At 44.5% G+C, this 144,179-nt stretch overlaps 2 protein-coding genes across 7 annotated transcripts; one reads left to right on the forward strand and one right to left on the reverse strand.

The window, feature by feature from the left end:
• The first annotated feature begins 1,816 nt into the window (after window positions 1-1,816).
• Window positions 1,817-86,260, forward strand: SCTR (secretin receptor). Of its 6 annotated transcripts, none has more exons than XM_037146388.2 (14): window positions 1,817-2,156; window positions 17,436-17,556; window positions 39,061-39,168; window positions 44,901-45,013; window positions 52,526-52,623; window positions 53,133-53,180; window positions 53,518-53,647; window positions 55,668-55,821; window positions 67,917-67,977; window positions 69,226-69,295; window positions 71,718-71,809; window positions 78,049-78,175; window positions 83,647-83,688; window positions 84,755-86,260. In XM_037146388.2, the coding sequence occupies exons 1-14, from the start codon at window positions 2,088-2,090 to the stop codon at window positions 84,923-84,925; spliced, it is 1,404 nt and encodes a 467-aa protein (XP_037002283.2). In that variant the 5' UTR covers window positions 1,817-2,087; the 3' UTR covers window positions 84,926-86,260. The 6 variants fall into 6 exon arrangements, with proteins under 6 accessions (XP_037002283.2, XP_037002287.2, XP_037002293.2 ...); XM_037146392.2 differs by having other exon boundaries at window positions 84,761-86,260; XM_037146398.2 differs by having other exon boundaries at window positions 53,148-53,180.
• A 63-nt stretch (window positions 86,261-86,323) lies between these two features.
• On the reverse strand, window positions 86,324-93,136 carry TMEM37 (transmembrane protein 37). Its single transcript, XM_037146432.2, has 2 exons — window positions 93,028-93,136; window positions 86,324-87,856 (listed from the first exon to the last, which is right to left on the reverse strand). Exons 1-2 carry the CDS (start codon window positions 93,046-93,048, stop codon window positions 87,284-87,286), a joined length of 594 nt encoding a protein of 197 aa, XP_037002327.1. The 5' UTR covers window positions 93,049-93,136; the 3' UTR covers window positions 86,324-87,283.
• Window positions 93,137-144,179: the final 51,043 nt, after the last annotated feature.

Genomic DNA, 144,179 nt, shown 5'->3' on the forward strand with positions numbered 1-144,179 from the left:
CCATCATTGACTTCCTACCAAGGTTTGGGGGCAGGGAGAGGAACTGAGGCAGCATTTGCTACCAGAGACAGGCTTTGTCTCCTGCGGCTGGCATTCCAAAGGTTGTCTTTCTCGCCCTTAGCCACAAGCGGTAGAGATACAATTCCTAAAACTAGGCAGAGCGGTCTACAACAAAACCAATTGAGAAATAAGATGAAGACAGACAAGGCAACAATCACTTTTATTAGTAATAATGTTGGTCTTGGAGAATGTGGTTTATACTTGTGGGGGAGTAGCTTTTCGAGTAGCAAACCCCACAATTAGATAGACTACCACCCTGCCACTGGTGTTACTGGACCGACACAGTCAAAGCCTTGGCCACCAAGGAGAGTCTGGCTCATGCAACTCAGTTATGCAGATGGGAGTGATGTCAAAGGAAGGGAAGAGTTGGGGGCACAATTTCATGCCAGTCCTTATCCCAAATGCATCATCAGTCATGTAAAGCTGGTCTTGTGTGTGTGTGTGTGTGTGTCGGGAGGAGGGGCATTAATGAGATTGGTAGAGAGGCGGGAAGGATTATTCTCATGGTTGTTCTCCATATGGAAGAAAACTTTAAGGGTAAGATTAAGTGTCCCCTTTCACATGACATTATGCCCTGTTTTCTGTTCCTGTGATGGTGCTTCCACAAACATCCTTGCACAATTTTTAGTGGGCTCTTGGGTAAGTATTTCTATAGTGAAAGTTCCTAAAAGTGAGTTTGTGGTTATGTAAACTTTAGCTTCACATATACTGAGTATTGACTGTGGACCAGGAAACTTAAATTATTTTTTCACCTTTTCTATCTGCTGTGGTTTACCAACCTTACCTTATAAATCGCCTCTTCATGTAGGAGGGCTGCTGAGGGCCACAGCATCTACATTAACAGTGGTTCAGCATTCTGACTAGAGGTCAGTCACAGAGAATCGGATCAGTCACTGAAGTGCAGTTCCAGGCTCTCCTTTCTGACCTTCTGAGTTTCATGTACCTGAACACCCATTGATCCTTCTCCAGTCTCCGCTGTCCTCTGTCAAACTGGTATAATATCACCTACGGGTTTTGGAGGGGCGGGGATTCAATACACTGATGTATTTAAAGTGCCCCAGGAAAGGTCAAGTAGAGAGACCAGAGGAAAGGGAGTGGTTACCAGTGCAGAGGAGGTAAAATTGGGTGTACAAGAGCCATTTGAGGGTATCTTGTACTGAGCGGCACAGGGCCAGCCTCCAGAACGTCTGTGCACTGGAGACTCAGGTTGAGCAGGCTACTGAGAATATCTGCCTGATGTTTAAATAGCCCCCAGTGAGACCAGGAAGTACGAAGTCTCCCATCTTCAGCACAACCCCAAATACCCAGGTGGACCAGATGACCCTCCTTGGTTCACCTGATCATCAAAGGCTTTCTTGGGTGATGGTATTCATCGTAGTGAAACTTTCTGCAGTGAGCCAGTATAACTTTAATAGTGAAGAAAAATAAAGTGAAAACCTGCCACACTGACTAGATGTAACAGGCATTGACCAAGCAACGGCTATTGCACAGGAACCAGCAAAGCTTTCATCCCCAGGGTGGGTATTATTGTGTCGTTAGGCGTGAGGTTCAAAAAGGCGGCATAGGTTGCCCATCTCCGCGCAGCGAGGTTATGGCAGAGCTGAGAGCCCTTTTATGTAACTGGGGTGCTGTAGCGTCAAGGGCTAAGCCCTCTCCGGGTCTCCTCCACCTGCCCCTCCCCGTCCCGCCCCGCCCCGCCGCCCCTCTTACTCTGCCAAGCCTGCAGGAGCCAGCTCCAGCTCCCCGCACCCTCCGCCGCCTCCTCCTCCCTCATCAGCCCGTGCGCTTGCTCCTGGCTGGTAAAGCTGGGTGGAGAAGGGCAGGCAGCATTGGCGTTCTCATCAGTGAGCGCGACCACCTAGTCCAAGAAGGTGTAGTCTGGGGACGTAGTGGGCTGCGGATCCCAGCCCTCAAGCTCGGTGGCCGCCTGGGGCCCAGGACCCGGGGGTCGCTGAGCTCCGGAGTGGGCTGGGCGGTGCGTTCAGGTGAGAGGCCGTCGGGAGTGTGCAGGGAGCGCCGCGGGCACCATGAACCCCCGTCTGCTGCCGCCTTCGCTGTGGCTGTTGCTGCTGCTCCTCATCGGCGCTGAGCACACTGTGAGTACCGTGCGCCTCCTCGGGCAGGGACCCTCCTTCGGGTCCAGGCGTGATGGGGGTAGCCGGGGACACCCCCATGTCTTCTACTAAAGTGTGAAAACCCTTAATCCCATCCTCCTCATCATTAATCTCTATCGGTTTCAATCCAGAGGGCCCCCTACCCTCAAAATAAACACATGTGCGCCAGGAGAAGGCAGCTCTCAGACGCACCCCTGTGCTCCACCCCGCCCTTTCTGTGGACCCCTGGACTGATCCTCTAAGACACACCTAGGCGGAAATTCTGGAGCTGTCCCTGGAGGTGCCTACTGTGTGCGGGGCACTTTGCTCCCATTATTTTATTGAAACCTCATAACTTCCTTACAAGGCTGATATTATCACCCTCATCTTACCGACAAGGAAGCCGAGAATTGGAAAGACCAAAAAATATTGCCCCCAAAAGACAGTTGGAACCCACATTTGTCTGCCCAAAGCCTTGACATTTTCACACAATCGGGCTGCACATTGGAAAACCTCAGAAGGTCCGCCCGCAGCTTTCGGGTTTGGGATGGGACTGTTTGTAGCTCCCTGCCCCCTCTCCCTTGAGGGATTCGTCTCCCTAATGTCCGCATGCCTGAGGACCCCTGGGAGCAGCTGGTTTCCACAAAACAGGTCCAGGGAGGAGCTGGAAAAGAAAAGAGAAGGCAGCAGAGTCTGTAGTTGAGTTTTCTTTCCCACAGAAACTCCTGGGAATCACAGGCCTCTCCCTGTGGGATTTGTGAGTGGCTGCACCCAGACTGGCTGAATGGAAGGAATGGGGAGGTGGTAAGGGTGGGGAGTGAGGGCTGCAGATTCCAGAACTACCATACTTCTTTCCACTAACATTCCAGACTGGCCCCCAAGGCCTCTGTCCTAAGAAATTCCCCAGGGAAAGCACTTGGGGACCCAATTTTGAGCCTTCCATCTCTGTCCTGGGCAAGTACTTTTTGGTGTCCAATAACCTTGCCCTCTTACAGTACTCCCTTGTTTGATCATAGGACGAACCTCAGCTCCTAGAGCTGATGGGAGTGTTAACAATCAGTAGATGCCCATCATTCCAGCAGGTCCATGATATTCCAGCAGCAGTAGTTTGCAAGAGTGGAATTTGGGGATCTTATCCCCGCCTACCTGATAACCTTCGAGCCTCTTCTCAGTGTTGGTGTTGGAAGGTGCTAGAACAACAGCCCCCACTCAGTTTGAACTCCCAGTGTGGAGAAAAGCCACCTGGGGAACTGGGGACAATTCAGAGCCAAATGTAGCCCAGAGGGATGCTGATATTCAGTGCCCAGGGATGGGAGAGGCAGTAGTTTCCTCTTTGTGACGTCTCGGGTATCTGCAGTAATCCTGGAGTTGTCTGAAGAAATCAAGAGGTTGGAGGTTCAACTTATGTTTTAATCTTAAAGGGACCCCCATGTTATCCAAGAATAAGCAGAGGGGGAAATGAAAGCCTTCGCTTGGTTCAGTGGGCCTTGGAAGGATGCTTCATTATGCTCTGGTTCCCCCATTTTACAGATGAGCAAACTGAGACCATGGAGAGGAGGGACCTGCCCCAAATCTGCAAGTTAGTGGTAAAGCTGGGACTACAACCCAGATCTCTTGATTTCCAACTACCCAGTGCTCTGCCAATTACATCCCTTGTCCTTATATGTCATTTTCATGCACTCACTGGTACTGTCTTCTATTATATTACCAGATAGTTTCCTGTAAGTCTTGGTCTTCTGATTATTTTATAGGCTTATCCTGACCTAAAGTCTCATACTTCTTGGCAGAAAACTCCTTTAACAAATAGGAGTGGAATTGGTCTACTTTGATTCACATTTTGCCATTTCCTATGACATCCCATTTTCCTTCTGCATGACTGAATGGTCAGACATTTGATTTTGAAATTTAAGGATATTCAGACAGTTTTTCGTACATTGGGGTCTCTCCCTTGAATAAGAGCATAGGCACTGTCCTAATGGGAGGTTATTAAGGCCAACTTGCTTGTCGCTACCTCTTTTTCCCTTCCCTTTCTAGACAGGGAGGAGGTACCAAGAGGGACCCTTGCAAGTGGAAACCCAAAAGTGGTGATGGGGACAGTGTTCTGAGATTGCTAAAGGAAACCCTGACCACACCTCCCTTTGCTACCCCCACCCTCGTATGTTTATCTCATGGGGACTTTCACCTGGGACAGTGTTATAATCATTCACCAGCACATCCATCCTCCTCTCTTCCCTGATACCATGTAAGAGGGAGCTCAATGATCATGTGTTGAATGAATGAATGACTAAATGAATGAATGAAAGAAATGATGATGACATCTATAGGGATTGTCTTAAGCTGTGGCAGTTTCATATAGCAACAAGTAATGAAGAATAACATCTTGAAAGCAATCACTACTTACAAAATGTGTCAAGCAGAGGAAAATTAATCATTCAAGGTAGCACTGTTTAATCCAGGACATCTGGCAAACTGCCAATTTGATAATCATAGTGAGTTAAGTGGTGTGTGTGGGACTACTTTTTCCTCAATCACTGTTTCTTAACTTTGAAACTATAGTCTTGGATCTTAAGTCTGAGCTTTCAACAAGGGTTGCCATGAAGAAAGCTATATCCTCCCTTGGCATGGGTTTAACTAATGGGGTGTAGATAATGAGAACAGTGAAGAAAGGGGATTGGATAATTCTTTGTTGTGTGTCCTGTGCATTGTATGGTGTCTGGCAGCATTCCTGGCCTCTACCCAGTAGAAACATATCTCCAAGTTGTGTCAACACAAATGTCTTCAGACATTTCCAAACGTCCTCTAGGAGACAGGGAGGGCAAAATTTTCCCTGGTTGAGAACCATTGCCTTAAAGGTTGTCATGTTTCTGGGGAGATGCATTCATACGGCTAATAATAGGTGTTAATTTCATGTTGGACTCAGGGAAGTGAGGTTGGTGACAGGGAATCTGAGTTGGAGAACAGAAGCAGGTGTACCTCATGAAATCCATTTCCGAACCAGATAAAAAGACTTTTGCGGGCAATGGTATCCTTGATCCTTTTACATCTTTCCTTCCCACTTTTCCCCCTCCTCTATCTATCCCTCCTCAGTTGACAGCTCAGAAACATTTAAACTCCAAGTATAGGATCTGGCACATAGAAGCCTCCAGCACATGGTGGTCCCTGCCTCTTCCTGTAGTGCCTCTGGATCTGGGGACTGACGGGCTCTTTGAGCAGAATTTTAGGAAAGCCTGCAAAAGCCACTTGAGGAGCTGGATATTGATAACTCTTCAAAGAGTCACTGGGATTTTTTGTATACCTGAAAAATCACTTTCTGATTTTCTGAGGAAGTATTGGATTGGAAGTATGTGGATTTCTTTTAAAATTTTTACTATCCCTAAAATTAATGGGATGATGATGATGATAAAGGCTTTCATTATTTCACACTAGACAGTCTGCTAAGTCATTCCCAGCAGCACCTGATTTAATTCTCTCATCAACACTCAGTACCTCCAGGCCAGTGTAGATGAAGACACTGAAGCCATTTGCTCGGGTCACACAGCTGGATGTGGTGGCATGAGGACTGAAATTCTGAACCAGCACATGCATCTGCTCCTATAGAGAGGCCTACTCTGGTTTCCTGTGCCCAAGGTGCTGTCCTAATATTCTCTCCCACACCTCAAAATGACATTACGTTCAGTTTTATCTAACCGTCTTATAAAATACAAAACAAACACTGAAATACACACAGCATTTTATCAAGAGAGACAGAGAGGAGCTTGGGGTTACAAAAGCAAACAAAATGAAGGTAGATACACTTCCCAGACTGCTTAGCAGAGTCCTCTCTGCTTTAGCATCACCTTTTTGCCATTCCCATTGAGCTCCTATCCCTCCTCTTTGTCCTCATTATCCCTACCCCATTGGTACTTCCCATGTCAAAGGAGGGCATAGCTCTCTTCTTAGCACTCCTGTTGAAAGGCCAGACTTAACATTCAGATCAGCCTCCTCCAGTGATCCTTGATTTGGTCCCTGCTTCCTCGCCCTTAGTAAGCTGAGGTTTCACTAAGCTTTCACCACTGACCTTCACTCAGGCTCTGGGACAGTCTGCAGCCCCAGGTAAAACCCACAACACTCAGATCCTATCTACTTACTTACATTACAAACAGAGGACTGCTCAATGTTCATGTGGACTTGAGAGAATAAGAATATTCTGGAACCCACCCAGCTTCATCATTCTGTGTTTGACAGATTCCAAGGGGCATTTGCAGAAGGGACATCCTTGGTTGATTGTCTCCTGTGGTCCCAGCTCATTGTGCTGCCGGGATCCCCAAATTTTCCACAGCCCTCTTCAGAATCCCCACGTGTCCAACATCAGTTCCCTCTCCCCTGGCTCTCAGAGGGTCTCCCTGATGTCTACGTGTCTCTTCAAATTCCTGACCTTACCACCTCCATTTTCATTTGCACCACACTGGTTTGTCTCCCATTTTCTGAGAGTCAAGACTATGGATGAGCTTCCTTTGACCAATATGTTATAGGTGTGTCTAATTTATACCCCACTGTCCTTTTCTTTCATATCTTTCTCAGTCAGCTTGAGCTGCCATAATAAAACACCACCAACTAGGGGGCTGAAACAATAGACATATATTTCTCACATTTTTGGATACTGCAAGTCTGAGATCAAAGAGCAGTGTGGTAGGGTTCTGGTGAGAGCCCCACTCCAGGCTTGCAGATAGCTGCTTTGTCCTCACATGGCCTTTCCTCTGGGTGGGTGCAGAGAGATAAACATTGAGCATTCTGGTGTCTCTTCTTAGAAGGAAACTAATCCTATCAAATCAAGGCCTCGCTTTTATGACCTCATTTGACCTTATTTGCCTCCTTACAGGCCCCATCTCCAAATACAGCCACACTAGGGGTTAGGGCTTCAATATACAAATTTTGGGGAGACACAAACATTCTGTCCATAACACCATCTGAGTGAAATAGAGGCTCTACTCCTGCCCACAGCCAATCCCTGTACCTGTGCTTCTGATTTCTGCCCCACCATTTTTAGTGACTTCTGTCCTGAGAATACACAGTGCAGCCATTGTGTCTAATCTTTACCATCTTCCTCGTGATTGGTTGTTTCCATCAACTGGTCAAGTTGTCCAAGTCTGTCTAACCCAGATGGTAGAGAGCACTCCCTCTGCACTCTGGGCCCTTCTAACCACAGTTCCACCTCTGCTCCCTGATGGCCAGCTTCTTGGAAGTAGTAGCTATGATCCTTGCTCCTATTTCCACTCATTCTTAAGTCTTCTGCAATCTGGCTTCCTCCCCACCAGCCACTGAGATCAGTCTCACTAGTGTTTCATTTTACCACATTCCCTATACACTTTGCAGTCCTGATCCTACCTAGGGTGATCACATAATTTATGAGAGACATGCAACATTATGAATAATGACATTGGGACAGCAGGCATACACATGGACTGTCCTGGGCAAAATGAAACATGGAACTCAGCCTCTTGAAGGCATTCAATGCCAGCACCCTCCTTCCTTTTTTGTTTCCCCTCCCTTGGCTTCTGCCTTTTGCAGTCTCCTTGTTCCCATCCTGCCTCTCCTGCTGTTCCTTAGTTTTCTCAGCCTCTGAAGAGAATTTTCCCAGGTTCTGTCTTTTACACTTGCTCTTACTGTATTATCTTCCTTGGCAACCCCACCATGTCATAAATCCAATCTTCCTTAACCAAAATTATCTTACCCCAACTCCTAGGCCTATGTCTGTTTCTCCTTTCTTGAAACTATCAAGGCACCCAAAGCTGACTCATGGGAACCACCCTCTCCTCATCCCTACACTCAGTGCAACTCCTGTAGAATCTGCCTACTCACTGTCACCTCTAGGTCCTCTTCTTTATGAGCTGTTGCTACTCTGAGCATAATAATTATTCCTCACTTATTGCCTAAATAGCAGAGCCACCTCCTCGGAGTCCTCTGTTGCCACTTTTAGTCCATCATGATCTGGCCACTGCCTTCATCCTACATTCCTATCATTAGCCTCCCTGGACCACCTTGGAGTTGATGAGCTTCAAGGGCAGGAGCTATGTTCCTGTTGCCTTTGCATCCCTAGTGATGAGCAGATTGCTGGGCATATAGTAGATGCCCAATAAAAGTTTGCTAAAATGTTTTGGTTTTAACTGGGTGTAGGATAGTGAGTTCCTCTTCTTATTTCTCACTGTATAAACTAGACTAGCATTTCATTTTTGTTCCTTCTTGAAACTATATCTTGTCTGTCTCAAGTTAGCAAGCAAGTAATTATATTATAAAATGTGATAAGCGAAGTGATGTTGAACTTCTTTACCTTCTTCACAATTTAATAGGATTTTATTATACTTCCTTCCAGACTTTACCTTTTCAGATTTGAGTCTAAAATTGAACTCTAAAATAACCTACAGAACTGTCTTTTGACATCTTTCCTCTTACTTTGGGGTTTCCTTTATTATTCTCTCTCTTTCTCTGCAGACTGGACTTTTCTGTTGCTTTGTTTGGGTTAAAAAATGGCTACCCTATAGCTTTGAAGCTTACATGCTTCAGTAATTAGAGAGATGGATGTTACTCCCAATTCCAATAGCAAATATCCAGGAGAGGGAAGCAGATTGTCTTAAGCTGGGTGAGGTTTTCTCTGTTGGCCTGATCAGTGAGATGGGACCTCACCGCATAAACCAATCTACCTTGCAATGAAGGGGTCTTTTCTGGGATGGGAGAGGAGGGGGTTGTTGGCTAAAAGGCAGAGAAGACATCTCGGAGTATGTCTACCATCCAAGAAAATTCCCCAAAGAAGTGGATGGTGGAAGCAAGTCACAAATCATCAACCAACAGGTGTGAACTTATACTCTATAGCAGGCCAGCCATTACTGGGTGCTGAATCACTGCCTACCAGAGACACTATTAGATGTACAAGATCTCAGAAAGCTTACAACTTAAGTGTCTTCTCTAAAACAAACAAACAAACAATGACAAGAACAACACCCTTGTAAGTTATCTCCTAGCAAAACCAAAACTAAATATGAAATATGGGATTAAAAAATGGACTTTACCCCAAATGACCATGGACACATACTGATTCCATAGTTCTGCAACAAACCAAAGAGAATTTACAGTAGTTTAGAAAATCAAAGGGCTCCTGGGGGCAAGTCCCACAGAAGCCAGTTGGCAGTGTTACCCAGCGTGGTTCTATTCAGAACCTGGGAGTACAACTATGATACATATATACATACACACACATATATATATACATATGTATATATGTATATGTGTATGTGTGTGTGTGGTGAAGGCCTATGAATTTTGTGATCAACGAGAAAAAAAGTCAACTTAAAATTTCAGGAAAAGACAAGATTATATGAAAAATTTTGTGGTCCAAGTGTTTTAAAGACTCTGACATGATTTTAGCAATATTAAAAAAACTTTAGATATAGAGATGGCTTGGACTTGAACTCTGAAACTGAAGAGGAAAATATATGTATGGTTTTTACCAATTTAAATAATAAAGAAAAGCACCATTTAGTAATTTTTTCTGACAATCTCTTTTTTAATTTATGGGAAGTACATATATTTTTATAAAAAGATTTTACTTATTCATTTTTAGAGAGGGGAAGGGAGGGAGAAAGAGAGGGAGAGAAACATCTGTGTGTGGTTGCCTCTCAAGCACCCTCCAGTGGGGACCTGGCCTGCAACCCAGGCATGCGCCCAACTGGGAATCAAACTGGTTACCCTTTGGTTCTCAGTCTGGCACTGAATCCACCAAGTCACACCAGCCAGGGCAGGAGTACATATTTTTAAAGGTACCTAGGGCTTAGGTGCTGTTTTTACTACCAAACAGAACTGCCTTCTTGGTACCAACTACTTTGGTATTTTCTGCTCAAAACAGTTCACTGTAACACCAAATATATGAAATTTAAAATATATATATTTTATTTGTTCATTTTTAGACAGAGGGGAAGGGAGAGAAAAAGAGGTAGAGACACATCAATGTGTAGTTACCTCTTATACACCTTCTACTGGGGACTTGGTCTGCAACCCAGGCATGTACCCTGACTGGGAATTGAACCAACAACCCTTTGGTTCTCAGACCAGTGCTCAATCCACTAAGCTGCAGCAGCCAGGAGTATATGAGATTACTAAGTATATGAGATTTTTTTAATTCACACTGACAACCAATTATTCAACCTTCCAGACATCAGTTCGGTGCCTTACAATTTAATTCAACTGTGACTCTAACTACCTGAAGTTAGCACAGACCCCACAGGTAAGGACCCAGTCCCACGAGACTGCTCCTACTTCAGACACCAATCACAAATCTGGGCCACCTATACTTCTGACCAACTAGCTATAAATTGGGGGTTCCCATGAACCTCCTCAGGGTCATTAATTCACTAGAACAACTCACAGAATTTAGGAAAGCCCTTTACTTATTATTACTGGCTTATTGTAAAACTTACAACTCAGGGACAGCCAAGTAGAAGAGATGCATAGGGCAAGGAAGGGGGCACATGAAGCTCCCATTCCCTTTTCTGGATGTGGCACCCTCCCAGCATGTTGATGTGGTCACCAACCTGGAAGCCCTCCAAACCCTATTGTTCAGGGTGTTTGTTTATGGAGTTTTTATTACATGGCATTACTGACGAAATCATTTCTCATCATTGATTAACTCAGTCTCTGGCCTCTGTCTCCTTTCAAGTAGTTGGAAGAGTGGGGCTGAAAGTTCCAACCTTCTAACCACATGGCTGGTCTTTCTGGTGACTAGCACCCAACCTGAAACTATCTTCAGGCCTCCAGCCACAAGTCATCTTATTAGCACATGAGAAGTCACTCATCACCTATCACTTTGGAGATTCCAAGGGCCTTAGAAGTTCTTGTATCAGGATCTGGGGATTAAGACCAAATATTAAAAGATACTACAGAAACTAAAAAAAAAAAACCAAAGATACTCCTCTCACCCCATTACTCAAGAAATTGCAAGGCTTTTAGGAGCACTATGTCAGGAACCAGGGACAATAACCAAATATATATTTCTCCTTATGTCACATTAGGACATCCAGTTAAAAATGGCAGATTAACCACATGTGTTTATCTGCTCCTCCCCTGGGAGTGTCCTTAAAGTGACAGTAAAGGAATCAAAGAGTTTAAAACCACAAAGTCAAAGAGAACAAGACAAGAGACAAGAAAGCAGAGCTTTCAAGAAATGTTTGAGAAATGGAAAGTGAATGAAGTGGTGGTGGCTGTGTAGGAAAAAGAACAACCTAAATGCCTGCAATGCGTGGAAGGGACTTACATAGATGAGAAGTTGTCTGGTTGGCCTGTAGCACCTCAGAAGGGCCCAGACCAGGGGAGAAACACCCTATAGATGCTGACCATGTGGTCCTTCTTGACCTGATTATTTTACAGTGAAGGTCGCCAGTCAATAGACAGTTCAGGCCCAAAGTGTTTCTGAGGTCCACTTTTGTGCCTCAAGCTTAAACATGACGCTGAGAAAGGCCTTCAACATGGAAGTGAACAAGCAGAAGAAGGGAAACAGACCATGCAGAGAGGAGGAAAAACTTAAAACACAAGACTACAACCAATATCGTGTTCTTCAAAATTTCTTTTAAAAGGGAACCAGGTAGAGGAAGTGTGGAAATGAGGATGCCATGGAAAAGGAATCATCAGAGAATAAGAGAGCCTGTTTGGGAAGTAAATGTATGATGAAAAAACATTTGTTGGAAACTTAGCTGGTGACGTCAAGGAAATATCCCAGAAAGATTACACAGACCAAACAAAGATTAGAGGATTGATCCATGTTGTTTATTATTCAACCTGCATGAATTTAGGAAGGCAGAATAGAGAAGAGGAAAGGAGGAAATAAAATAAATAACAATGTTTTTAAAGTTCCCAGAAATTAAAAGTGCAAATCTTCAGATAGAAATGCCTACTGAAATTCTAATTAATAGATACAAAACAAAACCATTTCATCAAGAAATTTTAACATAACAAAAGACAAACAAAAATTCTAAATATTTCTAGAAAGTAAGCAAATGTCATATACAAAAGATTTGGAGTCAGAAATAAATTTCTTGTCAATAACACAGAAGAGAGAAGGAGAAATGCCTTGAAAATTTGGAAGGAAAATTATTTTCAACTTACTGTTCTCTCAAATCAATAAAAACTTTTTCATTCTTGCAAAGATTAAAAAATTTAACCTCCTATGTACACTTTCTTAAGACATTACTAGAGAATGTGCTTCTGCCAAACAAGGAAGGAAAGGTAGGAAAAATACATGGAATCTAGGAAACAGGCTCCAGCTGGGAGAGTTGGGAAGCAGCTACTCCAAACCATCGCCAGGCAGCAGGCCCAGACTGGAGCAAGAGGGAGAAGGACTGTGGGAGACAGGTCTCCAGAGGAAAAACAAAGAACTGTTGATAGATGTCTAACAGAGGTGTACCCTAGGCTAGGAATCCAACCAGCAACCCTTTGGTTCGCAGGTTGGCACTCAATCCATTGAGTTACGCCAGCCAGAGTCAGGATGGTTGTTATTAACACAAAACAATAACAAGGAGTAGAAGAGAATGTAGAAAAAATTAAACCCTTGTTCACTGTTGGTGAAAATGTAAAATGATGTAGCTGCTGTGGGCAACAGTTCAATGGTTCCTTAAAAAAATAAACATAGGAAAAATAAGTAAACATAGTATCGCCATATGATCCAGCAATTTTATTTCTGGGTGTATACCTAAAAGAATTGGAAATGGGCACTCAAAGAGATATTTGTACACCCATATTTGTAACAGCATTATTCACAATAGCCAACAGGTAGAAAAAACCCAAGTGTCCATAACCAGATGAATGGGTGAAGAAAAAGTGATATATACATGCAATGGAATATTATTGAGCATTACATATGAATGAAATTCTTTTTTTTAAAATATTTTTATTTATTTATTTTTCGAGAGAGGGGAAGGGAAGGAGAAAGAGTGGGAGAGAAACATCAATGTGTGGTTGCCTCTTGTGAGTCCCCTGCTGGGAACTGGCCTGCAACCCAGGCATGTGCCCTGACTGGGAATCGAACCGCGATACTCTGGTTCGCAGGCCCGCGCTCAATCCACTGAGCTACGCCAGCCAGGGCTGAATGAAATTCTTATAGATGCTGCAGCATGAGTGTGAAATAAGCCAGACCCAAAGGAACAAATACTGTATGATTCTACTTAGAACAGGCAAATTCATAGAGTCAGAAAGTAGAAAAGAGGTTGCCAGGGGAGGGGCGAGGGGGAACGGGGATTAGTGGTTAATGGAGACAGTTTCTGCTGGGATGTTGAAAAATTCTGGAGATGGATAGTGATGGTGGTTGTACAACATTGTAAATGTACTCAATGCCACTGAATTGTATTTAAACATGGCAAAAATGGTAAATTTTATGTCATATATATTTTACTGCAAGTTAGAAAAAAGAAGTGCAGGATGAGAAGAAAAAGTTAAACTGTCCTCTGATTATTATTTTACTATAGTCCCAGGGGAAAAACAGCAAGGAAATTGAACTTTTCCTTGGAGATGTGGTTGCCATTCTAGGTGTTCCCTCATTTCTGATCTTGCTCCATTGCTCTAAAGACTTCTTTGTGGAATATCCTCATCCTCCAATCTCCAACAGTGCAAATTGCTACCCAATATGGGAAACTTCACTTCTTATCTATTTATGTTGATGCTGCCCTAAGATCTATTCCCCACCCTGTGTCAGTCAGCTATGCTGCATAACAATCAAAATAATCTCAGTGGTAACAACAACAAATGTTATTTTTCTTTTAGTGTTTGCGAGTGAGCAAGGTTTTGATTAATCATCCATGATATTGATGGTGATACAATCAAAGTAAAGAACATTTCTCTTTCCCAAGGATCTTTCATGGTGCTCTGTTATAGTCACACCCCTTCTGACAGCAACTAATATGTTCCCCACTTCTACAATTATGTCATTTCAAGAATGTTATATAAGTGTAATCATATAGTATGAAACCTTTTGATTGTCAAGAGGGTATAAACCCTGGTCTTTTACCTGATGGAAGGCTGGTTATTGAAACTGAGGTCCCTAAATGGACAACCTTGGTCACATCCCCTAACCATTGCGGGCCTTGCCCTTTCTGTTTCTCTTTATGGGTTATTTTTATTTTTAATTACAATTGACATCCAATATTATTTTATATTAGTTTCAAGTGTATAGCATAGTGGTTAAACATTTATGTAATTTACAGAGGTATTCCTCCCCCATAAGTTTAGTACCCATGTGACACTGTACACAGTTATTACAGTAGCATTAATTATATTCCATATGCTGTACTTTACATTCCCATGACTATTTTGTAACTACCAATTTGTACTTCTTAATCTGTTCACTTTTTTCACCCAGCCCGTAATTTCCCTACCATCTGGAAGCTATGAGTTTGTTCTCAGTATCTATGAGTCTGTTTCTGTTTTGCTTGTTCATTTATTTTGTTCTTTAGATTTTACATATAAATGAAGTCATATGATATTTGTCCTTATTTTTATGATTTATTTTATTCAGCAAAATACCCTCTAGATTCATGTTGTTGCAAGAGTAAGATCTCATTCTTTTTTTTTCTGAGTAATATATCATTGTATATATGTACCACTTTATCCGGTTGTCTGCTAATGTGAACTTGGGTTGCTTTCATATCTTGGTTATTGTAAATATGCTTCATATATATTTTTGAATTACTGTTTTGGATTTCTTCAGATAAATATCCAGAAATGGAATTACTGGGTCATAAGACAGTTCTATTTTTAGTTTTTTGAGGAACCTCTATATTGTTTTCCATAGTGGTTGCACCAATTTGCAACCCATGAACAATGCACGAGGATTCCCTTTATTCCACAGCCTGGCAACACTTGTTGTTTGTTGACTTACTGATGATAGCCATTCTGACAGGTGTGAGGTTTTAATTCTTGTTGTGGTTTTAATGTGCATTTATCTGATGATTAGTGCTTTCTTTTCATGTCTGTTGGTCATCTGTATATCTCTCTTTAGAGAAATGTCTATTCAGGTCCTCTACCCATTTTTAAAAATTGAACTATTTGGGCATTTTTATGTGTGTGTTAAGAAGTATATGTGTTAAGAAGGTCTTTATAAATTTTGGATAATAATCCCTTAACAGGTGTATCATTAGTGTATATCTTGCCCCAATTGGTAGGTTGTTTGCATTTTGTTGATGGTTTCCTTTGCTGTGCAAAAACTTTTTTAGTCTAATGTAATCCCATTTGTTTATGTTTTCTTTTGTTTATCTTGTCCAAGAAGATATATAAGAAAATATTGCTAAAAGCAATGTGTGAGATTTTACTGCTTATGTTTTCTTCTGGGAGTTTTATGGTTTTGAGTGTTACAGTTAAGTCTTTAATTCACTTTGATTTTATTCTTGTATATGGTGTAAGAAGGTGATCTAGTTTTGTTTTTTGCATGTATCTAATTTTCCCAATACCATTTAATGAATAACCTGTATTTACCCTCTTGTATGTTTTTGCCTCCTTTATCAAATATTAATTGACCATATAGGTGTGGTCTTATTTCTGGGCTCTCTGTTCTTTTCCATTGATCTATGTGTCTGTTTTCATGCCAATACCATGTTGTTTTGATGACTATAGTCTTGTAGTATTGTTTGATATCATGTTGTGTGGTACCTCCAACTTTGTTCTTCTTTCTCAAGATTGCTGTGGCTATTTGGGATCTTTTGTGGTTCCATATAAATTTTTGGATTACTTGTTCTAGTTCTGGAAACATACCACTGGTATTTTGATGGGGATTGCATCAAATCTATAAATTGCTTTGGATAGTATAGACATTTTTACCAATGTTACTCTTCCTATCCATGAGCATGGTATATGTTTTCTTTCTTTCTTTCTTTTTAATCATTTTTTATTAATGTTCAAATACAGTTGTCACCATTTACCCACCACCACTTTCCTCCACCCTGCCCACCCCCACCTCCCACCCTCATCCTACCCTTTCAACTTTGTCCATGGGTTCTTTATCCATGTTCCTCGATGACCCTTTCCCTTCTTTTCCCCATTATCTCCCTCCCCCCTCCCTTGTGCTTACTGTCAGTTTGTTCTTAATTTCAGTGTCTCTGGTTATATTTTGTTTGTTTATTTGTTTTCATTTATTTGTAACTTTTTCAATTTTTTCTCAATTGTTATAGTTTTTTGAGTACAGGTCTTTACCTTCTTGGTTAAATTTATTCCTAGGTATTTTATTTTTTGATACAATTGTAAATGGGATTATTTTCTTAATTTCTCTTTCTGATAGTTATTGGTGTATAAAAATGCAGCCAATTTCTTAATATTGATTTTATATGCTGCTACTTTACTTAATTCATTATCAGTTTTAATAGTTTTTTTGTGGAATCTTTAGGGTTCTCTTTATATAGTATCATGTCATCTACAAATAATGACAATTTTACTTCTTCTTTTCCAAATTAGATGCTTTTTATTTCTTTTTCTTGTCTCATTGTTGTGACTAGGACTTCCAGTACTATGTGGAAAAAAAGTGGTGAAAGAGGACATCCTTGTCTTGATCCTGTTCTTAAGGGAAACACTTTTAGCTCTTCACCATTGAGTATGTGAATTTGTCATATATGGCCTTTATTAAGTTGCAGTATGTTCCTTCTATTTCCACTTTGCTGAGTTTTATAGGGTTATTTTGAGAGTTAAATAAGTCAATGTGTGTGAAAGGAATTTGTAATATTATAATCCTATACTTGGTAGAAAGTAAAGTAGGAGTTCAATTTAGTACTCTGTTCAGTTGTTCATTCATTTATGCATTCACATTTTTTTAAAGTCTCAGGTACAAATGAAAGAATGGACTAATGTTTTGGAAATTGACTCTGGGAAGCCAGGACTATGTGCCAGTCTTTCCTCAGCTCTCCTTTTCAACTCCTCCCTGCAGCCACTATTGGTTTTATATACACCAATAAGCTTTTGAAACATGAGAAACAAATACAATTGGAGTGGAATACATTAAGTGCTACAGACTAATAGTGAGGTGCCCATAAAGCAAATGGCTTGTTGGATTTGGAAGCCTTGGTAAACTTAAGGGTAAGATTTGCAAGTGGACAAGCTGAAGATTGTTGTTCTGAACTCCCTCCTAAAAATGGCTGCTTGTACCTCGCTAAGAATTGTGAGCAGGTGCTTTGCCTTCCTGAATTTGAATCTCCATTGTGTAGCCCCATTCTGCTCACAGTAAGTCCTTATGTGGTAGAATCAACTTAGTTGCAGTGATGAGCATTCTTGGTTTTGGATTTGCAGGTTGGAGCCCTCCCTCGACTATGTGATGTGGTACGAGTGCTGAGGGAGGAACAAGACCAGTGCCTGCAGGAACTCTCCAAAGAGAGGACAGGAGACCTAGACGTGGTTCAGCCAGCCCCAGGTACGTAGCCCACCTTTGTCCAGTTGTGACATGGATCGTGTCCACTCCTACTGTGTCAGGGGAAGCTTGTCCTCTAGACCAGGGTGAGGATGTAGGGGGCTGGAATAGCTGTGTTCATTCAGACAATCAGCTGGAGGGAAAGATCTAGAGTGATTCCGGGGATCCGTCTACACATACCTAAAAAGCCAGAGCATCCCCATTCTTTCTTTCTCTGGGCTTGTGCACATAGCCAAGGTTTTCGTACCATTTGTTTCTGCATGATAACTTCACCAAGGTAAGAGTTTGGGAAGAATTACTTGTCAAGGCAATGCGCCTCTCATCTATTCACTCACCTCCAATGCTAGTTTGATGAGTGAGGTAGTTAGAACAGCAGCGTGGAGCCAGAAAAACCATGGTCACTGGCTGTGTGACCATCAACAAATTATTTAACCTTCTGAGCCTCAGTTTTCTGGTTTATAAAGTGGTTGTCTACTTTAGAATTATAATACATGAGATAACACACGTTAAATACAGGTGTTTTTTAATACTATTAATTTAAACATTAATTATTATTACTAATCAAGACTTGAAACATTATTAATTTGATACTTAAATGTTAATTTCATTTTCAGCCCCTTAACTTAGCCTCTTTGTTTTCCCACATCTAAGGGCCAGGAGGGGTTGCATTAAGAAAAAAATCCAGCCCTGGCTGGTGTAGCTCAGTGGTTTGAGTGTGGGCCTGCAAACCAAAAGGTCGCTGGTTCGATTCCCAGTCAGGGCACATGCCTGGGTTGCAGGCCAGGTCCTCAGTACGGGGCTATACAAGAGGCAACCAACCACACATTGATGTTGCACTCCCTCTCCTTCTCTCTCCCTCTCTGTCTATAAAAATAAATAAAAATATCTTAGAAGAAAAAATCCATACAGGTATTCAAATAAATGCTTGTATGTGTGTGTTCACAGTAACACTAGCTAAAGTAGCCAAGAGGTGGAAACAACCCAAGTGTCTGTCAGTTGATGAATGGGTAAACAAAATCCATTGGATATGTGTACATCCAATGGAATACTGTTCAGTTTTTTAAAAAAAATTATTATTATTATTATATTATAGTTGTCCCAATTTTTCCCCCTTGCCTTTCTCCACACAGCCCACCACCCACTCCCACAGTCAATCCCCATACTGTTGTCCCTGGCCATGGGTCATTCATATGTGTTCTTTGACTAGTCTCTTCCCCTGCTTTTTACCTTTATCCCCCTCCCCTCTCCCTTCTGGTTGTTGTCAGTTTGTTCCATGTTTCCATGCTTCTGGTTCTATTTTCTCATTAGTTTATTTTGTTCATTAGATTCCTCTTACAGATGAGATCATATAGTATTTGTCTTTCACCAATTGGCTTATTTCACTTGGCATAAAATTCTCCAGTTTTACCTATGCTGTTGCAAAAGGTAGGAGTTCTTTCTTTCTTCTGCATAGTATTCCATTGTGTAAACATACCAGTTTTTTATCCATTCATTTACTGATGGGCACTTAGGCTGTTTCCAGCACTTGGCTATTGTAAATAATGCTGCTATGAACATAGGGGTGCTTAAATCTTTTGAATCAGAGGTTTGGGATTCTTAGGGTATAAACCCAGCAGTGGAATTGCTGGGTCAAAAGGCAGTTCCATTTTTATTTTATTTTTTAATATATTTTATTGATTATGCCATTATAGTTCTATTTCCCCCTTCACTCCTCTCCACCCTGCACACTCCTCCCCCACCATTCCCCTCCTTTAGTTTATGACCACATGTCTCAAGTTCTTTAGATTCTATATTTCCCATACTATTATTGCCCTCCCCCTATTTTCTACCTACCATCTATGCTACTTATTTTCTGTACCTTCTCCCCCCTTCTCCTTCTCCCACTCCCCTGTTGCTAACCCTCTATGGAATCTTCATTTCTATGGTTCTGCTCCTGATCTAGCTGTCCTCTTAGTTTGTTGTTATTTTAGGTGTGGTTCTTAGTAACTGTGAGTTTGCTGTCCTTCCACTGTTCATATTTTTTATCTTCTTTTTCTTAGGTAAGTCCCTTTAACATTTCATACAGTAAGGGCTTGATGATGATGAACTTCTTGAATTTGATCTTATCTGAGAAGCACTTTATCTGTCCTTCCATTCTAAATGAAAGCTTTGCTGGATAGATCAATCTTGGTTGTAGGTCTTTGGTTTTCATGACTTGAAATACTTCTTTCCAGCCCCTTCTTGCCTGTAAGGTCTCTTTTGAGAAATCAGCTGACAGTCTGATGGGAACTCCTTTGTAGGTGACTATCTCCTTATCTCTTGCTGCTTCTAGGATTCTCTCTTTCATTTTAATCTTGGGTAATGTAATTATGATGTGCCTTGGTGTGTTCCTTCTTGGGTCCAACTTCTTTGGGACCCTCTGAGCTTCCTGGATTTCCTGAAAGTCTATTTCCTTTGCCAGATTGGGGAAATTCTCCTTTATTATTTGTTCAAATAAGTTTTCCACTGGTGGCTGTTCCTCTTCCCCTTCTGGTACCCCTATAATTCAGATGTTGGAATGTTTAAAGATGTCCTGGAGGTTCCTAAGCCTCTCCTCATTTTTTTTTGAATTCTTATTTCTTCATCCTTTTCTGTTTGTTCATTTTTTTCTTCCTTCTGGTCCACTCCCTTGATTTGAGTCCCAGTTTCCTTTCCATCACTATTGGTTTCCTGTGCATTTCCCTTCATTTCAATTAGTTTAGCCTTCATATATTCCTCTAATTTGTGACTAAAATCAACCAGTTCTGTGAGCATCCTGATCACCAGTGTTTTGAACTGTGCATCTGAAAGTTTGGCTATTTCTTTGTTGCTTAGATTTATCGGCTCTGGGGCTCTGAGTTGTTCTTGAGCCATGTTTTGATCTGTTCGTGCCTGTTACATATGAGGAGCGGAGCCTTAGTTGTTCACCATGGCAGGGCCAACCAGGTCGCTGGTCTGTGACACTGTATGTGGGGGTGGGTCAGAGAGAGGCCACCCAGGTCGCTGATTTGTGATGCTGTATGTGGGGGCAGAGTCAGAGAGGGACAATGGCGGTCCCCTCTGCCACTTTCTGTGACTGGAGCCTGCACGGTCTGTCTCATCACTGGCTTATATGCGCTCAAATGTGTGACTGTGGTCAGCCCTCAATGGGTCCACCTGCTACTTCTCATCTGGGATCTGCCCACGGCTGCCGGTGCGCCTGCGTTGTGCGCCTGGGTTGCATGCCCCGGTTGGTCAGGTGGATCTTTCCTGCCCAACCCTGCTCTGCTGCTGGCTCTCCCCCTCTTACTGATTTGGCTGAAGGGTTTGTTGTTGTCAGACTTCTGTGTAGTTCAATTTTGTGTGGTTTGGCTGCATTTTTGTTGCTAAAACTTTGTTGTTTTTGAACTTGGTTGTGTGAGAAGGTGCTGTGCTTCCACCTACACCTCCATCTTGGCAGAAGTCCTCGGCAGTTCCATTTTTAGTTTTCTGAGGAAATTCCATACTGTTTTCTCACAGTCATTTAGTGTAACAAAAGCACGTAACATAAAATTTACAATCTTATTTATTACTAAGTGTACAGCGCAATAGCGCTAAGTGCATTCATTCACTTTGATATCAACAAAGTGAAATCAACCTTCAAAACTCTCTTTATCTTGCATAGTTAGAACCCTACACCCATTCAACAACAACTCCCTTTCCCCTTCTGTTATCCCTTAGAAACCATCATTCTACTTTCTGTTTCTGTGAATTGGACTGTTCTATGTACTTCACATAACTGGAATCATATAGTATTTGTCTTTTTGTGATTGGCTTATTTATCAAAATGTTCTTAAACTTCATTAATATTATAGCATGTAAATGAATTTCCTTCCTTTTAAAAATATATTTTATTGATTATGCTTTTACAGTTGTCCCACTTTTCCCCTTTATTCCCATCCAGCCTGTACCCCCCACCCACCATCATTCCCTCACCATATCATGTCCATGGGTTATACACATAAGTTCTTGGGCTTCTACATTTCATATACTATTCTTAAACTCTCCCTATCTGTTTTATGCCTACCATTTAGGCTTCTTATTCCCTGTACCTTTTCCCCCATTCTCCCTGCTCACCTTCCCTACTGATAACCCTCCCTGTGATCTCTATTTCTGTGAATCTGTTCCTGTTCTAGTTATTTGCTCAGTTCGGTTTTTTTTGTTTTTGTTTTTTTAGGTTTGGTTGTTGATAGTTGTGAGTTTGTTCTCATTTTACTGTTCATATTTTTGATCTTCTTTTTCTTAGATAAATCTCTTTAACATTTCATAGAATAAGGTCTCGGTCATGATGAACTCCTTAAACTTTACTTTATCTGGAGTTCCACTCTAAATGATAACTTTGCTGAGTAGAGTAATCTTGGATGTAGGTCCTTGCCTTTCATGACTTTGAATAGTCCCTTCTTGCCTGTCAGGTCTCTTTTGAGAAACGAGCTGATAGTCTGTGGGCATTCCTTTGTAGGTAACTATCTCTTCTCTTGCTGCTTTTAAGATTTTCTCCTTCTCTTTAATCTTGGCTAATGTAATTATGATGTGCCTCGGTATGTGCTTCCTTGGGTCCAACTTCTTTGGGACTCTCGGAGCTTCCTGGACTTCCTGGAAGTCTATTTCCTCTGCCAGATTAGGATGGTTCTCTTTCATTATGTTTTCAAATAAATTTTCAATTTCTTGCTGTTGTTCTTCTCCTTCTGGCACCCCTATGATTTGGATGTTGGAACGTTTATAATTGTCCCAGAGGTTGCTAAGCCTCTCCTCATTTTTTTGAATTGTTTCTTCATTCTGTTCTGGTTGAATGTTTATTTCTTCCTTTTGTTCCAAACTGTTGATTTGAATCCCAGTTTCCTTTTCTTCACTGTTGGTTCCCTGTACATTTTCCTTTATTTCACTTTTCATAGCCTTCATTTTTTCCTCCATTTTGCATCATTTCTGTGAGCATCCTGATTACCAGTGTTTTGAACTGTGCATCTGATAAGTTGGCTATCTCTTCATCACTTAGTTGCATTTGTTCTGGAGCTTTGTCTGTTCTTTCATTTGGGCCATGTTTTTGTTTGTTTGTTTGTCTCAGTGCACCTGTTATGTAGTAAGGGGCAGAGCCTTAGGTATTCTCCAGGGGGAGGGGCATCCACGTTGCTACATTGCGGCGTTATATGTGGGGGAGGGGTCCAAGAGGAAACAATGCCCCTTGCTCAGCTCTTGGTTGGCTTTCAGTAACTTCCTCCTCTACCCACAAGCAAATTGGGCCCCTCTGGTGCTAATTCCTAGGTGGATGGGAGTGTGTATGTTCTAGGACCCTGTGGGTCTCTCCAGTAAATTCTCCTATGAGGCTGGGACTTTCTCCTGCTGTCTCAACCCCAACAGGTTTTTTCAGTTAGAGGTTTTGAGGCTTTGTTTTCCCCCATTGGGACCCTGGGTTGTGTGGTCTGTCTTGATCCCCAGTTGTTCCTCCTGGTTCATCTGCATGCAAATATGGGACTACCAGTTGCTGTCTCACCCTCACTGGTCCTCCAGCTACTGCCTTACCAGGAGTCCTCTCTGCCCCAGCTGCCCATCTCTGCCCTTCCTACTAGTCTGGATGAATATTTCTTCTTTAACTCCTTGGTTGTCAGGCTTCCATACAGTTTGATTTCCTGGCAGTTCTGGTTGTTTTTTGTTTTTAGATTTGTTGATGTCTTTCCTTTGGTTGTGTGCAGAGGCAAAGTCTATCTATGCCTCCATCTTGGCCAGAAGTCCAGAATTGCCTTCCTTTTTAAGACTGAATAATACTCCATATTTTGTTTGTCCATTCATTCCTTGAAGGACACTTGTATTGCTTCTTCCTTATAACAGTTGTGAATAATGTTGCTATGAACATGGGTGTGGAAATGCCTCTTGTAAGTCCCTGATTTGAGTTTTTGGGGGTATTTACCAAAAAGTAGAATTGCTGGAATCATTTCATAATTCTATTTTTAATTTTTTGAGGAATAGTCATACTGTTTTTCATAGTGGATGCACCATTTTACATTCTCACCAACAGTACACAGATGTTCGAATTTCTCCAGATCTTTACCAACACCTGTTTTTGTCTCTCTCTCTCTTTTTTTTTGATAGTGGTCATCCAAATGGGTGCAATGTGGTGATGTCTCATTGAGGCTTTGTTGTGAATTTCCTTAATTGATGTTGAGCATTTTTTATGTGCTGTTGGTAATTTGCATGACTTCTTTGAATAAATGTGTATTCAAGCTCTTTGCCCATTTTTAAATAAGGTTGTTTAGGTTTTTTGTTGAGTTGTGAGAGTTCTTTATATATTCCAGATATAGACCCTTTATTAGGTACCTGATTTACAAATAATTTCTCATATTCTGTAAATTGCCTTTTCACTATATTGAGTGTGTTTTTGATGCACAGAAGTTTTTAAGTTTGATATAGTCCAGTGTATTTGTTTCTACCTTCATTGTCTGTTGTTTTCATGGTGTCATGTCCAAGAAATCATTGTCATATCCAAGCTCATTAAGATTTCCCTCTGTGTTTTCTTCTAATAATTTTGTGGGTTTAGCTCTTACATTTAAGTTCTTTGCCCATTTTTTAAATGTTTTTTTCACTCCTCACCAGGGGATATGTTTGTTGATTTTAGAGAAAGAGGAAGGTGGGGAGGGAGTGGGGAGAGAGAAAGAGAGAGAAAGAAACATCAGTGTGAGAGAGAAACGTCAATTGGTTGCCTTCCATACACACCCTGACCAGGGACTGAATTCACAGCCTAGGTATGTGCCCTGACCTGGAATCCAACCTACAACATTTTGATGTATGGGACAATGTTCTAGCAAACTTACTGACCTGGCTAGGGCCTTGGTGTGTTTTGTGTTAATTTTTGTGTATGATGTAAGGTAAGGGTCCAAATTCATTCTTTCGTGTGTGGATATCTAGTTTTCCTAGCAATATTGGTTGAAAGCCTATACTTTCCCATTTAGTAGCCTAGGCAAACCTGTCAAAATTCATTTGGCCATATATATGAGTGTTTATTTCTGGGCTCTGTATTCTGTTCCATTGGTCTACATGTCTGCCTTTATGCCAGTACTACACTATTTTAATTACTGTAGCTTTGTAGTAAGTTTTGAAATCAGTAAGTCAGTAAGATCCCAATTTTGCTATTTTTTCCCAAGATTGTTTTGGCTATTCCAGGTCCCTTGAAATTCCATTAAAATTGTAGGATGGAGTTTCCTATTTCTGCAAATAATGTTAAATAAATACTAAATAAATAAATATTAAGTGAAATATTTTCATCACTGGGTTTTTGATAGATTACTATATCCATTTATTGCTTTGGGTAGTATTGACATCTCTACCAGTATTAAGTCATCAAATCCATAAGCACAGGGTGTCTTTCCATTTATTGTGTCTTTAATCTCCTTCAGTAACATTTTGTAGTTTTCACATTGGTTGGTTTATGACGAATTTCCTTGGGGGTGAGATGGGAAACGGTGGGTTTCAGTAGGATCCACAAGTGTTCAACCTCAACAACAACAGGAGGAAGGGGTGAAAGGAGACCAGGTTAGATGTGTGCAGTTGAGACTTCAGGGCAGGTCAGGGCAAGGGACTCTTCTGTCCAGGAGACAATGAGACTGTGGTTGCATCAGGTGAGGGTGTTTGGATGTTGCAGTGGGCTTTAGCCAATTCACCCATCTGTTGTCTGAGGGAAAGGGACAGGAGACTTCCTCCCATAGCTCAATCCTTTCCTTCCTCTCTACTCCTGGAATCTGTTTGTGAGCAGCCAGACCACGGTCTTATGGTGCTCACTGGGGGCACCACTGAGCCAAAGCCTCCTGATTTTCCAGACCTTCCTAGAACCCTCCAATTCCCTGGAACAGCCGACAGCGAGGCACCAAGGCCAGCCTTGGGTGCAGCAGAGCTGGCAGCTGCCCTCTATGTGCATGTCCTCAGGATAAATGCCTAAAATTCCAATGACAGTGCATGGGGCTTTCATTCAGTCCTGAGAGATAAGGCCTAGAATTCCAAGCATTTGGGAGAGATGATGGTGAACATAGTTCACACTAAGAGGTAAGGGACATTTACGTTAAAAATTATCATCTGAAGTGTATAAAATGTCCCTTTGCTCTCCAGTGTTTCCAGCATGAAGTCTAGCTTCTTGCCCACCAGACAAGGTCAGGCCTCCAAACCAAGCATTTCTACTTGGCACAACCAAATTGCTTATGATTTCCCAACTATGTCAGTTTCTCTCATGCCTCTGGGCCTTTGCACATGCTGATCCCTCTGCTATACTATACTCTCTTCTTCACTCTGCCAAGCACTCTCCCTTTCAATGTCTAGCAGGAATGATTTCCTGAATGCCCGTAGCTCCATTGGTGTAACTGGCCACCCTGACTTCGACAGGGTGTTTCTCCGACAGGGTGTTTCTCAGTTTCCTCTTGACACCTCTGCACTGCACTATTAGAGATGTGCTTGCTGGCCTGTCCCTGCCTCCACCTGAGCAGGAACTGTGTCACTCTCCTCTTCTTCCCCAGGGCATGGCACAGGGCCTGCAAGACTTAGTACTCTGTGTGTGTTTGTTGATTGACTTACTGAGTGAATGAGTCAGAGCAGATTCTTGACTGGGAGTAGGGAAAGAGGAGAAAACAAAAGAGAACCGGCCCCAGGGAAAGATTGGGAGATGAAGTAGAGCCTTTGGGGGTGCAAGGCTCCCATGGAGATATGGTTGGTCCCCAGCTTGCCTCACTTGTCAAAATGTAGCTGAAATGAACAGTGCAGCCCATGTCACCCATGGAGGAATGCTCACCAGAGCCTGACCTGGGGCAGAAAGGCAAGCCCCTTATTTTCCTAAGTCCTCCTGGAAAGGCTCTGCCTACCCCACTCAGGCCCCAAGTGACCCCATTGGCTGAGGTCTCCTGCCTGACCTTCTGGGTTCCCTGATGTTCCTGTTGGGCTCCATCAGTACAAGGGGAGCTTTGCTTCTGCAAGCCCAGGAGAAAGTGGTGTGGGCTGTTAGGCCATGGATAGTCCGAATCTGGTGAAATGAGCTTAGGGGACGAAATCTCAGCACTGCTACTTTCTCTCTGCTGTCTTGGGTGAGAGACTTCACCCCTCTGCTCCTCAACTCGTCAATTTTAACACTTGATCTTAGCCAAAAGGCCGAGAAACAATCAACTTGCCAATTTTAAAATGAGGACAATAATCTTATGAACTCATGAGGCTATTGAGAATATGTGAAGGCAAGGTATCTCTGATGGCCTCTCTGCCCTAGCTCCTTGGTGCAGACCAGTTGACCTCTTCCATGGATGGGTGGGGTCCATTTGGGCCCCTGGGAGGCTTCTCTCCTGTGAACCACTTGCCTAGTTACCCTATGGATGCCTCACATTGACAGTCCTTGAGAAAATTGTAAGCGTACTGGTGCCCCGGTGGACTGAGTTGGAACAGGTCTGGTGATTTGTTTTCCCTAAGGCTCCCACATGGTCCTAATTGTTCATCCAGGACTGGGAAAGTTCCTGGGACTCCTGTACTGGTTCTGGCTCTAACTTCGTAGGGAGATGTGGGTAAGGCCCTGACCACAACCCTCTCTTTGGGACTTCACTCTCCCCATGTGAGGAAAGGGCTATGCTGGATTTGTAATATTTGAGACTGTTTGGCAAGGCTGGGGCAGTGGGTGAGAGGGTGGCCAGGCTGGCCCCATCCTGCACATATGGCTCAGGCCACTTGGATCTGCTTTGCATGTTGGCCTTCTGCAGTTTTCGTATAGGAAAGGGGTCTGTTGCTTTGAAAATCTGTTTTCGAAGCCCCCTCGGGATCTTTGAAAAGCCCCTGAGGCAGAGGACATCTGAGGATGGCCTGCTGGGAAATCCTTCAGGCCTGCTCTGCTGAGAGATCAGTAAGCAGAGCCAAAGGTCCAGCGTGGCCTTTAGAACGGATGTGGTAGATAAGGGGAAAATCCCCTCGAACCCTGAAAAGACAGGGGAAATGACAAAGGGGCAGAACCATTGGAGGTGGGCAAGCCCATTATGTCCACAGCAGAATCAAGCTGCTAGCAGGGCTGAGGCCAAGGCCACCCAGATGTGGGTGGGCCCAGCCCTGTAACCCAGGCCCTGCTGGCCTCTGCAGCTCCTGAAGTCCCGGGCCACCAATGCCCACAGCCCACAGGACCTCCATCCCCAACAGGGATCCTGACACCCAAGGTGGGGAAGGGGTGGCGGGACTCTCTGTTGAGGGCACAGGGTTAATGGTTAAACTGCCCGGCCCTCCCTGGGGAGGAGGTTAATGTTTGAACACAGGACGAATCACAGGAAATGCCACTCACAGAACTGTCACCAAGCCCAGCACATTTATCACAAATAAAAAATTAACTCTTCAGCTATTCTGGGTTACATGGCCAAGGCCTTCCCAGCATTCTGTGGTAATGTTCCAGGGTCACCCTCATAGCTGCGCGGCCTGCTCTACCAGGCTATTTATTGCTGTTTACAGAAGCTGATACCCCCTCAGAGCTGCCTGGTGGAAGATCTTTGGCTCTCCTTAGGGTAGAATGTTCCACAGAGATGGTGTGGGGGCCAGGAAAATGTGGGCTTGGCAGGCAGACAGACTTGGGCATGTAGGCTATTGTCACGTAGAGGCTGTGTGACCTTGAGCAAGACACTGTTCCTCTCTGGGCCTTAGTGTCCCTCACCTTTTTTCCTTGTCTCTGCCACCAGCTGGCTGCCTACTCACAAAGAACATGGGTAGGAAGGAATGGCTGGCTGGTTTGTGTGGCGTCAATTTTCTCCAATGAAATGAAATTCATGTAAATTTAGAGTGAGCAATTTAATGGCATTTAGTTAATTGTCAATTATGTTAAACACAGTATGTTTCATATTTAATTTTTACATGTGATTACCTGGTATTTAATTTTTTCATTTTATTAAGATTCAAACAATCTTTATTTGTGGCCAAATGTCATTTTCTACATTGTTTCTAAAAAAACAATTATTATTTAAATGTTGATATCAATTGTATACTTGCAAGTATTATTATGTTTTTCTATTAACTGAGAGGATCTGTTAGAACATCACATTCTGGAGGATTAACATACTTGTATAATTGTGTCAATATTCTGTATATGTTCTGATGTGATAGTGCTGAATACATACACCTTTTGACCAAAAAAAGTTAGAGTGAACATTCACAGCCATATAACCACCATATAACTACCACATTATCTAGTTCCAAAACATTTCATAACCCCAAATAAAACCCCTTACCCATGAAGTAATCACCCTTACCCTCCCTTCCCCCCTGGCCCTGACAACCACTAAAGTACTTTCTGTCTCTGGATTTGCTGACTCCGAGCATTTCGTAAAAATGGAATTATACCATATGTGACCTTTTGTGTCTGCCTTCTTCCACTGAGCATAATGTTTTCAAGGTTGGTCCGTGTTGTTGCATGCATCAGTGTTTCATACGTGCTGGCTTTTAATGCATTTTTCTCTGACAGGTATTCCCAGGTCCTTTTTTCTGATTCTCCTGGCTGCTAATGGCTTTTGGCAGCCAAATATTTCTCCGCGCCACCCCCCCTCCCGGCCTCAGGACATCCTTCGCCCTTCATGTCTCCCCCACCTTTCCTGGGCACAACTAATCTTGGCTTGTTCTTTCAGAAACAAGTAACTTGTATCTGTACAACACGTTAGACATCTTTTTGTTTACTTCCTAAAACAACCTGTGCAGTAGGTACCATTATCCCCATTTCACAGGTGAGGAAATTGAGGCTCTGAGAGACCCCAGATCACCCAGAGCTCAGTGTTTTGACTCTAAACCCTGATGGCCTCATACTCTCAAGAACAGATTTGCTTTAGGAAAAAAACAAAGAGAGAGAGACTGCCAATGCCAACTTCTAATTAGTGTGAGAGGTAGCATGAAACTAAGCTTTGATCAGGTGAGGAAGAGTTCTTGGGGTGGATGAGGAGGATTCTGTGGGATAAGGAACAGTGTGTATAGTTCCTGGGAAGGTAGGGCTCAGCATACAATGTTCAGAAGCTCACCTCAAGCTGGCTTCCTAGAGGGAGATTTGGAGGCTGCTCCAAAAAGTGGCCTCACTCAGCCTCAGGTTTGAATGGTCCTTTATCTCATATAGTACAGCCTCCATTCAATATCTCAAACATTTCCCAGCTTCCTAATTCCGTGATACTTTCTGCTTGAATACTTTCAGTGAAGGGGAGCTCACTACTTCCAGGGCACTTTATACCATGGCATGTCTTGTGCTTCTTGGTTTAAAGAGAAACACCCCCACCCCAGGCTCTTTAGCCTTTCCTCCTTTGCTGTGCTTTTGAATGCCTTTGCCAGCCTGGAACTTCAGTTTCTCCAACCCCATCCCAACCACTTCTGTGTGAGGTCCAGCCATCACAAGGAGGGCAACACTTTTCCTGAGTTAAATACTATAGGTGAGGTCATTAGCAAAGTTGAGGAAACCTCACCAGGTTGCCTTGTGGATGGCCTAGGGATGGGGCTGTGGGGGTGCTGAGAAGGGCGAGGGGAGACATGATGAAGCTAGGAATCAGGGGCTGTGCAGGAGGTCCTCCTGAGCTACTGCGGGGTCTTGGGGAGGAGAAAGGGTGAGTGGAGGTGAGCAGGGTCACAAAGGTGCCAGAGAGATGGAAATGGCAGCTTTGAGCAGTAGGAAAGAGTCAACATTGACCAAAACAGAAGCTAGAGGAGGACACAAGGGGCCAGCACAGGAGGAGCTTGGATTCCCGAGTGATCTCCATTCTCAGAGACAGCGAGCACCAGGTGGGGTAGAGGGTGTGTGGAGGGGCTTTGGGGAAGACCTACTGCCCAATCTAACAGGGTCCCAGGGCGCCTGGCTTGATCCTGGCCCCATGTCACTGCAGACTGATATGCTGCTCCTGAAATAGTCCCAGGTTATCATCAGGCCATCTGAGCGTGTCTATAAATAAACCAAGGACTGCAAGATGGATGCCCCTCTGTGGGTGAATGCAGGGCAGACTTGCAGTGCACAGAGGGCTGGCAGGCTGCGCGCCAGACACCAGGTTGGTGGGAGATCTAGAGATGGCCCAGGCACTGTCCTGCCCCCTCAGTCACCTCTTCAGTATCCCAGCCCCCTCCTCACTGCCAGACTGGCCTTGGGGCCACCTCTTCATCTCGGGGCCATGGTAGGATAGAGGGAGCTGATGTTACAAAGTGACCACTCAGGACCTGGCCTACTGCCGGGGGTTCACAAGTGTGAATGAAACCAATCATTCTCCATTAACTCCAGTGGGCAAAAATAGAACTTTCTCCATTTTATATAACTTTAATTCTGACCCCATTCTCTCGGGATGGCAGAAGTCTAGACCTTGGTATTTTCTGGAGATTCACAGGGCAACATTGTGTCCGAGGAAGCCCATCCAGTCTTAACCTTTGCTCCAGAGAGTGGTGGCTCACACACCCTGTTTCAGGCCACGTGGCCCCTTCTGTTCTTCACTGGAGGCATGGGCTCTGCAACGCTGTTCGTGTCCTGCTCGCCTGCTGAACTCATGGCCCTCTCGCCTCTGAACTATGGCACCATCCAGGTGAGCACACAGCAGGGCAGTCTGTCTCTTTCTGGAACCTTCTATGTCCGGCTCATCACTTCCTCTCCCTGTCTCCCTAGTCTGAGAAAAGTCTGGCTCCTTTCTGTTTCCTCCCCAGCATTTTTTAATATAATATTTTATTGATTATGCCATTACAGTTGTCCCATTTCCCCCCTTCACTCCCCTCCACCCTGCACAACCCCACCTACCCACATTCCCCCACTTTAGTTCATGTCCATGTATCATACTTATAAGTTTTTTGGCTTCTACATTTCCATACTATTCTTACCCTCCCCCTGCCTATAATCTGCCTACCATCTATGTTACTTATTCTCTGTACCTTTTCCCCCTCTCTCCTCTTCCCATGCCCCTGTTGCTATCCCTACATGTGATCTCCATTTCTGTGGTTCTGTTCCTGTTCTGGTCGTTTGCTTAGTTTGTTTTTGTGTTAGGTGTGGTTGTTAATAATTGTGAGTTTGCTGTCACTTTACTGTACATGTTTTTGTTTTTTATCTCCTTTTTCTTAGATAAATCCCTTTAACATGTCATATAAGGGCTTAGTGATGATGAACTCCTTGAACTTGACCTTATCTGAGAAGCACTTCCTCTGCCCTTCCATTCTAAATGAAAACTTTGCTGGATAGAGCAATCTTGGATGTAGGTCCTTGCCTTCATGAGTTGGAATACTTCTTTCTAGCCTCTTCTTACTTGTAAGGTTTCTTTTAAGAAATTTGCTGGCAGTCTTATGGGTACTCCTTTGTAGGTAATTGTCTCCTTTTTTTCTCACTGCTTTTTAAGATTCTCTCCTTATTTTTAATCTTGGCTAATATAATTATGATGTGCCTTGGTGTGTTCCTCCCTGGGTACACCTTCTTTGGGACTCTCTGAGCTTCCTGGACTTCCTGGAAGTCTATTTCCTTTGCCAGATTGGGGAAGTTCTCCTTTATTATGTGTTCAAATAAGTTTTCCACTTGTTGCTCTTCCTCTTCTCCTTCTCGCACCCTTATAATTCAGATGTTGGAACATTTAAAGATGCTGTGGAGGTTCCTAAGCTTCTCCTCATTTTTTGAATTCTTTTTTTTTTTATTCTTTTCTGATTGGATGTTTCTTTTTTCCTTCTGGTCAAAGCTCCAGAAAAAACACAACCAAGCTACAAAGAGACAGCCAACCTATCAGATGCACAGTTTAAAACACTGGTGATCAGGATGATCACAGAATTGGTTGAATTTGGTCACAAATTAGATGAAAAAATGAAGGCTACACTAAGTGAAATAAAGAAAAATGTACAGGGAACCAATAGTGATGGGAAGGAAACTGGTCGTCCCAAGCATTTTGATCACACCAGAATTACTTTTCATTCTCCACCAGCAGCCTTTGGAATTGCAAAGCCAGCAAGATTGTACATATTCCTGCCACCCTCTGAGACTGTGAACTAGTAATCTGAAGAGAAAGGACAGAACTAGTAATCTGAAGAGAAAGAGAAAAAAACAACAGAGGTTAATAGATTGGAACATTTTGCATTGCACACACAAATGATTTAATTCTCACTAAAATCCTGGAGGTATTACTCTGCCCATTTTATAGATGAGGAAACTCGGGCTCATAGAGATAAGATGCAGGCCCAAGGTAGATTGAGGCCCAAAGCTCACCCTATCTCCACCACTCCACCTGCCTCAAGCCAGTGTCCCACGCTGTCCCATTGGGCCACCGGCACTTGGCAGCACCTCTGCTCCCCCAGATGGCTTCTGTGGGCTGATGTTGTCTCTTCTGGCTTTTCCACTTAAACTTCCCCAGCCTTACCCCGTGCCCTCCATCTAGGCAGTCAGTGATGACAGTGACCATCGGAAATGGCGAAGGGTTTGGAGGCATGTCTCTCACCTGCCCTGTGCTCTGCCCACCCACACAGCCGCTAATTTATCTTTATTTCAGCCCTGCCTTTCCAGTGTAAGTGAGCCCTTCCTAATGGCTCAGGAGCAGTGACCCTGTTTACAGAGCTCTCCCATCCCTTACCTCATGGAATTGTCCTCATCCCCAACTCAGGCGAGCCACTTTGTCACTGTGGACCTAAAACTGCCAGGGCTCCACAGTGACCTGATTCTTCCATTTGTGCTTCCCCTGCAAGAGCTCCCAGGGTAGGCTAGGACAGGACGCCCTCCCTGCCTGCCCCAGCTCAGAGCGGGAGTCTGGTGGGCAGTGGTGTCTGAGGTCCTCCACTCACACCCTGGAGCACAGGTGGTCACTGCAAGCAGCCCGAGGCCACACAGACTGTCCTGCTCCCTGGCCATAGTCCCCCCAGCCCAGCGGCAGCCACACACCACCTGTACTGGGATTTCCTTAATAAATTTTTCTTTTAAAACAATTGATTTTTTCATCATACTGTACAAGGAGGAGCCCCCCAAAACCCAGAATTTATTTATTAAAAATTGTATTTATTCTTACATGTTTAAACTTTAATTGCCTTGAAAATACTCCTCATTTGATGTAGTTCACCTATCGAGACTTTTTTCCACTGCTCAAAACAGTTTTCAAACATGTTGATTTTGATGCCTTTTAGTGCTTCTGCCGTTTTGTTTCACCTCTTCCACACTGGCAAATCCTTCCCCTTTGAGGACTTTTTTCATATGGGGAAACAGAAAAAAAAAAGTTGCTTGGGTGAATGAAAAAAAAAAAGACTGGGTGAATAGGGAGGGTAGGGAAAGAGGGGTCATGCCATTTTGGGTCAAAAACTGCTGAACCTCAGCATGGTATGGGCAGATGTGCTCATAGCTCAGTCATCATAAAATGGGCAAATGTGTTGAAAGAGTCTTCAAAAAAATTCGCTGAAGCCTAACTCAGCCTCTCACAGCAACACCAGCTGGTACACTGATACAGCTGTGGGTTCCTAGAACACTCACCTAGCAGGGGAAGCATGTACTACAAGGGGCCTGCCCTTCAGAACGTAATTCTGTTTGGGGGGGGTTGTCCTCCCTTATACATTAGATCTCAGACTAATCTGTCTGTATAACTGAAACTTTATGTCCTTTAACTAACCTCTCCCCATTTCTCCCACCATTCTACTCTCTGCTTCTGTGAGTTTGACTTCTTTTGGATTCTACAGATGAGTGAGATCACATAGTATTTGTCTTTCTGTATCTGGCCTGTTTCATTTAGCATACTTGCAATATCTTCCATATTCATCCATGTTATCACACATGGCCAGATTTCCTTCATTTTTACAGCTGACTAATATTTTATTGTAATTGTCTTTATCCATTCATCTTTCGATGGGCATTTAGGTTATTTTCATATCTTGGACATTATGCATGATGCTGCAATGAATGTAGGGGTACAGATATCTCTCTGAGATATGTGTACTTATTTCACTTCCCTTGGATAAATACTCAGAAGTAGAGTAGCTGGATCATATGACAGTTCTACTTTATTTTTTTGAGGAACCTCCATGTGGTTTTCCATAGTGGCCTCACTAGCTTACAGTCCCACCAACCATACACGAGGGTTCCCTTTTACCCAACTGACTTTTTTTCTAACTTAACTTCATCCTCAACAGTAGTAGCTATAAAATCACAATGTGATATGCTAGTTCTATAACTTTTTAATGCATATTAAAAATTCTGTTTAAAAAATGTGTAACTATTAAAACCTGGCCAGATGGCTCAGTTGGTTGAAGCATCTTGTACACCAAAAGGTTGTGGGTTTGATATCTAGTCAGGGCACATACCCAGGTCGCTGCTTTGATCCCCCATTGGAGTGAGTACGGGAGGCAAATGATCCATGTTTCTTTGTCTCTCTCTCCCTCTTCCTCTCTCTCTAAAATCAGTAAAATATCCTCAGTTGAGGTTTTAAAAGATGCTCATAAGAGTGTGTAACTGTTAAAATTAAAAGTGTTCTGCCGTGTACCTGCTAAAAGTGCACACCACCTGGGATGTGCTTCTTGCACGCTGGGCACCCTGGGTCTGTTCCAACGCCTGCTATGACCAGACAGTAAACCTGAAGCTTGGGGAAAGTGTGGCCTCGTCACATACTCAGGACACGAACAATGTGTGTGGAGTTAGGATCCAGGTTGGCTGCCACCAAGGGTCAGCCCAGCAGGTGGGGCCTCAGCTCCACCATTGTAAGTCTGTCAGCCCACGCATGTCACTTCACCTCTCGGAGCCTGGCTTTCCTCATCTCTGCTGTGGGGCAGTGGTGCTGCCTGACCCCTACGGGCTCCACAAGGTCTGATGCTTGTCCAGACCAGGCCTAGCCAGCCCCTTCCCCAGCCTTTTCTCTCTACCTGCCTGATATCAAGGGGCAGTGAGCCAGCTGGCAGGGGGACCCCACGGGGGAGCCTGCTCCCCTTTCTTCATACCTCACCACCAGCCATTTCTACCCTGCCTTTTGCCAGTACCGGGCCAGTGTCCCTGTGGGACCAGCCTGACGTGACCCAGGTCAGGTAGCCTGCCAGATACCCTGGCACCCTCCCCATCTGTCTGGCCAGCCAGACGTGAGTTGTCTAGCCTCGTGGACTGGAGCCGTGAGCCAGTGTCCTGACTGACCTGGTCAGCTCAGCCCTGAATCCATTTCTCTCAAAGTGAGAAAAGAGGATCCTGCATTTTTTTATAGTCAGGAGGGGCCCCCACTCCTTCCAATACAAGAGATGTGGCTGAGCTGGCAGGGAGGCTGCGGTCTGAACCAGGCACCTGCCACCACACAGACATCTCTGCAGAAAGGGAGCAGATGAGGGGCCAGCCTCATCCTCCAGGCCTCAGATGCTGGAATAGTGCTGAGTGGAAGGATACAGTGGGTCATCTGAAAAGGGACCTCCCAGGACCATGTCAGCATCTCAAGGGCATCTGGGGAGGCCAGAGTCACCCAGGGGCCTGTAAGCTCCAGGACGCCCTGTTCAGGCCTGGTCGAATATCTCCCACATTCCTCAAAAGACACAGACACATGGTCCTTTTGTTCCACAGATGCTTTGACAGTCCTGTGGGAGCTACATCCAAACCATGCCCTCTGTGTCCATTACTCTCCTCTCCATTTTCCGCCATCTCCCTCGCCAGGGCCACAGCCCATCCTGTCATCTCCAGGGCTGCCTGACCTCCAGACCCCCCAGCGTTATATCCTGACCTCAGGCCTGGCCTCCCCCCATTCTCCCTCACTTCCTCCCTCCTCCTTCCTCTGTGGGCTGGTCCTGCAGCCAGGTTACACCTGCCTTCACCTTCCCAACTCTCCAGTCCCCTCCCTGCATCCTCCCCAGCTCCACACCCTGTTTCCTGTCCACCTCCTGGCCTCTCCCCAGCATCCTTAGCCTGGTTCCAGGGGGTTGGTGCCACCTGGAGACAGGACGAGTGGGCAGAGCCTGTGAGGTAGCACCAAGCAATGTAGCTACACAGTCCTGGCCTCCGCCTCCTGGCTTTGTGAGTCCAGGCACCCACTGGCTGCCCTGCTGTGGATTAAATGAGCTCCAATGTGTAAAGCACAGATGGACCCCTGCTAGCACCCAACCAGAGGTAACAGGCAGGGGACTGGAAGGCCAGGACCTTAACATGGAATTTAGAAGTCAAGTGTGGCTCCCCTGTTTGCTGAGTGACTATGCTATGCTTGGCCTGTTGCAGGTGCAGGTTCCTGCTCTCATGGGCTCTCTGCCCGAGGTGGGGAGCTGTCTGCATCCTGAACCAGGGGGAGCTGCCTACCAGCAGTGACCTCCCTGGCCCCCTGCCTGTCTCACTGTGTCAGATTTGCTCCTGGGAGCCAAGGGTCAATCTGAGCCCAGAAATAGGGTCCCATACTGTGGGGAGGAGGGAGGAGCAGCAGGGAGATTCTCAGAGCAAGGCCTGATGACCACAAACAGCAGCATCTCTAGGGAGTTCTTACAAAACAGATTCCTGCATCTCAGAATGACTGAATTAGAATCTCCTGGGGTGGGGTCTAGGGATCTGCACCCTTAGCATGCTCCCGGTGATCTCTGATGCACACGGGAGGATCAGCCCTCTAAGTGTGACAGGTCACCAGGGAACTTCTTTTAGAGGGCACACAGCTGTCAGAAGGGTATTGATACTTTGAGCTTGGTTGTACTCACAGCTCAAAAGAGACTCTTACTCTTTACAAAGTTGGGAATTTGCCCTGTGGGTACAGACCACACCATCTCCTACCCCTGGAGCTAAAATCTGCCCTGCAGTCCAGAGGCCCCAGTGTGGCCCAGCCTCCTGATGCCAGGATGAACCAGGAAGGAGCCTTGGAGGACAGATGGGTGGGAGCTTCCTTTCAACTGCACCCACTGGGTGGGGGTTGACCTCGTCCTCCTGACAACTTCAGAAGGAAGGCATTTGTTTCCCCCAGAGGAGAAGAGGAACTGGGTGAGGGGAGCTGCCAGGGGGTAAGGCAGGACTGCAGCTCAGGTCTTTGGGACTCCAGAGTCCAGGCTCCTTCTGAAGGTCCTGGGCTCTGGGGTGGGGAGGTCTGTGCTCTGTTCCCTCAAACCAGAGGAGGGCTGACTCTTCTCACATCAGAAGCATCACCTCAGCTCTACTTGTGGTTTCCTCTAAATCTTCCGCAGTGATGTTTTCTCAGGTGGCATGAATCCCCTGAAGCCTGTCACAAACAGCAGTTTCCCTGAGTTTTTTCCCCTGAGTCAACTTGGGGAGAATCAGTGCCTGGTTATGTTAAATGATAATTTTTTAAAGAGAGCATAATCGTAACTTGCATTCATATATCAGGTGAATACCTGCCAAACATTATATTAATTAACGAGAGAACCAGTAAGATATTACCACTGGTTCATGGGAGAATTCAAAGTACCTGACACATAAGGCTGAATGGTAAAATGAATTTAAAAATAAATGCAAAACTTCATTTGAAAAAAAATGAAAAATTCATTTGCATGCCTGTGGACAAAAATCATTGCACTGCTATCAGTTATCTACAACTTACAGAGTTGCATAGTAGCTCAAGGACGATACAAGTCCCCAATACCATAAAAGTCTGGACACCCAGATAACCCAGAAGCCAGGCTTAGGCAGTGCCTTGTTTTGCACTGAAGACACAAGTGATTTTTTTTGATTCATTTCAAAGCCAGTCAGTTACCAGAAGAACAACAAATATGGCTCTGAGCTTTCTGGCAGCCAAGTCAAAGAGGGAACAGCCTCTAGACACTGGTCTGTAAGGACAGATAAGTGGTACTTGTTCACCAAAAATTCAGCTTCTCATTGCATGGAGACCAGGTTGTTCTTCCAGGACAGGTCTTGTGAAGGGAACTCGGTGAGCTGGAAAGTAGTGTCCTCAACAATATTTCTACCAGAATGTAGTGGTCACACTTATGTAGCTGCTTCTGAAGGCCAAGACTGGGGCTGTCAGTGGTCCTAGACCTGTAGCATCAGCCTCATCTGGGAACCTGTGAGAAATGTAAATGTCCAGGTTCCACCAAGACTCCTGGGGGTTGGACTCTGCTGTCTGTCTATCAGCAAGCCTTGTAGATGATTCTGATGCAAGCTGAAGTTTGAGAACCACGGGGCAAGGATTCTCAACCTTGCAACCAGTTTAGAACTACCTGGAAAGCTTTAACACAATATCATGCCTGAGACCCACCCAAGCCCAATTAAATCAGGATCACTGGGTGTAGGGTAATGTATGTTTTTAAAGCTCCCCATATGTTTCTACTGTGTAGACAGGATGAGGCCCACTGTCACTGTCACTGTCATTTAATGCAGGCTGAGGGCAAGAGATGTTTTCATTCTAGAGAAATCCAGGTCTGCGCTTGTAAGGCTTATATGAGATAATGTGTCCTCCTCCCTTTCTCCCTCCCTCCATCCCTCCCTCAACATTGAGCACTTACTATGTACAGGGCAGAGTCCAAGGCCCCAAAGTTTAAAAGATACTCTAAAAGGCAGTACCTAGTGGGAGCTCCTGGCAGGTTAGGGTGTTGGGAATGATGACAGGGCAGTGAGGGGTGGCCCTTGGTCCACGCTCCATCCCTGTCTGATGTTGTTGCTCTTCTTGGCAGGCTGCGAGGGGCTGTGGGACAACGTGAGCTGCTGGCCCTCCTCTGAGCTGGGGCAGACTGTGGAAGTGGAGTGTCCTCGATTCTTCCGGATGCTCACCAGCAGAAGCGGTAACCATATAGCCCAAAGGGCCCAGCTGAGAATCTATGGGATAACCTCTGAGTGGGGCCTCAGCATGGACCCATGAGGCCAAGAAATCTTCCCTGGGGACAAGTAATGAATGGAATGATGGGGGTGGGGTCCTTGTTAGGGATTGGAAACCTTGCTTAGGGTGTGTGGGGTGGGCTTAATCCTTAGGGTCCCAAGCAAGAGGACAGGAGGCATTCTGTTGGGGAAATCATACAGGAGGTTAGGCTTGCTTCTCTCTGCTCCATGCACCCAATTAGGGGCTCCCCTCCTTTCTTTTATGTTTCTGTCCCCTTAGCAACCAGGGCCCTTGCTCCAGCCACTATGTCTAGGTCCCACCCTGGCACAGCCTGGCCTTCCAGAACACTTACTTCCTGTGCCTATTCTGCTAGGCCCTGCTGATAAATTGTGCTGTCCCTGGAAGCCCCTGGCTTCCTGGGAGATCTCTTGCCTGAGAAAAGCTACAGTTTACAATGTCTTTCTTAATTCCATGCAGGGAAGTGAGGAGGCTGTCTCAGGGGATGCTTAAGGACGACCGCTGGCTAAAGGTCCACTATGTTCCAGGCATTTAGTAATCACAAAACCCCTGCAAATCACAGACCTTTTCTCCCCACATTTGACTTAGTAAAGAGTAATAATGACAGGGACTAAAAGGGGGTTAGCTGTTTGCCTAAGGTTCACGGCTAGGGGATGGAGAAACTAGGACTCAAACCCAGATTTCTCTGATTTCAAAATTGATGCTGTGCTTGAGGCCATGGTCAAGATGGGCCTATGGCCCCATGGTAGGGGTGTCCCTGGGTAGAGACTGATAGCTTCATGGCCTTTAGATCCTTCACTTAGTGGACTCATTTAAAGTCTAAAGCCTGGCCTGGCCCTGCTGCCTCTCTCCCCTCTTCCATGTGGGGCAGGAAAAGCTGCCCAATGAGGCCCTTACCAAGAATGAACCAAAAAATGACAATTTAACACTAAAACCTATCACTTTCTGAAGTCAGGAAACAATGACCTGCTTAGACCAAGACTACAGCACAGAGTGTAAATTCTTCACACCGTTATTCTGTAATACACATGTGTGCATGTGTGCACACACATTGATTTTTGGGAACATGCTGCTGTGGCTCACTTTTCCTCTCAGCCTCACCTGATGCCCCACAATACAAAAATTGGAGGGGGCCAGGGAGTCTGGTTTGAATCTCACCCCTTCACTTACTGCCTGGGTAGTGCTAGTGGCCAAAACAGACAAATCCACAAATCTTGAAGCCTATCTCCAGTGCCTGTCTGCTGAGAGTCCAAAACAGGTGCTTCTGATGAGCAAGAAACTCTTCTCTCTATGGTGATTTTGGCATCCGGTACCTTCCTGCTGTGGTGTTGGCACGCAGCTTTCAGACTAGTGAAGGTAAAGGACCCAGAGGATCAGCCACGGGAGATTCGAAGGACCAGGCCTGAAAGTGATACCACTTCTGCCAGAACTCAGTCCTATGGCAACTCCTAGCTGCAAGGGACGTGTGGAAATGGGGTCCTGCTGGAAGCCAGTCTCTACCTCTCGGCCCAAATTCCTCAAATTGTCTCTAGGCTTCAATTTTCTCACCTGTAAAATGGGATAATAAATAACACCAGTCTTATGAGGCTGGGCTTGGAAATAAATTTAAAATATTTTCCTCTGTCTCTTCTCTCCCTCTCATACCACTTCTTGTTCTTTCCTTTACCCCTAAGTACCACCCCTCCCCCCACATGTACACACACAACAGCAAACTTATCTACAGTCTTTATCTCCTGGCATGATTCTTTGATGTCTATCCCTGGGGTCCGTGGAGCTTGGGATACAGGAAATTAATTCAGACACGATTGACCTTAAGTAACTTGCTGGTCAAGTGCAAGGGCAGGACCAGACCCTGGTCTCAGACTCCCCAGCCAGTGTTCCTCCCTGGCTGGCTAACTGCTTCTGTACAAAGGACTGTTAGCTCTCCTCTTTCCCAAGCACTCCCTTCACAGCCTTCTATGGAGCCACTGTGCCTCTGTCTCCCCCCCCCCCCCGCACTACCATTTCCCCCCTGCCCTTCTGTAAAGAGGCCAGACAGACCCCTGCCTGCCTCATTAACTGGAATACAGCTGTCTCCTTCTTGAGGTGCCTCAATCCTTTAATTGCTCAAGACCTGCTGGGGGCCACCCGAGGGTGCAGTTCCGGGTCTGCGTTCTGCAGGGAAGGAAGCTGTGGGTCCTATGCCAACCTCTGCTGCAGTTTCTCCTCACTACCACCTGGTGTCGCTGTGGGGCTACAAGGCCCTCCTACAGGGCCCTCCTGCCTGGCCACATTGAAGCTCTCTGACTGCTGAGTGCTAGCCACAGGCCACTCCAGGGGGTAGGGGTGGGGGTCACCTCACCTTGGGGAGACTAGTCTGCTCAAATCCAGCCCCAGGCTTGAGGCACAGGCCAGTCTGGGAGCACAGGTCAGGACCAGCCAAGCCTCCCATCAAGAGCCATCCTCCCACCACTGCCTTCTTTCCCCACAGGTCCGCCTGGGATCTGGTTAGATCCCAGCCCCTCTGTGTCCTCTCAGGAGAGAAGCCTCCCCACCTCAACCTTGGGAGGAGCACCTAGTGTTCTGGAGCCTTCTTTTATTAAGAAGAAACTACTAATAATTTTTAAAATATATTTTATTGATTATGCCATTACAGTTGTCCCATTTCCCCCCTTCATTCCCCTCCACCCTGCACACCCCTCCCCCACCATTCCCCCTTTAGTTTATGACCACGTGTCTCAGATTCTTTGGATTCTATATTTCCTCTACTATTCTTGCCCCCCCCCCGTCTATTTTCTACCTACCATCTATGCTACTTATTTTCTGTACCTTCTCCCCCCTTCTCCTTCTCCCACTCCCCTGTTGCTAACACTCCATGTGATCTTCATTTCTATGTTTCCACTCCTGATCTAGCTGTCCTTTTAGTTTGCTTTTGTTTTAGGTGTGGTTCTTAATAACTGTGAGTTTGCTGTCCTTTCACTGTTTATCTTTTTTATCTTCTTTTTCTTAGGTAAGTCCCTTTAACATTTCATATAATAAGAGCTTGGTGATGATGAACTCCTTGAATTTGAAACTACTAATAATTTAATTCTACCTCATGGGCCCTGGTAGGACAGGTGTGTCCGTGTGACATGAGAAATTACAGACCGGATTCCACCTCAGATATTTCTCTGGGTGTGCCAGAGTCTAGAAAGTTCTCTCTAAGATGCATTCTTTTGATTGCTAAAAGGACACTAGTCTTCCTGAGTTTCTTATTAAAAAATCACACTTCTCAGGGAGGGTCAGGCCTTGGCCCTCTTTCTCTTCTATCTCAGGGGAAACTGGAGCCTTAAAACAGTAGAAGTTTCTGACCTGATTAAGGTCCTGGAGCCTTTTGAGAATTAGATGAGAGATTTAGACTACACATATACATGTGCACAAAAATACTGACTGTACTTTCAGGGGTCCTTGAGGTGTATATTGGCCTGAACCTGAGTAAGGATGGTTACCTATTAGGCATTAAATGCAGGGGAAGTGGGTGGGGTTGAAGGGATTCCTGAGAGAGCCCAAACTTTGTCTCCTCTGCAGCTCTCCTCTGCAGTGCACCTCCACTTTGTGCACTGCCTTGTGAGCTGCTCTGGGCACCTGGCCAGGATCATATGCAGCATCTGTCTTGGGGATCCTACTGGGTGGGTGAGAAGAGGGCCCCTAACAGGCAGCCCACCGGCTGTGGTCACGCATGTCTGACAACTGGTTCTGGGCTTCACAGAGTTTGTACTCTTGTAACTCATCTTCCCACCTAATCAGCCTAAATGTCACCACCATTTTTTCCTGTCTGACAACGTAGCTCCCTTGACCTAACTTCTAACCATTTTCTAAATTCCAGCACTTCAAGCCCCACCACTCCCAGTCTATTTTAAAAAGACCCCAAATAGGAGGGACTAACACTGTGGTGCCCATTCTGTGTGTGGCATCAGCCTGGGCAATTTCTGTGCACTATCATGTTTCCTGCTCGGTTCTGCAATGCGAGTGACCACCCACTGGGCACAGAAAAGTGATGCACCTAAGGGTCACGTGGCCACCAAGAGGCAATGCTGGGTTTCCAACTGAGATCTCTCTGGTGCTAAAATTGTACTCCATGCCTTGTGAGCCTTCATAGGCTGGGCAGACCTGGTGTCCAAAAGCCATGGTCCATAGGGATGTTGCTAGAAGCTGCCCATGGGTCCATAGGGAAAGAGCCAGGTGGCAAGGCAGTAAAGCGATGGGACCTGTCCTAGCTGGCATTGTTGCTCAATTCTGAGCCTTGGTCTTCTCATCTGTAAAGGAGGCCAACAGAACCTCCCTCACTGGGGCCCTATGAAGATTAGATCAGAATCTGCATGTTAGCATATGGCTGATTCTAGAAATGCCAGCCATATTTCTCCATCTCAGTGGAAACTTCTTGACTCTAAACCCTGTGAGCCAATGACCCAGACCCTGGGGCTTGTTAAGAGCAGCATGCCAGCCCAGCTTGTGTGGTTAAGAGGTCCCTAGAGAGGGTGCAGAGTAAAACAAAAGCAGTGGCAGGGCTGTGATCAGCTCCCTGAACCCCTGCAACACCAAGAGCAGCCAGACCCAGAACCAGAACTCAGCTCTGCTTGGCAGCCCAGAGTAGCAGAGCAGCTGAGTCAGTCATTCCTATGAGGAAAATGCTTCCTGGTGGCTCCCCAAACTTCCTTCTTGGATGGCAGGTCCCCTTCCCCAGCCTTTGGAATCCTGCTCCACAAGCTCCCTGTGAGCAAGTTCTCTCCTCTTCTCCATAGAGAGCTTAGAGCAGACTCTTTATCCCCACTCATTCACTTCTCTAGAAATGTTTGGTAGGCAAGGCCTCTGGGGAGGCGCTGGGGGGCTGTCAGAAACTCATCTCCTGGGAAGTCAGGGAAGCCAATGCCATCCCTTGTGAGTGCACAGGACGCAGCCTGTGCTGGAGGTGTAGGGCACTGAGCTCAAAGAGTGGCAGTGGCATGTCAGCCTGAGGGGGTGGAGGGTGAGGAGGGAAAGTCTCTCCTTGAGCGTTGAGGGACCTTGGAGCTGAGTTTGGGGCCTGTGAAGGGAAGGGCATAGTGGGGGTGGGATTGCACAGGGGTCTAAGAGAGCCCTGGAGTGGGCCTGGGCCCCAGGGAGCAGCAAGGTAGAGGGCACTGGAAGTTCTGCTGTGGCCTGGCTGTTGGGGGCCTGGGTTCTGGTTGGGATGATTGAGTGCTGTGCTATGAGTCAGTAAGCCTCTCTCATCTAAGGAGCCCTGGTGCCTGGCACAGTGAGATGGGGGTGTGGGTGAGGCAGTGGGAGGAAGACAAGCAGTGACTGGAGGCTGTGAGGGAGTGTTTGTTCAGGGACAACTTTGTTTGTAGATTGAGGTATAAGGATCAGCAGGTCTGTCTCTGTGTCTTTCCCTCACACACACATGCACACACACATACATATCCCGGGTCTTTGCCCCTCCTGGGCCCATCTACCTATTTGCCTTTCCTAGTGCTTTTCCTGACTGACTGACTTATTCTTCAAGGATCAATTATTGGGCCAATTGGGAGCTGGCAATGTGGTTCAGAGAAAGGCAGCTTGGGACAAAGTGACAGAAGGAAGCTCTAGGCTGCCACTGAGGCATTGCCAAGGGCACTCAGGAGACCCAGTCATCTGTCCATGGTCCCCGCCACTCACACATAGCACACTTGGCACCCACAGGTTCCATGTTTCGAAACTGCACACAGGGCGGCTGGTCAGAAATCTTCCCCAGGCCCGACCTGGCATGTGGGGTTAATATGAACGACTCATCCAAGGAGACCAACCAGAAGCGGGTAAGCCTGATGACCTCCCTTCTTCCCTAGACGGGGCGGGGTGGGGGAGCTGCAGGGTGAGAAGTGCCTGGCTGAGGCTAGAGTAGAGCCAGACCAGAGCCAAGGACAGGCGAGCTGGGGGCTACCCCTCCCACCCACTTTTCTTCTGCTCATCACCTGGGGTTCAGTGGGCCTGCCTCACTGCCCTGGTCTATCAGCCTGGAGATGGTGGTCATGAAGGCCATGGCACAGAGTGGACTGCCATATGCTGCCATGAGACTGACAGTGATTTAGTCATGAAAACAAAAGAGAAGTGATGTGGTGGCTAAGTGCTCAGAACCAGGCTGGTGGAGCTCAACCCTGACCTGTGACCTTGATTGGGGTGGGGAGAACTTTACTTCTCTGTGCCTCAGATTCTTCATCAGCAAAACGGGGTTAATAATAGTTCTGACCTCTCAGGCTTGCCTAGAAAACTAAATGAATGAATCCATAAAAGTGTTGAGAACTGTGCCTGGCCATAGTCAGTTCTCAATCAATGTTTGCTCTCAAAGGAGAGAGCCTAGCCACCGGGCAGTCCTGGTTTGAGAGAGGACACTGTGACCCATGGGATGAACTTCTCCAGATGCCTCTGAAATGGCTATCAGTTCCAAAGAACCCTTCCCGCCTCTCTTTTTCTGACTGATGCACACACATCCTTCAAAACTCCACTCCAGCCCATCAATTCCAGAAAGCTCTTTCTTCCTGTCCCCCTAGGAAGGGCTCCAGCTATTATCTCCCATGTTATATGAAATCATCAGCTTATGCTATGTGTATCCATCTCTCTCATTAAAATATGAATTCCACCAAGGCATCCATTCACTGAACAAACATTTACTGAGCATCTACTATGGGCAAGGCAGGGGTATAAGCATGGAGATACAGCAGTGACAAGTCAAAAAAGTGATTTCCAGGCTCCCATTGCCCAGCACAATGCCTGGCACCTATAAGGTGCCCAACAAATATTCATTGTTGGACCAAACATCCATGTGCTGGCTGTTTAATGCACAATTACATCCAATCCTCAAAAGCATTCAATGTAAGTCTATTATTTTCTTCATTTTGCAGATGAGGAAACTGAGGCTGAAAGGGGTTAAGAGAAATGCTTAGTAAGTAATAGAAGCAAATGTGGAAGAGGTATCTGCTTCCCTATGTTTGTTGTAGCACTGTTAGTAATATCCAAGACATGGAAACAACCTAAGTGTTCATCTATAAATGAATGGATAAAGAAATTGTGGCACATATATACAACAGAATGTTACTCAGCCACAAAAAGAAGAAAAACTTGCCATGTGCAACAACGTGGGTGGACCTTGAGGTCATTATGCTAAGTAAAAAATAAGACAGATAAAGACAAATACTGTGTGATCCAACGCATATGTAGAATTAAAAAACCCTAAAACCAAATTCATGGCAAAAGAGGTCATATTAGTGGTTACCAGAGATGGAGATGGGGGGAGGGAGAATTGGATGAAGGTGGTCAAAATGTACAAAATTTCAGTTACAGGATAAATAAGTACCAGGAATATAATGTACAATGTGATGACAATAGTTAGCACTGCTGTATGTTATATATGAAAGTTGCTAAGAGAGTAAATCTTAAGGGTTCTCATCACAAGGAAAATCCTCATTTCTCTCTCTTTTTTGTACCTATGTAAAATGATGGATGTTAACTAAACTTACTGTGGTATTATTTCACAATATATGTAAGTCAAGTCATTGTGCCGTATACCTTAAACTCAGACAGTGATGTGTGTCAATTATATCTCAATAAAACTGGGAAAGAAAGTCAAGGGGGGAAAAGGAAAGTTGTGGAGGCAGAATTCAAGGCAAGTGTAACTCCAAAAAGAGCCAGTGCTCCCCCTCTAACTCCTGTCACTCTCTCATGAAAGTGTGTGCCCCCTGGGAGATGCACTCTCAGCTGTCACATGAGCTAAACTTGCCAGTGGAATATGATGGACGAGCTTGCATCTCCCGTGGAGGATGGGATGGTGTCATGAAGTGGGGAGCAGCAGAATTAAGGAGAGACAATGTGGCTGGGAGGCAGACCACACCCCCTCCTGAATTTTTTCTAAGACTCCTCTATAGCCAATCAGTCTTGCTCTATATGAAGGGGTTTGATTGAGGGATCAATATGGAGGATGGGGTTTCTTTCTTTCCAGGGCTTACCATCCAATTGGACAAAACACAAGAATGAGGTCTTCAAGTCTGGCCTGAGTGGGTTAGTTTCATCCTGGGACTCAACAAGAATTGACCAGTGGGTACATATGATCTTGGAGGAATCATGGGTAGGCTCTGACCATTGCTACCATTGATTCAAATGAAGACAGGGACTTATGGATGTCACATTTGTAAAATCTATAACATTAAGAGCAAACATTCTTATGATGGGTGGTAGGATTGAGGTTCAAAAGGATGTTTTGAGCTGCAAATGACAGAAATTTCCAACTGGCTTAATAAGCAAATTTGGCTTGTGGACCCGAGGGTGCAGAGAACAGCATCAGGGCTCCTTCATGAGGCAACCCTGCAAAGCTACCAAGGACCAGGTCCTTTCCACCTCTCCACCTGCTATCCTGGCACTTCTTCCCAAGGCTGGTGGCTCTCCCACAATAAAATGACTGCCACTGTTGACTGCTGCCACAGACTTCCCCCGGCCTGCTTGTCCCGGAGGAGGAATAGTGTGACTTTCTACAGCTCCTTCCTAGGAGCAAGAAAGCTTTTTTTACCTAACCCCAGAACAAGCCTGTCCAAACACCACATTGGCCCAAAGTGACTTGGATCTGCCCACCACTGCCCATCCCTGGCAGAAGGGTGGGGGTACCTGATTGGCTTATGCCAGCAGTTCTCCTAAGTTTTTAGCTGTGGGACCTTTTTTCCCCCCAAGCAGATTTATTTTTGTTGTCTTTTGATTTCAAGTTGTAAACCAAAAGAAAGGAATTTTTAAGTTTTATGGCTATAACCCTAATGGAATTTCCCCCCTACAAAGATAAGGATAAGGAAATATTAAATAAAAACTCATCATAAAATTTCCAGTGCATAACATTAAAGCTCACTGGTGATTAAGGATTTCTATGGTTAGTCACTGGTAAGAAAATTTACTTTCTGCACAATACAGCTGGATTCAGCTATATTTACTGATAGATTTAGTTTTAACTTGCTTCCTCCTCTCTGATTTTGATTTCCTCCATTTTATTTTTTAAAGATTTTAAAAAATTTTATTCTGTTATAGTTGTCCCAATTTTTCCCCCTTTGCTTTTCTCTGCCCATCCCACCCCCGCCCTTTTACATTTTAAGAATTATTGAGGACCCCAAAGAGATTTTGTTTTTGTGAGTGATATCTACCAAAACCACACATGAGAACTTTTGACTTAGAGTAATCAGCTGGGAAAGAATGAGCCCAGGGCCCTGATCCTGGTATTCACAGCAAAATTGAGACTGTGAAATCCCTGGACAGGGAGCTGAAATTTAACTAAGATAAATAAAAAATTTGAACTTACCTAAGAAAATTATTGTCCAAAAATAGTGGAGAAGAAACCTACCTTAACTTCAGCTCACATAAAGAAATATTTAAAAGTCCCTAAAATTTGAAGTGTTTCAAACCATGTGATTCCCACTAGTCCAAATGCTGGTCCTCAAATTGGTACAAACTTTGTCTTTTATTCTGAGATTTGAATCATTCTATTTATTATTATTGTTGAATTATTTTTTCTTTTAATCAAATGATGATGAAAGTCTGAATTTGTTGGTTTTCCTTCAACTTCCTTACTTGGCACACACATCTCTATTATTGACAAATATCATCAACAAAGTGGACTCCGGTCGGCAGAAAGACCAGACAGAGCTGCAGCAGAAGTTGGCAAACTACAGCTCTTGAGACACATCTGGCCCACCACCTGCTTTTGCAAATAAAGTTGTATTGAAACATGGCCACTCCCACTTGCACTACCAGGGCAGAATTAAGTAGTTTTAGAAGAGATCTATGGCATCCAAAGCCTAAAATATTTGCTATTTGCCCCTTTATGGAAAAAGTCTGATAAGCCCGATTTAGAGGTGGCCTTGCCCGGATACAAAACAGAGAGCTAGGTAATTTGACGCATGGCAGACAGCAGTGAGGTTTGGGGACCCCAAGTCCACTGAGGGGTGATGCACTGAGGTTGCATCAGGCCTCCTGGGAACAGGGCTCTTTCTGGGTCAGACCTTAAAGACACAGGGCAGGACCAGGTCTGCATGGAAGCTGGCCCATGTATCCTGGGAATCAGGTGTCAGACAATGACCCCAGCCACAGGACAGCACAGAATACTCAGCCTAACCTCCATACTTTTACCTGTGCATCCTCACGCTGCCATAGGCTGGCCCAAACTGCTCCTGAACTGGTATCCCCGGGAGTGAGGCCAACACCCACAGCTATGGGGTTCATGTTGGTCCTCTGGTATTTTGACATTTCACTGCTCTTTGATGTCCCAAAGTCTAGGAACCATTAATCTAATGCAACCTACTGTCCTTTGGTCTTTCTGCCTTATTTCCTGTAAGGTGGCTCCTGAGTCTTGGGATTGTAGTCACATCAGTGGGGAAGCTCAATGTCACAAGGCAGCCTATCAAAGGTCACATGTTGCTGTTGGAAAGTTTTTGGTCACTTTGAGTCAAATGCACTTTCTGGTAACCTCCTCCCACTGGAGCTCACACACTAGGTCTTAACTCTACTTCTACATGTCAGTCGACCTAATAATACTCTTCTTCCCTAAGTTTGGTTTTTCCTCTGGGTGTGATATATACAGTTTATTCTTGTACTCTTAAGATAACATGATCAGCCTTCTCTGGAAATGCTCCAGTTTATTAATGTGCCTCTTAAAATAACATGTCCAGAACTGGGCCAAAGGCTCCAAAGGTTCCAATGTGGCCAGCTACCCCACAGCACTCCACTGTGTAACTGAGAGAAGGCTAAGTTTTTCTAGCAGCTACCTTATACCTCACATTTCATACCATAATCTCACACAATTTCACACCACTGACTCATGTTGAAGGGTGGATGATGGGGGTGAAGGGTGGAGGTGGAGAAAAATCACAGGCACCCTGTGTCCCCAAAGTGCCAGCCATTGTCTAGATATTCTCCCTGATACCTTACTTGTTCTTCCAAACAACCTTCAAGGTAGTTAGTATCCCAATTTTTCAGATGAGGAATCTAAGGCTCAGAGAAGTTAAATAATTTGCCCAAGGTCACACAGCTGGTGAATAACAGCCATGGGTTTGGAACCCTTGTCTCTGGGCTCTGATGCTTGTATTTTTTTGTGTGTAGTATACTTCCTTAATGCCATGAAGCTTTGGCCATTCTGACCTCAAGGTCATTTTCATATGAAGAGCTATCAGCAAGTCTGGTTTCCCCAATATTATTCTTGTGTCTGTTTTGTTTTTAAATTAATACCTTTTTCTTCTGGTTACAAAGTAGTACTTACCCACTGTAGAAAAATCAAAAGTGTAGAAAATACAAGTGAAGCTACGGCTGGTGGCTCAGTGGACTGAGTGCCCACCTGTGAACCAACCGGTCGCTTGTTTGAGTCCCAGTCAGGGCACATGCCTGGGTTGCAAGCTAGGTCCTCAGCTGGGGGTTCATGAGAAGCAACCACACATTGATGTTTCTCTTCCTCCCTTCTCCTTCTCTAAAAATAAATAAATAAAATCTTTTTTCAAAGAAGGAAAATACAAGTGAAAATAACAACACCATCCACAAATTTAACCAGTTAACCAGTATTAACTGGTATGAAGTTAACCAGTATTAACATCTAACACATCTCCTTATAATCGTGTTCTTATGCAAGTATGAGGCTGAACTACATGAAATGGCCCATATTTCATCATTTTTGATCCACAAAAAAAGCAATTGCATATAATTCAACCTAACCCTTTTTTTTACATGTACTATAGTGGGAATCTTAGTATACATGTAAAATTTATATTCTGCCTTTTACTTAACATTACATTCTTAGCATGTTCTGACATCCTTTCAAGTTTGAATGGTAAACATTATTATAATGTGCCCTAACATGAAAATAATTTGGATTTAAAATAATTTAGTTAACTATTCTTCTGTTGTTGGACATGTTTTTCATCACAAATAGTTTTGTGATAAACACATTTATATATAAATATGCTTTTATATTTCTGATTAATTCCTAGATTTAGAAGGGGGGGTCAAAAGGACTGCGTATTTCAAAGGTTCTTAATTCCTGTTGCTTTCTGGAGAGATTGAACCAATTTTCATCCTACTTTTCCCTCACCGGCACAGAATATTATTACAGTAGTTAAAAATATCTGTTATTTTGGTTGGTTAAAAAAACGGCATAGCATTATTGTTTAAATTGTCATTTCCTTGATTTTTTAAGACTGTTGTACAATTTATTTTTTGAACCTAAATGCAGTTCTTTACATTTCTCTCTATGTGTCAAGTTTTTGTATTCCATTGAAATCTTTTTTAATCAAAGATGAACCAAAAGTGTGAAGCGATTGCTGGGTTGCACTCACAGGAGTGCAGTGTGTAGATCAGGGGAGATGAGGGTCCCTCTCTACATCTTCCTAGTTAGAAGATACATTTGGAGCTGTTCAGCTGTCCAGTTCTGAGTATTTTGTTTAAGAAGGACATTGACAAATTGGAGCACATTAGTTGAGCAAAATGTTGAGGGATTATAGAAAGACAGTAAAGACACAGGGAACATTTAATGCTGAAAGATAAGTGAGACAGATTGGCAGAATAGCTATATTAAAAATGACAGGCCTTTCTGTAATATGTTCATAACTTTTCAGTAAGTCTAAAACTATTGCAAAATGAAATAGTTTATTTTATTTTATTTTTTAAAAGGTTTTATTTATCTATTTTAGACAGAGAGGAAGGGAGGGAGAAAAAGAGAACCATCAATGTGTGGTTGCCTCTCATGCCCCCTTCTGGGGACCTGGCCTGCAACCCAGGCATGTGCCCTGACTGAAAATTGAATTGGCACACCTTTGGTTCACAGGCCAGTGCTCAATCCACTGAGCCACAGCAGCCAGGGCGAAATAGTTTATTTTTTAAAAGTAAAGACAAACCTTAGTTACAAGACTAATTGAGTTTATTTTAAGTAACTCCAGAAACAGAACAGACCAATAAGTGCAATTTATAAGGTAATAGATTTTAATATCACATGAGGATAAAAATCTAATATTTGTGCTGCCATATACTGAATAACTTCCTTTAAAGGCAATGAGCACCTCATTCCTGGAGGTATTTAAGCAAAACATTTAAATTTAGGGTGGCATAAGAGGGACATAAGTTTGAGTTGGCATCAGATGATCCTCAAGATCTTCTCCAAAGCCAAGACGTTATGAGTCTATGAATGATGTCCTTGGTACATAAGCAACATAGCTGAGTTGAAGGGGTTCAGGCAGGCCAGAAAATAGGTACACTTGAGGCAGAAAAGTGGAGAGCCAGCCAGGTGGGCAAGTGGGAATAACACATGCCTCTCTCTGCAGTACGCATACCTGCTGAAGTTGAAGGTCATGTATACTGTGGGCTACAGCTCCTCCCTGGTGATGCTCCTGGTTGCTCTCAGCATCCTCTGTTCTTTCCGGTGAGAAACTGCTGCCAGCTTTCCATCTCCTCAGTCTTTCCTGGGCACAGACTTTGCATCTCTTTGAACTGATTATGCCAAAGGAGGAGGGTCTGAGTGGGCCCCTCTGTCACCTCTTGATCTAAAGTTTATCAGTGGCAGAAATTCCTGTGACTGAACTTTCTGTGAAGTTTCTGTGACCTTGTTCATTCCTGAATTCACTCATACTTACTGAGCATTATTACTAAGGACTTACTGCACCAGTTGATTTACATGTTATTTCTAATTTTCTCACAATGGCATAAGATAGGTATCATTATTCCAATCTTAAAGGTGTAATAACCAGACTCTTGGTTGCAAGAAACAGAAATCCACTGTAAAACAGCTTAGGAAAAACAAAGATGACCTGACCCACATAACTGGCTTTAGGCGTCTGGCTTTAGGCATGTCTGAATCTGTGTGCTTAGAAGTATCAGCAGAACTAGGTTTGTGTCCCTCCATTTTTCTGTTGACACTGGCCTCATCCTCAGATATGCTTTCTGCAGGGGAGTCAGAGATGGCCACCAGCGACTGCACTGGTACGTTCTAACAGTTTTACAACACCAGGGTGAAGAAGGCTTCTTCTCCATTAGTTGCAATGAAAGTCCTGGGAGAATTCTCATAGGCTCAGCTTAAGTCACATGCCCCACCCTGAGTCAATCTCTGTGGCCAGGGTTGGAGAGCTGAGGTCTGTCATGAGGTCTGTCTCAGGTCTGTCTGGAAGGTGGGAGTCAGACCCGCCCAGAACTGGAATGGGTTTCCCATAAGAAATAGCTGGTGTCTGGGGCCTGGGTTTCCCCTACGCATTGCAGGGAAGGGTGGGCTTGGCTGCTCTCTGTTTCCTCCCAGCTCTGGCCCTGCTTTCTCTCCCTCCAGGAGGCTCCACTGCACCCGCAACTACATCCACATGCACCTGTTTGTGTCCTTTATCCTGCGCACCCTGTCCATCTTCATCAAGGATGCTGTGCTCTTCTCAGACGATGGTGTCCACTGTGATACCCACATGGTAACATGCCTCTGCCCCAGGGTGTGGCTAGTCCTGCCTGCGTTTCCCAGACTAACTTTGAAGAGGGTGGTAGCCCAGTGTCCTTCCCTAAAGTCCCTGCTGGGGCTGCGTTTAATGACTAGGGTAAAGAGGCACTGGGGCTGTGCCGGGAGGTTCAGGGAGAGTTCCATGTCCCCACATGCACCGCCTGGATCACATATGAGATCCACATGTTGAGAAGTCAGTCAGAGGCTGCCACTCAACTCCCAGTGTCCAAGAGTGGATTAACCACTCTGAGATTTTGATTTATAGCAAAGATCCTCTTTTCCTTACTCTTGCCAAGTCCCAGCTATAGACAAATGGCCAAGTCTAGAGAAGGATGGGTTGGTTGTACAGAGAAAAGGGTGAGTATATACTTGTATGCCTGCACACACAGGCCTGAAGTAAAACAATCATGTTTTGTTAAATCTAACCCTCTTTCTCATTCTGAATGCTCAGATGAGTTTTAATTCCTTGCAATATCACCGTGTGTCAGTTGGGAATCCCTTTTGGTGCACATCACAGAAAACTGTACATCGGTGGCTTAAACGGATGGGAGTTGTTTTCTATAAAAGCAGTCTGTAGATGGGCAGTCCAGAGGTGGTGCAGAGGCTCCATGATGCCATGTAGGGCATAGTCCTTTTCCCTCTTTCTGCTCTGCCATTCTTGACCCCACGCTTTATACCACATGTTTGCGATATGGCTCCTATAGCCCCAGGCCCCGCATCCACGCTCTAGACAAGGAGTTAAATTCACTTTGACTTTGATTTTTTGTTTTTTACTTTCCATTTTTCTACCACTTAACTTTTTCTTTTTACTTTGATTTTTCATTTGGGAAAGAACACCTTCCCCAAAACCTTTACCTACCTCTTATGGCTTAGAACTGAGTCATGCGGCCATACTTAACTGCCAAGGAACCTGTGAGACTGAGTTTTTTACTTTTACAGTCTCTAAAGCAGAGGCAAGTGAGGGAGAAGGGGATTGGAAATTGAGATTGGTTCAGTCACCTTTCTGCCACTTTTCACCACTCACCTGTGTAATTCCTTATATAGCTGTCAAGGAGAGCTCTCTAGATGAAATAACAGTATCAGACTAGGGATCAGGAGACTTAAATTCAGGCCCTACCCCATCACTGACCAGTTGTGGAAAGTTCTAGCAGTGCCCAGCAGGGATTCTATTAACATCAGACCTTTGAACTAACCATGGACCACACTTGGAATCAGAGTCTCTTGGATGCCCAAGGGTGGGAACCACAGATGGCCAATAGGGCAGCAGTGGGGACTCCTTTGTGGATGTGACCTTGCAGCAGCCCTCAGACCACTGTAGGAGCTGTCCTCTCCCCTAGGGACATTTAATAAGAGGAAAGGGGATCCTCATGGGGTGAGTATAGGAGCCATGCTGGAATAGAAGCCCCACCATCCCACAGACAGTTTCCTGGGATCTGTACAAGTGACATGTTTGTTATAATAGTCACTGCATCCTCATCAGGTATTAGAAGTCTCCAGTCCAGATGCAGTCTACCAGTCAAGAGCCATTTTTACTATCATATAATCAACATTGCCTCCTAACATAGTTGGTATGTCCATTCTTCATCTGTTTCCAGGGAAACTGAACTTGGAAAGGATTTTAACCCTTTGCTCAGATATGCCTTTTCCTTTCTAGACCTCAGTTGCCTCATCTGAAAAAGGAGGGAGTTGGGAGTTGAGCAATATCTGACACAATTTTACAGTTGGCAGCCAATTCCAGAATTTGAATGCAGTTTCTGCTTCTGCAATGCCATCTTGACTGAGCCTGCTGGACTCAGAGTTCACTTTCTGGAGAACTCTGTGGGCCTAGTCTTCTGAAAGTGGAAGGCCTCAGGGGATGGCCATGAAGTCCAGAGGCTCACTCTCTGGCTTGGCCCCTGACCCCTACCAATGCCTTGTCACTTTCTTTGAGGCTGGCCTCCAGAGGGAAGTCCCCAGTGGACCGTCCTGGGACTCACATGTCTCTCTTTGTCCAGGTGGGCTGTAAGCTGGTCATGGTCTTCTTCCAGTACTGCATCATGGCCAACTATGCCTGGCTGCTGGTGGAAGGCCTCTACCTTCACACGCTGCTCATCATCTCCTTCTTCTCAGAAAGGAAGTGCCTCCAGAGATGTGTTGCCCTTGGATGGGGTATGTTTGTCTGGGGGTATACTGCTGAGTGGTATGGAAAGGGCACTGAGTCAGAGGAATCTGGTTTCTAGTTCCACCTCCACATTTAAAGTTAGTTAACTTGTGTTATCTTAGATAAGTTACTTGCTGTTTAACCATCAGGATTAAATTTACTTATCTGTCAAATGGGAAATAATAGCTAAAATTTAGCCCCAATTTCTGACATCCAAAGCCTTTTATAATTTGATACCACCCAACACTTGTTGCCTCATCTTCTTTAGACATTCCATTTACATGTCATCATTTTTGCATTCTTTCTGTATCAGTTAGGGTGATTTTGACTGTAGGTATCATAAAGTCTGGCTTATATAAACCTTAAACATAAAATAAATTGGCTCATATAACTAAAAAACCCAGGGATCATTAACTTCAGGCAAGACTAAATTCAGTAGCTCAACAACGTATCTTTCTATTTTTCTACTTGCATTCTGCTAGTGCTCCCACTGTACCTGCCAGCAGCTTCTGGGCCACTGGTTTCCTTGTTAACATCTAATGAGAGAAAGAGGCTGTTTTCAAGCATTCCCAGCAAATATTCTATGGTTCCTTCTGATTGGACCAGCATAAACCTCATACACATCCTTGAGCCAGTCACAGCGGTCTGAGGGAATGGAATACACTGATTGGCTTGAGCTACTTAAACCACATGAATTCCAAAAGGAAATCAGGATTCAGTTTCTAGGAAGGAAGGGAAATGGTAGCAAGATAATCAACTGTAGTCCTCATTGTATCTTTTTCCTTTTTCCTTTCTGGTCAATGAGAATAATAACAACTCCTGTTTCTTGAGCACTTACTATGTGCCAGACATTGAGCTTGTCCCTTTACATGCATTATTTTGTCATCACAATTTTCAGAGTCCTCTCAGAGAAACCATGCCTCAGAGATGTGTCATCATAAGCTCAATTCACACTATAGACAAGGGCAGACTCAGGATTTAAACCATGGCCTATTTTTAAAGCCCTTTAACTTCTATTAACTTCTGTTCTGCCATTAACAAACATCCATCTATCCATTCATTCATCCTTCTATTCACCCCTCTATCTGTGCATTCATCCATCCATTTATCAACTGTCCATTTGATAAACATGTAAGTTAGCTACTGGGTTCTGGACAGAGAGCCAGGTTTCTAGGGGTAACTCACAGGCTTACAAGGATAGTCATGTGTACCAGCCACTAACTTCAGTTTCTTTCTTCTTGATGCACTTAATTAAGGAGTGTCCCTGCTGGGAATGCCCTTCATTTCTTTTCTGCTCATCTAAATACTACATGTAAGGGCCCTGGCTCCTTATCCGACCATCAGGGAAGTCACCTGAGCTGGTAGAGCTTGCTGAGTCCTGATTAGCAATGACCCTTGGCCAGCAGGAGGTGTAGGGCTCTGCAGATCTCTGAATACCCGCATAGACCAGTGGTCCCAGAGTACCAGTGGACCCGGGACTTGCCATATGCACCTTACTCTGTCAAAAAAGCACCCAGCTCAGAGCTCAACTCACTGAGCCTTCATTCAAGATCTGCCAGTTTCGCAGTATGGATGTGGACAGCTTTATGATCTATATCAGGATCATAATTTATTCAACTTTCTTTAAGCACTTTTTTGCACTCAGAAAGGCTTATTGGGATTACAGAAACAAAAATAAAACCAGTTCCACCATTTGAAGGGTTTGTCACCTGGCAAGAAGACAAAATTGTATTGTGATATCTCTCACAGGTTTCTAGGACATTTAAATGAGATAATGAGGGCCTGCCTTTCTTTCTCAGATATTTAGTGAGTTTCTGCTATTTGCCAGCCTCTAGGGATACAACAGAAATAAAACAGAAGCGGTTGTTCCCTCCAGGCCTCTCTGCCTACACAGCACCAAGGGGACCATGAGAGGGCCAAGGAATATCTAAAGTTCTCCACCTTTCTCTTTTGCCTTTCTCTTACAAAGGCAGTAGCCCCTCCTCAATTTGTACTCAACTTGTTTCCACAGAGATAGGTTGTTTAACTATTGCGCTCAATGTAAAACTTTGCAAAAAAAATTTTATGTGGTAAAGAAATCATTCTAGTCCCATCTAGTGAACATTTTCTGGGGTTTTCTATTTTTTGAAATGTGAAATTATAAAATATTTATTTTTCTTTTTTATTGTATTTTTCCAACACCATTTATCCTCCTTATATCTCCTCCCACACGTTGTCCATGTCCATGAGTCCTTTTTCCTTTTTGCTTGGTATCTTTACCCCCTAACTCCCTCTGCCCACAGCTGTCAGCCAACTCTTCATCTATTAGTCTGTCTCTGTTTTACTTGTTAGTTCAGTTTGTTCATTAGATTCCACAAATGAATGAAATGATATGGTATTTGTTTTCTCTGAATGGCTTATTTCACTTAGCATAATGTTCTCCATGCTGTTGCAAAGGATAAAATTTTCTTTTTTATGGCTGAGTAGTATTTGATTGTGTAAATGTCCCCTAATTGCTTTATCCACTCATGTACTGATGGACACTTAGGCTGTTTCAGTATCTTGGTGATTATAAATAGTGCTGCAATGAACATAGGGATGCTTATGTTCTTCTGAACTAGTGTTCAGGTTCCTTCAGATATATTCCCAGAAGCAAGATCACTAGGTCAAAAAGCAGTTCTATTTTTAATTTTTTGAGGTATCTCTGTACTGCTTTCCACAGTGGCTGCACTAAGATGCATTCCCCCCAACAGTGCAAAAGGGTTCCCCTTTCTTCACATCCTTGCCAGCACTTGGTGTTTGGTGATTTATTGATGATGGCCATTCTGACAGGTGTGATGTGATATCTCATTGTAGTTTTAATTAGCATTTCTCTGATGATTAGTGACTTTGAGCATTTTTTGTATGTCTATTGGCCATCTGTATGTCCTCTTTGAAGAAGTGTCTATTCAAGTCCTTCCTTTGTCAATTTTTCAATTGGATTTTATTTTTTTGGTGTTGAGTTTATAAGTTCCTTATAAAATTTGGATATTAACTCTTTATCAGATTTATCAGCAAGTATGCTCTCCATCCAATGGGTTGTCATTATATTTTGTTGTTTCCCTTGCATGAGGGGATATATCTGAGAAAATATTGCTACAAGCAAGGTCTGAGATTTTACTGCCTAGGTTTTCTTTTAGGATTTTTATGGTTTCAGGTCTAACATTTAAGACTTTGATTCACTTTGAATATCTGTCTGTGTGTGGTGTAAGAAGGTAGTCTAATTTCATTCTTCTGCATGTATCTGCCCAATTTTCTCAGCACCATTTATTGAATAAACTATATTTAGCCCATTGTATGTGCTTGCTTCTTCTGTTGTATATTAATTGACCAAAAAAGTTTGAGTTTGTTTCTGGTCTCTTTATTCTGTTCCATTGATCTATATGTCTGTTTCCTTACCAGTACCATGCTGTTTTGATTATTATGGCCTTATAGTGTAGTTTCATATTAGGTAGTGTGATTCCTCCAACTTTGTTCTTCTTTCTCAGGATTGCTGTTGCTATGTGCTTCCATATATGAAGGTAAATTTTTGAAATATTTGTTGTAGTTCTCTGAAATATGTCATTAGTATCTTGATAGAAATTGCATTGAATCTATAGATTGCTTTGGGTAGCATGGACATTTTAAAGATGTTAATTCTTCCTATCCATGAACATGGTATGTGCTTTGGCTTATTTGTACCTTCATCAATTTCTTTCTTCAGTGTCTTACAATTTTCTGAGTACATGTCTTTTACATCCTTGGTTAGATTTATTCCTAGGTGTTTTATTCTTTTTGAAGCAATTGTGAATGGGATTGTTTTCTTAATTTCCCTTTCTAATAGTTCATTACTGGCATATAAAAATACAACTTATTTTAAATATCAATTTTGTATCCTGCTACTTTACTGCATTCATTTTCTAGTAGTGTCTTGGTGTAATCTTTAGGGTTTTCTATGTACAGTATCATGTCATATGCAAATAAGGACAGTTTTCATTCTTTCTTTCCAATTTGGATACCTTTTATTTCTTCTTGTTTGATTGTCATGGCTAGGACTTCCAATACTTTGCTGAATAAGAGAGGTGAAATTGAACATCCCTGTCTTGTTCCCAGTCTTAAGGGGGAATTATTGTAGTTTTTGCCTCTTGAGTATGATGCTGACAGTGGATTTATCATATATGGCATTTATTATATTTGGGTATGTTCCCTCCATTCACACTTTGCTGAGAGTTTTTACTGGAGTTGAGTGATGGATTTTATCAAATTCTTTTTATGCATCATTGGTATGATCATGTGGTTTTCATCCTTCATTTTGTTTCTGTTATATATAAACATATATAAACATTATGTTGTATTCACATTTATTGATTTGTGAATGTTGTAGCAACCTTGCATTCCCAGAATAAATCCCACTTGATTGTGGTGTGTGATCTTTTTGATGTATTGCTGTATTCAGTTTGGTAATATTTTGTTGAGGATTTTAACATTTGTGTTCATTATGGATGTTGGACTATAATTTTCTTTTTTTGGTAGTGTTTTCATCTGGTTTTGGAATTAGGATAATGTTGGCCTCATAAAATGAGCTTGGGTGTTTTCTGTCCTCTCGAATTTTTTGAAATATTGGGTTGGCCTAAAAGCTTGTTTAGTTTTTTTGTGTAATGCCACTATTAATGTTTAATTATTTTTAACTTCACTTGGAACAATTTTGTTAGAGTGTATTGTGTCAGCTGTCATACCAGCATGCATTTTAAAAACTTAATAAAAATTGGTGAATTTTTGTGCAGCCATTTTAGCATTAAAGATGGGAGAAGATACACAATATTTTCAGTTTATTATGTTTTATTAGTTCAAGAAAGGTAAAAATGCAACTGAAATGTCAGAACACACACAAAAAGATTTGTGCTGTATATAGAGAAGGTGCTGTGACTGATTAAACATGTCAAAAGTGGTTTGCAAAGTTTCATGGTACTATTGATGTTTTGGCCAAATAATTCTTTGCTGTGGGCCTGTCTTATGCATTGGAAGATGTCTAGCAGCACCCCTGGACTCTACCCACTAGCAGCCAAGAGTGGGAGATAGCTGACATACAGAAAATATCCAAATCAAAGTGAATTGGTGAAAATGAAAAACGTGTCTTTTATTTTATGGAAAAAACTAAATGGACTTTTTGACCAACCCAATAATTTGGGAAGAGGTATAGTTTGTCCCAGAATGTTTGGTAAAATTCACCTGTGACACCATCTGGTCCAGGGTTTTTGTTTGTTGGGTATCTTTTAATTACCACTTTAATTTCATTGGGTGTAATCTGTCTATTCAGATTCTCTGGTTCTTTCTGATTTAGTTTTGGAAGATTCTATATTTCTATGAATTTATACATTTCCTCTATGTTGTCCAATTTGTTGACATTTGTTCATAATACTAAAAAAATCTTTTGTATTTCTTTGGTGTCAATTGTTACTTCTCCTCTTTCATTTTTGCTTTTATCTATTTAGGTCCTCTCTCTTTTTTTCTTGATGAATCTAGTTAAAAGTTGTCAATCTTGTTTATCTTTTTAAAGAGTCAGCCCTTGGATTTATTGATCTTTTGTGTTATTTTTAGACTCTATATCATTTATTTCTGCTCTCACCTTTATTATTTCCTTTCTTCTACTCTCTTTGGGCTTTGTTGTTCTTTTAAGTATAAAGTTAGACTGTTTATTTGAGCTATTTCTTGAGATAGTCCTGTGAGGCTATGAATTTCTCTCTTAGGATTGCTTTTCCAGTGTCCCACAGATTTTGAGTTGTTGTGTTTTCATTTTCATTTGTTTCAAGGTATCTTTATTTTTAAAGATTTTATTTATTTATTTTTAGAGAGAGAGGAAGGGAGGGGAAGAAGGAGAGAAACATCAATGCGTGGTTGCCTCTCACACACCCCCTACCAGGGAGCTGGCCTTCAACTCAGGCATGTGCCCTGACTGGGAATCAAGCCAGTGACCTTTTGGTTCACAGGCTGGTGCTCAATTCACTGGGCCACACCAGTCAGGGATCAATGTGTCTTTTGATTTCTTGATCTTGTTGACCCATTCATTATTGAAAAACATTCATTGTTATTTAGCTTCCACATCTTTCTGTATTTTTCAGTTTTCTTTTGTGATTGATTTCTAGTTCCATAGCATTGTGGTCAGAGAAGATATTTGAGATGATTTCAATCTTCTTAAATTTATTGAGATTTGTTTGTCTCCTATCATGTAGTCTGTCCTAGAAAACACTTCATGTACTCTTGAAAAGTATGTATATTCTAATGCTTTGGGAAGTAATGCTCTATAGACATTAAATATATCCATCTGTTCTAGTGCGTTGTTTAAGGTTTCTGTCTTCTTGTTGCTTTTCTGTCTGAACAATCTATCCATTGAAGTCAGTCAGGTGTTAAAATCTCCAACTATGACTGTATTTCTGTCAATCTTTCCCTTTATGGCCATCAAGACTTGCTTTACGTATTCAGGTGCTCCTATGTTAGAGGCATAAATGTTTACCAGGATTATATCCTTTTGTTGGATGGTTACCTTTGTTGTTATGGAGTTAGCATCCTTCGTCTCTTACTATAGCCAGATTTTAAAGTCTATTTTGTCAGATATAAGTATTTCTACCCCAGCTTTTTTTTTCTTTCCATTTGCATGAAATCTCTTTTTCCATCCCTTTACTTTTAGTCTGTGTGTATCTTTTGATCTGAGGTGGGTCTCTTGAATGGGTCCACTTTTCTTATCCATTCAGGTACCCTATGTCTTTTAATTGGAGATTTAAGCCATATACATTTAAAGTGATTATTGATAGATACATATTTATTGCCACTTTATTTTTAAACTATTTTCTTCTTTTTTCCCCTTTTTTCTTCTTGAACCAAGCTCTTTAACATTTGTTGCAGTACTGGTTTGGTGTTAACAAGTGCCTTTAGCTTTTTCTTGTCTGGAAAACTATTTTTCCATCAATTTTAAATGATAGCCTTGCTGGGTAAAGTAGCCTTGGTTGTAAGTCCTTGTTTTTCATTATCTTGAATATTTCATGCAATTCTCTTCTGGTTTGAAATGTTTGTGTTGAGAAATCAGATTACAGTCTAATTGGTAGTGCCTTGTAGATGACTACCTGCTTTTCTCTTGTGGCTTTTAAGATTCTCTCCTTGTCTTTAAGCCTTGTCATTTTAATTATGGTGTGTCTCTGTGTAAGCCTCTTTGAGTTCATTTTGTTTGGGACTCTCAGTGCTTCCTGGACTTATGTGTCTATTTCCTTCATCAGATCAGGGACGTTTTCAGTCACTATTTCTTTAAATAGGTTCTTGATCCCTTGCTCACTCTGTTCCTCTGGACTTCCCACAACATGGATGTTGTAATGCTTCATGTTGTGCCAAAGGTAAATGCTCATCATTTTTAAAAATTTTTATTTATTTATCTTTAGAGGTAAAGAAAGGGAAGTGAAATGGCACAGATAAGAAATACACTTTCCTACTGTGTGGCCCAGTAATTGAGCAACCTGTGCCAGGGAGAGAAATATCAATGTATGGTTGCCTCTCATTCGTCCCCTGCTGGCAACTGGCCTGCAACCCAGGCATGTGCCCCGACTGGGAATTGAACCGCAATCTTTTGGTTCGCAGGCCCTTGCTCAATCCACTGAGCTACACCAGCCAGGTGTAGCCCTCATCATTTAAAAAAATGTTTTTCTTTTTGCTGTTCTGCTTGGGGTTTTTTTTTTCTTACCTTGTCTTCTAAATCACTGATTCAATCCTCTGCTTTATCTAACCTACTATTTATTCCTTCCAGTGTATTTATTTCAGATATTACATTATTATATCTGACTCGTCCTTTTTATGGTTTCTCTTTTCATGATATTGAGTATCCTTATAATCATTTATGTAAACTTTGTATCTGATAAATTGCTTGTCTCCATTTTATTTGGTTCTTATTCAGGAGCGTTCTCTCATTCTTTCATTTTGGCCTGTCTTCCCATTTTGGCTGCCTCTTTGTGTTTGTTTCTAAGTATTGGGGTGATGGCTAAAAGTCTGGTTCAAACCTATGTCAGACACTGCCTGTGACTGGCCCTGGGCAAGCTGTTTGGAGCTAACAGCTTGTGGCTCTCTCTGCTGGGCCTGGGTGTATGCAGAAAGAACCAGGCTGTACACCAAGGCCAGCTTTTACCAGCACCAGTTCTGAGGGATGGTCAGCTAAAGCCTCAGAGCTCCCAGAGATCTGTCTTTGCCTGGAGGCTTTGTGTTGAGCTTAAACACTGAAATTGCCTCCAGCTGTACTCCTCTGAAGCCCAGCTTAAGCCTCACAGGGTGGGGCAAGAAAGATTCCTACTGGTGGAGCTATTGCTTCCCCTTGGGCTGACGCCGCTTGGAGGGGAGTGCTCTGCCCGAGAAGGATGGCTTTTGCAGTATGGGGATAACTCAGCATAAGGATCCTAGCAGCTATCCCTTCAGCTTTCTTCCCAGAGCCATCAACCCAGACTCTCCTCACACATATTTACTTCACTCTGCCCTCCTTCTGCCAGAGCCCAGGGAAAGTGCTGCAAATGAAATTTTGTGTGTTGGTTAGCCATCTCTCCCTGGTGGACAAAAGCCTTGCTGCTTTTCACAGCCAGATGTTATTTAAGTTCTTTTCCCAGTTCTAGTGCTACAGGCTGGGGACCATCTTGGGGTTTAGAGCCCACCGTTGTCAGCGGGAACTTTTTGGCTGCTGACATATTCCTGTGGAACTTCAGCTGCTGCTGTGGGAGCTCAGCCAGCCCTCTCATGCCTCCTCCTCACTCTCTACCAGACTTGTGGTTTCTTCTATATGTGCTTGGTGATAAGGCATCTCTCCAGTTAGTGTTCAGCTGGCTATTCGGGTGATTTTTCTATAATTTAGTTGTAATTCCATTTGGCCCTGGGAGGAGGTTAGTGTAGTTTTAACTTATTCTGCCACCACCTTGGATCCCCATGGGTTTTCTTCCAGATCGCTCTTCCTACTCCCAATCTTCTCCACATAGTTATGGTCATTCCATATGCAGAATTTTTTAAAAGATTTTATTTATTTATCTTTAGAGGGGAAGGGGGGAAGGAGAGAGAGAGAGAAACATCAATGTATGGTTGCCTTTTGTGCATCCCCTGCTGGGAACTGGCCTGCAGGGAACTGGCCTGCAACCCAGGCATGTGCCCTGACTGGGAATCGAACCACGATCGTGTGGTTCGCAGGCCTGCGCTCAATCCACTGAGCTACACCAGCCAGGGCTCATATGCAGAATTTTGAATCTTGCTTCTTTCTGTTAACTCACAAGCATGCTCTATGTTCCTTCAAGCCTTCCATAAATGTTTCAGCCACATGTATTAAATACCTATTATTTGGACATTTACGTTTTCTCTAATATTTCACCATTATAAATAACACAATGATGAATACTTTCATGGGCAAAGTTTATTCCAAGTGCAATATTGAATTCTAGAAGTGAGATCACCGAGTCAGAAGGAATGAACACTTCTACGTTTTTAGTGCTTATGCAAAGCGTTTACAAGATGGCTGGGGTGTCAGTTTGTACCCAGAGAAGGGTTTTTATGTACATGAACAAGCTCTGGCTTTTATGGGCATGAACAAGCTCCCACTCAGCAGTGAACTAAAGTTCCTTCTCCAGCTGGGATCTGCATCAAAACTGTGTGGGAGCATGTTGAAAGGGTTCAGAACAGGCCTCCCCAACATGTGCCACTTTGGCATGTAGATTATTTTGAGCCGAAAGCATTCAAGGTCCTGTGGGCTCACCAGAAAGTGTAGCTCTCTTTAAACACCAATCTGGGGCTTTGCCCATAGTTGGCATTATTATCAGAAAAAAATTTTAATGACTTACCTATAGGGTAGGGCAAACTTTTAATTACTGAACATCTGCTCTTGTCATCCCTCACTGAACTTCCCTCTGATGCCCCAAGGCACCTTACCCATCTTTGTCTCTGACTGCCACATGTACCTCATTTTTCCTTTCTGTCACTGAACCTCTTATGTGTGTGGTATCTCTGAATCTTTCATGTATGTGGGGTTTCTGTATGTATGTAATTAAATTTGGTATTTTCTCTTGTTAATCTGGCTCATGTAGATTTGATTATTAGACCAGCTGGAAGAACCAAGAAGAGTAGAGGAAAATTTCTTCCTCCCCCACAGTGTCACACCTAGTTGGCTGGGTCCCACCTCCAGTCTCTGAGCCAGTGGGCCGGGGGTGGAGCCTGCGGCTCTGCATTTCTAACAAGGCCTGAAGGAATCCCTGCATTGCTGGGGATTCACTGAGAACCCTGATTCAAGAAGCCATTATCAGTTTTTCACTTTCCCACCATGTCTCTGTTAAAGGGGGAAGACAATGAACAGATAGCCCTCAAAATCCATATCCTTTGCCCAAAGCCCCTCAAACTGAGGCAGGACATATTTTGAAATTGCTATTTTATCAAAGTTATGCATGTTCTTGCTTTAAAGAATTAAATAGGACTACAAGACCCATAATAAAATAAAGCAATCTCCTGCCCCCACCTCTGCTTCCCAGAGCAGAGTGTTAACTCTTCAACTTCATAACTGTTCCTCTTGTAATGTACCCTCACGCTTGTAAACAATATTCTTCTATTTCTTGATTTAGCCATCTAAGGCATTATTTATTGACTCTGGATGATGAAAGGTAAGGATATAAAAAATTCTCCAACTACCACCTCTATCCTACCATTAGAATTTTTAACAGTTTTTGGTTAAGTCATATTCAATGTGTACATCATTTTATCTATGTAAATATTGTTTATTACTAAGTCAAGTAGTATACAATGATATTCCAATATTTAACTATTCATTTTTCATGGAGTTATTTTTAATTTGCTTATTTGTTTTATACTGTCATATTAATTCTCCCAAATTCTCTAGCAGAACTGCAAAACCCTCCAGTGCTATTTTCCAAATATTGTACCAAACCGCCACACACTTGGTGGCTTAAAACAACAGAAATTCATTCCCTCACAGTTCTGGAGGCCAGAGGTTCAAAACCCGAGGTTTTGGCAGGGTTGCTTCCTTCTGAGGCCTCTGAGGGACAATATGCTCCAGCCCTCTCTCCGAGCTTCTGGTGGTTGCTGGCAGTCCTTGGTGCTCTGTGGCTTGTAGCCGCACTACTTCAATTTCTGCCTCCATCTTTATGTGGCCTTCTTTCCTATATGTCCCTCTTTCTCTGTGTCTCTTGTGGCCTTCTTATAAGGATGCCAGTCATATTGAGTTAGGGTCCCAATATGCCTAGCATTCTTCTAAATATGACCTCATTTTAAATAAGTACATTGCTATCTATAGGCCCTTTATTTCAGGCCATTTGGTTCCTCCAGAAAAGAACCCTTTAATCTCCTGCCTGGGGTAAAGGGGGGATAGCTGGAGCAAGGGTAGAAACCTGGCTACCAAAGGTCTGAAAACTGAGCAGCCTAAGGGTGGGGTGCCTACCATTCGACATATAGATGAGCATGTCCATTAGAAACAGCATCTGAGCCACACACGGAGCATTAAATTTTGTAGTAGCCACAGTAAACACAGTAAAAAGAAATACATGAATTAATTTTAATGTTTTATTGAACCCAATATAACCAGAATATTACCATTTGAAAATATAAGTAATAAAAATTAGCATATTTACATATTTTTACATTGTCAATAGCATATTTTACTTTTTTTTCTTTGTACTAGATCATCAAAATCTGGTATCTGTCTTGCCCTTCCGGCACATCTCTCCTGCCACCAGCCACATAGCAAGTACTCAGTAGCCACATGTGGTGAGCGACCACGGCCCTGGACAGCACAGTGTAGATTGTCACTTCACCCCTTCTCTTCTCTGCAGAGGTCGTCCAGAGTCTGGCTCAGGCTCCTAGGAGACCTTGAGTCCCTAGTGGTCTTCAGGATCCATTTGATCCTGCCTCAGTTCCAAGACTTCCCTGGTTCCCTTGAAGCATAAGGCTACATATATATGCAAGATTTATTTACAAGGCAGTCTATATGGACTTTGCTCCCTACCTGGGCTGGGGTACCTGAATGTCCTGTTCCTCATAATGGTATGGAAAATTGAGTCCTCTCTCTTCTGCCCCTCCCTTTATTTTTAATCCTCAGGTTCCCCAGCCATTTTTGTTGCTTCATGGGCTATCGCCAGGCACTTTCTGGAAGATGTTGGGTAAGCTGTTTGAAGGAGAGATGATAAAAGTGTATTTTATATTGTATAATTCTTTAAACAGGATAAACACTTCTTTGGAATAATCTAGGAGAGGCCTGTTTCTCAAACTGAGGGCCACAGGAGGATTCTCTGGAGTGCTAGCCTTCTGAGTGCCCAGCTCTCCAAGGGTGTGAATTTGCAGATGGGCTGAGGTCCTCACCACACTTGCATCCTCGTGGGCCTCCCTCCCTGCCTGCCTGCCCGCCCTGGCAGCTATGTGGCTAGTTAGGTGCCAGACAAGAGCTTTGTAACCCCAGGAAGGTGCTGCTCAGTGATGAAGCTCTAAAGTTGCTGACCAGCTTTTCCTGCTTCCTGGCTTTTCTTCTTCCCACCTTCCTACTGCACCTAGGTGTCTGAGAGCCTTGCAGAGCCAGGCCTGGAGGATGGCAGCCACATCCTCAACAATTCCTGCTGAGGACAAAGAGATCTGTCTTGTTCTCTAGAGATTTGAGGTGCTGGGGTGGGAGGTGAGCCCAGGGGGTCTTCTGTGTGTAGGTGCCTGGAAAGAAAGCTTGAGAGAAGCCAAGGAGGAAGTGAGGCAGCATGACAAAGCAGGGGTCTGGTTCTCTTTGCCAGAATGACACAACCAGGCCAGGAAGTGGACTAGGTTCATGAGCCTGATAAGTGTCTTGCTGTCCAAAATTAACCCCAAATAAGTGTTTTAAAATAATTCTTTTAATTGGGTAAATTAACTTTTTAAAAAATGTGGATTTTCAGCTTCTTTAGAAAAATTGAAAGTTTTATCAATATTTTCCATTTTATTTTGTGGCAAAACAAGCTGAAACAGTCACAGCTGCTTTGGACTAGACACATGCTCTCCAATTTGCCAAGTATCCCCCAGGCCTGATGTCACTGGGGTCCTGAGGTCACATGTCAATCACCCAGCCTCTTCACTCATGGATGTCACCTGCCTGGCTAGTGTTGAGTTTGCCACTTTGTTAGCTTTGAGATCTGAAGGCTCTGGCTTTCGGGTTCCACACACGTCTGCTCCCCCAGACACCAGGCATGGCTGGAGACGAGGCGCTGCTCCCTCAGCGCAGCTGTGCTCCTGGGCAGCAGGAGAGGGTTGGTTCTAAGTGCAATAAGCACACAGCCACAGGGGTCAGGACCACAGCATGGGTCCTTCATCTGAAGGGCACCTCAGGGAATGAGTCTTCTCTGGTCAGCTCAGCTCCCCACTCCTAACGGTGCCTGGCTGTCCCTCCATAGGTGCTGGGACATCAATGCCAATGCATCTATCTGGTGGGTCATTCGAGGGCCTGTGATCCTCTCCATCCTGGTAAGTGGCCATCCTCCCCTGAGCTGGGCTCCAGTGAAAGAGACCGGACAGTGACTGGCCTATAGGGACAGAGGAGACAGGACTAGCGCCATCCCCCGCTCCAGGCATGGGATGAATAAACCTCAGAGCTTCCAGAGGTTGACCAGCAGTATGAGGGGCTAGAAATTCCACCCCTAGAGAATGGTGGATGGGAGTGGGGTCAGGAACAGGCAGGAGGTGCAAGAGCCTATGTCACTTACATTTGTCCATGACTAGGTTCTGAAATGTGGTGAGCAGAGCTCTTTGCACTAAATTGGCTAGCTCTGTTGGCTTTAATTCCACCTCTACTGGTTTAGATTTTGGGGTCTTAGTTATTTTACAAGTATCCTCTTGTTAAACTGGGAAGAATCATGAGCCGGGATCCTGGAGGGACAGGTGGGTTATGGCTGGGGAAAGCTGAGTGAGGCTGTGATCTTTGGCCTGAGCACTCGTCTTAACTCGTCTTAAGTTCCCAGGTGCTTCTGCTGAGCCTATGGATGTGGATAAGACTATGGGGGACAGAGGAAGGAAGACACACGAGGGACACAGTGGGGTTGTCTCATGGACCGAATCAGCCCCTGCACTGCACACAGGGCTCAAAGGGACTCCAAGGCTGCAGGACCAGTTGACAGAAAGTGCCTTCCGTGGCCTTGTGGGAGCAAGGAGAGGGCACAGGATGGGGTAGCAGACTTCTCCTCTCCCACCGGCTGACTCAGTGACCTCCTGGGGCCAGCTGGGAGGAGGTGGCCATCTCATGACCTTCTTCTTTTTCAAAAATAATAAAATTTGTGTAAAAGAATTAGAAGACACACATATATTTTTAAAAGGGAATTAAGTCACCTTTTAGTACTTTGGATACACATGTGAGTACATGTGTTTTCCTTCCTACCTTTTTCATCTTGAGCACACATACTTTTTTTTAATGTATAGTATGGTTTGTATCCTACTTTGTTCATTTTCTCACTTAGCAATAGATGTGAGCTCTCCCATGTCCTTTGAAGTTATTTGACCGACCGATGTGTTATGGTTATATGCTATTCCCACAGGAGAGTGTCTCCTCATTTAGTTAAACCAGTTTCCTTTCTGTAGTTCTGGGACTCTGACAACTCCGCTGGGCAGAGCCCCAGCTGAGGGACAACCAGAGTCAGTGTCCAGGCTGATTTCATGTGACTGTGGTCTGTGGTGATAGAGGGATGCTGGGTGGCCACTCCTGCTGCAAAACCTCTCCCTGCCAGACTGTCACATGGCCTAGAATGCCAGTATTTCTGTCTTATTCTTAGGATCTTAAGATTGTTTTTTCCTTTTGCCTAGAAGTGCTTGCTAAGGCAAAAAATAAGATAAAATGAAATAGCCTTTATTACTTTACTCCATGCACAGCTAGCTCAGAGCAAGATGCCTAATAATCTGAGAAGCAGTGTTCCCAAAGCAGCAGTACCCTAATCCTGTGTCTTTTGGCAAGTGTCCCCAGGCCCCAGGCTACTTATGTGAACAAAGAGGGTGCCTGGCTGGGTGATTCCACTCATCCCTTCTCTGTAAATGGTTCTGGGGTTGGCAGGTGAGTGGGGAGGAGAGATACCACCCTGTGTACAACTTCATAACATTCTGGCACTGGGGATGGAGGAGGAGGGGACACCAAAAAAAAGTGAAGAGACTCCATTCCTGTCCTTTAGGAAGTTATGATTGAATTGGCAGATAAGTGGACAAACATACAGATTTGACAGATGCATGTATTTGGCCCCTCTCAAATATTTCCAGTGCTCTTATGCAGTAACACGGTCCCTAACTACAAGGAATTAGGAAAGGAAGGTAATCAAGGATGGCTTCCTGGTGCTGGTGGTTGGGCTGCCACTGGAACGGTTCTGTGTGATCCCTAGACCAGTAGCTTCAGCATCACCTGGGAGAATATAAAATTCAAATTCTTGGGCCCCGCCCTAGATGCTGGGAGAGCATGCAGCAATCTGTTCTGTAAACTTTGAGAGCCTCTCTGTAAAGGTTCTACTCAAAGTGTAGTCCAGGAACCAGCTTTAGCATTCCTGGGAGTTGGTTAGAAACGCAGAACCTCAGGCCCACCCAGACCTGCATTTTAAGAAGATCCCCAGAGGATTCCAGTGCTCTTCAAGTGTGAGTACTGGTGCTGAGGCTGAGTGGACCTTAGAGCCCCTGCAGACCAGGCCTAGGAGGAGTGCTGTGCCACCATGGCCTCCAGACAGTTTGTTTGATTGGGACAAGGAGGTGGGGGGCAGGCAGGTGAAGTGGGGAAGCAGTGATGTGCCATTTTGGGGCGTATCCTGGGTGTGGTCTGCAGTACCTTCTCTGCCCTCAGGCCCTGGGGCAGGGCCAGGGCCAGGGGAGGAGGTGGGAATGCAAGTCACCTGTAACACGCACCCTGCCTTGTGTTTTACAGATTAATTTCATCCTTTTTATAAACATTCTAAGAATCCTGATGAGAAAACTTAGAACCCAAGAAACAGGAGGAAATGAAGTAAACCATTACAAGTAAGTGGAGGGCAAAGACTCAGGCATGTTCAGTCAGCACACATTTACTGAGCAAGAGCTGTTTACCCAGCTGTTGTTAGGCACTACTGGAGACAGAGAAGAGAAAACCCCGACCTATTTCCAAGGAGTCTATATTCAATATAATAGTATAAATGGGGGCAGGGGCGTGGGTCTGTTGGGAAACCTGAGACACTGCTCTGAGGGTGAGGAGATAGGAAATCTCAGCGGGGATTCAGGAGGCAGAGATCATCAAATTTTTAAGGTGTGTGGTCCAAAAATACTTTAAAACCTTTAAGATGTTGTTACCGAACAGGGCCAAGGTGGGTGTACGATATACTATTACCGAAAGGAACCCCTACTAGGTTCGCTATGCCCACTGCCAGAGTAAAGACATCTCTCAATGCCAGACATTTGTGAAAAGGAAAGAAAATGTTTATTTAAAGCTATATAGACTTAAGAGTAGTGACCTAACATCTTCATCAAAATATCAAAGTCCTTTAGGATACCCACAGACAAACACAGCCCTAATCTGGGGTACCGTATCTCAGGAAAAGAAGCAGAAGTCCTTGATTCAGGCTCCTGGCACCATCAGCTGTGTTGCTGCCGAGATCTCCAGTTAATCCAAATCCATGTGGCACCTTCTCATGGCCCACCAGCAAGAGTCCTTTCACCCCTTTTCTTCCAGGCAAAGTCTCTCCTGCTTCCTAAGCCACGTGGCAAAGGGAGTACCCCAAAGCTGCATGGTCCTCTCTCACCAAAGCTGAGGGAGTCCCCACTCTGCCAAAGCCACATGGTTCTCTCTCCAATGGCTGCCACATCTGGGTTTAAATCCCTGTACCAATCTTCACCTGTAGCCCCATTTCTGACTCCTCCTACAATCAGTTTCACCTGCCAGCATTCCTGTATTCTTCCAGCTTTACTGGGCTGTCATAGTGAGTCTGGGCAGGTGTGTCCCCATGCATGGAGCCAATCTTCTCCAAGCTCTCATGCAGGTGCTCTTACCAGGGGGAGCTGTCCCCAGTTACATCTTGGGTGGAAGTCACTTCCATCACCCTGGCTCAAGGCATGGCCACAGCTATTTAACATATCTATGAAACCAGTTAAAGGCTATAGATATGTTAAATGACCATGCCAGAGGTTAGCTGAAAAGCTGTTGCTGTACGAAACAGCTCTGCATGTTCCTGCTCTATGTGTCCCTTCCCCCAATTCACACCTGTAGGGGTGGGGGAAGGAGTGAGGACATCCTATATATCTTTCTAATATTTCCTGGACACCTTGAGTTTTGGACCCCATTCCAAATCCCTATTTGGCCCCCCCCCCCGGGCTACACCCTGTTACAGTCCCTTCTTTCAGATATACAACCCCTTTATAATCATATAAAGGACAAAGGACAAAGGTCTCATCTTCTTGTAACCACTTCCGGCTAGACATGGACGTCATCCTACCTACTCTTGGGTCAGGGGTGCCCTGAAAGGGGGGTGTGGCACAGGAGGAGTCCTTCCTGTAAGGGGAAAGACGTTACAGAATCCCGGTCAGTTGGCTGTCACCAGGAAGTCGCAGGCTTGGTGTCCAAAGGCTGGCATTACCGGACCGTTGGCATCCTAGTTGTATTCTGGAGGTGACGTATTTGGAAAGAGAGTTGGAAGCACAATTAAATCATAACCACTAAATGACCAAGGCAGGAACTTAAGTAAAGAATGGCTTATCTGGAGGAAGGTTTACAAGACATCTAAAACTCTCGTGGCCTATTATACTTCACTCGGGCTGAAGGAAATATATTAGGACTTCCCTCCTTTCAGATTTCTGGGCCCTTTATGTCCAAGCCATCAAGACAGAAAAGGGAAAATCAGTTCTAAAGTGAAGCCCACAGACCACCCGAACCCTTCACCAACCCAACCACTTAGTCCAGCCAAACCGCTGAGTCTCAGGGGGGCGATGATGAAGATGGGCTCCTTCAGTGAGGCCTACATTGCAACCAGTCACTCAGGTAATGAGGTCATAGGCATATGCCCTGTGAAGACAGAAGAACACACAGGTTAATTTATACAACAATCCCCAAACCAGTCTCTGTGCCTGTGAGACTGCCTTTTGGGAAGACATCCAGTTGCAGGGTCCTTTCTACAATGACATCTAACAGTGGCAATTTGACAGATCCTTTGCACCTGTAAATTGTGTTTTTTCAGTGATATTATAAACCCAGTTTAAACTTTCAAATGAAAACAAACTTTTAAGACAGTTAGCTGTGCCATTCCCATGTCCAATACTGAGCATCATGATCTTCCTTGAACCACATTTTTTCTCCTTAAGATCACCTTTATTGTTATTACAGGGACTACTGTGAGTCCTGCTTTTAATTTTTTAAATATATTTTATTAATTATGCCATTACAGTTGTTCTATTTCCCCCCTTCAGTCCCCTCCACCCTGTATACCCCCCACCATTCCCCCCCTTTAGTTTATGACCACGTGCCTCAAGTTCTTTAGATTCTATATTTCCCATACTATTCTTGCCATCCCCCTGTCTATTTTCTACCTACCATCTATGCCACTTATTTTCTGTACCTTCTCCCCCCCTTCTCCTTCTCCCATTCCCCTGTTGCTAACACTCCATGTGATCTTCGTTTCTATGGTTCTGCTCCTGATCTAGCTGTCCTCTTAGTTTGCTTTTGTTTTAGGCGTGGTTCTTAGTAACTGTGAGTTTGCTGTCCTTCCACTGTTCATATTTTTTATCTTCTTTTTCTTAGGTAAGTCCCTTTAACATTTCATATAATAAGGGCTTGGTGATGATGAACTCCTTGAATTTGATCTTATCTGAGAAGCACTTTATCTGCCCTTCCATTCTAAATGAAAGTTTTGCTGGATACAGCAATCTTGGTTGTAGGTCTTTGGATTTCATGACTTGGAATACTTCTTTCCAGCTCCTTCTTGCCTGTAAGGTCTCTTTTGAGAAATCAGCTGACAGTCTGATGGGAACTCCTTTGTAGGTGACTGTCCCCTTATCTCTTGCTGCTTCTAGGATTCTCTCTTTCATTTTAATCTTGGGTAATGTAATTATGATGTACCTTGGTGTGTTCCTTCTTGGGTCCAACTTCTTTGGGACTCTGAGCTTCCTGGATTTCCTGGAAGTCTATTTCCTTTGCCAGAATGGGGAAGTTCTCTTTTATTATTTGTTCAAATAAGTTTTCCACTCGTGGCTGTTCCTGTTCCCCTTCTGGTACCCCTATAATTCGGATGTTGGAGCATTTAAAGATGTCCTGGAGGTTCCTAAGCCTCTCCTCATTTTTTTGAATTCTTGCTTCTTCACTCTTTTCTGTTTGGTCATTTTTTTCCCTCCTTCTGGTCCACTCCTTTGATTTGAGTCCCAGTTTCCTTTCCATTACTATTGGTTTCCTGTGTATTTCCCTTCATTTCAATCAGTTTAGCTTCCATATGTTCTTCTAATTTATTACTAAAATCAACCAGTTCTGTGAGCATCCTGATCACCAGTGTTTTGAACTGTGCATCTGAAAGTTTGGCTATTTCTTTGTTGAAGATTTATCGGCTCTGGGGCTGTGAGTTGTTCTTGAGCCATGTTTTGATCTGTTTGTGCCTGTTACATATGAGGAGTGGAGCCTTAGTTGTTCACCAGGGTGGGGTCACCCAGGTTGCTGGTTTGTGATGCTGTAAGTGGGGGCGGGGTCAGAGAGGGACAATGGTGGTTCCCTCTGCTGCTTCCTGCTGCTGGGGCCTGCACGGTCTGTCTCACTGCTAACTTCTTCACCGGTTTATGTGTGCGTGAATGTGTGACTGCGATCAGCCCTCAGTGGGTCCACTGTCTTGCACCCTCAGTGGGTCTGCCCGCTTCTCCACACTTGGGATCTGCCCACAGCTGCTGGTGTACCTGGGTCACATGCCCTGGTCGGTCCAGTGGATCTTTCCTGCCCGACCCTGCTCTGCTGCTGGCTCTGCCCCTCTTATCAGTTTGGCTGAAGGGTTCGTAGTTGTCAGACTTCCGTGTAGTTCAATTTTCTGTGGTTTGGCTGCATTTTTATTGCTAAAACTTTGTTGTTTTTAAACTTGGTTGTGTGAGAAGGCGCAGTGCTTCCACCTACCCCTCCATCTTGGCGGAAGTCTCCTTTATACATATTTTTACCCATCCAGATTTAACCATAATTCACTTTTAATCCTTTCCTACACTGGGAAGGACTATATTTAAACTCAGTACTTAAACTCAGTATCTGGCAGCCAAAAGTCTCTAGCACTGTAGATACTGTCCACTAAAAGTCTCTAGATTTGCAGGGACATCCTGCAGCTTTCTGAAGCTTAGAACTTGTAAACACCCTATAAATCAGATGGTCACCTGTGGAGCCCAGCTCGTGACCTTCAGAACCAGTTGCATAGAGAACCTGACTGGTGCAGTGCCCACACAGCAGCAAAACACAGCCCATAATCTGAAGAGAACCATTAGCCCACCACCTTGCCCAGTTCCAAGGTGGCAGAACTCTCAGGTGACCCATCATCCAAGATGGCAGTGCAGATGAACACTGGGTCATACAAGATGGCAACGCGCGTGCCTGACCTGTCCTCCATGGTGGGGCATTCACATGGCTCATCCTCCATTTTGCCCGAATGGCAGCACCTCCACGTGGCTTGCTGCCCAATCCCCAACATACATGCAGGCTTGGGTTATAGAGCCTAAGGGTTTGCTTCCTCCCCAAACCCGAGCACAGGTTCTCTTAGTGCCACCCGGGCACCAAAACTGTAAGTGAGCAGACCAGGGCAGCCTGGAAGCAGCATACTAACCAAACTCCATTATCCGTAGCTCCATTATTCCAGAAGTGTTCAGAAACAAGTTTTCAACCAAACCATTTAACTTCTCCACCCCATTCCCTATTTCATTTCCTTTTCATCTTCCCAGGTGCGATGAGGTGGCCGATGCCCTCAGGAGGGGTGCAGAGAAATTCCTGGAGACTGGGAAAATCCGAAAGTCTCATTTCCCACACCCGAGGGGGTCGGTCTGCCACAGGCAATTATCTCCCAACCAGAGTTGCCAAAAACTGTTACAGAACAGACCCGTGGTTGGGAGGATTGAGGACATCCTATATATCTTTCTAATACTTCCTAGATACCTTGAGTTCTGGACCTCATTCCAAATCCCGATTTGGCGCCCCCTCTGGGCTGTACCCTGTTACAGTGTTACAGAGAGATTCCGTGTTCCTTCGTCCAGGCCACTGTAACAAAATACCAGACTGAGTGGCTTGAATAAGGGGTATTAATTTCCACACAGTTCTAGTGGCTGGAAGTCCAAGATGAGAGTGTCGGCAGGTTCGGTTTAGCTGAGGACTCTCTCCTTGGCCTGCAGACTGCTGCCTTCCAGCTGTGTCCTCACAGGGCCTTCCTCTGGGCTTCCACCCCTGGTGCTCCTCCCGAGAAAGAAGGACACCAGTTGGACTAAACCCACATTACTCACCTTGACTTAATCACCTCTTTGTAGGTCCCATCCAAGAACACAGTCACATTCTCAGGTCCTGCTGGTTAGAGCTTCAACTCGTGAATTGGGGTGGGGACAATTCACCCCATAACAGAAATTAAAGGTGAACCGGTGTCTCACAGAGGCTTTCTCTGGGATTTTCAGGGTTTTAAGACTCTAGCAGCAGATTCCTTAGGATGCCTTTAGGGCAGTGGTCTCTGTAATAGGGTGGAGCTGGGCACACAGGATAAAATTGCCAGATAAAATACAGGCTGCCCAGTTCATCTTTAATTTTGGATAAATAATAAATTGGTTTTTTTAGTAGTTACATGCCCGCAAAGTCCATTGTTTATCTGAAATTCAAATTAAACCAGGCATCCTGTATTTTTAGTTGCTAAATTTGGTAAATCTAACCTGGGAAGAAAATGAAAAAACAACTCCTTCTTACCAAACAAATAAGAATGCTGGCTTTGCCAATAATACATTAGACCTAGAGTTACAGTCATATGTGCACATAATTTATGAATAAATATTTGAGTGGGGCCATGTTCATATTTTTTTACTTAGGGGTACCCAATCAGAAAGTTTTGGGACTGGCCATGAGTTAATAAATGTATCTCAGTGATGAGTATATGAGAATTAAAAATTTTCTAAAATAAAAAGTAAAAACAAAAAACTTTGGGGACACTGCTGCCAAGCCCCCGGCAAACAGGCAAGCTGGGTGTGGGAAACTGAGTGCGCACAGGTTGGGAAAGGGGCAGAAGGCTGCGGCATGTCTCTTGTGTCCCCAGGCGTCTGGCCAAGTCCACCCTCCTGCTGATCCCTCTCTTCGGCGCCCACTACATCATCTTTGCCTTTTCACCAGATGATGCCATGGAGATCCAGCTGTTTTTTGAACTGGCTCTTGGCTCATTCCAGGTAAGTTTCAGGGACTGTGTCTTTAAGGTCAAATAGAAGTTCCCTGTGTCCTTGGAGAAACCTATAGGCCATACCGACAGCAAGCTAGATCTTGCCGGAAGAGTTCAGCAGTGCGTTTTGGGAGCGTGGATGCCTCATTTGGCAGAGACCCGTGAGAAGCAGAGGGGCAGGACCTCATTGTGCCCTGACCCTGAGGGGAACCCAAGTTCCCCACCCGTCAGATGGGGTGGGAGGTCAGACTGAAGAGAGACAGACGGATTCCAGGGAAAACGAAAGGGAAAAGGAACCCTCCCTTGCTGTTGTACTGTGCAACTCTCAAAGGCATCTACACAGCTCTAGGAATGTAAGCCCTCAGGGCTGTGGCTGAGCCATCAAAAAGTGGGGCAGGAAGATGAGCAGTTGGGGAGGGTTTTTGAAAGAATAACAGCCTCATATTCCTACTGGGAAGTCCATAAAAATTAGTCAAACTGAAAACTTCAGAAGTTGCAACATTAGCATTATTTAGAATCCGTACGAGTTCCAAGCAGTTGCCTCTGAGGAACAGGAAGTGGGGGTGGGGTGTCCAGAGGCTGCTGGGGTGTTTTTTTTTGTGACAAGAATCATTTGACTCTTTGGAACCATGTGCATACACAGCTCATTAAAAATAAAAATCAACTTAAAAGGAAACAAAGTGAATGGAGAAGTCACCTGCCTACTAATTCAACAAGATGTTTTGAGGTTTAGAAAAAAGATAAACACGCTTGGACAGAAGGGGCTCCCAAACTTCTGAAGGTTATTTCTTTCCAAAAATAATGTGATGTAGCTTTCAGGAAAAACGTACAGAGGACAGAAAATAAGTAGATGAGGGACTAGTGACAAAAGAAAAGAAAGCCAAAAGAATTCATACATAGAAGCAACTTTGATGAAGGTTGGGAGAGAGGGGTCATACATTGGGTTTGGAGCTTTCCCGCAGCCACAGAGACACAGCTCGTCTCCAGAGTGACAGTGTCCGTGGATGAGACAAGCTATAGAGGCCAGGACAGGCCTAGTGGTGATAGGCACTGGGGCCCGAGAGAAATTTTCCCAGTGGGTTTTCCTAAAGAAGCCAGTGTGTCCTCAAGGAGGTCGATCACCCTGCAGAGCCCTGCTCACTGGGCTGGCCTGGGCCTCCCTCGTTCTCAGAGTTCTGTTCAGGGTGAGCCTGACCAGGGTCATGCTTTTGTCACGAACCTGACTCCTGCCTGCAGACCCCACCCCAAGGCAGTCCTCCCTCTGAGCCTCTCTTCTGCCCAGAGCCCCTGGCAGCACCTCAGACCACCTGGAAACCAGCCCTTGTGAAATCTGTGGTTCTTTTCCTCAGCCAGGAAGCTGTTGTGCCCACTGCTCTTGTAATATATGGGGGGACTGGGCTCACAAGCGGTCCATTTAGCAGATGGGGGATTCCAGGCCCACAAGGACTGAAGGCCTTGACGCAGCCCACAGCAGAGGCAGGGCCGTCTCTGAGAGTGTGGAGACCTGGGACCGCCTGCTGGCATGGATGGGGACTCATGACACCCTGGAGCCGGGCTGTGGCCCACCCTGCCGAAGGGCCGGGCTGTTGGACTTTCCTCTGGGGAAATGGCTCGTCGAGAGGAAACCAAGAGCACTTTCTTAATGCTCCCCTAGAAACGTTTACAAAGGAAAAGGCTATTTAAGAGTTTTTTAAAAAAAGAACCTTTGTTCATATACAAACATATCATTTTATATATATTATGCATTTATGTGTAACATTTATTTTAAAAATGTGTATTATGGACAATTTCTTCCATATACAAAAGGGAAGAGAATAGTGAACCCCCTGCAGAGCCATTACTGAGCCCTCCTGTCTCACCTCCATCACCACCCCCTTCCTCCAGCCACCCACCTGCATCATTTTCAGCAAACCCAAGACATCGTTTTATTTCAAATGCAAATATTTTACTGTGTGTTTTCAAAAGATGGGCTTAAAAAACACACACAGAACCACAGAATCATTACTTCTGTCATATATTTTTTAAAGCTGAGCTCTTTCTAATTGTAGAAATAAAACTTGCCTATTGAAGGAAATTTGGAAATAAGAAAAAGTCAAGAGAGAAAAATTCATTAATAATCTCAGAACCCAGAAATAACCTTTGTTAAGATGTTGGTGTGTTTACTTCCGTGTCTTTTCTACCTGGAATGGATCCAGATGGAATCAGGATCATGACATGTGGTTTTGTTTCCTGTTTGTTTAATTCTCTATCATGCCCCGCGCCCCCATGAACAATTTCCCATGCCACTGTAGGATTTTTAAGTTGTGGGTTGTGTGAGACCTGCCTTATATATACTGGAGCACATTGAACTGCCCCTCACCCAGGGCCCCCACCCTGGCCTAAATAGTGAAAACGTGTCCCTGGATCCTTGAGACCCAGATGAGTGAGGCCAGGCAACCCCAGGCCCAGTGAGATGGGCAGCAGCATTTGCTGGCAGCCTGACCTTCAGCTCCAAACCAAGTACACACAGCCCAAGTGCAGCCTACACCCCTGTGACACAGTTCACTCACCTGTGAAGGGGCTTCTCCCGCCTGCCTAGAGATTTGGCAAGGATTAGATGAAGCATCTGGGACCCAGAAGCCCGCAGATATGCAGGCCAGGCTATGCCCAAAGTTTTTATTTCAAAGCCTTCCTTTCACACCCTCTAATAGTGGTTCCTAATAAGGGATGCCCACTCCAACCTCCTGGGGATCTTTCAAAACTGCTGATGTTCCTACTTCCAGACATTCAGATTTGGGGCACAGAGTGAAATTGGGCAAAGCTCCCAGGTGGTTCTAATGTGCAGCAAAATTTGGAAACCACTGCTTTGAGTAAGTGTGCAGCTCCCCCGCTGACACATTCACCAGCCTGCAGTGTACGTGGCATTAGGGATGGGCTTTGAGGCAAATTCACACAGACTACCGAGTCCTGTGGAGAAAAAGGGGCAGGCCACTCTCTCAAGGGGAGAGCGCTGTACACCCTTGCCTAGACAGGCTTTTATTTATTTATTTATTTTTTGTGCAGGAGTTCAGGTACAACTTATTAATCATTGTCAGGCAGTAAGGATCAAACGATAGATAGCATACAAAGAACTATTATGGCTTCTTCTAAGTCCGGGTCTATCAGCTATAAAACTTTGGGAAACGCATTTCCTGATCGGGCCTTTATCATTTAACTAAGAGCATCCTTAGCAAAGCAGGCTTCACAGGATTTTACATATCTTTTCTCAGGCCTGATCACCTGGGGAGCCCACCCTTTCCAGCAAAGGGCTGCACCATTCTCTGTCATTATTTTCGGGCTTAATTCAGGCAGAGGAGGCAGATAGCCAAGGAATTAGGAGACTTTTGCAGACAGACTGAGGACTCAGGCTTTATCAAAGCTGAGGGGCGAGGGTCCATTACCCCCTTTCTCCATAGCCCCCCAAGTCGTTCCCTGGGGCCTCCACGTGATCATGCCTGTCTTAGGTCATCCCCCCTTGGGGAATCTTACCGATCATTGGCTAACTTGATCAAGCATTGGGGGCCAGTTATAGATGAAGGAGCAGAAGCGGTGCTCCTGCCAGGGAGATAAGCTTTGTCTCCTCAGTGGCTTATGGTCTGAAGGTCACTCACTCAGCCTTAGCCATGGGTGGGTTACAGCTCCTGCAACCAGGCAGGGTGGCTCCCAACACTGCATTCTAGGCAGCATTCATTGATGCCTGAAATTCTAAAGCAAGTCCTCCTAGTTTTGTCACTAAGCCTTGTTAAATGCCAATGCCCTTAAGCAGTCATTTTAAGCCTCTATAGATAGGCTGCTTTATTTCCCTTTGGGTCCTTTCCAATGTATTAGCTAGCTAAGGGGAGGCCTGGACGGCACTAGGGAAGAGGGGTTGGGCCACTGAGGTCAGAGCTGTGACACCTAGGCCTCTGGACAGGACCTATATTTGTAAGGAAGAGCAGGCTGGACGGAGGTGGGTCCCTGAGGAAGTGAGTAGGGTATCTGCACTGCAGAGACCTTGCTCACAGCTCACAATTCTGTGCAGGCCTCTTAGTCTCAAATCCTGCATCCCACCCTGTAATCCCTACCCAGGCAGAGCTCCATGCTGCGATCCCAGGGGACACCAGGGGGAAAAAAGGAGCTCCAGGTACCAGGGAGGGAGGGTCCTGATAGGCACAGACCCCCACCATGCCAGGGAACATAAAGCAGATACAGCCACGAGGCCCTGGACCAGGGAGATGCACTCACTCACCTGCCTGTTAAGCAGGGAGGTCACACCCACTGCTGGCTGGCCAGGATGTGCACACAGGCTTTGTTCTGACCACACAGTCTCATGTTTATTTTTCACTTTGAATAGTTGTCCATGTTTAAATATCTTCAGATTTCAGTTTATCTTTTCTTTTCTTTAAATATTTCCCTGGGGAAGGGGATACCAGCCTTCTATTCAATTAAGAGAAACATTTTTATCAGTACAGAGGTCTTCTGTTTTTTTCATACTCACCTCACCATGAATTCACAGGGAACGGGCTCCAGCAGCCCAGGCTCCTTTGCACTGCTTCCTACCAAGTGTGCTGCTCTGGGTGGAGCAGGCTGGTGCTTCAGTTCAATCCAGGATTGTTTCCTTCTATTTTCTGATCATTTTCTTTCACGCATTTCAGGAAGCTATCTCAGCTCTTAGAATGCTTAACGTGCTCAATAGGTACATTAATTCTCTTGGCAGGAATCTTGCCCTTAGTTCGTTCGTTCACCTCAATGTTTACCTCTTGCTGGGTAACACTGTAGACTCCTGTATTGTTGCCGTGGGAACAGTCATGGGGCATTCCTTTTTGATCAGTGCCCTTGTCCCCATGCCTGCAATACCACCTTTCCTGTAGGTTTGCATGTCTGTGGCCAGAGGAAAAGCTCCATGTTCTCTAAAAGGCCCAGAGAACATATATATAATGGGTGCTCCTCCTCTTCCCCATTAATCATTTTGTTGAATTATTGGAAGATGTCGGTTCCGGGTAAAATGTCCAGCTTATCTTGAAATGAGCTCACTTAGGGCTCAGGGTCTCACAAGGACTGGCCCCAAATGTGGGGGGCGAGTGTTGCTTCAGGTGCCAGCACCCCCTGCTTCTGGATGGCCCACTTAACTAATTCAGGTGACTTGCCTTCCCCACAGCACTAGTTAGCAGCCCTTACTTGAATGTTACCGACACCACATGTGTGCTAGGCCTACGAGACACTGGGGACAAGAAACGAATGGGACCCTGTCCTTGCCCCCTAAGAGCTGGCTGTGCTGGATGATGCCCGCACAGCCAGGGACACTGTGGGGCTCAGAAGGGGCAGCCCCCATCCCTCCTGAGGTGAGGTGTGAGAAGGCTCTGGGACACTTCCTGGGGGCAGGGGGGAGTGAGCCTGGGGCCGGTGATTAAAGCCCTGGGAGGAAGTTGCAGGAGGGAGGCTGGTGCTGGAGCACCTGCACTAACCCCGCCCCTCCCTCCGCAGGGCCTGGTGGTGGCTGTCCTCTACTGCTTCCTCAATGGGGAGGTGAGTGTACTTGGGTTGCCCTAATCCCTGGAGGAGCTTCCCAGCCACTGGTTTCGGGTTCAGAGGGAGCTACCTGGGAAGTGTGGTAGGGTGTGGGCAGGGGAGGCCGGGGCATCCTGACTTGGACCTGTCTTCTAGGAGTCTGAGCTCACTTTACAGGAGCTCACTTGGAGGGCTTGGTAAAACAATTGCTGGGCCCTACCTGCAATTTCTAATTCAGCAAAAATGGTTTGGGTTGGAGCCCGTGAATGCTTCTAACAAGCACTCCAGGTGATTCCTGTCCTCGAGGTCAGGAAATGGAGGAAAGTATGTGTACCCCAACTTGAACCCAGCTCCCGACTGCTCTCTGCTTGCTGAACGGCTGCTCTGTCACTGCCCATCTCTGGGCCTCAGCATTCCCATCTGTAAAATGAGTAACTCAGATGACTTTTCTGCCAACTCAGAGAACCCCCCAAAAGCAGACTCCTTTGGGGGCTGCACTTACTCTGAGGCCTCTGCCCTTGCCCACCATTTGGGTCAGAACATGAGGTTCCTGGCACACCAAAGCTGTGTAACCACTAGTTGAACACAGCGGGCACATAAGTAAAGCCTTTCTGTGATGGCTGCCCATCTACCTGCTTTGCCACACTTGAACAGCAACTTCTGATGTTTTCCAAAAATGAGCCATCAAACCTAGCCTCCAAAGTTTTGCTGCTACAGCTAGCATTCATGGAGGAAATTTCCAAAGAGCGGCTCCCCGATCCTCTGATTACTTCTGAGCTAGGGTGGCTTCCCAGGACTGTATCTAGTTTTCCCCTGGATTTTGGAGCTCTGGAGTTTGTGTAATCACAAACCCCTTCTTCAGGACCTACGTTGAGAGAGTGCAGGTGAATGCACTCAGAGATGGGGCTCCACCTACTGGACCTCAGGGCTAGAATTGGTCAGTCCGAGTGGCCTGCAGAAAGGAAGGCATGACTACTGGGCCAGAGCGGCAGGGCTTGTGCAGGGGCACCAGGGTAGTGAGCAGGGCTCTGGGCCCCAGGTGCTTCGTGTTGTTCCCGGGCTGATGGCTGGTCTCTGGGGCCAGGTACAGCTGGAGATTCAGAAGAAGTGGCGGGAGTGGCGCCTGCCCGAGTTCCCACTGTGCCCCTTGGCCCTCGGCAACTCCTTTAGCAGCGGCACCATCAGCCACACCCACAGCACCAAGGCCAGCCCCTCGGAGCCAAGTCCAGGCACCTGCAGGGCCAGCGTCATCTGAGAGGCTGGAACAGGGTCAGCCATGGACATATGTCAAGCTGAGTCCCGAGAGGGCAGGACACTGCTTCGGGACAGTCCGTCTTCCTCACAGACATATGCTTTTCCCTGTGACTAATAACCTTTCCTCCAGGCCTTGGGTTGGACGGTGAGACTTCCTCAGAACTCAACAGAAGAAACTTGGGACACTGTAGGGGGATGGGGGAAAGAGCAGTTCAGGGGGCTTAGGAGGAAGATAAATGGTAACTGGGATGAGATTTGGTCTGTGTTTTTCAGTCTTTTGAGACACAGGTGAGGGGGGATGCTCACCTACCCCTTCCTGGAGGGGGAATGGCTTTTCTGGTCCTCTGCTCCAATTTTAGGGACAAACGTATAAGTCCAGGAAACTGGAGAAATCAAGGACCCTCCCCACCCCTCACTGCAATTCAGCTTTCCGGCAGCTCTCACTTTAGGGCCTTCAAGACAACTGCTGAATCCAATCAATCCCAGTGGAGGCCAGGAGAGCCCCAGGGTGCCCAGCTCCCTCTTAGCGACCCTGGAACGGTCTGAGGCATCCCTCTGTTGTAACTGCCTTTTTGGTCAGTTACCCACAGCCCTCAAGGCAGGTACAGCAGGAGATGGGGCCTGATGCCATTTGATAAGAGAGCATCAGGTTCACCAAGGCCCTGTGACTTGCTCAAACAACTGGGCAAGGAAGTTGCAGAAGTCCAGTCCAGCCTTTTAGTTATTTCAAATCCCCATGCTCCCAGTCTGTCTGTTTTACCAGGGCCTGTCTCCCCATCCCATTGGGGATTTTAGTCTCACCCTTTCTACTCTGAACCTCAATTCCCTTGAATACCAACACTTCCTCCCCACCAACCTTGTGAGGATTAAAGGACTTGGGATTCAAGCAAACACATCCTGGAGACTGGAGAAGGCCGCTGCTCCCCTCAGCCCCCACTGTGGAGGAAAGAGCATCTTGCTGGTGAGTGGGTCCACCTTGAGTCCTGGCCTTGGGAGGCCCTGGATGAGCGCCATCCCTCTCTGGGCTCTGGCTCCCCACCTTTGCAACTCCCCCTGCAGAGACAAGGAGGTCCCCCTTTGCCCCTTGTAGGCTGCTCCTGGTGAAAAGGCCAAGTGCTCAGGTCCAAGGGTAAGGACCTGGCCTATATGGTTTATGAGCTCTGCTCTCTGAACACCAATTGGTCCACACCTCTCTTGAACCATCTCCATAGACTGTGCATTTTGGAATAAAAGTTTAAGAAAAAAACCACAAGAGGTAGATATAGGCACCCAGCCCAGGAAGGGAACCGCAGTGACCAAAAACTCATACTATCAGTGGCAGCCAGGGAAGGCCAGAATTCATTAGGTCTGGGAGCAGGAAAGGGCTAGTGTGGAATAAAACGGGCTGAGGGCAAAAAGGGACTGGAAAGGGGGTGATTTAATGCACAAAAACACCGATCTGCTGGCAAGGATGAAATCTTCACTGGTTCCTGGCTGCCTTCACCTGCACTCATCTTTAGGATGTTTGTTAATCATCACCCAAGGTCTAGCAGGTCCAGACAGGTGCTCTTTGAATGTATGTAGGATCAACACTGGTACCCTGAGGCTGTCTGATCCTCACCAAAGATGGACACACATACTCGCCCTGGGGAGGGCTGTGCATTAGAATCAGATGGGCTTTTCTGGAATACTTACTCCAAAACTTCTCAAAGACTTCAGGCAGGATTCCCAGAGGCAGACCCCCCCGCCCAGAGCAGACAACCGGCTGTTGGAAGATGGGCCTAGGCAGGGATTATGGGGTTCCCCAAATGACAGGGGTCACATCAAGTAACATGTTTGAAAACCTACCATGTACAAGACATTCTGAGGGAATCCTGCACTCTTCCTCCTTGGTGTAACCAATGCTAAAGCAGGGAAGCATGAACACAGTTCCTTTGAGTTGGTAGAAGACAGTCCTAAGCACTGATGGGATATCCTTAGCTGGAAAATGATCCACCCTTTGCAAACATGGGAGCCATAAAACAAGTGTGAATGGCACTTGGCTGTGCAGCCAGTCCAGGTACCAGTTACCAGAGCTACTTCCAAATCTACTTCTGTCCTGGGAAGAAGGATTCAAGAAAAGGGTTTTAAAATGTGCTCTACAATCTATTGTACAACCTAATAACTTGGCTAAACCTGTGAGGGTGGTGAAACTAAGGCATCCTCCTGGCCTCTGGCCCTGGAAAAAGGCCCCTGGGCCATTTCTGGCCGACCATCCAAAGGTTATTGGGTAAGCAGTGTTTCAAGGTCACACTCCCACCCCCACCAGAGGTCACATGTTAGAAAAGTTCCATCTTGACCACACTTTCTTATGGAACCAGATGTCCTTGGAGAGAGGGTCTTAAAGTTTCCTTAGCTGGTCCCAGGGGTGGGTGATGCTGTTGACGTGAAGGCCGCTGATGGCATTCAAGAATAGGAGGAAGGAGGCAGTGAACTGGCACCAGAACATCAGGGTGAAGCCGATGAGCGTGGCATGGTTCCTGAGGAGGATCACAAAGCTCAGGAGCCCCCCAGAGGAGAGGACAAATGAGATGAGGAGGAGGATGGAGCCCAGGGCCCACTTGCGCAGTGAGTGGAGGTCCTCACACACCTGGGACACCATGAGGAGCTCCACGCCAAAAATGGCGGTCACCACAGCCAAGGCACCCATGCTGCGGACCAGGACCATGCCCACAGCCAGCCCTGGTATGCCAGCCTGACTCAGGTCTCTGAGGCAGTGTGTCCCAGTCTGGTTGGAGTTGGTACAGAAGTGCCATAGTCCAAAGAGGCGGTCCTCAGCCAGAAGCCAGTGACCATCACAGATGGAGACAGAGGACAGGACCACGGCCAGGGCAGCACACACGATGATGAGAGTCCGGATGAAGGATTCAAAGAAGGACCAGTGGGGCCTCCTTTGGCTCAGCAGTCTCTGGGCCTGGAAGACATCATGGAGGTGGCATGTCAGAAACGGTCCCACCACACCCTCTCCAACTTATGGAGGGAAGACCCTAAACATGCCTTCTACCTTCCCACAGCCATGGTTTCTGCTCTGGTCTCCCCCAAAGCCTGGAATACGGCCTTTACTCACAGCTTCCCCTCCAGCTCCTCCTTCCCTGTCAGCACAGACCCATCTTCTTTGGGGAACCCTCCCTCCATTCTACCCATTCCCTGTTCTCCATTCAAGACCTATAAACATCGCTTGTGAAGTTACTCACCAGGCCTGAAGGGTTCCCTGACTTTTCTCCAATTATCTTCATCAGTGAGAAATCCAAATCCTACTCACTGGCAAATACTAGGCCCTTCTGAATTCAGAAAACCTGTCTAGCCTGGCTAGTGTGACCCTGAGCTTGCAGCCAGCCTGGGTTTCTTTATAAGCAAAACCAGAAAAATGCCTGGAAGGCTGTGAGGGTTGTAAAAATCACTGGAACATAATACATGGTTGTTTCCCTCTCTCCCTAGAACTTCCCAGTACAAGTCCATTTGTCTCCTAATCCCCACCCAGCTGGTTCTGCGCTGTCCACATTCTGTCCAGGCCTCTGTTTTATTAACTTGTTTTCCTCAGTACCGACAGGGATGTTTGCACCTTGCCCTTTGGTCATGCTCAGCTCCTCCTAGAACATGGCAACCAGACTTTCTGTTCTAGCAGCTTCTTGATGGGAGGGGTGGGGAGCCACTGAGGCTCTTCTTTAGCCTCTGGTTTCAGTCCTGGCCCCCTTTCTTCTGGAAAGCTGAGCCAGGTGTTCAGGGAAGTATCCCTTATTTCACAGCACTCAGATACCACCCAGGCACGATTCCCAAACACCGGCGCAGAAAACAAAAACACCTCAGAATAAAACTTCTTATCCAATGCTCAAGTGCTGTAGACCCACTCTGTCTCCTTCTCCAACTTCACCCCCCCTGGGCGTTCTCCCTGGCCACCTCACACAGATGCAGCAGCCATCTTTCCATACTTAGGACAAGCCTACAACTTTCTTTCCTCAGACCCATTGGCCCCTCCACCTGAAAGGCTCTTCTCCAGGTTGCCCCTTTTCTCCATTCTTCATGTCTCAGCTGAAATGTCAGAGATGTCTCATCCTTTCTACCTATGCAACACAAACTGGGTCCCCTCATGTCATTTTCCATCAGGTACCCGTTTTCTTCACTGTTCTGATCATGTTATCTATTCCCTTCTGATTTGTATTATACATTATTATCTATCTCACTCAGAGACTGTGCACAGGGCCTCCTGTCAAGATACGGCTGTGTTCCCAGCGCCTGACACAGTGTTTGACCTGGGCATTCAATGGGTGTGCAAAAAGAGCCATGGGATAGAAAATGCACGGTCAAGTTTGCAACAACTGTCACTTTCATTTGAAGCTCCCTTTAAACTGAAGTCTTCTAGCTAGTGTATGTGGAAGCAACACAGCTTCCACACAATGTGGGGAGGTAAGCAAAACAAGACAGCTGCTCATGCATGAAAGCAATGCTGGGAAGCTTGATGGGACTAGGGAATATACCAGGTGCAAATGGAGGCAAGACCAGGGCACACCTCTCAGTGACGGACGCAAAGCAAAGCCACGTTCCTGAGACAGTCCTGCGGTGAGAGTCCCAGCAAGAACAAGGCTGGCTGCTAACTTGCAGAGGTAAGCAGGAGCTACTGCTAATTCAGTCCCAGGGATACATGAATAAGGACCTCATTTGGTCTTTGTGCTCCTGCATAGGTACTATTTTACTCTCAAACCTGAGGTTCGTACAGTAGGAAGCTCCATGGTGGGGGCGGTGGTTATGCTAAAAGGAAAACTTATACGGAGATCAGGAGACTTGCCCAAGATCACTCTCCTAAAATCACAATAAAGCCTGTTACAGCTACCCAGGCAACTGCATATTGTGGAGAGGATGAGATGCATTCAGCCATTAAACACCAACTGCAGCCCTCCAAGCACAGGGTCTCGGTGTTAGAGGTTCAATATTACTGGTGAAGAAAAGGATTAGAGGTACAGAGGAGTCGGGACCTCACTCAGATCTAGAGACGAAGGCAGTCCTGGGCACTGGGAAGAGCACCCAGGCAGGAGTCTGGGCTGCAGTTCTCGAACTGCTCCTTTGTTTCCTAGGGGGACTTCCAGGTGCTGAGGCAGGGCAGCAGGCAGGGGAAGCTGGCTCTGGGCCCCTTGCCCACTCCAATGCCAGCAGATCCCTGTTACCTGCTGGAGGCAGTGGGAATCCAGGAGTCTGTACAGGAAAGGAGAAAAAATGGCTCTACTGCTAACAAACAAACCTAGGAAACTTTGAAACCTCTGTGTCTACAAGCCATTAAAGGCGTTTGTCCTTGGGTAATTTCTTAACCTCTTTGGCCCTTGTTGTGACTCTTGCAGAAAAGCAGTAGCCATAAAGGCACCTGGCAAAGTGACAGCATCCTAGAGGTTGATAAGGTCCTAGCATGGGAGAGTCCTAGATGCAGAGAACAAGTGACAAGAAACACGGGACCCAGAAACCTTCTGACCTCAGAGATCACACTCTCTGAAGAACAGGCACGTCCTGTCCGTCTCTCAGCCCCACCTGTCCTGAGCACAGACAGGACTTTACTCTTTAGGTCCTCCAATATCACACCAGGATCAGAAAGAGAAGACAGCTGATGTCAGTTCGTTTCCTCCTTTCACTACAAAGCAGGGCTCTGTCAAATGCTCTGACGACCGATAAAACTCCCAGGTCTTAAATGAGATCGGGTTTATAAAAGTTTAGCGCCTGAGCAGCTCGCACATCACCAGAGCTGTTAACATCAGGAAGAATAATAGTGCATATTGGAGTCTTCATTCCTAACCATCTAGCTTTTGGGCACCTGCACGAGTGATCCAGAGCCTGGAGTACTGTCCTGAAGGACAGCCAGAAGCAGCCTGGTCAGTGGGGGTCCAGTGGATAAGAGGAGGGAAGGGCAGTTGAGATCTGTCCTTGACCTGCCAGCCCCCAGTTGTGTGACCTTGGGCAATTCACAGCTTTGCCTGTCTCCACTAAAAAGGGGCAATCAAGACAAACATTTCCCTTTTTTCATCTGTAAGCTCGAATGCATTTCTTCCGACCCAGAGAACAGTGTCACTTGACACTCTTGGGCCTTTGAGTCCCATGCCAAGATTTTATCTTCCTCTATAACAGAGTACCCCATCTACCCCCCTCAAAATCCAAGTTGGCACTTTGAGCTGCTCACTACTCATTCTCTCCACCCCCAACATGGCCCCCATACTCCCCCCACGCCCCACCCTCACTACCCACTGTGCCTAGGCCCTCATCATCATTAGCTGGAAATCTGGAAATTTCAATAGCTTTCTAGCAGGGGTCCCCCACCTCCTGGTTTGTTAGGAACCAAGCTGCACAGCAAATGAGCTTGAATAAAATTCGTTTGAATCATCCCCAAACCAATCCCCACCCATGCCCCTGGAAAACTTGTCTTCTATGAAACTGGTCCCTGGTGCCCAAAAGGTTGGATACCACTGTCCTAAAGAGTTGGACTGCCACCATCCCTTGAGTCACTCCAGTACGCTGGTCATGCAGTCCCAGGAGCTAGCTTATCCTCTGTCTCTTTCCTCACTTACAAATGGAGATAACAGTACCTACCTCCTGTGGTGGTTGTGGGGCTGAAATGAACCATCACTCCAAGTGCTTAGAACAGTTCCAGGCACCTTGGTTAAGCACGCTTAAGCAGCAGCACCCCCCTTGGCAGGGCAGCCTGTGTCCTCCTACCTAAGAGAAGAGCTACTGGGCTTTACCTCATTTCCCCACCCCTCCCCCTTCTTCCTCCACCACTGTCTGGGTCTTCTTGCTACCAGTCTTCCTGCCCCACTTAGACCAATACAAAGCACCTCCAATCCCTCCTGCAGTCTTTGCACTTCTTAATTTAGCGCTCACTTCCCAATATCTCTTCTTAATCATTGTTTACCAGTCTCTCTCCTAAAGGACAATCAGCTTCTCAAAGGAAAAGATCACAACCTGGTCTTCCCCTCCTCACTGCCTGTCTATCCCCTTCCTCCCCAGGCCTATCCCGGGAGGCTGTCTGGTTGACTCGACTCTGCCCCAGAACAAAAAGGAGGAACTTGAGACATCGTGTTCCCGTCCCCAGCTAGAAGGGGTTTGGGGGATGGCCTGTGGGTTGTGTTTTACTGCTCAGGGAAAGTACGGGTGAGAAAGAAAGCAAAGGTGAGAAAGTACGAGTGAGATTTGGAGCCAATAAGTCCTGGTTTTGAATCTCGATTCTGTTGCTTAGCTACCGTATGAACATGTTTCCACGGTGCAAATTTCAGTTACCTCTTCTTCAAAATGAGCACAGTGATATCCACCTGAGTCAGTGTTGTGGGAGCCTGAGTACCTGCATTCAAAGTCACGGAACCTCTAATTGATAGCACAGCCCGGTTGGCGGACCCTGGGACGACCAGCCGCTGGGATGCTTGCGCGCCGAGCAAACGCGCGCGCTCAGGGTAGCAATCCAGTCACCTGCCGACCTCCCTCCTGACAGCCGCTCTTCCGAGGTTGGGGGTAGGAATGGGCGGATTCTCAGGCAAATACAAACATCTTGCACCACCCAAACAAGAAAACAAAACTTAGGTGATGCGGTCGCTCCCCTCTCTAGACTTTATTTCGTCCGCACGCCCCAGCGAGTTCATCCCTGCCTCAGAATCCCAAAGGCATTTCGGGGAAGGGGAGACGGTCATTCCACCAAGGAATGTCCTGGTTCCCCCAGAGACGCATCCTCAGGTCGCGTGAGTCAGTCCTCACTTTGCAAATGAATTCTACCCATGCTCCACCCCAGACGCACCTCCTTTTTAAAAAGGAGGGACCTCTCTGGTGAACCTAACCGATGGGCACTTGGTGACTCCAACGAGAAGCAGAAAAAGAAGTTTGGGAGCCTCGGGGGCTGGCAGAGCCACGAAGCGGACCGAGCCCCAGGAGCACTGTCCGGCGCGGGCGCCCCCCGCCCCCCGCCCGTCGCTTCCCGCCCAGGGTCCTCGTAGGGGGCTTGCTGCCGGGGGCCCGCACCGCGGGGCACCACTCCCATCCACCCTCCCAGCCACCACCCGTGGCTGGAACTGGTGCGCGGGGCGCAGCCCCTTTCCTCCCCCCGGTCGGGGGCCGCGGGGCTACCTGCACCGCTATGGCAGTCATTCTGCACCGAGGTCCTCCACTCCCGCTCGCTCCCTGCAGCCGCTCGGCGCCGACTGTGAATGCCAGCGCTGTCCCAGGACCTCTTCCCGTGGGCGGAGCAGGGAGGCCGCAGGGCGGGCCGGAGGGCGGGGAGGGAGGCTGCTTTCAAAGAGCAGCGATCAACCCGGGGCACGCTGGGCGGGCCCCACCGCTGCCCTCTGCGGCTCGGTTTACACTGAGTCAGCAGGGCAGCTCCGAGGAGCCCCCACCCCCACCCCGGGGGCGGGGGGGTAGGAGGGGCAGACACCTGGTGGAAGGCCGGGTCCGGAGGGAAGGTGCCAGGATTCCGCCCGCAGGGGCAGGACCCCACCCCGCCCCGCTCCGTCCCACCGGGGTCGGAGGGCCGAGGACTGGCGGTGGGGGAGGGCTGACCCGGCTGACGTCGGGCCGGGAATCACTTTGTTGCTTTTGAACCTGGGAGACGACGCCTGCCCTGGGGCAGATTCCTCGAGGGCTGGATGGCGCCGGTGGAAGGGACCGGATTCCAGCCCCAGCTTGAGCGTCTGGAGGCGGTAGAGAGAGGGGGCACGAGTCTGGGCTCTTCTGCTTTCACCACCGGCTGGGTGACTTTGGTCTTCTTGATTAACCTCTCTGAGTCACGATTAATAGCGAAATATTTATGAAATGCCGGGGTCTTGGTTAGGCCCCCAGTGAATGGGAATGGCACGGAACCTTTGGGGCAATGTTTTTTGCTTCAGTTTTTGCTCCCTCGAAAAGCGGGTGTACAGATCTGCCCTACTCCTGGCCTCCTAAGCGACCATCAAAAAGGCAATTATGACCAAACTAAAGACATTGTTCTTCCTGGACTTCTGATGGGGCCTGCGTTCTCAAGGAGGCAGTACATCGTCTCCACACCAGAAAGGAATGGGGGTGGGCAGGAGGGCCCAAGGGCAGCAATTTTCAATTAAGAACCTCCGCTCCAGTCTCAGTTTGTAGGGAAGTGCGTGGTGGTAAGGAGGGGCCGTCCTGCTTAAGGTAAAAGAAGATCCCCTTTCTCCTTAGTTACATGGGGCAAATAAAATTATTTGGATCACTCAGGCAGGCAGGCAGCTCCCCTCTGACCTTACCCGAGTATTCAAAACGACTCACTCCCAAGAGCCATGTGAGAAAGGGGGAAAGTTACAATTTTCCGTGCATTTCTCAGTTAGTCGTGCATCTGATTCCATCACTGCCAAAGAGACCTTGTAAAATCCTTTAACCTAGTCCTCAGGGCCCAGGCACAAGAGAGCCATGCCACCCCCTCCCCCTCAGCCTCCCACATTTGAGCCAATGGAGAACCAGGACTGGACTTAACCTGCAGAACCAGTCTGGGTCTGAGTTCTTGTGGCAATTTTACGACAGAATCACCCTGAAGGGCTTTTTAAAACTCAGACTGCTGGACCCCACATCAGAATTTCTGAACTAGTAGATCTGGGGTGAGGCCCCACCTGATGTATTTCTAACAAGGGGCTGCTACTGCTGTAGGTCAGGGGGCTCTGTTTTGAGAATCACAGAGGTAAGGCAAAGGGGAGCTAGCTAGCCAGAGACAGCAGAGCCAGCCTGTCTTTGCTGGCTGCCTTCCCTCCATGGCCCCCACCTGCCTTATCTGCAAGCAAGGGTTTCAGAAGCCAGGTATTCCTCCTTCCACAACCCTGGGCTTCAGAGAAGGGGCCGACACAGGAATGAGGGACCTGGCCCTGGTGGGTGTCCCTTTATAGAGAGCCCTAGAATGCTCTGTGGAAGGTCTCTTCTGGGTTACGGGGTCCAGCAGCATTTCCTGTGACCAGGAGGGAGGTGCCTGGAATTGAAATCAGAAAGAACTGTCAAGTTCTTGTACCTTCTAAGATTTCTGTGTCTGGTCAGGCATGTTGGGAATATGTTGTCTGTTTGCTTTCTTGCTAAGAATAGAAAGTCTTGAATCAGTGGAGTTAGAGCAACATGTCAGCAAGATAGCTGAAGAGGCAGAAATGACTTAGGAATAAGGAGGAAGTGACTGTCCAGTCCCAATCATTTTATGGTCATAAGAAAGCCCAGGACACAACTGGGAGTCTGGATGGTTTGTGCTGAGGAGCAGACATCAAGTCTGTGAGCTGGTCTCCGGGGCTGGCCCCCCACATTCTGGAATCCCAGAGTCTCCTAGGTAACTCCATGGTGCCCAGGGTTTGGGGTAGAGTGGGATGTGGCAGCATCCATAATACTCCCTCAGTGTATTGCTAAGCCTTAAGGGGATAGTGAAAGAGGCAGGACTCAGCAGGACTGTCTGGAGGCAATTCCTAGTGCCATGGGGGGCAAGCAGTGGCATGGGTGGTAGGGGTGGGATGACAGGGCAGGGCCCCCAGGGGTTAAAACCAGAAACATTGGGTGAATGGTGGCCCCTGTTACAGCACAGAACCTTCCCTGTTCCTTGATTCTCTCTGGCTTTTCTCCAGACTGTATGACAGATTCAGTCAATACCTGACCTTCTCCCACCCCTGCTTTTAGGCCGGGTCAGGGTTGAGAAAAGAGGAATAGCATGAAGAAGGGAGGAAGTGGCCCACACAGCACCCCTAGAATTACTCTTGTCTGATGAGAAGGATCTAAGTGTTGTTCTTAGAGAGTTTAAAAGTAGGGACACAGGTACTGATTAATGAATCAATAAGGACGAAATCTATTAGTCAGGCAACAAGCACTCTCCCACCTCTGGACCTTTGTACTTGCCACTTCCTCTGCCCAAAATGTATTCCCTGAAGTAGTCACATCTAAGACTCACCACCTCACTCCTTTGAGTTTCGGGCTCAGATGTCACCTTGGCAGAGAAGCTTACAGTGACCACCACATCTGAAAGAACCCCCTCCTTAGTGAGTTACTTCCCCCTTTTCCTCCCCCCTTATCAACACACACACACACACACACACACACACACACACACACACATCCTCTTTCTCTCTGTAGTGTAAGTACCAAGAGGCCAAGTACTTTGCTATGTTCACTGGTATATCCCTGGTGCCTAGGACAGAGCCAGGCCGTTGGTAGGTGCTCAAGAAATATTCATTAAACACATAATGCGTTGATCAAATATCTATAATGTACCCACTACTGTCCTGGCCAACGAGGGACAAAGAAAAAAAAGACAAAGTACCTGTTGGTGGTAAAATGCTTAAATTTTAGGGTCAAATTCTGCCTCCCCTTCATTTCTGCTCCCTCCCTGGCCTCCCCAGCTCAGGCCCACACCCTCCACTCCCCTACTCCCTCTCACCCTTGGTCCATTTCCTCCTTTCCTCTCCTCTGCTCTGGGCCCCATCATCTCTAAAGTGGATGCCTGCGGAACGGCCGCCTGCCTGCTTCCCTGCCTCCATCGCACCTCCTCTCTTTCTTTATAGCTTCCAATTTCCTCATTCCCAAGGCTCGCCCCCAAGTTTGGAGTTATCTGGCCCCTGTCCACCTCTCCTACTCTCGGCCCCAACCATCCTTGCTAGCTTGGGCCCTGGGCAGGACGTTCCATCCAGCCACTGTGTTCAGTGTTCCCTCTGTGTGGCCAGCCTTCCCCTGGGGTCCACTGGACATGCTGTCACTTCTGTAGTGGTCTCCCTTGACTTCCCAGCCAGAGTAGCACGCCACCTACTTGCCCCTATTATCTTTGTACTTTCTTGATCACTAGCTGAACTTTTTATTTGTCTGTTTCCTGGATTTTCTATTTCCCCCTTTAAAACTATATGCTCCCTGAGAGTTGAGACTGCCTCTCTGTCACTGGTGCACGCCCAGTTCCAAGAGTAGAAACTGGTCAATAAAGTTTGCTAAGTGACCAACCGGGCTTCAGATACATCCTAGGCAAATTATTTCTTCTCTGTGAACTTTGGTTTTCTGTCAAGTGGGGAAACACATCTCTCTTGGTGTTGTGAGGGTCTCATGAGGCAGTAGGTGACGTGCTCAGTAACTTACGATCTTGACTCCCAGAGTCCCTGACCCAAGGAAACCTTAAAGGGGAGGGGCAGCTTCACTCTGCCCTTAAGGAGTTTCTGTCTGAATAGGGATATCCCTGCCCTGGCGTTTTCTCCTCTGAGAAGCTGGAGTTGGGGAGCGGAGCACCTGCTCTGAGGGGCTCAGTGGGGCAGACACACTCAGGATACCCAGAGGCAGTAACAGGGAGTGTGCTGGGAGCCCCGCTTGAAGTTCATTGGGCAGCTTCAAAGCTGCTGACTAACCCAGCCTGCCTCTGTGCCTGGACTTCTGACCTCTCCAACTGCTGCCTGCTCTGTGGCCTTGGAGAGAGAACAGCATCAGCCCCATGGACTCTCCCCTCCTTCTTCCTGTTGCCTTGCCTTCCTTCACCCACCTGTCTACCTCTTCTTCCAGCCTCTTCCTCACAGTTCCTTGATTCCCTCCCACCCTTTGTCTCTTGCCTTGAGCTCCTGCCCTGCATTCCTACCTCTATGCAGAGGTGCCCTATTGCAATACAGACCTTGTTTACCACATTCTAGTGTGGCTGGGGGCCAAGGGGCTTCCCCGCCCTGCTGTGTTGCTGTCCTCTGTCTTGCCTTCCCTCTGGGCAGACTGCAGGTGTGATGTTTACCCTGAGTCCGAGGAAAGGGTCTGAGTCAGCCTCAGCCAGCTCAGGATACTGGAGGTGGGGACGGGCTGCGGTTGGGGCAGTGAATGAATGAAGCAGGAACTGGATATCTTTCCTGAAAGTCTCTATATATCAAAACGGCCCCCAACATTTAAAAATATATATTTTATTTATTTTTAGAGAGAGATGAAGGAAGGGAGAGACAGAGGGACAGAAACCTCGAAGTGTGAGGGAAACATTGATGTGTTGCCTCTCCTCCATACCCCAACCAGGGACCAGGCTGCAACCCAGTCATATCCCCTGACTGGGAATCGAACCAGCAACCTTTCGTTTTGTAGAACAACACTCAACCAACTGAGCCAAGCTAGTCAGGTCCTCCTAACGTTTTTCGAAGATGACAGAAAATGATGCAGATGTCACCTCTGAGGTGACCTTTCTGTGATGTCTTTGCTTTCTAAAGTCCAGTGTGCACTGGAGATGGCAGCCCTCCAAGGTACTAGGGGCTGAAGTTTTCCAGGTGGACAGTGTACCTGGAATGGGGAAGACCCCTAGCACTTTCTCTGCAGGCTTGGGCACTGAAAGTCAGCACACTCTGAGACACCCATTCTCTTGGGGACAGGTCCCTTCTTAATCAAACACACACAAGGTGATTGAATAGAGCAACCCACCAGCCCATCCCTCCCAAAATGTGCCTGTGTACCTCCCTAATCAGGGTGTCCCATCAGGATTAAAGGGCCCCCAAAACAAAATTAGGCATTAGGAATTGGTGGGAAGTGCAGAATGATGACAGGGGAACTTAAATGATTTAGACAGGCCTTTGCCTAAGTTCTGGAGAAGTCCAGGAGATACCCCAACACCCAATCTATTAGATTTGATGTACAAGAAAAGCTGGCTAAGTCCAAGGACAAGGAGGAGCGGCAGAGAAGAGAGGGATGTCTAGGCAGTTCGCCGGCAGGAGGGTGGGTCGGCCTCCAGGCTGTGAGTCAGTGGGGGCTGGGAGTCTCACAAGGGCTGCTTACTGTCTTCGGTCTGGGGGTATGTTTTGTCCACAAAACAAAAAATTGTTGTCAAACATTTGGGAGGTTTTACACTAAGTTCTGGATTTCTGGCTTCTCTTGAAAATGAGACCACTTGGAGCCCTGAGGCTCCTGTTTCTGCAGGGGAACAGTGGCCACTTTGGATGGCTGCCCTTTGGACAGACTGTATTCTGGGGGACCCCAAGTCTTACCCTTGGCTCTGTGCACTCATCTGTGTTGCCTGCCTGGCCCTTGGCAGGATTTCAGTTTATAAGCCCAGTTCTGTTCTTGTGCTAGTAAACGAACCCAGCACCTGGGGTGTCTGCATATCCCCACTCTATCAGCAGTGCCTTCCTCAGCCTGGCCTGGTTTTTGTTCCCTATAACTCTGGCCATTCCAAGACTCACCCCTGTCTCTCCTGAGCAGCCTCTTAACTGTTCTGCTGCAGCTCTTGCTCCTGCGGCAATGATCTCTCACTTCTGGGTTCAGGTTCCTCAGGGAGAATCTCCTTATTCCAGGAGAGCCAGGCTAATCAGTGTACAGAGGACCAGACAGCCTGAGTGATGGCTACTCTGGGGCTAGGAGTAGAGGAGCTGTGACCAAGGGCTGGGGGCAGGGTCATGTGGTACAGAAAATAGGGCAGCAGACACTGTGGGTAAGAGAAGGATGGCAATGGGGCAACAGTGTGCACCCAACTGAGAACCACTCCCTGGAGCCATTGTGGCCAGACACTTGAGGCCTCTACCCTGACTGCATGTTGGGTCGAATCAACCACCCATGCCTCCCTAACTTGACTCTTTTCGAGATTCTCAGCTGACTACCTCCTTTGTAGCTGACATTGCCTTGCTAATAGTGAGGGGACCCTTCTTCCTCTTTTCCTTCTTTGTCCTGGGTGGCATTTTGTCTCTGACCCGCTGAACTAATTGGATCAATATATTTCAAGATTTTTAATTGCACCATTTTCCAGCTCCTACATATTTTCTGGATATTTATATTATTTTCTAACACTTTTCTAGCAAGAGACCCACCCCATCCCATCTTTTTGTTTTGTAGGATCCTGGTTCAGGACCCTGTCAACCATTCTTCTCTGACTTTGGTGCATGGGCATGATCCTTGCATTCAAGATCTTCCTGGGGTTTCTTTTCTTTTTTTCATCTCCCCATTGGGACCCCCTCTAACGTGTTTAATATGTATTCTTAATTTGCTTTCTTAAGTGGTGAATTAAAAATCTTGTTCCATTTTCTATTTTTCTCACCCAACAGAATGATTTAAGACCATCCCCGTTAATGTACATATAGATCCAGTTCAGTGTTTCATAAATGTCAGGTTAGATCCCAGTAGTGGCTAGTGAAACCAATTTTTAGTGGAGGCAAAAGCTGCACTTACAAGAAATGAGTAGAATAGAATAGAAAATATTAGAGTGCCTCAAACATTGTTAAGGTAAATATTGTTTTATGAATTTATTTTCAAAAATAGACAGACAGATAGATGCAGGTTACAATGTGAAAAGCATTTTTTTTTACCATGGGTCCCTATAAGAAAAGTTGGAAGGTCTGATGTGTTAACCTAGATGCATAGAAACAATGGACAGCACTTGCTTGAGGCAAAGACAAACCCTCTCCAGAAAGATGTTTGGGGCCCAAGAACAATTCTTTCTTTTGTTTGGATGATAGCTCCCTTGCCTTCACTTCTGCCTATAAAAACCTTTCCTTTGTACAGTCCTCAGAGCACCCTTCTAGTTGCTAGATGAGATGCTGCCCTGTTCAGGAATCTTTTAATGAAACCAATTACATCTTCAAATTTACTAGGTTATATTATGGTTTTTTATAGATTAAAACAGGACAATTTCATAACTTCAAAAATTTTTCAGAATCCTATGTGATAGTTTCTTGATTGAGAAAAATACATGTTTGCATGTGGATTCCTTGGACTCCCTGCAAAATACTCCTCCAGTTCTGCCTTCGGTAAAATGGGAATTGCTAGTCTACACTCCCGACTCTGTTTATCAAAGAAGACATCACTCTCCAACTTCACCAGCTGGAAGACCTGCTGGTCTGCTCTGCAGGGTGTGGGGTGACAAATACATGGTCAGGGCTGAGGGCCCCCAAACTCCAACTTCCAAACTCTGAATATAAGGTATGACATGGATGTATATTATACATTTGCACACTTCTTTGTATGTATAAAGAGGTCCTTCCCTAATTGTGGGTATAGGATGTTCTAAACTTTCTTTTTTTCCCCCTAAACTTTTTTTGGGAATTTTCTTGCTTTGACTCTAGGTGTGCCTCTCCTCCTAGAAGTTGGTGGCTCACTACAGCTGTGTTATGGCCCCAGGGCTGCCAACCTGGAGGAATCTATGGTGTGTGAAAGGAAGAAGAAGGTTTGCATCATTCCCTCTGAGCATAGGCTCACCTCTCAAACAGGTGAAGGGTTCCATATTAGAGTGATCCAGAATATTCCACCGGACCATAAGAATTATTTGAAACTGAAAGGATTGAGAATACATAATTTTTTAAATTCCCATATCTGCCTAAAATCAGAGCCTTCGAAAAGAACTTTCAGAAAAGGAAAATCTGTTTTTCCTATATCCATCTTTGGATCATTGGCAGGGCCTTGTAAATTAGACTGACAGATGACAGATTAACAAGAGGAAATTAAACAGAAGGGGATTAGCACACTCCGGGCACATACACAAGGGAGCACTCAGTGATGTGTAACTCAAAGGGGTAGTTAGAACTTGGCCTTATACAGCATCTTAACAAAAGAACAATACATGACAAGACAAAGGAAGACTTCTAATTTCTAGGGCGGCAAACTGTGGGAAGGTAAATATGTGAGGGACAATAATGGAAGGTAAGGGCTAGTGAATAAGGTTTGTTATGTAGATTATTCTGTTGTCTTCTCCAGCTAAGGGTCTAGAATCGTCTCAGGTGAATTAACCTGTCCTTCCTAGTAGGGAGGAGAGGGGGACAGCTTTACAAATTTATGTCCTGCTGTTAGGTAAACAGGGAGAAGGCAGAGACCTTTTCTTGGATTGGCGTCTCAGTTGCCTTCAGCTCAAAGTAATCCTTGTGCCAAAGTGGCATGTTTTGGGTTTGGCATATCCTGTTACCCTTCAAACTCAGTTGTTATGAATCTCCTCCCCAGAGGCCACCAGGGAAGATGAACTCTATCACCAGAGACTAGAAGTCCCCATGGCATCACACCTAAACAGATATTGTCACAAGACTATCATATCTTCCATCTGTTTTACTTACCCATCTCTAATAAGATGGTATGTAAGTTCCCAATTGTAATTTATTCAAAATTTTTGTTTGTACATGATTAAAATCTGTCTTCTCTCTTGCTAACTTGTCGTTTGTCTGTTTATTCTCAATTATTTAATGACCTAAGAACGTAGAAGAAAAGCTTCCCCTCCTCAAGGAAAATATCTTCCCACCTCCTTTCTTATGTAATCTACTTCTTGGTGACTTTCTCCCCGTGGAATAGTGGTTACCAACTCTGGCTGCTCAGTGCATGGAGGTTCAGATTAATGGTCTGGCCAGCCAGTTGACAGCACTGTCCTAGACTCTAAAGTTGTGGCCGGGGCATGACCAATTCAGGTACCCTCCCCAACATTCTCCAACTTTCCTTTCTTCATTTACTTGGAACTCAGTTGGATGTGAGGAACCAGTTAACATTAAGTTGTAAATGGCTGATTTACTTTCCTCAAGGAAGTCAACTTTTAATTTGACGATGCACAGATCTCTAATTTAAAGGCTATCTGGCAATGTAGAAAAAGAAGTAAAATAACAGAGTCTTAGGATGAGGCCAGACCCTAAGCCAGGATTGCCAACCCTAACTTGAATCACTTGGGAAGCTTTTAAAAACCCAAGGCCCTGACTGGGTAGCTCAGTTGGCTAGAGCATAATCCAGACATGCCGAGCTTCTCATCAGGGCACATACCTGAATACATAAATAAGTGAAACAACAGATCGATGTTTCTTTCCTTTCCTCTCTCTCTCTATCTCTAAAATCAATAAGTAAAAGTTAAAACACACCTCCCCACACCCCACCAAGTTCAGCCTCCACTCCTGACAAATTAACTGGATGTCTCTGTGGGGCAGAGTGTGGGCATTACTTTTGTAACAGCATTCCAGGTGATCTTAATGTGCAATCGAGGATGAAAACAGAAGGCTTTCTGCTTCCCTTAGCTTCTTGCCATACCCTTTTTTCTTCTAGGCTCACAGATCTTTTGACCTTGGAGTTTTGTTTGTTTGCTTATACCTGCACACAGAGACAGAGCAAATGCGGGTTCAGAAGTGGAGGGTGGGGTGGTTCCTGCTGGCAAATAAAGAGGTTCTACAGAAAGTAACCTCACAGGGTGATCTGATCATAAACTCCTAACTGGGAAGGTCATGGTAGGTAGTCATGCCCCAGGTATATAACTTTTTCAGGGAAAGACTTTTCTTTGGCCCTGAGTGTCATCCCACAAAGTGAAAGGTCACCAGTTCGATTCCTGGGCAAGGAACATGTCTCTGGTTGCAGGCCAGGTCCCCAGTTGGAGCATGTGCAAGAGACAATTGATCAATGTTTTTCTCACATATTGATGTTTCTATCCCTTTCTTTCCCCTTCCTCCCCATCTCTCTAAAAATGAATGAAATATATTAAAATTTTTTATCTTTGCTGTTAGCAAGTCCTGTTCATTGTTTTTGTGCATCTAGACACCTTTGAAATGGCTCTTTTCAGACCCCTCCTTCTAACAGTGACTGTGCTCAAGAGAGTACATAATCTTGTTGACTATCCTATAACCCAGTGGTCTTTTTGGCATCAGGGACTGGTTTTGTGGAAGACATTTTTTTTTATGGGCAGGTAAGTGAGGATGGTTTTGAGACAGTTTAACTGTATTACATTCAAGCTCACCTCCTACTGTGTGGCCCTGTACCTAACAGGCTCAGACTGGTACCAGTCCACAGCCCAGAGGTTGGGGACCCCTGCCCAATTCCTGCTTTGCTGTCTCCCACCTTCATGTAATCTTCCTTACAGTCTCTTCTTAATTCCAAATGCATGCAAGAAGTTGCAGCCCTGACTGGTGTGGCTCAGTTGGTTGGGTGTCATCTTGCAAAGTGAAAGGTTGCTCGCCAGTTTGATGCCTGGTTAGGGCACATGCCTGGGTTGCGGGCCATTCACCAGTTGGGGTGTATGCTAGATATGACTGATCTATGACTCTCTCACACATCAATGTTTCTCTTCCTTTTTTCTCCCTCCCTTTACGTCTCTCTAAAAAATAAATATGTAAATAAATTTTTAAAAAAGAAAATAAATGAAGCTGCAAACAATCACGCCTTGGAAGCATTTTTCTTAGCCTGTTGATTTTGCTTCCAGGTATATCAAGTAAACTCTTCTAATATCCTCTGTAAGTTTGGACATTTCTTATGTCACTTGCTTATCTCACATGTCATTTACTTGGCAATTTCACATGGCTCAATCACAAGTGAGAACCAAGGAATAAGCCTTCCAAAAGTTCCTCAATAGTCAGAGTCCCTAAAGTCACTGAATTAACTTATTACACTGATTGATGTTCTCATGACCTCAGGTCAACAGGGAAAATGTGCTCACAGTTGTTTAAGAAGATAGGGAGCCCACAAGGCCTTTAAGGTTTCTAACCATATGGATGGAGTATTGGTGCCTGAAGGGACAGACCGCAAATATTTGAAAATAGGGTATTAATGTGTGGGTTTGGGTTAGGAGGTGTTACAGATCAGTATTTAATGAGGAAATTTGAAGAACTAATTGGCTTTATTTAGCAATTCATGAATTGAGCAGTATCCCATTTAGCAACTAAAGAGCACTCTAGGGGTTATGCAAAATGGAAGGTTTTCATAGGCAGAAAAAGGATGGGATCAGAAAGTTAAACGAGTGGATTATTTAAGGTAATGTCACTTTCACTTAGGTGAAGGTAGGGGTCTCGTCAGGCAAGTGACCTCATTATTGCTGACCCAAGAATTCCAGATTGATTGGTCTAAAATTCCATTCTTGGGAGAGTTTGAAACTGCACTTAGGTTAGGTGTTATTGTAATTAAATGCAGGCCCAGCTACCTGCCACTATGAAAACCAATACTTGAGAGGCAGGTGCTGATATAAAGGAAACTGGTTTATTTTCAGGTGCTGGCCACCTGAAAGTTGGGGGACTCAGGTCACAAAGCCCATCTCCCCATCTCAGTGGAGGTAAGGGTTTTTGTAAGGAGGGAGAGGAAAACAAAGCAAAGAGATGCAGAGAGGGGTTGAAAAGTTCTCTATGTGCAGATGAGCACAGTCCATTCTGAGAAGGCAAGTGATGGTCTGGTGTGCAACATCCTGAGTTAGTCATCATGGCTTTACGTTATCCTGACTCCAGAGTTCAAGGTTAGCAAATCTTCCAGAGATGGAATGCCTGAAGATTGGAGCCTGTGTCTTCTGAAGTTAGTTCCTAGGATTCTTATACAACTATGCTGTTCGTCTATAAGCTTTTATAGAAACATTACACTTTGTTTGGCGACATGGCTTAGGAAAAGTGATTCAGGTTTAGTTGTCCTTCCTTCCTTCCCTCCTTCCTTCCTGAGGGCATAATAATATAATAATATTTGTCAAGCATATATTATGTACTAGATGCCATGCCAAGCATGCTAGAGCGTATTGTTTTATTTATTCCTCACATCCATGTTTTTAAGCAGGTATATTATCTCCATTTTAGAGAGAATAAACAGAAGCACAGAGAGGCTAGACAACAGACCCAGGCATACACAGTCAGTAATGGCAGTTGGGGAGTGAGGGTCATATCCAGGCCTTTCTGCAGGGTAGCATTCTGAACCTCAGCATGAAACCCACACCCTGGACTGACTGCTTTTATCCTGGGTGCTCGGTAAGGCCTATATTTATAAAGAGTCTCACAAATATATCACCGATGTTTTCTGGAGACTAGCCAGAATGCTCAGCTGCTAAGATAGTGAGCAGAGAATGAGGAAATGCCTCTTTCTGGAGAAAATGTAAGCAGAGGCTAGACTGGGCAGGAAGACTATAGATCTGAGGCTGTGTGGGATCTGCTTTCCCCGCTATCCCCACTCCACACCCCTGGGCAGGTAGGCAGGTGTTCTGCCCCATGTTGGAGGCAAGGGAGGAAGCATTCTGTCTCTTCCCTTCCTTGCTACTCGCCAATAGAACTGTCCCAGATGGGAATAAATTTGGCCTCTCAAGTCCTGTCTATGGGCAGAAGACCCCACAAATCCCAGCAAATCACAACATCTCCTTCTGCTGGTGTCTGTCTGGCATTACAGTGAAGGGATTGATGCTTTATTCCTTCACCAAAACCTAGTACTCCACTACCTCCCATAAACACTCACCCCCGTAACACTGCCCAGTTCTCTGTGGGAAGGTTGTCCTTCTCCCACTGCTTGTATCATTCCATCCCATAGATGTATAGTCTCGGAATACCATGTCCCCTGGATACAGCAATGGGCACAAGGGCCAGGGTGGTAAAAGTCTTGGGCCTGAGTGGTGGGAGGGAACAGTACTGAACATTATATACATACATGGTGAAAGTCCCCTTTCTTTGGGGTCTCCTCCAGTGGGGCTGTCAGCCTGGGCTGTCTGTGGCCTTAGCCCTCCTCCCAAAATAAGGAAGTCCACCCACAGGAGGAGATAACAGGCTAATGGACAGAGAAACCCTAGGGAGAGAGAGGGAATCTCATGTGAATTTCTAGATCCAGTCCAAGCCAGCTGGCCAGTTGCTTTCTTGAGAGCAGGGTTTGCTGTGGGAGTTGGAATTTAGGTAAAGGAAAAGGCCTCAAAGAAGGAAACTGGGGACTCCCCAGAGACTTTGCCACCTTTCATCTTCCACATGGATGTGGCTGAACAAACTGATTACAAGGAACTGAGAATACTCTCAGTCAGTTTCAATTTGCACAGTTTTGTGGGAGTTCAGAATGAGCTACCCCAAGATGTGCCTCAGTGGTATGCAGATTACTTTGAGCTAAAGGCAATATCAGCTTCAGGCTTTGTCTTGCAGCCTTTCAAGGCTAGGCAGGTTCACTCAGGATTTGGGCCGATGGAAGAAAGTTCATGGGACTGTGGAAATGCCTGACTTGCTTTTATTTGGGGTGGGGCATTCCACGCATGCCACAAGCCCGTGTTGCACCATGGGAAGTCCCAACTCTTTTGTAACTAAAGACACACAAAGCCGGCAGTACGCCAGGTTATTGTATAACAAAGCATGATTCTGCTCATGCAGGCCCATTCTCAAGGTTATGGGAATGCTGTCTGGGCCAAAATGGAGGCATAGGTAGATATGCCTTGTGTCCTCGCACAACCAAAAGAAGGACAACAACAAATTAAAAAAAAAAAAAAAAACCTGAACTGACAGAACATTGAGCTGTATGGAAGTCTGACAACCAAGGAGTTAAAGAAGAAATATTCATCCAGACCAGTAGGAGGGGTGGAGATGGGCAGCCAGCGGAGAGGACTCACAGCAAGGCAGTGCTGGAGGACTGGGGCAGGCAAGGCAGCAGCTGGCAAAGTGGGCCATTCCACATTTGCATGCCAATAAACTGAGAGAAACAATTGGGGAGAGAGATGGACCACAGAACCTAGGGTTCCAACACAGGGAAATAAAGCCTCAAAGCCTCTGACTGAAAAAACCTGTGGGGGTTGAGGCAGCAGGAAAAACTTCCACCCTCACAGGAGAGTTTGTTGGAAAGACCCACAGGATCCCAGAATGTACGCAAGCCTACACATCCAGGAATCAGCACAACAAGGGCCCAATTTGCTTGTAGGTAGTGGAGGAAGTGACTAAAAGCTGGCTGAGTGCTGAGCAAGGGTCATTGTTTCCTTTTGGACCTCTCCCCTACATACAGGGTTACAATGTAGAAATGTGGGTTGCCCAACCCTGATGAATATTTAAGGTTCTGTCCCTTACAGGTGTGCTGAGACAAAAAAAAAATGGCCCAAATGAAAGAACAGATCAAAGCTCCAGAAAAAATACAGCTAAATGACAAAGAGATAGCCAACCTATCAGATGCAGAGTTCAAAACACTGGTAATCAGGATGCTCACAGGAATGGTTGAGTATGGTCACAAAGTAGAGGAAGAAGTGAAGGCTATGAAAACTGAAGTAAAGGAAACTGTACAAGGAACCAACAGTGAAGGGAAAAAAACTGGGTCTCAAATCAAAGATTTGGAGCAGAAGGAAGAAATAAACATTCAACCATAACAGAATGAAGAAACAAGAATTCAAAAAAATGAGGAGAGGCTTAAGAAGCTTAGGGACAACTTTAAATGTTCCAACATCCGAATCATAGGGGTGCCAGAAGAAGAAGAGCAAAAAGTTAAAAACTTCCCTGAAACCATAATGAAGGAGAACTTCCCCAATCTGGCAAAGGAAATAGACTTCCGGGAAGCCCAGGAAGCTCAGAGAGTCCCAAAGATGGTGGACCCAAGGAAGCATAAACTGAAGCACATCATAATTACATTACCCAAGATTAAGGATAAGGAAAGAATCTTAAAAGCAGCAAGAGAAAAGGAGACAGTTACCTACAAAGGAGTTCCCATAAGACCATCAGCTGATTTTTCAAAAGAAACCTTACAGGCAAGAAGGGGTTGGAAAGAAGTATTTGAAATCATGAAAGGCAAGGACCTACATCCAAGATTACTCTATCCGGCAAAGCTTTCATTTAGAATAGAAGGGTAGATAAAGAACTTCCCAGGTAAGGTCAAGTTAAAGGAGTTCATCATCACCAAGCCCTTATTATATAAAGGAACTTATCTAAGAAAAAGAATATCAAAAGCTATGAACAATAAAATAATAACAAACTTTCAGCTATCAAAAACTGAACCTAAAAAAACAAAAACAACAATGAACTAAGCAAACAACCAGAACAGGAATGGATTCACAGACACAGAGATCACATGAAGGGTATCAAGGGGGAAAAAGGTACAGGGAGTAAGAAGCATAAATGATAGGTACAAAATAGGCAGGGGGATGTTAAATGGAGAAGCCAAAGTACTTATATGTATGACCCATGGACATGAACTGAGGTGGGGAAATGATGGTGGGAGGTAGGGTACAGGGTGGAGGGGAATGAAGGGGAGAAAAAAATGGGACAACTTTAATAGGATAATCAATAAAATATATTGAAAAATAAATAAAAATAAAAAAATAATAATGTACAAAAAAAACCAAATGCTGTTTATAGGCCTGATGAGGAAGCCTGACTGACTCCATTTGCCCTACAAGGCTCAAGAGAAAAAACAAACATTCAAGAGAAACATCTGCCCCTCATGCCCCACCCCCACCTTAACTATCAAAAACAACTTGAATTGGGGCCTTGCCCATAAGATACTATCAAAGATTACTTTTTTAAAAAAGATTTTATTTATTTCTTTAGAGGGGAAGGAAAGGAGAGAGGGAGAGAAGCATCAATGTATGGTTGCCTTTCGTGCGTCCCCTGCTGGGAACTGACTGGCCTGCGCTCAATCCACTGAGCTATACCAGCCAGAGCTCTGTGTTTTTAACCTGGAAGGACCTCAAGCTGAGCCTCAGTTTACCTATCTGGGGTCCTATGGCAGGAGTACTGCCTCCCCTCATCTCCACACAGCTGCTGGCTACAGAGGTTCTAGAATCTACAGAGGCAGGATTACCCAGGGTCCATTATTGGAGGGATAAAGGGCAGTGGTTTGGCTCTCCCTTCCCCTAGAGCTGGGCGTCCCAGATACAGCGAGAGCGAGTAAGAGTGCAAATTTTAAGAACTATGCCATTTCTGCATTCTAAGGATGGTAGCAAAATCCTTTCTCTCTCTATTCCTTCCTCCCTTCCTCCCTTTCTTCCTTCTGTCTTTCCTCCCTTCCAATCCTTAAAAAGAAATAAGCCAGAGAACTTCTGCAGATCATCTGATGTTAACCTTTTCTTTTTTCTTTAAATCTCTCCTTATGTTCTCTGAAGGGTTTGAAAGGATTGTTGGGGCAAGACCCATCAGGGCAGGACTAAAATGGAACCACCTAACAGTGGGCCTAAGAACAGTCTCCAGAATGCAAAAATATGTTTTTTAAGAAGAAAAAGCCAGAAGCTTAATTTTTTTCTCAAGAATCATAAAGGCTGGTGTTTAGGAGTTCAGGGTTGATATAGCAGCTCCATGGTGCCATCAGGGACTCAACCTGTGTTGTTTTGCTCAGCCATCTCTAGCAAGTGCATTTTGGTCTCAAACCTGTCTCCTAATGGATCCGCAGTGGCTACGCCACCTTCTACATGGTGTTTGTATTTCAGGCAGAAAGAAGGGACAGAACAAAGAGCCAAAGACATGTTCCAGCGCCCCCGCCCTGCCCCCACCAAAGGATTTGCCCAGATACATCACCTAGCAACTTCTGCTTATCCCTTTGACTAGACTGGTTATTTCTACCTGTGAATGAGGCAGAAGGTATGGTTTTGCATTGGCACACTGCTTTCCTGTACAAAATTGGTGTCCTGTTTTAAGAAGGAAAGGAGGGATGTTTACCAGGTAGGCAAATGGGCAGTGTTTGCCACGAACCACACCTGGCACATCCTAGAATGTTCTAAGATCTGCATTATCCTTCGAATCTCCATAATGGCTCTTCTCACTATTGGCATTTACTTTTACTTTCTGTTTGGGTACAGAAGTCCCAATGAAACACTGATTTATGCAGGGAATCCATCATGCAGAAGGGAGACACACGTGCCCTTTAAAAAAATCTGGTGATCTGCATCCCACACATCTTAGGACGGTTACTATTTAAAAAACAAAACAAAACAGGAAATAGCAAATGTTGGCGAAGATGTGGAGAAATTGCAACCTTAGTGCACTGTTGGTGGGAATGTAAAATGGTGCAGACACTCTGCAAACCACCATTCTCTGATAAAGAGCTTTCAATTAAAAAATATTGCACCAAATTCTTGAAGTGTTCTGTTAGGTCAAGGGAACGTTTTGGGACCAATTATAATAATTGGCAGTGTGCTCCATGAATTCTTAGGTTAGTGAGTGATTTAGTCACCTTTAGCGTTCTCAGAAGAGTCCATCTGTCTTCCCCAGGCACCCTCTATTTTGGGTAATCCATATCCCTAAATTTGCACCATCTTCAAGGAATCTTCCCTAAGGCTCTAGTGGCTGCAGCACCTGGCTTTAAACATTTCCTCAAAGCCAAGAAGTATGTGAAAAGAAACTTCAGTTGAAGAAAAAACTCTGCAATAAGATTTTTGAGGTAAATTTTAGGGAACTGGGAGAATTTGAGCAACTCAAGAATAGATATTCTTTACCTCTTTTGGAAATCAAAACCTTCTGGGCATCTCAGGAAACTTTACCCTCCAGTCCAATTGAGACACAAGGGCACTGGCCGCCTATTTTAATGTATTCTTCCAGGGAAGTCTATCTATTTAGGCCCAGGCTAAGGGCTTGTGCTCCAAATTCTGCAGTTTTTGTACAGACAAAACATGGGTTTATTTGTTCTCTAATATGGGCGAGGGGCAGTTGAGAAACATCAGGAAAGGGCGAGAGATTTGGGAAAGTGGGGGAGGGGATACTGCAATGGCTGGCAGGCCTGCTGGCCCTTGATATCCTAATGGGCACCCCTTTGTAGGTAACTGTCTCCTTTCCCCTTGCTTCTTTAGGATTTTCTCTTTATCTTTAATCTTGGGTAACTTGATGATGTGCCTTGGTGTGTTACCCTTTGGGTCCAACTTCTTTGGGACTCTCTGAGCTTCCTGGACTTCCTGGAAGTCTATTTCCTTCACCAGATTGGGGAACTTTTCCTTCATTATTTGTTCAAATAAGTTTTCAATTTCTTAGTGTTGTTCTTCTCTTTCTGGCACCCCTATGACTTGGATATTGAAATGTTTCAGGTCCCAGAGGTTTGTAAGAGTGTCTTCATTTTTTTAAAATTCTTGTTTCTTCTTTTTGGTCTGGATGGATGTTTATTTGTTCATTTCATTCCAAATCATTGCTTTGAGTCCCAGTTTCCTTCTTGTCACTGTTGGTTCCCTGAATATTTTGCTTTATTTCACTTTGGGTATCTTTTATTTGTTTTTTTTTTTTTCATTTTTTGACCAAGCTCAATCAGATCTGTAAGCATTTTGATTACCAGGGCTTTAAATTCTCTGTCAAGTAACTTGGCAACCTCCTCCTCTTTGCTTGGTTCTTTCTGAGGCTTTGCTCTGTTCTTTCATTTGGGCCATATTTCTTTGTCTTGGTGCAGCTGATAGATTGTAAGGGGGTGAGGTCTTAGGTATTCACCCAGGCAGGGCAACCCTTTTTGCTCTGCTGTGAGCTGCCTGTGGGGGAGGGGCCAGAGAGGGAACAGCTCCCCTGCTTGTCTCTAGCCACTTCTCAACGAACTCTCAAGTGAGACTGGGAGTTTCTCCCACCCAGCAACCCTAGTCACAGCCCACAGTCAGCTCTGAGTCTCAGTTTTCCCCCAGCCCCTTCTGTGCAGCCCACTGAGCTCAGCAGCCAGTCCCGCCCCCACAATCTGCTGCATTGCTGAGGTTTTTCTGAGTTGGCCTAAGTGGTCTGCCTTACCCATCTGATTGTTCTGGTTGATTTTTTAAAAATTCCTTGATTATTGGAGTTCCATGCAGCTTTATTTTTTCTGGCACTTTTGGTTGTTTATTGATTTTAGATTGATTGTTACCCTCCTTTTGGTTGTGCAAGGAAACAAAGGGGTTCTACCTACGCCTCCATCTTGGCCAGAATCCCCAATTTTCTCTTTTCTTTACTAATTTTCTCTTTTCTTTACTAATACACGAGTGAAGACCTGATCTGGATGGGGAACAAAAGGCCTCCAATATTTGCAATTGTTTCACCAACTCTGGCATAGGATAATCTTGAATCTTATCCAACATAACAGTGGGAATGACTTTTGTCTCACCAGACCAGACAAGTCCCAAGAATTTGATGGAGGAGCAAGGCCCTTGCTCCTTGTTGCAGTTTACAATCCCTCCCCTCCTCCCTGTCCTTCCAGGTGCTCTAGTAGACTCTCCAACACTTTATGTAAAATAGCAAGGTTATTATCAGGTAGCATAATGTCATCAATATAATGATGTAATGCCACCCCTCCCCATCTTTCCACATAGGTATATCTTTTGCTACTAAACCATGGTAGATGGTGGGGCTATGCAGGTAGCCTTGCAGTAACTCCTGAAATGTCCCGTTTTCTCCCTTCCAGATGAAGGCAAACTGTTCTTGGCTTTGCACGTCTTTGGGAATACTGAAGAAGGAGCTAGCAAGTGCTAATACACAATGATATGTTTCCAGAGACTCACTAACCTCATTTAATAATTGGGCAATATTAGGAACTGCAGCATGGAGTGCTCCAGGAAGTCCACAGTCACCTTCCAGGAACCACCTGGTTTTCAGACTGGCCAGATGGGGTTGTTAAAGGGACTATGGGTGGCATGAATTATGCCAACTCTATATAGCTCTTTCACCATATCCATGATCTCTACATGTCCCCAGGTAAGCAACACTGTCTCACTGATATAACCCTTCTTCTTTTGAGGAGCTTCACAGGTATCAATTTCACCTTTCTCCTGAGTGTTCAATTACTCCTATCCACAAACAGAACTTTCCTATTGATGTGGATATTTGACCTAATTGAGCTAAGATAACGATGCCCAATATGTATTCAGGTAGGGGCAAAAATAAACACCTGAAAGGACCCCAACCTCAAGGACAACCAACTAATCTGCATGCAGAGTGAGACTTGCTTCTCCTTTATGGAACTACCCCACGGCCATCTATAGCAATAACATAACTCATACATTTATGGATATTACCATAGATCAGGGTGCATTCTGCTCTGCTATCTACTAAAGTGAAGACCTGTTGTTTATTTTTGTGGTGTCCAATGGATGGTTATTCTACATGGGGCCTCTGGTATCCCTGGACTAACCTTATCTAGGGATGAACCTTGGCCATTTCCCTAGTGTAGCTTCTCAGGCTCCTCCCATAAAGGAGCTGTGTGGCACATGCTTTCCTTTTGGTTTCACTAGCCTGCAGGCTAAGGTTTCTACCTGCTCATGACTATCCTACAAATGTTGCCAGGGCCCTTTAGTAGTAGCTGCCTGGGCCATGTGGGCTTCTTTTTCTAATCAGATCCTCCTCCTAATGGTGATTCCAAGTGACCAGCACTAGTTCCTCTTTCCGAGAAAACCTCCAAGCACAAAAGAGGGGCCAGGCTACTGTGGCCTTAACATCTTTCTATTCCTTAGCTGTCTTCAGCCTCCCCCATAACACTGCCACACCCACAGCCGTTGTCAGGGCATCTCTCTACTCATGTACTGGTCCCCAAGCCTCCAATGCTTGTGCCAGCTGGCCCAAGGCATGAGTACTCGGCCATCCTGTGATTTCCCCCAGCAGAACCTGCTTCCCCCCGTTATACTACTGGCTTTCATGGGTTCTTCAGGACCCTGTTGGCTGTCCCAGTTGTTGAGGGACAGCCCCAAAAGTCTAAATTCAGAATTGATTATGAAGAACTGACATGTAGCCTTATTCAAATTCATAAGAGCTTTAATAGGAGACATTTTTGAGTCTGTCCAGAAGGTATCCATCCATGTAATATGAAAAACAGACATTTATTGAAAAAGATCCAAGATACAAGAAACACTGTACATTGAACGATGACACCTGAGTCCCCTTCAAAGTAGGCAACTTGGGACCTCACACAGTTCTCCCAATTGCTGTCAGCTGCCCCATCATATTTTCCTGAATTTCATCATTGCTCTGAAATCTGTTCCCTTTTAAAGGTGATTTTAGTTTTGGGAAAACCCAGAAGATGCAAGGTACCAAATCTGGTCTATAGGGGGGGCTAAGTCACCTGGGCGATTTGATGTTTCACCAAAAAATTCTGTATGAGACGTGATGCATGAGTGGGAGCATTGTTGTGATGAAGTTGCCAATCAGTAGTTGCCCATAGTTGCGGCCTTCTGAATCATGTGAATAGTTTCCACAGAGAAATGTTCAAGCTCCACACAAAATTTGATGCAGATTCATTGCTCTACTCAGTCATTTTGAATGTGACAGCCATACAGTACACATGCTCACTCAACAGTAAATACCACTCCCATTGACTAGTACAGTGAAGTTGTCATTGTTCACGTATGCACATTCCAGTCCACTCTCCTTGGCTGCCAGGTTACATCAATGTTGTGCAAACTGTTCTTGTTATATTAGCAATAGCTGGACTTTTTTTTAGGACAGACCTTGTACATACACACAAAGTAGCTGCTTGTTCCCAGTAGTGGCTGGCTGGGAAAAATTCACACCCCCTCCCAGGAAAGACTCCCTTTTTATTAGGGGTTTAATACTAAAACTGTATGCCAGGTAGTCATGTAGACTACTAGAAAGATCAATGCATTTCTAAGTTAAAGATAACATCAGGAGTTATCCACAATCTATACATTCCCTAACCTCATTCCTAGGGCCTGATGTTTGTCTTTGGACAGCATTCAGGCTTTCTGGGTTGTAGGCCAAGCCTGGACTCCAGAGAGTTAAACAGTCACAGAAGGTTAAACACAGAGAGTCAAACATTTCCCAGATGCCTTACTGCTAGAGAAACATTACACCTCTGAGTGAGTTCCCCTACAGATGTGTAAACACTTGGCAAAGTGGCTGGCATAGAGTAAATCCTCAATAAATACTAGCAATTATTACCTGTAGAATAGGGTGGGATAATAAGTTTGGGAGAGTAAGTACATGTCAGTATGTGCAAATCTCTGTAACTTCTCTCAGGTCAGACATCACTGATTAATTGGAGCTTTTTTGCCAAGTCTTGAGCATGGCTTCAGAATCCTTCTCAACAAGGTGGATTACTCCAGAAATCCACCACCAATCTATCAGCTGGACTCAGCACTCAAGTTGAAGTCTATTGCTCTCCTTGAATGTGGAGAGCACAGGCTGTTCTACTGCTAACAATCACTTATAAGCTGAGCTACACAGTCTTTGTCCTGAGAGGACACTGGTTACCACGGCAGGTAGCAGGTGGACAGAAAGTCCACAGGAGGAAGGAAGATTGGCTGATTAGTCCCAGGGATCAAAAAAACTGGTCTAGAACTTCTGCCAAGATGGAGGCATAGATGGAGACACTGTGCCTCCTTGCACAACCAAGTTTAAAAACAACAAAGTTTTAGCAACAAAAACGCAGCCAAACCACAGAAAATTGAACTGTACAGAAGTCTGACAACAACGACCTATTCAGCCAAACTGGTAAGAGGGGCACAGCCAGCAGCAGAGCGGGGTCAGGCAGGAAAGATCCACCCGACCAACCCCAGCACGCAACCCAGGCACGCAAGCAGCCGTGGGCAGATCCCAGGTGTGGAGTAGCAGCAGGTGGACCCCCTGAGGGCACAAGGCGGCAGGCTGACCTCAGTCACACATTCGTGTGCAGATAAACCGGCGAAGGAGCAAGCAGTGAGACGGATCGTGCAGGCCCCAGTGGCAGGAAGTGGCAGAGGGAACCGCCATTGTCCCTCTCTGACCCCGCCCCCACATGTAGCGTCACAACCCAGAGACCTGGGTGGCCCCGCCCTGGTGAACACCTAAGGCTTCACTCCTGATATGTAACAGGCACGAACAGAGTAAAACATTATGGCTCAAGAACAACTCAGAGCCCCAGAGCCCATAACTCTAAGCAATGAAGAAATAGTCAAACTCTCAGATGCACAGTTCAAAACACTGGATGCTCACAGAACTGGTTGATTTTAGTCACAAATTAGAGGAACATATGAAGGCTAAACTAATTGAAATGAAGGGAAACGCACAGGAAACCAATAGTAATGGAAAGGAAACTGGGAGTCAGATCAAGGGAGTAGACCAGAAGGAAGAAAAAAATGACCAAACAGAAAAGGATGAAGAAACAAGAATTCAAAAAAATGAGGAGAGGCTTAGGAACCTCCAGGACATCTTTAAACGTTCCAACATCCGAATTATAGGGGTACCAGAAGGGGAAGAGGAACACCCACGAGTGGAAAACTTATTTGAACAAATAATAAAGGAGAATTTCCCCAATCTGGCAAAGGAAATAGACTTCCAGGAAATCCAGGAAGCTCAGAGAGTACCAAAGAAGTTGGACCCAAGGAAGAAGACACCAAGACACATCATAATTGTATTAGCCAAAATTAAAATGAAGGAGAGAATCCTAGAAGCAGCAAGAGCTAAGGGGACAGTCACCTACAAAGGAGTTCCCATCAGACTGTCAGCTGATTTCTCAAAAGAGACCTTACAGGCAAGAAGGGGCTGGAAAGAAGTATTCCAAGTCATGAAATCCAAAGACCTACAACCAAGACTGATCTATCCAGCAAAGCTTTCATTTAGAATGGAAGGACAGATAAAGTGCTTCTCAGATAAGATCAAATTCAAGGAGTTCATCATCACCAAGCTCTTATTATATGAAATGTTAAAGGGACTTACCTAAGAAAAAGAAGATAAAAAAGATGAACAGTGAAAGGACAGCAAACTCACAGTTATTAAGAACCACACCTAAAAAGCAGGTGGACTAAGAGGACAGCTAGATCAGGAGCAGAAACATAGAAATGAAGATCACATGGAGGGTTAGCAACAGGGGAGTGGGAGAAGGAGAAGGGGGAGAATATACAGAAAATAAGTAGCATAGCTGGTAGGTAGAAAATAGATAGGGGGGAGGGCAAGAATAGTAGGGGAAATATAGAACCTAAAGAACTTGAGGCACGTGGTCATAAACTAAAGGGGGGGAATGGTGGAGGAGGGGGGAACGGTGGGGGAGGGGGTGTGCAGGGTGGAGGAGAATGAAGGGGGGGAAATAGAACAACTGTAATGGCATAATCAATAAAATATATTTAAAAAAACCCCAAAAAACTGGTCCAGGAAGGAATCTCCCAGAACCATAATATTCTTTGCCAAGCATTGTGAAACACTGTTGCATGGAATTGCTTTATGTGAAGTAGAAAGGATGAACTAGTAGAAAATCTGGTTCCATGAGATGAACAAAGGGATGGATATACAAGAGATGTACAAGACCCCGAATCCCACACAGAACAATAGGCCATCAAACTAACAATCATAATTTTCTGTTTTACATTAAAATTAATTTTTCATTAATTTTAATTTATAATTTCTTGCTACTAAAAAATTTATGGGAAAAGCACTTAAAGTTGAGAACATTCTACTCATCAACTTGGAAGAGTCATGTTTCATGGTGGAAAGAATCTGGGCCCCTCAGGTGTAGACTCAGGGTGGCCAGCCACCCAGCTTTACCTGAGGCTGAGTGGCTCTCCAGGATGCGGGCCTTTCTGTGCTAACACCAGGACATTCCTGAGCAAACTGGACAAACAGGTCACCCTATGCAGGCTCCTTGTCATGCTCGTCTGCTGAATCACTGTGAGCACTAAATGAGCGCAGAGCCGGAAGATAGAAGATGCTCAGCAAGTGCTCTCTGGGAGTAACTGACAGTATAAGCCTTTACCTTCCCCAAGGCTCAGGAGTCATCACTGATTGTTGTAATTAAGGAAGACATCCCAAGGCATTGGGAGACCAGAGTTTCCTGGATTTCCTTGGGAGCTATAGAAATTAAGGGAATGGAAAGCTTAGCTCCTGATGGTGGGGGAGACCTAGATCAACATACTTAGAGTCAAGCTTTAGGACTGGACTCCAATTAGAGTCACTGATTATTTTCATGTTTATGCCCTTAGAAGTCAATTTTACATGTTAATTACTAAAATTTCTACACAAAATTTTAATACAAAAATTTCTATACAAAAGCAGAGGTAAATCCCCATGTATGGCCAATCTTCTTTTTTCTATATCTACTATCTACTTCCCCATACCCCCTACCAAACCTTGAATGATTTTCACAATAGAATTTCACAATATGTGTCCAGGTGACTATGAGGATGTATTTATTAAAGCTGGGGACAGTAGGACAAGGACGGGCTTAGCACAGAAGCAATAGGAGAGCCATGGCTGGGCTGCCTTAACTCACTGGGAAATTACAGAAAAGGGGGCCTTGGGGATTGGTTCAGGGAGTTAGCCCAGGATGAACTGTCACTGCCTGGTTTTCCCCTTGATGAAAGTTTCATGGGGATCCTTAAAGTTTAGGAGATATGTGCCTATGGGGAGAGAAGAGAGGGAAGAAGAAGGGGAGGGGAATGGTGTCCTTCGTCTGGAGGCTTTTGTCTTTGTGGTGGGAATTTTAGGGAAGGTCTGAGAAGAGGGTTTCAGCAGAATATTCTCCAGTTTTCCAGGTGTGCTCTTTCAGGGTCGTGGTCTCCACTGTTCGGTCAGTGACAGGACAGGGGAGTCTTTAGTCATTGCAGCTTGTCCTGGCATCGCCCACCTGGTTTTACTGCTTTTCTGGGTTGGGAGCTGAAACACAGCTGAGGCCTAGCTGTTACCTCTAGGGAGATGACCTTCTGTGTGTGGCTGTGAATTGCTCCCCCAGTTTGTTCAGCTCTCTGTCTCAGTTTCCCTGCTCCACTTTTCCTGGCTCACTGGCCTGTCTTGTATCTATCCTCTGGTGAAGACAACTCAAATCCCTTCTCCCCCTCAATGTGGTGCTCCATCTGTGTGCTGACTCCTCCCAACCCTGAACTCATCCCAACCCTATGCTATGTGGTAGAGTAAGCTCCAGGTCAGCTCCTTTCCAGATGGGCAGAGGCGGGGGACAGGAGGGATTGTAGAGTCACCCCTTCTTTCTCTTGATAGAAAGCCAAAGAGGAGGCAATGTGGAGAGAGGGGAGACCAGCTCTGAGGCTGGACACAGGTCACAGCCAGCTCTTCTCATTACTGTGCATTCTGTGCAACTTAACCCTTCTGTGTCTCAGTTTCATAATCTATCAAGTGGGGATAATAATAGTATCTATTTTCTGGTACACAGCTCCTAAATGCTCCCCACTGTAAGTGGTCCTTCTCATCATGGGCTATTCCATCCGCCTGAACACCAAGGTAAGTGCTGAGACCCCTCAAGCAGTACAGGTCGAGCAGGCAGTGGCTCTGGGAAGGCGGCATCACTCGAACACTTCTTCCCTAGCTCTGATGTCTGCAGATGTGCTGGGAGAGAGTCATCTCTCAGGGGTAAGCATTGCCTGTTCCCCATTCCTCATTTTGAAAAGCAAATACTCCTAGATGGCATTAAATTCTAAGTATTTCTGGAGAGGGGATGAGAGAAAAAATAATCTAGCAAGTGGAGACTTGGGAGGGGTTTTCTGTATAGTCCAGTTCTGCTTCCATCCTGGGAGGAGCATCTCACAGGTGAGTAGCTCTGAGCAGATTGAGCTCCTGAACTAAATTGGGGCTGTCCCAGGATGGCCCAGAGAATGGCCATGTGGCCAACAGGATTTCCAGAGTTGTTCTCAGTGGGAGATATGTGTATGTGCAAATGCTGTGTAAGGATATAAAGAGCCCCAGAGTGGGATGGGGCCCCAGTATTTAGAAAACACATTCAAATGATAAGAACTTAGGTTTGGCAAAGGAAGATGATCCTACTGTAGTACAAAACAGCTGCCTACAAAAGTAAAGCTTGACACAGAATACTGGTGAAAGTGGGATAAGTTTTCAAGGATGGGGAAATGTTTCTGAGGCCATGAAGGGGATCCTGGTTTCAATGAGTTTTGAAAAATTCGAGATAGCTTCATGACTCTAGGGCTGGATGTGCCCTTTATAGTCCAGGAACCCAAAGTACAGCATGAGCCACCATCAAGCGCCCCTCTTCCTTGCTCCCCTCCCCTTCTGCCTCGTCCCTCCTGAGCCTGCATAGAAGAAAATGTCCAAAATGTGTTATGGATGTACATGTGGGGCTACCATAAGAATATGAGACCCAAGGACAGATCAGGCAGTTGAGGCTTACATATCATGCTGGAGCTAAGGAGAAAGGGGCTGGGTGTTGTTTGGGACTTCCTAATGCAGGGAAGCTATTCACAATGAGATGGAAAAGCAAATGTTTGTTAAACAAAAGTTTGCTAGGGCATCTTTAACAATGGGACACAGAAGACTAAATAAAGCCTAGCTAGGTTCCTCCCTGTCAATCACACACTAGTTTCCCTGGAGCAGGTCCTCTTCTGGGCAGATATGGGAAAGGTCAAAGGTTTTTTCAAGAGTTCTTTTGTTTCTTAAAAATAACCAGCTTGAAATCAATATCCCAAAAAGCATATTTTGGGCTGGCAAACTCTGCTTCTTTTCATCTCTAAAAGAACAGAACTAACTGCCTAGATTTTATTTCTTGAACTCTGGAGATGAAACCTATAGTTGTCCTAATGTTTCCTCCTTTCTCTCCTCCCTCCTTCCTCTTCCTCTCCTTCTTTTTTCCTCCCTCACCTGCCCTTTCCAGGGTCTTTATATTGTATTCCTATAAGGTTTTAAAATAAACCTCACCATAACCCTACAAAGGTAAAAGAACAAGTGTAAGGGTGATGGTAGTATGAATCCACGATATTGCTATTTTAAGTCGGGTTTCAATGTAAATGTAGAAGTTAGTCATTGTATTCATGGATATTTTATTTCCTCCTAGATCTTTATCTTAAAGGGACAGATAGTAAACACATTTAGGCTTTGCAGGTCATATGGTCTCCGTTGCAACTACTCAGCTCTGATGTTGTAAAGTAAAAGCAGCCAGAGATAACCTCTGAATGAAGGGCAGGACCATGTGTTACTAAAACTTTATTTATAAAAGCAGACAGTGAGTTGTAGTTTCCTGAACTAGAAAACTACAGGACTAGAATATCTGAGGTTTAAAAAAATCAGTCATGATAAAAATTTAATTTTAGTTAATTTTTTAAAAGAAGATTATTTATTTATTTATTTATTTAAGAAGTAAAGGGAGGGAGAGAAACATCAATGTGTGGCTGCCTCTCATACGTCCCCTACTGGGGACCTGGCCCACAACCCAGGCATGTGCCCTGACTGGGAATCAAACTGGTGACTTTTTGGTTTTCAGGCCAGCACTCAATCCACTGAGCCACACCAACCAGGGCTGATTTTTACTTTAAATTGTTTAGGAAACTCAAAATCAAGTCTGTGATAAGTGTTCAAATGTTTATGAAAAATCATTTACTAAATGTGGTTTATTAAAATTATGCCTTGTGTTTAATAAAGGCAACATTAATTCCCATTCAAGTGGTGAATAGTGTTTCTCTCTACTTACAAAAGCCCTTTAGATATTGAAATGATCTGTCTACCAGTGGAAATGACAAACTGGATTCTAAATTCCCACATCTTTCAACTGGTAGAAAGAATTCCCATTAAGGTGGTGCAGCAGAGACTGGCTAGCTTTAACTAAGCAAACCATTTCCTATTCTCTCTGGGTACACACAGCTAGACTACACTTTCCAGCCTTCCTTACAGTTAGAAACCACATGACAATCCTAGCCAGTGGAATATCACCATAAATGATGCTTGTCAGCTCCACGCCTGGCCCATAAAAACCTCCACTGTCTCTCCCAGTGCACGGGCTGAATGCAGAGGACTCCAGGGTAGTAGGGAAGGGCAGAGGCAACAGCTGGAAAGAGGCATCCACTGAGCAGGAAATCTGTTTTGGGCTTCTACTGATTTAAACCACTGAGATTGTTGGCCTAACTGTTACATCAAATTTAAAATTTAAATTATTTTATTGTCGTTCAATTATAGTTGTCTGTATTTTCTCCCCAGTTCTCCCCCCAACACCCCTCAGGCTCCTCTTCCTCCCTTGCTTCCACCCTCCCCCTTGGTTTTGTCCCTGTGTCCTTTATAGTAGTTCCTGAAAACCCTTCTCCCCACTGTTCCCTCCCCCCTCCCCTCTGGCTATTGTTAGATTGTTCTTAATTTCAATGACTCTGGTTATATTCTGTTTGCTTTTTTCTTTTGTTGATTACAAATAACATGATCTTAACTATAGCAATGGTGGATAGCAAGGAAGATTTATTAATATTTATTTTGGCATGTCTTTGAAGGGGGCAGGGTGAAGGAAGGCAAGAAGAAGAATAAATTTTGACATCCATTCCTCTGTCCATTTAAGAAATATATGTTGAGGACTCATGTGGCTAAGCTCAGAGGATACAGAGATAGAGAAGACACACTTCCTTCCTTCAAGGACCTCACCCAGAAGGGTGTAGGCAGTTATGCTAAGGCATAATTCCAATACAACACTTGGAGTCCTGTGATAGAATTAGTGTATATCCATGTGGGTGGGCAGGATACAGGAGGCAGTTTCCAGTTGGAGAAAAAAAGGAACGACTTTTCAAGGACATAGAAGGACACCACAGCTTGGGACCAACTTGTTCGGCTGGGAGAAGCTGGGGTGGGAAGAGTATCAGGAGTTGGCCAGAGAAGCAGACACCCAATCAGGTCCCACCAGGCAGGTGAGGCAGGTGGTGGGGTACAGAATTGAGCTCTACGTAAAAAGTTCAGGATTGAGCAGAAATCTACCCGCACAGTACCTTTTCCAGCCACCATAAGAAGCTGGGCAATAGCACTGGAGTGAGTTTGTGGGGATCCCTGCAATGAGGGTTGGCAGTGTCATAGTTCTTCCCTTGACCTCCAGAGGGAGCCCCAATGCTTCCTATAAAGGTTCATTTTCCCAAATGCACTGAATGTCTGCAAAGTGTCTGGTACAGGTCCAATCCCACTGTCCAGTAGGCAGTGGGGGTGACAGACGCAGAAACAGATCGTGTAAACTCCATGCATGTGATCAGTTCACTGAAAGGCACACATGTAGGATTTCACAGGAACTCAAATGAGGGATTGGCTATGTGTCCATAATAATAGGTAGGGAATCCCCATCCCCAGCTTCTGGAATTTGCACGCCATGTGCTTGTTCCATGCACACAATAAAAATTTCCTCATTTATTGAGCAGATGCTGGGTGGCAGGCACTTAATACAACTGAATGCGGTTGATTTCATTCATCCTCATTAATAACACTCTTCACAGATAATAAAAGAAGTCTCAGAGGGGTTAATTAGTAAGTGGCAGAGGCAGCATTTGAATCCAAGCCTGCTGTCACTGAAGTAAATACTATGCCTTAAGCCTTCTATCCCAGGGCTCCTTGCATCTGGTGCCTACACACTGATGACAGGCCCCCAGGCCATCCTGCCTCCTGCCTTCATCCCCCTGCACCTTGGGAGCGAGCAATCGCATGCTCTCTCTGTGCACGTCTCCGAGAACTGTAGCTGGCTCCATCTGGACTATCTCCAGTCCTACCTACTCTGCCTTCCTAAGCAATAGTGAGTAGAAATGTCTGCCCCTTCCCTGTGGCACTGGGCAGTCAAGTCTCCTTGAAGAGATTTCATGGCCTCTTTAACCTGTACAGCTTTAGGTTTGGAGTTTCTTCCACCTCCAGTGCCTTCTTCTGGCTCTCACATAAATTATACACATGTACTCTCGGCATCAATTCTGCCCTTTCTTGTATATTAACTTCCTGGCTTACACAGACCTCTGCCTTTGAATCACCTATTATTGCCATTACTAGAACATTAATTAATTGAATTACGTATGTTGGTACAATGTAATGGTGGAGTCTGGCCATATCAGTGGGGAGTGGGGAACCCAGTGTGGTGTGAGGGGCTGCACTCCCTGGAGAAGGGAGGGGCAAGAGGAAACCCTAAGGCAGTGGATTGAAGCAGCAGCCTACTCATGACTTCATACCCTGTGGAAGGGTGAACAACAAATAGAGCTCGCGACACAACTGGTACAGAGCCTGTACAGGCTGAAATGGTCACAACGCCCTTGTAAGAAGGTGACACGCCCCCCACCCCCACCCCGCCCCGACCTAGGGTAGAGATGCTGTGCTTCCGCACAGGTAGAAAACCCTCCTCCTTGATTCTGGATGATGGTGGCCAGAGGTGGGGGAGAAATGCTCACATGGTGGACAACAGCTGACAGGCTGGGAATTTGGACACTTATGCCTTGCATGGGATTTTGGGGCAAAAGATTTAAAATGGAAAGCATGCAGAAACCCAGTTCCCTTTTTTGCATTTTCCTCGCCCCACCCAGTTTAAGGGGTGCCTGTGTGCGGCATTATGGATGGAATTCAAGACAAATTCACACGGACTACCAAGTCCTGTGGAGCAAAAGGGGCAGGCCACTCTCTCAAGGGGAGAGCGCTGTACACCCTTGCCTAGATAGGCTTTTATTGTTTTGTGTTTTTTTTGCGCAGGAGTTCAGGTACAACTTATTAATCATTGTCAGGCAGTAAGGATCAAATGATAGATAGCATACAAAGAACTATTAGGGCTTCTTCTAAGTCAGGGTTATCAGCTAAAAGGCTACAAAACTTTGGGAAATAAACTCATTTCCCACTCAGGCCTTTATCATTTAACTAACAGCATCCTTAGCAAAGCAGGCTTCACAGGATTTTACATGTCCTTTCTCAGGCCTAATCACCTGGAAAGCCTGCCCTTTCTAGCACAGGGCTGTACCACCCTCTGTCATTGTTTCAGGCTTAAGTCAGGCAGAGGAGGCAGATAGCCAAGGAATTCTTGGAGACTTCTTGCAGACAGACTGAGGACTCAGGCTTCACCAAAGCCGAGGGGCGAGGATCCATCACCCCCTTTCACCATAGCCCCCCAAGTCCTTCCCTGGGGCCTCCACGTGACCATGCCTGTCTTAGGTTGTTCCCCCCTTGGGGAACCTGACCGATCATTGGCTAACTTGATCAAGCACTGGGGGCCAGTTATAGATGAAGGAGCAGAAGTGGTGCTCCTGCCAGGGAGATAAGCTTTGTCTTCTTAGTGGCTTATGGTCCGAAGGTCGCTTACTCAGCCTTAGCCATGGGCGGGTTACAGCTCCTGCAACCAGGCAGGGCAGTTCCCAACAGGGCACTGCACAGCACCGGCGCTGGACTGCTCCCATTCTCTCATCCTGACAGTAGGGCAGACACCCAGTCTGAGAAAGTTCACTGGACCTAGGGACTCAAGGAGCCTTGGGCACCGAAGAGGCTCTTGGGTGTCCTTGGGCAAGGACAGAGTGCACCCCAGCCCTGGGAGAGGAAGCTGCAGTGGGGCAATGGAGACACCAGCCCCACAGGTGTGCACTCCGGGGAGAGAGAGCCTGGAACTGGAGAGATGGAGACCCTATTGCATCACATTCTTGGTACAAATAAGAATGGCAGGGGTGGGGTTGGGGAGGAGTATCTCTGGGCATGGATTTGGATTTCAGTCTTTTGGGGAACAAGGGCATTTCTGTGTTTTGCAGAAGACAATGGCTTGGAGCTGTGGAGCTCCTACCCTCTCAAATAGGGCAACCTGTTAATAAAAACCTTTTTCCTTCTGCACTAATGACTGTGTTATGCTTATGTATGGCAGCAGGTGGCCAAATCCCACTTTGCCTGGTAATACCAAGAAATCCTTTTTCTGTAACTTATCTCTAGTATATGCTTTTCTTACTTTAGCAAGACTGGAAGTTTATCCAAATTTTAGTAGGCTTAAAATGTTAAGATGCAATTAAAGTACAACTTTATTTTTGTTTCTCTTAGTGCTTTTTTGTTTTTGTCACTTTAAAAATATTCACTTTATGGAGATATAATTTAATAACATTAAAATACACTCATTTTGAATGTATATTTGATGAAATTTTTACCATGTAAAACCACCACAATCAAATATAGGACATTTATATCACCCAAAAGAATTCCCTGTGTCCCTTCTCAGCCAACTCCCCACCTTCATTGCAGCTCCAGGCAATCACTGATATGCTTTTCGACAGAATAGATTAGACCTGTCTTTTCTATAGTTTCATATAAGCAAATATCAAGTAGGTACTTTCATGTCTGACTTCTTTTAGCCAGCAGAATGTTTTGAATATTCATTCACATATCAGTAGTTCCATCTTGTTGCTGAATAGTAGATTTAATAATGCACTATAATTTGCTTTTCCATTTTCCTGTTATGGACACTGGAATCATTTTCTGGCTTTTGAGAATAAAGTTCCTAGGAAACTTTGTATACAAAGTTTTCCGTGGACATGTTTTCATTTGACTTTAGCTAGTACCTAAAGAAACAAATTGCTTGGTCATATGGTACAAGTTTGTTTATTAGAAACTATCAAATTATTACATTTTCTCAGCAACATATGAGAGTTGAGTTGCTGCGCATCTTCTCCAACATTAGTAGTGTTCATCTTTTTAATCTGAGCCATTTTAGTAGATATGTAATGATATCTCATTGTGATTTTTACTTGCATCTCCCTGGTGACTGATGACGTTAATCATCTTTTTTTTTGGTGGAGAGGGTTCCAGTGGGCCTTTTGTGTGAGTATATCATCTTTTGTGAAGTTGTTACAGAACACAGGCACTGAGGGGGGTGATGATATACTATTACCGAAAGGACCCCCTACCAGGTTCATTATGTCTGCAGCCAGATAGGAAAGACATCTCTCAATGCCAGAGATTTGTGAAAAGAAAAGGAAATGTTTATTTAATGCTATACAGACTTAAAGTAGTGACCTAATGTCTTCATTAAAATATCAAAGTCTCTTAGGATACCCACAGACACCCACAGTGCTTCCTCATACCCTCTGCCCTAATTTGGGATACTGTAAATCTGGAAAAGAAGCACATGTCCATGTTTCAGGCCGCTGGCACCGTCAGCTGTGTCGCCGTCCACGCAGGATCTCCAATTAATCCAAAGCCCTGTGGCACCTACTCATGGCCTACTGGCAAGAGTTCTTTCACCCTTCTTTTAGGCAAAGTCTCTCCTGCTTCCCAGGTCACATGGCCAAAGGGAGCACCCCAAAGCTGCATGGTCTTCTTTTACCAAAGCTGCAGGAGAGACTGCAGCTTTGGGGTGCTGCAGCTTTTAGGGTCACTACTGTGGCCACAACTTCGTGGCTCTCTTCTCCACCAGAGCTGCGGGGGTCCCCACTCTGGCCAAAACCACATGGTCCCTCTCTCCACCAAAGCTGAGGGGAGGGGCCGGTCAGCACTCTGCCAAAGCATAGTGGTGGTTCTCTGCTAAAGCTGTGTAATGATTCTCTCTGCCCCAGCTGTGGGTGTCCCCACTCTGGCCAAAAGCACATGGCTCCCTCTTTACCTTAGCTGGGGGCAGGGGGTCCCCACTCTGACGAAGCCTTGTGGTCCTCTCCCCTACCAAAGCTGTGCGTGGCTCTCTCCTCAATGGCTGCTGAGTCTGGGTTTAAATCCCCATGCCAATCCTCCTCTGCAGCCCCATTTCTGACTCCTTCCACCACTGGCTACACTCACAAGCACTCCTGTACCCTCCCAGCTCTACTGTGCTGCTATAGTGAGCCTGGGCAGGTGTGGCCCCATGTGATGGAGCCAATCTTGTCCAAGCTCTCATGCAGGTGCTGTTACCAGGGGGAGTTGCCCCCAGTTACATCTTGAGTGGAAGTCCCTTCCATCCCCCTTGCTCAGAGCATGGCCACAGCTATTTAACATATCTACGAAACCAGTTAAAGGTTATAAATATCTTAAATGACCACGCCATGGATTAGCTGCAAAGCTGTTGCTGTACAAAACAGCTCTGCATGTTCCTGCTCCATTTGTCCCTTCCCCCAACTCACACCTGTTGTGAGGGGAAGGGGTCAGGACATTTCATATGTCTTTCTAATATTTCCTAAACACCTTGAGCTCTAGACCCCATTCCAAATCCCTTTTGGGGGCCCCTTTCTTGGCTATACCCTGCTACAAAGTGACTATTTAATTTTTTGCCCAATTTTAGAAATTTCGTCATTTATCTTCTCTTTATTGAGTTGTAAAAACTCTTTATATTCTATATACAAGTTCTTTGTCAGATAAATCTATAGTTAATATTCTTTTCCCAATCTAGGCTTGTCCTTTTATTTTCTAATTACATCTCTAAGAGTAAAGGTTTTAATTCTGATCAAGTTGAATTTATCTTTTTTTCTTTTTTTTTAAGTCCTCGTCTGAGGATGTGTTTATTGATGCATGAGAGAGAGGGAGATAAACATTGATGTGAGAAAGAAATGTTGATTAGTTGCCTCTGGTATGTGTCCAACTGGGGATCAAACACTCAACTTTTTGGTTTATGGGACAACACTCCAATCAACTGAGCCACTCGACCGGGGCTCAAGTTTTTTCCTTTTATGGTTTGTACTTTTTGTTTCCTAGCTAAGAAATCTTTGCTTACCCCAGGGATCCAGGTTTTAAGTATTTTTTGTGATATTTTCCTCTAGTAGTTTTATACTTTACCTTTGACATTTGAGTCTACGTTGCATTTTGAGTTAATTTTTATATAGTGTAAAATAAAGGGACACATTTAATTTTTTTCCATATGGGTCACAGTTGTTTCAGCTCCCTTTGTTAAAAAGTCAATTTTTTCCAGTTGAATTATCTAGAACCATTGTCAAAAAATCAATTGAGCAATAAAGCCACAGCAATAAAGACAGTGTGCTATTAGGCAAAGAATAGGCAAATAGAACAATAGAATAGAAGACAGCCCAGAATAGGCCCACACAAATATAATTGGTCGATTTTTGACAAAGGAGCAAAGGCAATTCAATGGAGAAAGTGTGATCATTTCAACAAATGGTGCTGGAATTATTGCACATACACATGGCCCAAAATTATTCTAGACACTGACCTTACAACTTTCACAAAATTAACTCAAAGTATACCATACATGTAAATGTAAAATGCAAAACTATAAAATTCTGCCCTGGATGGTGTAGTTCCGTGGATTGAGCGCCAGCCTGGGAACCCAAGGGTTGCAGGTTCAATTCCCAGTCAAGGGCATGTGCCTGGGCTACAGGCCAGGTCCCCAGTAGGGGGCACAAGAGAGGCAACCACACAGTTATGTTCTCCCCTTTTTATCTCCCTCTCTTCCCCTTTCTCTAAAAATAAATACATAGAATCTTTGATTTAAAAAAAACATAAAACTCTTAGAAGATAACAGGATAAAATCTAGATCTTGGACTTGGTGATGACTTTTTAGATACAATACCAAAAGCACAACCCATGAAAGGAAATTTAAAACTTCTTTGTGAAAGGCACTGTAAAGACAAAAAGACAAGCCACTGGTTGGCAGAAAGTATTTGCAAAACACACATTTGATAAAGGACTTGTACCCAAACTACACAAAAAACTCATACTCAGCAATAAGAGAACAAACATGCTGATGCCGATACCACACATGCTATTTTCCTCAATTAAAAAAGTGGACAAAAGATCTGGACAGACACCTCACTAAAGAAGATAAGCAGATGACTATATATACATAAGAAGATGTTCAACTTAGTATCTCACTAGAGAAATGCAAATTAATACAAGATAGTCATACACACATACTAGAATGGCTAAAATACAAAACACCAACACCACATGTTGACAGGGGTGTGGAGGAAGAGGAATTCTATTATCTTTAGTGTCATTGCTGGTGGGAATACAAATAGCACAGACACTTAAGAAGACAGTTTGGCAGTTTCTTAAAAAGCTAAAGATACTCTTATCATACAATCCAGAAATTGTTATTCTTAATATTTACCTAAATAAAGTGAAAAGTTAGGTCCATAAAAAACCTGCACATGGACATTTATGGCAGCTTTATTCATAAATGGCAAAATTTGGAAGCAACAAGATGTCCTTTAGTAGGTGAATAGATAAATAAACCACAATACAGTTATAGAATAGAATATTATTTGGTGATAAAAGAAAACAGTTATCAAGCCAGGAAGACATGGAAGAACTTTTAAAGTATATTGCTTAGTGGAAGGAGACAGTCTGAAGTGGTGATAAACTGAATGATTCCAACTATGTGACATTCTGGAAGGGGCAGAACTATAAGGACAGGAAAATAAAGAGTGGTTGTTAGGGGGCTGGAGCTGGGGAGAGAGATGAGTAGTTGAAAGACGGTATTTTTAGGCCCATGAAACTGTACTGCATGATGCTGCAGTTGTAGTTACATGACATTAGGCATTTGGCAAAACCCATACAACCACACGACCATATAACACCAAAAGTGAACCCCAGTCTTCACTCTTCAACACTGTCCAAAACTATGGACTTTAGTTAATAATAATAAACAGCAGGGAAAATTGGGGCCAGGTATTGGAAGGGAAGGGAATGTAAGGGAGTTCTTTGTATTTTGTATCAATATATAATTTTACTATAAACCTAAAAATTCTCTAAAAATAGTCTATTAAAAAATTCATTGAAGCCCTGGCTGGTGTAGCTCAGTGGACTGAGCGCGGGCCTGCGAACCCCACGATCGAGGTTCGATTCCCAGTCAGGGCACATGCCTGGGTTGCAGGCCAGTTCCTAGCAGGGGACTCACGAGAGGCAACCATACATTGATATTTCTCTCCCTCTCTCCTTTCCTTCCCCTCTAAAGATAAATAAATAAAATATTTTAAAAAATTCATTGACCAGATAAGTGTAGGTCAATTTCTAGACTCTGTTCCATTTCATTGGTCTATATATCTCTCCTGATGCTAATACCATACATACTACCTTGATTACTGAAGCTTTACAATAAGTCTTAAAGTAGCACAAGTTCTCCAATTTTTTCCCCAAGATTTAAATTTCCATGTATTTAGAATCAGCTGTTAAAGCCTGATGGGATTTTGATTGAGGTCGTGTTGATTCTATAGATCAATTTCGGGGCAATTGATATCGTCATAACATTGAGTTTTCTGATTTATTGACATTATGTATCTATTTATGTAGGTTTTCTTTAATTTATATCAGCAATGTTTTGATGTTTTCATTGTACAAGTATTGCAAATATTTTGTTAAATTTATCCTGAAGTATTTCAAAATTTTTAATGCTACTGGAAATTTTTTCTAAATTTTAATTTTTAGTTGTTCATAGCTAATATGTTAAAATATAAGTAATTTTAAAATATTGACCTTGTATCCTGTGATATTGCAAAACTTGATTATTGGCTCTTGTAGTTTTTGAATAGATTCCTTAGGTTTTTCTTTGAATATAGTTGTATCATCTGTGAATAAAGACAGTTTTTCTTCTTTTCTTTTTTTTTTTTTTTTTACAATCTAGATGCTTTTATTTCTTTTCTTGCCACATTGCCTTGATAGAACCTCCAGTATGCTGCTGAACAGAAGTGGTGAGAGTGGACATCTGAACCTTGTTCCTAATCTTAGAGGAAAAGCAGTCAGTCTTTCATCATTAAGTATGTTAGCTACAGTTTTGTTGTTCATGTCCTTCTTGAAGTTGAAGATGGTGCTTTATAGTCTTTGGACTATACACCCACCATATTATTTGTCTATTTCATATTATTTATATATTTTCCTGTTAATGGACATTTGAGTTGTTTCCAGCTTTTGGCTATTATGAACATTTTTGAGCAAGTCTTCTCATTAGTGCACGTATGCATTTCAGTGGGTATATAACCAGGAATTTAATTGCTGGACCCATAGGGTATACATATGTTTAGCTTTGGTAGTACCACAATTGTACAACATATTTGAACTGGAATACTTGTGCTGATGCAATATCATCAGTGTATTAAGTTCTGGTGGCTCTACTTTCTTGCAAGTCTTGACATTCTTCTCGTTTTCATTTTTGCGTTCTGGTATGTACTTGTATCATACTGTGGTTTCGTTTCCCTGATGAATAATGAAGTTGAGCACCTTTTCATGTGTTTATTGGCCATTTGAATAGCCTCTTTTGAAAGGTTCAAGTCTTTTCCGAATTTTTCTCACTGGGTTACCTGTTTTTATTATCGATTTGTAGAAATTATTTATATTCTGGATTATCTTATAGGATAGATGTATTACAATGTATTTTCCCATTCTGTGGCTTGTCTTTGTACTTTCTTAATGATGTTTCCCATTGCCATTTTCAATTTTGTTTAATGGAAAAAGTTGTTTCCTTGTCCCTGAATGAAAACTGGGTTTCCAGTAGGCCCTATAATTTGCCAGTTTCCTCTTACTTAATAAAGTTCTTAGGTGGAGTGGAAGAAGCTTCACACAAATAACACAAATGTCTGATTCCATCTCTATAAAGCTGTAGGACAGGTGAAGGAAACTAATCTATGGTGAAGGAAAATGAGAGCTGTGTTTTCCTCTGAAAGTGTGATAATAGAAACTGACTGGGAAGGGGCATGAAGGAACTTTCTGGACTGATGGTAATGTTCTATATTTTGATGGAGATCTGGGTTGCACAGGTATACAAGGTTTGTCTTGAAAAAGTATAGCCATTGTTAATATAATGAGAACAGTTTGCATGATATGGATGTAACCTGACAGACAAGGAGAAAGGACTGGAATGCGCATGTGTGAACAATGACGACTTCACTGTACTAGCAGTGGGGGCAGTAGATGCTGTTGAGTGAGCATGTGTACTGCCTGACCAGGACATTCAAAATAACTGAGCGAGTACAACAAAACTCTGCATTAAATTTTGCATTCAGCTTGAACATTCCTCCTCAGAAACTATTCTGATGATTCAGAAGGCCACAGCTATGGGCAACTGGTGATGGCAGCTTCATCATGACAATGTACCCCTTATGCATTACGTCTTTTGCAGAGTTTCTTAGCAAAACATCAAATCAGCTGGGTGACTCAGCCCCTCTACAGACCATATTTAGAACCTTATGACTTCTGGTTTCTCCCAAAACTAAAATCACCTTTGAAAGAGAAGAGATTTCACACCATCCATGAGATTCAGGAAAATACAATGGAAAAGCTGATGGTGACTGGGGGAACTGTGTGAGGTCCTAAAATGTCTACTTTGAGGGGACTGAGGAGTCATTGTCCTGTGTACAATGTTTCTTATATCTTTTATCCTTTTCAATAAATGTCTATTTTTCATATTGTATGGCTGAATACATTCTTGACAGAACTCATATGTATTTGTTAAAACTTATTTATCGGAACTTCTGGCCAATAGATACACTGTGCCTCCTTCCACAACGAAAGAAGAAGAAAAACAAATTAAAAAATAAAAAGCAGACCTGACAGAAAATTGAATTGTATGGAAGTTCGACAACCAAGCAGTTAAAGAAGAAACATTATCCAGACCCGTAGGAGGGGCAGAGACAGACAGCCAGGTGGGGAGGACTTGCAGCAAGGCAGTGGCTGGTGGACCCGGCCAGGAGGTGGCTGGTGGAGCAGGCAGTCCCACATTTGCGTGCAGATAAGCAGGCAAACAAGGGAGGAACCCAGGGGAGGAACAACAGGGGAGTGAGACAGACCACACAACACAGGATTCTGGTGAGGGGAAATAAAGCCTCAAAACCTCTGACTGAAAAAACCTGTGGGGGTTGAGGTGGAGGGAGAAACTCCCAGCCTCACAGGAGATTTGTTGGAGAGACCCACAGGGGCCTAGAACATACACAAGCCCATCCACCTGGGAATCAGCATCAGAGGGCCCCAGTTTGCTTGTGGGTAGTGGCAGAAGTGATTGAAAGCTGGCAGAGAGCTGAACAAGCTGCACTGTTCCCTCTCAGACCTCTACCCCACAGATAGTGCCACAACACAGTGACCTGGGTTACCCTGCACTGGCAAATACCTAAGGCTCTGCCCCTTACTAGGTAACAGGTACTCTGAGACAAATAAAAAAAAGTGGCCCAAATGAAAGAACAGATCAAAGCTCCAGAAAAAATACAACTAAGTGATAAAGAGATAGCCAACCTATCAGATGCACCATTCAAAACACTGGTAATCAGGATGTTCAAAGAATTGATTCAGTATGGCCGCAAAATAGAAGAAAAAGTGAAGGCTATGAAAAGTGAAATAAAGGAAAATATATAGGGAACCAACAGTGATGGGAAGGAGACCAGGACTCAAATAAATGGTTTGGGTCAAAAGGAAGAAATAAACATTCAACCAGAACAGAATGAAGAAACAAGAATTCAAAAAAATGAGGAGAGGCTTAGGAACTTCTGGGACAACTTTAAACATCCCAACATCTGAATCACAGGGGTGTCAGAAGGAGAAGAGGAAGAGGAAGAAATCAAAAACTTATTTGAAAACATAATGAAGGAGAACTTCCCCAACCTGGCAAAGGAAATAGGCTTCCAGGAAACTCAGAGAGTCCCAAAGAAGTTGGACCCAAGGAAGCACACACCAAGGAACATCATAATTACATTAGCCAAGATGAAAGAGAAGGAGAGAATCTTAAAAGCAGCAAGAGAAAAGGAGACAGTTACCTACAAAGGAGTTCCCATAAGACTATCAGCTGATTTCTCAAAAGAAACCCTGCAGGCAAGAAGGGTCTGGAAAGAAGTATTCCAAGTCATGAAAGGCAAGGACCTACATCCAAGATTACTCTATTCAGCAAAGCTTTCATTTAGAATGCAAGGACAGATAAAGTGCTTCTCAGATAAGGTCAAGTTAAAGAAGTTCATCATCACCAAGCCCTTATTACATGAAATGTTAAAGGGACTTAGCTAAGAAAGAGAAGATGATAAAAAATATGAACAGTAAAATGACAACAACCTCACAACTATCAACAACCGAACGTAAAAAAAAAACAACAACTCAAAAATGAACCAAGCAAACAACTGGAACAGGAACAGAATCTCAGAAATGGTGGTCACATGGAAGGTTATCAGTGGGGAGGTGGAGTGGGGAGAAGGGAGGACAAGGTACAGGGAATAAGAAGCATAAATGATAGGTACAAAACAGACTGGGGGAGGTTAAGAATAGAATAGGAAATGGAGAAGCCAAAGAACTTATATGTACAACCCATGGACATGAACCAAGAGGGGAATGTTGGTGGGAGAGGCTGTGCGGGGCAGAGGGGAATAGGGGTGCGGGGAATGGGACAACTATAATAGCATAATCAACAAAATATATTTTAAAAATAATAAAACTTACTGATTAGTACATTGAAAATATTTGCATTTTGTTGTATATAACTTTTAAACCAAAGAATTAATAAAATCATAAACTATGTTAAACTCAATATATGTGTGTGCATACACATATATGGGGATTATATGCTTAAGTGTTTAGGGGGAAGGTTACTAATGTCTGCAACTTACTTTGAAATGCATAAAAAATAATTTAGGGTGCTATATAGACAGAGGGTATATGGATGAATTGCTACATGAGAAATCAACTAGAGTAAAGGGCTACAGTAAATTCTATGTAGTGGATACATGGGTGTTCACTGTAAAAATCTTTTTTTTTAATTTTATTTTTTTATTTTAATTAATTTTATTTAGTTATTTTTCAAGTACAGTTTTTTGACTATTTCTCCCATCCCAGCCTCCCCCGCCTGTTGCTCCCCACCTCCCTCCCATTTCGACCCCCCCTTAGTTCTCGTCCCTGTGTCCTTCATATTTGTTCCTCCAAATCCCTCTTCCTTTTTCCCCTTAACTTCCCTTCCTTCTCCCGTCTGGTCACTGTCCCCTTGTTCTCTATTTCAGTGTCTTTGTTTTTTTTTCTGCTTGCTTGTTTTGTTGTTTAGCTTCCTGTTAAAGGTGAGATCATATGGTATTTGTCTTTTAGCACCTGGCCTATTTCACTCAGCATAATGCTTTCCAATTCCATCCATGTTGTTGCAAAAGGTAGTAGCTCCTTCTTTCTCTCTGCAGCATAGAATTCCATTGTGTATATGTACCACAATTTTTGGATCCATTCATTTACTGATGGGCACCTAGGTTGCTTCCAACTCTTGGCTATTGTAAATTGTGCTGCTATGAACATTGGGGTGCATGGGTTCTTTGATATTGATGTTTTAGGATTCTTAGGATATAATCCCAGCAGTGGAATTGCTGGGTCAAAAGGCATGTTGATTTTTATTTTTCTGAGAAAATTCCATACTGTTTTCCATAATGGTTGTACCAGTCTGCAATCCCACCAACAGTGGACTAAGGACCCCTTTTCCCCACAACCTCTCCAACATTTGTTGTTTGTTGTTTTGTCTATTATAGCCATCCTGACTGGTGTAAAGTGGTATCTCATTGTGGTTTTAATTTGCATCTCTCTGATAGCTAACAATATTGAGCATCTCTTCATGTGTCTCTGAATGTTCTGTATGTCCTCCTTGGAGAAGTGTTTGTTCAAGTCCTTTTCCCATTTTTTAATTGGGTTGGGTGTCTTAGAGTGGAGTTGTGTAAGTTCTTTGTATATTTTGGAGATTAAACCTTTGAGGTATCATTGGCAAATATGTTTTCCCATACAGTTGGTTGTCTTGCTAATTTAATACTGTTTTCTTTAGCCATGCAGAGGCTTTTTATTTTGATGAGATCCCATTTGTTTATTCTTTCCTTTATATTCCTTGCTCTAGGGGACATATCAGTAAAAAAGTTGCTGTGTGAAATATCTGAGATTTTCTTGCCGATGTTCTCCTCTAGGACTTTAATGGTGTCACGGCTTACATTTAAGTCTTTTATCCACCTTGAATTTATTTTGGTGTATGGTGTAAGTCTGTGCTCAAGTTTCATTTTTTTGCACGTAGCTGTCCAGTTCTCCCAACATTTGTTGAAGAGGCTATCTTTACTCCATTTTATGTTACTGCCCCCTTTGTCGAATATTAATTGACTGTAGAGAATTGGGTTGATTTCTGGGCTCTCTGTTCTATTCCATTGGTCTATATGCCTGTTTTTATGCCAGTACCAGGCTGTTTTGATTACAGTGGCCTTGTAATACAGTTTGATATCAGGTATTGTGATCCCTCCTACTTTGTTCTTCTTTCTCAAAAGAGCAGCTGCTATTCGGGCTCGTTTATGGTTCCATATAAATTTTCGAAGTGTTTGTTCTATGTCTGTGAAATATGCCATTGGTACTTTAATAGGTATTGCATTGAATCTGTATATTGCTTTGGGTAGTATGGACATTTTGATGATGTTAATTCTTCCAGTCCATGAACAAGGTATATGATTCAATTTGTTTGTGTCTTCCTTGATTTCTTTCTTCAGGGCTGTGTAGTTTTCTGCATACAGGTTTTTTAGCTCCTTAGTTAGGTTTATTCCCAGATATTTTATTTTTCATTTTGCTATATCAAATGGGATTTTTTCCTTGATTTCTGCTTCTGCTGATTCACTGTTGGTATACAAAAATGCCTTTGATTTCTGGATATTGACTTTGTAACCAGCTGTTTTGCCAAACTCATTAATTAGTTCGAGCAGTTTTTGGGTAGAGTCTATAGGATTTTCCACGTACACTATCATGTCATCTGCAACCAGTGACAGTTTTGCTTCCTCCTTTCCTATTTGGATGCCTTTTATTTCCTTTTCTTGCCTGATCGCTGTGGCTAAAATTTCCAATACTATATTGAATAGAAGTGGTGAAAGTGGACAACCTTGTCTTGTTCCTGATCTTAGTGGAAAAGCTTTTAGTTTTTTCCCATTGAGTACGATATTGGCTGTAGGTCTCTCATATATGGCCTTTATTATTTTGAGAAATGCTCCCTGTATTCCCACTTTGCTGAGTGTTTTTATCATAAATGGGTGTTGTACCTTATCGAAAGCTTTTTCCGCATCTATTGATATAATCATGGGATTTTTGTCTTTGCTTTTGTTTATGTGATGTATTACATTTACTGATTTGCGAATATCAAACGATCCTTGCATCCCTGGGATGACTCCCACTTGGTCATGGTGTATGATCTTTTTGATATATTGTTGGATGCGATTTGCCAATATTTTGTTGAGGATTTTAGCATCTATGTTCATCAGCGATATTGGCCTGAAGTTTTCTTTTTTTGTTGTGTCTCTATCTGGTTTTGGAATTAGGATGATGCTGGCTTCATAAAAAGAATTTGGGAGTTTTCCATCCTTCTGGATTTTTTGGAATAGTCTGTGGAGAATAGGGGTTAGCTCTTCCTTAAATGCTTTGTAGAATTCTCCTGTGAAACCATCTGGTCCAGGGCTTATGTGTGATGGGAGTTTTTTGATTACTGCTTCAATTTCTTTTGCTGCTATTGGTGTATTTAGATTTTCTGCTTCTTTGTCACTGAGTTTTGGAAGATTGTATTTTTCTAGAAATGTGTTCATTTCCCCTAGGTTTTCCAATTTTTTGGCATACAGTTCTTCATACTAATTTCTTACAATCCCTTCTATTTCTGTGGTATCAGTTGTAATCTCTTCTCTTTCATTTCTGATTGTGTTTATTTGAGTCCTCTCTCTTCTTTTCTTGATGAGCCTACTTAAAGGCTTGTCTATTTTGTTTATCTTCTCAAAGAACCAACTCCTGGATTCATTGATCCTTAAAATTGTGCTTTTAATTTCTATGTCATTTAATTCTGCTCTAATCTTGGTTATTTCCTTCCTTCTGCTTGCTCTGGGTTGTCTTTGTTGTTGTTCCTCGAGTTCTTGCAGGCGTAGGGTTAGGTTGTTTGTTTGAAATGTTTCTATCTTCTTTAGGTAGGCCTGTATTGCTATAAACTTCCCTCTCAGGACTGCCTTCGCTGTGTCCCATAAATTTTGGGTTGTTGTGAGATCATTTTCATTTGTTTCTAGAAATGTTTTGATTTCTTCCCTAATTTCATTCTTGACCCATTCATTGTTTAATAGCATACCATTCAGTCTCCATGATTCTGGGTGCTTTGGGTTTTTTTTTCTTTGTGGTTGGTTTCCAATTTCAGTCCCTTGTGGTCAGAGAAGATGCTTGGTATGATTTCAATTTTCCTGAATTTGTTGAGGCTCGTTTTGTGTCCTATCATGTGGTCTATCTTTGAAAATGTTCCATGTGCATTTGAAAAGAATGTGTATTTAGCTTCTTTGGGATGAAGGGCTCTATATATACCAGTTAAGTCCATTTCATCTAGGGTGTTGTTTAACGACACAATATCTTTGTTGATAATTTGTTTGGAAGACCTGTCCATTTTTGATAGTGGGGTGTTAAAATCCCCTACTATAATTGTGTTGCTGTCAATATCTTTCTTGAAGTCCTCTAAAGATTTTCTTGATATATTTGGGTGCCCCTATGTTTGGTGCATATATGTTCACAATGTTAATGTCTTCTTGGTGGATTCTTCCCTTGAGTATAATGAAGTGACCTTCTCAGTCTCTCTTTATGGCCCTTTTTTTGAAGTCTATTTTGTCCGATATCAGAATTGCTACCCCAGCTTTTTTTTCTTGTCCGTTTGCTTGGAAAACTTGTTTCCAGCCTTTCACTTTTAGTCTGTGATGGTCTTTTGTCCTGAGGTGGGTCTCTTGTAGGCAGCATATGTGTGGGTCATGCTTTCTTATCCATTGAGCTATTCTGTGTCTTTTGATTGAAGCATTTAATCCATTTACGTTTAAGGTTATTATTGATAGGTATTATTCAATGCCATTTTTGTACCTGTGTTCCTCTCTGTCTCCCTCTTATCCTTCCTTTTCTTAAAGCAGTCCTTTTAGTATTTCTTGTAGAGCTGGTTTGGTGGAGGCGTATTCTTTTAGGCTACTTTTGTCTTGGAAGCTCTTTATTTGGCTGTCTGTCTTGATTGAGAGCCTTGCTGGGTAAAGTAGCCTTGGTTGTAGGCCTCTGGTTCTCATTACTTGGAATATTTCTTGCCATTCTCTTCTTGCTTGAAGTGTTTCCATTGAGAAGTCAGTAGCTAACCTTATTGGGGCTCCCTTGTATGTTATTTCTTTTTCTCCCTTGCTGCCTTTAAGATTCTCTCTTTGTCTTGGAATTTTGCCATTTTGATGATGATGTGTCTTGAAGTGGGCCTCCTTGGGTTCCTCTTGATTGGGACTCTCTGTGATTCCTGGATTTGTGAGACTTTTTCTCTTATCAAATTAGGGAAATTTTCTCTCATTACTCGTTCAAATACTTTTTCTATCCCTTGTTCTTCTTCTTCTCCTTCTGGTATTCCTATTATTCTGAATAGAATAATTCCTATTATTCCTATACGTTTCATATTGTCTTGCATTTCTCTTAATCGCTCTTCATTCTTTCTGAGCCTCTTTTCATTTTCCTGCTCTTTCTGTGAGATGCTTTCTACCTTGTCCTCCAACTCACTAATCCTATCCTCCACTTCATCTATCCTACTTTGAAACTTTCTACTGTGTTCTTCAATTTGGAAATTGTATTCTTCATTTCCTCTTGTCCCTTGCTGATAGTTTCTATTTCCTTTTTCATGTTGATGTAGTTTGCAGAGAGATCATTGTAGTTCTCCTCTAGTTTCTGATAGTTCACTGTGAGCTCTTTGAACTTTGTAATAACCAGTGCTTTGAATTCGCTATCTGATAGTTGATTAGCCTGTATTCCATCTATCATTCTTTCTGAAGTTTCTGCTTTTTCTTTCATTTGGGGATCGTTTCTTTGTCTTCCCATTGTTTGAGACTCTTCTTGTTAGTCTCTGCTTCTAAAATTGATCTGTTCTGAAACCCTGGTTTTATGGTGTGAACTTCTGTGGTATGATCCTTGTGAAGTTCAGTGGTGCAGACTCCTTGAAGTTTCTTGATGTTCCTCGCGCTGGTCCCTGCATTGGTTGCCTACCACTGCTGAATGTCCCGGCTCTAGTAGCCGCCTCCTGAACACCCTGCCCTCAACCCCCAGTGTCATCCTGTCTCTATGCATGCACAACACCCCCGCGTCCAGACCTGTCACTATGGGAGTGGCACGGGGGCTGAGAATGCTTCAGCTGCGTAGCTGACTCCTGTGCCTCCCAGGACCATCACAGGGGTTTGGAGTGTCCCCCCTGACTCCCCAGTGTCTAGTCCCCCAGTCACAGGCTTAGAATGTCCCAGCTCTGGTACCTGACTCCCCGGCGTCCAGTCCCATCGCTATGGCAGCGGCACAGGGGCCGAGAATATCTGGCTCCCGTAGCTGGCTCTTCGTGGCCCAGGCCCATCTGTCTGGCAGCCTCACAGGGGCCTCCGGTGTCCCAACTCCTGCAACTGACTCTTCTGTTGCCCAGGCCGGTAGCTATGGCATCGGCACAGGGGCCGAGAATGTCCCAGCTCCGGTTCCTAACTCCTCTGTCACCCAGGACCGTCACAGGCGCTTGGAGCGTCCGGCTCCCGTACCTGACTCCCCAGCTCCAAGGCCTGTTGCTCTGGCGGCAGCACAGGGGCTGCACGTGCGTCCCAGCTCCAGTAGCTGACTCTGCCGCTGTCTGGTGTTTCAGCGTCGGTCACGATCTCTGGTCTTTTAATTTCATAAATGCTGGGTAACCGATGGCTTATTGTGCTGTTTCTCTATAGATCTGCCAGGATTTTCACCCATGAGTACAGGAGCTAGCATCAGCTCCCTCTTACTCAGTCGCCATCTTCCCAGCATTCCCCCAGAGCATCAGGCAGTTTTCTGCAAGATGGGGCGAGAAGTGAGAAAGCAAAATCTTTGCTTCAGTTACACAAACTCCCTCTCTTTCTCAGAGAAATTTGAGAGCTGAAATGAAGCCAGATGCTCTCACTGTAAAAATCTTCTCACTCTTCTGTATGTTTCAAAAGTTTCATAACAAAATGTACAAAAATAAATAAATGAGTCAAAAGGCCTTAAAGTCCTTCAAAGTTCAGTGTGGCTAAAGGTATAGTCTGTTGTGGTCCAGGCCAACTTTTCTCTTTTTGCAGTCATCTGCTTCTTCAAATCCTTGCTCCCCTCTGTGTCTAGGTATTCTGTACTGGGGCTGTCTGTGTTGGAAAGCAGCCTCCTCCCTTTGCCTAAGGGCCCAGAACACCATTCCCTTTGCCTAAGAAGAGCTCAGGTTCTTGTGTAGGCATTTACATCTTGATAGTGTGTGTGGCTCAGGAGGGCTATTTCCTCGTGTACTATCTGCACAGAGGCCAGAAAAGGCTGGGTGTTTGTTTTTCCCCTGTGGGCTGACAACCTCACTCAGCACCACTGCTGCCTCCAGGGGCTTCCTGGTTAACCATGAAACACACATGACCTTAATCAATGGAAAACATCGGGCCTGCTGCTTCCTGAGAATTAGACTTTGGAGAGAAGAGCAGGAAATGAGAGAAACATTTGCGAGAAGAGCTCCAAAGTCTAACAGGAAGGAAGACAAATGATCAGAAATTATAAATTACACAAGATTGTGCAAGATGACAGAGAGAGAAAGGGGAGCCTGTGAAGGAGCAGAGGTCACTAAAAAACAGCCTCAGAGAAGGCAACTTTCAAGTGTTTTTCACTTTAAGGGAGGCTGAAACTGCAGAACACCATTTTTTCCCTGTCAAATTATAAAAAGAATACAAAATGTTACATGATAATATTCAATGCTGGCAAGGATGTGACGATAAAAGAGCACTCTTATAAATTACCAGAAAGAGCTTTTTGTGGAAATAACAACAGTGTGTATGAAAGATCATACATTTTGAATTGGTAAGTTATATCCAAGAATATATTAAGGGTGAAAAATTAAAATAGTTTCAAATATCTATGTAATAAAGATGTCTAACAGTTACAATAATGGCAAAGTTGGTCTTGCCTGTGGGATACTTACTAAATTATAGTTCTGTTATGGGAGAAACTCCTAGAAACTCAGTTCCTCTTGCTGACACAGTAAAAAAGTACAGATCAATGAATCTATTAGTATGCAAGCAGGGTTTATTGCTTGCACAGTAATGTTCTCATGGAAGAGAATGGCCTAGCTAAGGAGGGGTGGGGTGGGGTAGATGAAAGGCGCAGGTTCAGGGCAAAGCAGGATAAGGGCCATGGAAAGTAAGGGGTGGCAAATGCCTGGGTGGCCTGAAGCCAGGAGGCCAGAGAACCATGAGCAGACCCCTTTGTTCTGAGGACTCATATGGGAGTGAAGGGGTTACACACTGATTGTCAGGTAAAGGTGGTGCTAGCTTTTCAGCAGGGATGTGACTACGCAAACTGAGCTATGTCTAGAGGTCTGTTAGCTGCCCCAATCCTTATCTTCCTCCACAATCCACTTGATCATTTTGTTGTAAAACAGATTCATGATAGGAGGCAGTTAATTAAAGTTGGGGCAGTTACTCAAAGTTAATTATGGGCTCTTTCTGTAAGCACTAGGGACTCCCTCATAAAACAGATAGTGACCAGAGGTAGGCAACTAACCAAAGTTGTTGTATGGCTTCTTCTTCGGGCCCTGTGGACCCCCTCCTTTTCCTGCTTCCAGATCTTGGGATGAATACACAATTTCAAAGGCTTTCTTTCCCAGATAGTGGAAATGATACATAGAATTCCAAGGGCTTTCCTCCTCCTTTGCTAGCATAGTGTTTCTTGTGATGTTGGAACACCTGGCAATATTATCCAACCAAGCTCGGGACTGCTGAATTAGTGAGTGAGATATGTGCCCTTCCTTATTCCTGTGTTGATTTTGTTATCTACCCTAACTAACAGTTCAACAATGTGATGAAAATATCATGCAGACATTTTTTACAATAGACTTTTGACTGAACCTGCCCTGACCAGGAATTGAACCTGGAACCTTTTGGTTTACAGCACGATGCCCAACCAACTGAGCCACACTGGCTAGGGCTCTTTTTAATAGTTTCAAGTGCAGCACTCTGGAACAGAGATACGGAGATGTCTACCTGGGAATTCAGTATATGATATATTTAAAGAAACTGTATCTTAAAAGTTTGTGTGGACATTCAGAATGCGTCACCCCAAGATGTGCCTCAGTAATAGCAAATTGTTTTTGGCTAGAGGCAACTAAAAACCTGTCACCTCAAGAAAAACTCTACCCCACTTAACTACCTACAAAAATTTATGTGCAAATAAGAGATCATTAAAAACAAACTTTTATCTATCTATCTATCTATCATCTATCTATCTATCTATCTATCTACTTCTATCTATCTATCTATC

The sequence above is a fragment of the Artibeus jamaicensis genome, unplaced genomic scaffold (assembly GCF_021234435.1).
Source record: "Artibeus jamaicensis isolate MK-2021 breed Jamaican fruit bat unplaced genomic scaffold, CSHL_Jam_final contig_463, whole genome shotgun sequence".
NCBI classification, from domain to species: Eukaryota; Metazoa; Chordata; class Mammalia; order Chiroptera; family Phyllostomidae; genus Artibeus; species Artibeus jamaicensis.

Bases quoted from the DNA above. Each gene is read 5' to 3' on its own strand.
- SCTR (XM_037146388.2), top strand. From the start codon at position 2,088: ATGAACCCCCGTCTGCTGCCGCCTTCGCTGTGGCTGTTGCTGCTGCTC. The intron at 53,648-55,667 runs GTAACATGCCTC...CTCTTTGTCCAG, and splicing joins TCCACTGTGATACCCACATG to GTGGGCTGTAAGCTGGTCAT. The intron at 71,810-78,048 runs GTAAGTGGAGGG...TTGTGTCCCCAG, and splicing joins AATGAAGTAAACCATTACAA to GCGTCTGGCCAAGTCCACCC.
- TMEM37 (XM_037146432.2), bottom strand. From the start codon at position 93,048: ATGACTGCCATAGCGGTGCAG. The intron at 87,857-93,027 runs GTAGCCCCGCGG...GATGTCTTCCAG, and splicing joins TGACTGCCATAGCGGTGCAG to GCCCAGAGACTGCTGAGCCA.